Below are 144,179 nucleotides of genomic sequence, written 5' to 3'. Positions count from 1 at the left end.
ACTAGTAGTGTGATGAAAGTAAATATACGGTATAATTGTTATTAAAAATATTTTAAAATAAAATTGAATTACTTGATTATTTTTTTTTCAGTTGATTCGTGATATTTATAATATATAAGATACGTCTGATATGTAAACAATATAATTATTTAACTATATGGTTGTAAAAGTTATACCTACATAATAAATAACAGTGTAAAATTTATTTTCCAATAAAATAACAAAAAAAAAAAAAAAGGTAGGCAAAAGGGCATCACTCTACTATACAGTAATAGTTGAAGGGTTCACTGTAATGGATTTATTAAATTTGTATTCAATGTATTCAATGATATATCTATGAGAAGAAAAAACGATTCTGAGTAGATAGTCCATCGGCCTATAAAATATGTATATTCCATGCAAAGTTTTTTGATATTACTATTAGGTATAGCAATTTATTTTGCTATTAGTAATACAATATATTGAATCGATTTTTCTAAAAAAAACATAGCATTTAAAAATACGTAAAAGTCTTATGTTCAACAAATAATATTTTTGAATTATAATAAAATAATAAATATTTTCATTTATATTTAAAACATGTAATTTTATTTAAGTTTATAATTTAATTGTCTTAAAAAAAAAAAAAAAAAATGTACATACTAAAATTATTTTTAAGATTTTTATGATTTCAGTGTGAAAATTTTACTATAAACTATGTATTAGCATTTCAAGCATTAGCTATAAAAAATTATATATTTTTGAAGTATTAAATGCAAATGTTTGTAATTTTAACGATTTTTGTTAAAGATTTTATGGACTTTAAAAGTTTATTGTACCTAGTATTTCAAATATTTTTTATAAATATATAACAACAATTTGAGTGGGATCTTGCATTCAACTTTCAATGATTTTAACACTGCAAAAAAAATTATTAATGGCACTTAATGATTTAAAACTTTAAAAATATAAGAACTTCATTGTAACTCAAAAAAATATCAAAATATTTTGAAAATTTTAATGTATTTATAAAATGAGAATAAACATAATACAGAGCATAGAAAAAAAAAAATTATTCACAAATAACACGTTTATTAATTTATTAATTATATATTTTTATAGTTGTATATTCTAAGGTTTTCCAGTAAATATTTAAATGGAATTTACATGAGGTTATATTGTACTAAATATACAAAAGTTATTAATTAAAAAGACACTTTTTTTTAAACTGTTTTACGTTAGAAATATTATGATTTTTTTTTATTCTTTGATTTGTGTGTAACACGGCGTGTTATATAGGCAAAAGAGGTACATCACCTTATTAAGAAATGATATGATGATTTATTTATAGTTTTTAATTTTTATATAATTCTATAATACGGACTTGAACCCAAGTAAATAGAGTAGTAATACATCGAATAACAATTCTAAGGTAATTAGTGAAATCTTAAGAGTTAACTTAAATCTACAATTTAAGACGTACAGGTTACGCAACGCCTTACAGAAATTTATCTCTTAAGTAATAAATGTCCACAGTTTGTTGCCAAAAATCAGCTATTCAACATAAATGAAAAATCTCAACTGGCGCTCTCAGTGTATATAATTATTATATGTATCGAGTTAAATATATATTTATAACATTATTTAATTAGTCACGTCCATTATCCTTAGACACAACACCTCGCATGATCATAACTACCTTCTTCATTGCAAACTCATAAAATTTACTACCTGATTTTTATCTTTAAAATATACACTATATTCGTACTTTTGAATTTGAATTATTCAAGTAACACAACTCGTTTTATGTTTTTTTGTAACTACCGGTTAGTATATTATGTGTAGTTCTCCTTCGTCCAGAGTAATACTATAAAAAAAAAAAATATGTATTTATTAAAAATACACAATGTAAAATCATTCATAAGACCGTATAGTTTAATTTATTTATGGTTTTGCATACATTTGAATGACACATTAAATAATTGATTACATTTATAATGGCATATATATTTGTATGACGTATCACATTTTAATTTTAATTCTAATACCGATGATGATATCAACTCTTTATATTTTCATATTAATAATGCAATTGATAGTTTTGTTCTAAAACTACGTAAATATTAATTATGTTATTCCATATAAATTAGTAAAAAATTAAAAACTTTATCAAACAAAAACAGAATATTCTCATATTACTTTTAAAACATTAAATTTACGTGAATCATACTTTAATTTTTCTAACCTTCGAATTAAATGTTAAAATATATTAAATATTGTGATTATAAGTTTTACATTAATACACTCAAAACTTTATTAAAATCAAACAGAAATATTTTCGGAAATTTTTTAATTCACAAAAATTATTGTTACAGTTACCTGCAACTATGTCAAATCTCAATAAAGTAGTGTATTCTGATTCTTGTATAGTTAATTTATTTAAATAATTACACTTTTTTAATGTTTATAAACAGTATAAACTCAATGTATTAATTAGTTATAATATTAACAATATCAGTAAATCAGATAACTATTTATTTTTTCTTAATTCTGAAAATATTTATAAAATGTATTTTTATTTACTAAATTTTGGTCAAAATCAATCACCTGGACTTAAATACTGTTGGCATCTTTGCAAAATTTTTAAATGAATGTTCATTTATATAATTACCTATTAATTATTATAACCTACTTATTCAATACATCCTTAAAGGAAGTATTTTTCATAAAACTTTCATTAATAATATCGTTTGTTATTTTTTTTAAAAGATGATCCATCATTGGTTTCTAATAATTGAACTATATCTAAAATCTCAATTATCCCAAAAATATTTTCTAAATTAATAATTCTTAATCAAATTTTCTAATTATATGTACAATTTCTTTCAAATAAAAACAAAGTTTTCATACAGGGTGTCTAATAATAACTAACATTTTATAAACAAATAACTCTAGATTCTTCCAATTACAAAAATAAATTTTATATCATCTTTATAGACTTTGAAAAAGCATTAAATAGAGTTAAACATTTTCTTTTCATAATTCGACTGAAAGGTTATGGTTTTTATGATTAGTTTCTTTCGTGAATTTGTTCATTCCTAACCAATCGGATACAAGCCGTAAAAAAAAAAAAAATATATATATTTTTTATCGAATTAATATTTTTTCCGGCGTTTCTTAAGATGATAATTGATCACCTTTATTATTTATTTCTATTCGTAAATTATATAAATAAAACTTTAAGCCATTCAAACTGTCTCTTACTTGTGGATGACACCAAAATCTACAAGATTGTTAAATGTTTTGATGATACTTACAAACTTCAATGTTACTTAAGCAGCTTTTATCAATAGTGTAATTACTTCTTGATTACACATTATATAATTGAAATTTAACATGTAATAATGTAATTAAAAACCTAGGCGGGCGTTTAATTGACTCAAAACTTGTCTTCAATTGTCACGTTAATTATATAAGAATCTAGGTTTATTAAAACATATTGAGTATTTAAAGATTTTTTAACGAGTCAACTCTTAAAACTCTGTATTTCGCACTAGTTATGCTTGTTAGGCTGTTAGTTGGTTTATGACCAGGGCTTGCAAACGTTATGATAACGTTATATTTGATAAAAAAAAAAAAAAAAAAAAAAAAAAAAAAAACGATCGAAATTTGTAAACGTAATTATAATTGAAAACGATTAACATAAATAATTAAATAACACAGATCAATATATAATGGTTAATAAAATATTTTATATACTAAAAAATTTATTTCTAAATAATGATAAACGTAAAATTTGTTTAACATTTTAATTCTAAATAACGTTAAACGCAAAATGTATATAATGTTTTTATTGTAAATAACGTATAGCGATTTTTTTTTCAAATGCAAGCCCTAGCTTAAAAAAATTTTGACTATGCTTCTTTAATTTAACATACCAATAATATTATCCAAAATTATAGACTATCTACTTTCCAGAATAACTTTTTAAAATACTTATCACATAAATTCCACAGTTATTAAAGAATTCTATATTCTGGGACTCTGAGTACAATATTACTTCAAAATAATGCCTCCAAATGAATGATTTAAAAACAGATTTTAAATCTTAAACTATGAATTTTTGTATAAATTATAGCTTATCGTTATCAATTATCCAAACATTTTCAAGTGATTAAATGTTAGAGGAAATTTCTTTCCAGAAATTATGCAATATTGTATTTATCTTTTATCTATTTCTTCGAATTACATAATATATATTCCTAAAACTTTTATGCTTATAACTACAGATAATAAAATTAAAAAATTAAATATTTAGCTTCATTGAATACGACCCTGATTAATTTGTTAAATATTTTATATAATTAGCTTTGTTTTTAAATTATCTTTTATCGTATTATTTCCTCTCTCACTTTCTCTATTCTATGATCATTACTCTATTGTACCCATCGTTAATTATGTCAATTATATTTTTATATTCATAAGTTTACATAATTATTCAATATTTGCATGTTGATTTTATAAAATATATCTTTTGTATACATTACTAATATAATGTTACCTGTTAGATATATTTACACATATACTAGCTGTCATTATATTTCATATTATATGATTATCAATTTATTTACTTAAACAAAAGAATTATTATTATTATTATTATTACATTGAAAATATTTTTTATAAGTAATATGTATGTTAAAATAACTATGTAAAAAACTACACTATTCAATTAATATACAATATATTTTAAATTATAATTAAAATTTTAAAACAATATAATAATAATTACACTATTCATAACATTTTTATAAAAAAAAAAAAAATATATTAATTCGACATGGTTTAAGATCATGTGACCTAGGAATCTTGTTGCAAAGCATCGGATGATTAATTTTAAGTAACCCTATATGTTTATATTAATAATGATATTCAACATTATTTATTAACGTTGATATAATGAAAAAAAAAAACCATTTTTTAGCGCATAGCTGATTTATCAAATATTACCTACCTATATCAAAAAACTTCATCAGTTATTAAATAATACATCATAGCCAATAAAACATCGTCTTTCAAACTCAAAACTGTAATTTAATAAAAACCAATTATCATAATGCTATTATGTTATAAAATATTTGTTAACTAATAAATTATTTATACCAGAGCTTTTGGATTAGTTTGACTTTAATATTATTTACGATTGAAACTTTAAGTGATAATATCAATGAGGCATTCGAGTGGAATATTCTGTTTCAAACTCGCGTTTCTTAACTTTTAAACACAATAATCAGAACATGGATATGAGTTTATAGATTTTGCATGTATTACAGTAAATATAATATTCAATAATAATTTACATTAAAATGAACTTTTATAGTGCCGAAATAACTCGAAAGTAAATAGTCCCGTTAGAACTTCTGTAAATGTTTCAAACATAAAAAGTGAGTTTATGTTACTAAAATTTAAAAATCTTTTATTTAATAAAAAAAAAAGTAAAAAATAAAAAAACATATGCATTATGCTTTGTCGTAATTATTTATTATATTGTTTATAAAAACTCTTTAATAGAAACCACATTTTTCTTTTCATGAAATCTCTTAGATTATAAAGCCATTTTTTTCACAATAATTTTGTGTTATTTATAACTGTAAAGAAAACAATAATTTAAGATAAATATAATATCTCATTTTAAAAACTATTGTTAAAATTACCGTGTAACTATTAGACACAAATATTGCATTGCGTTTTTTCATTAATAACTGAATCTACCTTAAAATATTTTAATTCAAGTATATTTATTTTTGTATTTTTATATGTATGTATTCAACATAGTTTTATAACTCTATAAACAATACTTCAAAGTTAATGCTATAGAAAATTGGAATAATTAAATTTTATGGTTATGCACATGTGTACAAATATTAATAAATAAGCTACAAAAAATATATAAATGTTGAATATTATTTAAGTATTCTATGCTTTTAATAATTTAAGAAACTATGCGATATAGTTATAACAATATTAACTTTACTTTTGTTATATAATTGTTGTTTAACCGTAATTCAAGTTTAGTTTTTGGCGTATGTATAATATCTGTAACGTATCTAGTGTAATCATTTTATGTAAGGTCAGACTTGAGCATAAGAATAAAACACTCAAATTTAAGTAATTTAATTTTTGGTGAAAGCATAATATGTTTTGTAGCAAAGTACCATTCTAATACTTTTTAGTATTTACAAAAAAAAAAAAAAAAAAAAATCGTGTGTAGTTAAATAATGACACAACTTTTAATAATAAGTTTTGCGTAAAGGTTGGGACAACTAGCATAACAATCACATCTGATCGACAACGTACCACATGGTATCATAATTAAAAACGAACAAAAGTTGTCAAACATAACCATCAGTGAATACGAGGAGAATGAAAACTCGTTAATATACTAGATTTATGACTGTGAACTCGTACATATGCACGAAATCGTTAAAACCACTGCGTGAATACTTTCAGGCAGTAAAACTTCAATATACCTCATGAATGGTTCGAATAATGGCGAGAAACGGCATTGAATAATAGCGAGATGGTACATCAGTACACACTTCTCTTAATATAGGTCAATGGTGGATTTTAGCTTAACACGACCGGGAATCGACAACATTGAAATCGGCCGAGAACAGAACACGGGTGACACAGACACCTAATGCAATGAAAGACTAAATAAGGACAATCCCACACGGGAGTGCAATACCGGAAATTATTATTTATATTATTGTAGCAAGAAATGAAGGGTAAAATGTTAACGTGACAAGAAAGAAATTATGCATTTGACAAAAAAAATGATATACCAATGTAGGGAATTTCAATTGTATAATTCTTTAAAATATAATATTATCTCATTGCGATTTTCATATGTGCGTATTTAAGTGGATTAATAATAAAAAAATATATAATTATATATATATTTGACTTAAATATATTAAATAAAAAACATTCGAAATTGTATAAAGAGAGATGTATGTATAATTTTTAAGCTTAATAGTCTCTTGTATTAATTTATTCTCTCGCATCTTATTTAAGTATAATACATATTATAATATATTACTTTCAATTATTTGTTCTTGTAAATGTTTTTTCGTATAAATTTAATATAGTCGATACATTTCTAGTTAAACTCCGTACAGAATTTAAGTATTAAAATATACATGTATACAAACTAAATAAAATATAATAAAAAAACAAAAAAAAAATGCAAATGCAAATTGCATATACAGTACTAGTTTGCTCTGCTCAATATGTACATTCACAATACACTTGATAAAGTGTTATTTATGAGATATTATTATTCTATATTGATCTTTTTAAATAAATATTAAAAAAAAAAAAAAAAACAATTCAAATTAACATTTACATTATTTTTTAGCTTACATTTATGTCATTAATACAAAAAATTAAATTATTCAGTCATACATACTCATATTTCCATTATTATATTATTTTATAATAATTAATTTGAAATTATTCCACTGATAATAGAATACTGCTTACAAGAATAATTAATTAAACATTTATTATAAATGTTAATCTTAAATTGTTACGGTTGAAATTAAAACTATAAAACATATTTCGTGTCAATACAGTGCCTAAAATACCAACATAAAATTGTAATAAATAGTCTTTTTTTTACGTTAGGATCATATAGTATAACCATAGTATTAATGCAGTTGTATGATAGTTGTGTTAATTTAAAAATTAATAACTCAAAATTCAATAACCACGCAATATATTTGTATACCTAGTGAGAAAAAATATTTATTTTTTATTTATTATTTAAGTATCTTGAGTCAAAAAAATAATATTTTTCAACAAACCGCGATCACAAGTTATAAATTAAAATTAACCGTTATTTTAAACATTTAAGCCACTTAATCAAGTGAACACCATATGAAAGTAGAAATCTAATTATTATATAATTATCTAATTAGGTACACAGTTACGTTGCAATTAATTCAGTTAAACATAATATAGACTAGTATAGTATATAATAATAATAAATTATAAATAATTCAAAAACAACTTTACATTTGAAAACAACTATGATGATTTAACTGATTCTTAAGATAGTTAAATTTTTTAATTAACAAACACTTATGTATATTTCAAGGCATAAATGCAAAATACAATTATGTTTCAGATTATCTTCAACCGTTTTATTTTAGTTTTCATAGAATAATTTATTTATAAAAATTAAATTTTCAACTTAAATTTGAATATACTTAAGGGATTCTAAGCTTTCATATATTTGTTTTCGTACGTGAATTCATTTTTGTATTCATCATACAATTTTCGTTTCCGTTGTTACCAACATCAAAGCCAATTTAATATATACATATATATATGAAAATAAAGAGTTATTGTATCGTGTTTTTGAAATTAACTCATAGAAGAATATAATCTTTTAATTTAAACTTTTTTTGTTTTATTAATGGTAGAGTAATTGGATAGTATTATCTTGTACGGAAATTTCATAATAATACATATAACCGTAAGATGCAATATTATTTATTACAAATTGTTTTCATAACATGACGTTTTTTGTTTTAGTAATTCAATTTAAAATATATGACAAATATTTAATATCACCTATGTTTATCGAATTTATTTAATTTCAACATAGTCTTTATAATATAGTATTAGGTACTCAATTTGGATATGGTAAAAATTTGTCGACAGACTATGTATTGTCTGACATAAACAAAAATGTATTTTTTATTGAGATGATGATTTTTATGGAAATGCAACTCGTTGCTTCCTAGCTTTGTTATTTGCACGGACTTATCTCTTGTAGACAGAGCTTTTGAAACAATGTATTTTGTATTTTTTTGTAACTACAATCTGCATTGAGCAGACTACAGTGTAATATAACTGAGGACACAATTCGTAAGAGATAACACAGTGAGCCAGTTATTGCTTTATCTTTTGAAATAATTTCCAAAATGTCATCGAATTGAAAATGTGTATTTACAAGTATTACCTATTTTTCGTTATGTCAACATTTTTATATACCTTTTTAACTATTACAATAATAATCATTTAACTGTCGGCCGTTTGAATTCTTCCAAATATCCATGTATTATAAAATGTAAACACCAGACATTAGAAAGAATTGTCTGTTTAATCATTTAAATATTAAATATAATGAATGTATGTAAAAATAAAAAATATAAGTAAATCACTAAAAATTATGAAATAGTAAAACATTTTCATTATAAATGTGACACAAATATTATCAAAATATGATTACATAATATGGAAATTTTATTAGTTATGTACATAAAAGTTATTTATTAAAATAATCATAAAGCAGTTTTGGTATATTATGTGGTTAACTACTAATTAATAGTAACTGATAACAATAAATTCAACAACAACCGTCAAAAATGTATAATTTTCTTAAATCATATTTAAATGTAATTAATATGATAAGTCACAAAACATTAGAATGATAAAAAAAAAAAAAAAATGGTAACATTTAAAATAAACTGCTAACATTTTTAGTCGTAAATTTTAATTATCTTTAATTTAAATATAAAAATAAATAAATATAAAAAATATTTTTTTTAAAGTTATTTTGTATATGTTATTTACGTATGAATTCAAAACAAAAACTATTTTTAAAATAATGAAACCTATTGGTAAAGGTGATTGTATTCATTTTATTCAATAGTGAATAATAACAATAGATTAATATTGAGAAACATTTCGAAATATATTTAATCATTTTAAATATAAAATATTTCGTGATTAAACTTTAATTATAATTCCATGTTTTCAAAATTAATATTACAGTTAAATATTATTTAATATTCATTAACTTAAATTTAATTTAAAAAAAAAAAATGATATAAAAAAAAAAAAAATGATAGCTGTTACAAGTTTATAAAAATAAAAAAATATTCAAAAAAGTGATTGATAATATCAAAACAATAAAATAGAAAAAGAAAATTAAGTACTTAAACATATATTTTGGTAGTTCTTATAATATTTTATTAGTACACTTTTCAGCTTAACTCAAGATACAAACAAAATATGCAGTACTTTAATGATTATGTAAATTAGCTAAAAGAAACATCAGACTGAATAATAATTGTATAAATTATATATACCTATATTAGTCGACTGAAAATGAAAATTGTATAGAGGTTCAATGTATATTGGTTTAATTTATAATCTATTTTTATTATTTTATAATATAAATAATTACTTAGCCAGCAGCCATTTAAATTCAAAAATATAGCTTTCCATTGAATTATGTTTATAGCACAATCTATCATTTTAACAATATTTTATAAATGATTTGGGTTCAGGAATGTTATTCAAGATATGCATGGCCTTTCAGGAAGGAAATTATTTATAAGGATGTCATTGAGTATAATATTTGTTATTACCCTCTTTTTACATTGTCCTCAATATTGACTAAAAATACCAAAACGATTAAAAGTATATTGGCGTAGAGTATTCTCCGCATCTCACAGCTATTTGGTGATTTTATAAAGATTTTTTTGTTTCCTTTTATTCAATCGATTTAATGCACAACAGGATATAACTGAATCAACAACGACTGACAATGAAATATGCACTGCGGAAGCAACGTTAAAGAGAAGTCCATATTTTAATTTTTTTTATAAAAAAAAATTCTGTATTCGATTTTTAGTCCAATCGATTGCGTGATACGATTCCGTTAATTTCCTATTCATAATTCGAAAACGCCAGAAAGACAACTAGATGACTATCAATGTATAATAGTCTAGAATGCCCTAAGGAAGAATAATTCGACATATCATCATTAATATTCCATTTTTAGTTCTGAAAAAAAAAACAGTTATAATAATTTTCTCTATTGTTTCATGCTTTTACAGTATAAATATTATTTTTTTCAAAAAATACTAGCATTTTAAATATATTTAATTACACACTGAAAACCGAAAACCATATAAAATTTAAATTTTTATAATCATAATTATTTGCATTGAAGTTTTATCTGCTAAGTAAAATATTTTTTTATTCGTTCAATGTGAAAATTAAATTTATTTATATTTATGTTATCAATGTAGATATCGTCGTCTTTGTACACCAAGCTTCTAACTATTTGATAGTGTGTAATTAAAATTAAAATTAAAATTTTTATTTTTTAGAACCTAAATAATTTTTGATACAATAAATTTCGGATTTTTTAGTCGATTTAAATATACTCAGTGTTTTGTTCGAGATAATTATGATCAGATATTAGATGAATGCGGATTAAGTTATTATATGATTTATTTCTTAGATAAAAATATGTTGTACCATTCAAATATTAATTATGAAATGTATTGTATTGATAATAATATTCCACATTATATTTTAAATTTAAAAAAAAAAAAATCATCGCAATAAATTCATCAGAAAATTTAATTAAATATCTTTCATTTGTTGATATTATAATATCAGCTGTATCATACGATCCACATATAAAATACATTACAATAGTATTTATATTTAAATATGGTACATTTTGGAAAACAATATAATGCGATTTTACAAAAATTAATTTAATTTAATCAAACTTTATTTGAAGCTTTTTAACTAAAAAATTCAACTACATACGTAAACGTAGATATGGTTTTTTCACAGTGAATTGTTAAACTAAAAAAAAAAAAAAAAAAAAACATGCCATTTTTTGCAAAAATTAATTAAACCGTTTGTTGACTTATTAACTTTACATACTGTACCTATGATTAATTATAGTCATGATTTCATGATATTATATTATCATATATAGTATATAAGTATATATGTATATCTTAGGGTTCGACACAATATCATTATTCAAACTAAATTTGAATAATGCATAGGTTTTTTTCTTTTTATAAAATTATAAACGATGTGTTAATTGTTATTCAATATTTCTTTGTACACCGATAATTTTATGCATATTTACTTTTTGAACAATGAAGTTGGCTAATGAGAATAATTTTCGTTCGTTTATTGTAAATTCACAATGAATATTATAAATATCACGTTCAAAGTGAAATTAATCTTTCTGTGAATTGGATGTCCAGATAGTGAAATATTTATCGTTTTTGTAAATACCAACGAAATTACATAATATATCCATCAATTTCATAAAATAGATAATATCTATATGATATTGCACTCTTTATGTAATTATTATAAAGCAAATTATTGAAAATTATTTATTTGTCTACATTGTTTCATGAACAAAAATATGACATTTTATTTTATTTTATTTTAAATGTATTTAATAAAAGTAATACAGAAATGTTATATGTTGACTCTTTATCTAAATATGCTAATTGCTCGATGATTTCTATGTTATAATGAATTTGTACTAAAATAGCTGTAACGTGGGTGGGGAACCTAGTTACTATATTAGTTATCCAGGGAAGGTTTTCTGGTCCTTATGGATAAATTTTCCGTAGCTAGGGGGTTAGAACACGGTATGTGGGATCTTATCAATAAATAAAACACGTTTGGTTTATAAATCTCTGTTCAAAATATATTTTTGGTTTGTACTTAACAACATGTAGATGATGGTAAACTATCCCGGTGTTGGTGAGTTCATGTTTTTTGGTGAGTTCGTGTTTATTGTTGGTCAGTCTCGAACTGCCCTTTCGATAAATGATGCGTATTGGCCACAGGCCTCACAATCATTAACAATGTTTATCTCAGCATAAATATCCCACTATTGCCTACTACGGAATTGACACATACATAGGTGTCATGTAACAATAATATATATTATTGTTACATAACTTAACTTTTATTTTTAATTAAATTTAAGTATTAAAATATTTTTAATTTTAATTAGTTTAGCTTGTGAATAATGTATTTATTAAAAATACAAAAAATGTAACGTTATGCATTTTTATTCATGAAACAATACTGATAAATAAAGTGTATAACTGACAATAATTTTATAGCTAGTCTACGAAATAACGTTTTAAATTATATTAATCGATGTTAATCTGGATAGATTTCATTACACGGATATTCTATTAATAAAAATATTTATTTCACTAAATAGACGTGATAAATAAGTACAATATCAATTTAATCTTACATAACATAATTTACCAGGATCATAATATTATCGTAAATATTAAATATACTTTATTTTACAAATATTATCAATATTATTCATACTGATATTATATAATTATTTTAAACAGAAATAAAATAGTTTTGATTTTTATTAAGTTTTAACTATTAAATATTGTAACTATTTATCAGTCTTGTCCCATTACTCTAAAAATTATATTTGTCACGACGAGTATTATAAACATTTTACTCAAATATATTATATATTTTATGTTAGATGAGACTTATCATAAAATTTTCTCGTTTAAATTAATAACCATATTATCGTATTTTATTAACTTTCATGTTTAAAAATAAATTATAGTATATTTATTTCTAAAACCTGCATATAACAATATATTAAAACTTAAACATTAATTAATATTTATAAAATAATGCCTAATTTTATAGCAGTCATATTTTATTTATAAATTATATAGTTTATATCACAATAAAATCATAAAAAAATAATAATATTTGGTTCAGAAACGAAAGCACAGTGTATAAAATTGCCTTTAAATTATAAAAAGTGTATATTTTATGAATTAAAATATTAATTAAACTTATAAACTTATAAACTTTAATATAATATATAAAGCAAGCATTTACAAATAATATGAAAGAGAATTGCACATATATAATATTTAAAATCATTTTTATATTTCCTAAAACTAAAATAAAAAACTAATTATCAATAAATTTAAATGCTTTATTCATTAAAAATTAATATATATATTATATTCAATTAATTTACACTTTTAACAATTCACAGGCTAAATAAAAAAACGTTTAAGCTTTAAAACTGAGATTGTATTAAATGTAATATGTACTTAATATTTATTATTTCTATAATTTGTAACACTATAAAAAATAATTTGCACATAATCTTAATTCTAAACTATTTATAATAATTTGTATTTGAATGTTTACATATAAATGTCCCTACAAATTTAATTATTTTTCTTATAAATGAATAATTATGCTTATTACCGCAACAAAAATAATTACGATTAAATGAACAACATTTATTTTAAAGATATACAAAATGATGATTTTAAAGGTAATCACTAGTTTTTTTAAGAACTAAAAACGTTTTTAAATATTTTTATACAAAATATTATATTTTTGAAAAATTCAATATTTGATTTTGTATTGATTTCAAAAAATGTGAAAAATGTATTTCTAAAATAAGACTTTTATAGATAACGTGTGTTTACTATAAAAATAATTACTCCATGCATAAGGCATCTTTTATTATTTTAAAAAACAAACAATACAAAATAATTTTTTATTTCTAATAATAAATAAAGTACATTAATCAACATTTTTATTTTTAGATTTTTTTATTTATTGATTATTATAAAATACTTTTAAATATAAATTTATTTTATTTTATCTTTAACTTTGTGTTTTATTAAATTTTATATGTCAGTATGTTGTTAGGCTCTAACGCGGTATTTTTGAGACGATAAATATAAGTACTTTAGAAACGATGAAGTTACTTTCCAAACAACTTAAGTGATGTTGTATTTATTTATTTATTTATTTATTGATTTGTTAAATACAGTTTCATAATAATAATAATAATAATACACAATATTAAATTTATTAATAATGATAAAATATGAAGAGAAAATTATTTAGTCCATATTTGAAGACGGCGCATAAGTTATGCAATATTGCTACATCCAGGTATAGAACGACAAATGCACAAAAACATTCTCAACTATTACCAGGTGTCCGTATTTAAAACAATCATACAGTCACTTTAATAATACTGTAATACTATGATCAAATTCAATATAATTTATTAACTTTCTAATACATTTTAAATATAAATAAAATTATCTTCGTAAGTATTATAATTACAAATAAAAAAATAAACAAATAACAATAATTAAAATTAAAGAATAATTTAACGTATGTAATAATATGTACATTTAATATATTAATTACATTAATGTAGCTTTTTTTTTTTTGTATACTCAAACATAGCCTGTAATTTAGTATGGGATTTTATTTTATTTGAAACCATTTATAGCATAATATATACGCATTTAAAGAAGACTAACTAAAAATAATAAATTAACAAAATACAGAAGATTTTGTATACAAACGTATACTTTGTGCCCATACCAAATTATTTTTATTTATTACATTTAACTTTTTTTTTTAATACTACAATACTATAAACGATAGTTTATATTTATTTTAAATTGTAAAAATTATTTTTCAATAATTTTATTTTTTAAAATCTCACTATTTTATAGCGAGATTCGTTAAGAATTTGTATGGCAAAAATAAGTAATAATAATTCATTGAAAACGTTAAGTGCTTTTTATTAATGTTTGTAACATACAAATTCAGTCAAACTCGCAAAAGTATTAATTTTTATAAATAACCACAACTGCTACAGTAAGTAATTTATCACAGATAGATGATCTCGATTATTTATTATATAATAATATATATATATATCTATATATTATTAGCATCTATCTATCTAAATAAAACAATATTTATATAGACTTAAATAAATATCATATTAACTAAATATAAATATATATATATATTTATCTTTATTATAAATTATATGTATTAACTAAATGTATTCAATGTCTAATATGAATAAGAATTGTAAAAGCTGAATATAAATACATTTTTTAAATATTGTATAGTTTAACAGTTATTTTTAAGTATATTTTTGAATAATTATATTTTTTATATAAACTATAATATTAACAAATATTGTATTACATTAAATATTGAATTTTTATAATAGATATAGAGCTCACAGCAACTTGATTATTTTTCTACTTAAAAGTATAACTTAATAAATTTTAATTTTTAAGTATGTTTCAAAATATAAATAACTTAGTTACAATCATTGTTAAAGTTTTTATGTTTTCATTACAAATTCAAAGTAGTCGATAAAATTTATGAAAACCACCAATAGGTTATTTATAAGACTTTATATATTTTCATCTTCTCTCTATTAAATATCGACGCAATTATCTACAAAGATAATGTAGATATCAGTAAAATTAATTTATATAATATAAGTCATATGAAAAAAAGTTCAAAATTCAAAATGTGTATCATTTATTAGCAAATATTGACCTATAATTTAAAAATAATATTTACAAATATGAACAAATATTTCGTTCATAATATATAACTTATAATGCGTTGTTGATAGTAAATCTAAAAAAAAGGTCGTTTGATCATAATTTCAACTTTATACTATTATTACGTAAGTAAAAAAGAATATTACTACTTATATAACCTCATTATAAATAAAAATCATCTATATTTTATTTTGCTGTGAATAATTAATTTTTAAATCTGAGATGGTGACCTTGATAATATACTATCGAATAAATCAAAAAAAAAATATATAAATTAAAAGACATAGTTGCAAATGTTATGTTTAATAATTTTACTTAAAAAAAAAAAATATATTTTTTTTTTAAAACAAATTTTTTTCACCGGTTGAAATCTAAGACAATGTAAGAATAAAAATCATGGATATTAATTGGAATCGTGAGAGAATTCGTAAACTTAGTAGAATAAACAAATAAATACAAAATAAATAATATTGAAATTTAAAGCCATGTTCAAAAAATAATACATTTTAATAAACTGTACACCAGTAAAAAAAATTCAGTAATATGAAAGAGAAACGTATTATTATTTAATGATGTAATAATATATATTGTTTATACATAAGTAGTAACAGCTGGAATATAAAAAATGCCGATCACAAATAACGTAATAATATGCGTTTAAAAAAAAAAAAAAAACTAAAAATTTAATGAAATAAGTAATTAAACGTTTAAGTTCGTGGTTCTAAGTAAAATTTGATATTTAGTCATGTTGTATTTTTTTCAGAATTTCAACTTAATTTAAATTATTTTATAAAAATAATACACATAGGTAATTTTATAATAGTTTTTATACTGTGATTACTTTTATTATTATTATTATTATTATTATTATTATAATTTTTAATTAAAATGCATAAGCCATGTTTTATGTTTTTTGATAATTAGCTGTTAACGAAATAGTTATTAACAATTCATAAACATTTTGAACATTTCAAAATTGTTGCTTAGATAAATTTTAACACATGTTATGTCTATTTAATTTAGTTTTTCCTGTTGATATTCATAATTAATCACAAGTTATTTGATTTTAATGGTATTTTTTTAAATTTAATATTTATTTACAAAACTTAATTGTAGTAAGATATTTAATAATTTATTAGTTGGTATATTTTTAATTAACCTCATCAATCGATCGCAAGATTTTTTTTATAATATATGGTCAGGCTGGGTAATATTTTTTAAAAACGTATATTTTTGTTCTTTTTAAACAATTGTTATTTGTTTATAACTATGCAATTTATTAAGAAAGAAAAGTAAGGTTTTTACTTTAAAAAAAAAAAAAGTACATTCTTAAAAAAAATTCATTATTGAACATCATCGTTATCTTACACAAGAATAATGTACTTAGAAAACTTGCTTGTTCCAGAAACAATACAATTTTTTTTGTTTTTATATATTTCTTTGTTTTATAATATTTTTTTACTTTTACTATAGTAATTTAAAGGTTTATAAATTTCACGCGATTCACACATATTTGCATAGTACTTTAATCCTTATTTCTGTCACAAAATGGACATATTTTGGGTTATCAAATGCTACTTTATCACGTGCAAGTAGGGCGAGATCAATATTTTTTCAAACATGACCCGTTTGAGCCTAATGTATTTGATAAAACAAGTTCTGATTTCTGATATATTAATACAATTGAATAAGTATAATATATAAGTACAATTTTTAATTTATTTAACACAATCATAAATTTTAAATTAATTTGTGCCTAGTTTATAAATTTCATAATTTTTTACAGTATACTACATTATTTATTAACGATTGTACATCGCAGAAATACCATCTCGTAATATACATGACATTAAATTAATGGTACAATTTTTTTAAATTCAATTATAATAATAATAAATTATAAGTTATTTACTTATCATCAAATTTAAGAGTATCATAAAATTTCTACAAGCCGTTAACCCGTATTAATTCTGTAGATAAATATGAAATGTTGACAAATGAATAATTTATGAGATATATCATGAATTTGATAACAGTACTCGTGTTTAAAATTATGAAATGTAAATAAAGAAATGGAACTATAGTTTCATATTTTTTTATTATATTTATATACTATTATTTCATATAGTGATACGTAGACACGCAAGTCAACACGTATTAAGACAATATTTTAATGAGTTGCCAAAAAATATAAGGTAGCTTGGTAATGCTATATTTTAAACTAAAATACTATTTAATAAAGCTTAAGACTTTCTAGTCTCATAAAATGATCAAACTTGTTTAATAATTTGGATTTATATTTTATGTTTGGAAGTGGTTAAACACAATCGAACTAGTTAACTTATGAGCTTTTAGATTTGCCCTTTCATGAATCCATTTGTCAAACTTTCAGAAATAAAGTTTTAAGATTACAAAATGTTTGTTGATGGTTAGGTTTAAAGTTTAAAATGGACGACGAATTCTTTAACTTATTTTAATCTCAATAATCAGCGTTTAGTCCTTGTTTTCGATGATAGATAATCAAATATTGAATATAAATACATTTTTAATTTTGTAAAAGTTTAAACTTCAAATGGTTATTTTTTTATGAAACTATAATCAACTCGTTCTAAAATTCTTATAAATAAAATTAATGTAGAAACTTGAACTGAATTTTCAAAACTTAGATATAAATATTAAAAATTTTATCCATTTTTAACTACAAAATAGTTTGTGAAACTTCACGATTTTGATGAATTTTGTAAAAATGTGAAGTTTAAATGCTTATAAAAAAAGTTGTCTTCATATATTTTCTACATTTTTAACAGATTGGAAGAATTATTCATGTTTAATTTGGTATTAAATTTTCGAACATTTAAACAGAGTGGAAAATTTTTAATCAACATTTATAAAAAAAAAACAAATATTACATTTCATATAAATATCATAATATTATACAAAATATATGAAAATTGTAATATATATTTAAAATGTCAATATAAACATCTTTTGAATGTTTCAAGGTCTTACGATTAATACTTTTTGGAGTAAAATAAAAATCTAAAATTGTTTGAGTAGTATTCGTTATAAAGGTTTTTTATTTTAATCTGAAAATTTCTTGTTTCAATTCTTAAAAGATAAACCTATATAGAATCTTGTATAAGGTTTTCAAATGTTGAGTATGAATATTAAAAATATTATGAATTATTTATAATATTTGTTTATTTATTAACTACAAAATATAATGCACGTTTTAACTTTTTCCTTCAGAATATACTTATTAGATTAACTTTTCTATCGGGGAAAAAACTGAAATAAAAAATCAGATTACTATTACTAGTACGTGATAACAGACACAAAAATAAATTAAAAAAAAAAAACATGCATCATCGTGAGATCAATATATTTATCACTCCGTCCAGAATTAAAAAAAAAAAAAATAATAAAAATATACAATATAAATAGTCAATAAAATACAATACAACAATAAAATGTTTGTTAAAAAAACAGTTTATGTTACTAATTTGAAGAGGGTGCGTAAGATGTAGAAAAAAGGATTTTTTGTAAATTACAGGTGAATGGGGTGGTATACAAACTCTGACACAATCATACAAATTAAAATCTTAAATTTAACAAAATAAAGTAAATAAATATTTAATTATTGACGTAAAATAGAGAGGGATCAAAGATATATGCTACTAGATCATCTTCAATATTTCGGATATAAGTTGAATAAAAATATTGTACAAATTCTGAAAACTTTTAAAACATTTTATTTAAATGACGTTCAAGATATTTGAATAAACATTTTTTTTTAGTTTTATGAGTGGGTGAGGAAGCTGAAAATATGGGTGTTTTATTATCATATTTCTTAATAAATCTATAATCATAAATTATTTTTATCTTTCCGCTGTCCCACATATATTTTCTTTCAATATTTTAAAAATATCAAACATTTTACGAAAAAACTTGTAACCTCACAAAGTATCAACTAAATCTAATTATTTATCGAAAATTATCCATAAAGTTGAATAGTTGAAGTACACTCCAAAAACGATGAACACAATTAAAAATAATAAAAATACTCATTATTGTCAAACCAATTCATTTATGAATGGATCCACTTAGAATATACATTTTTATATCTTTACAAAATAATATATATATATATATATATCAAGTATTGTTTGTTAATAAATTATCAACATTATTGATAACGGAAGTCATAATGCATTCACATTATTAGTGTGACTCGACTACACCTAGTGCACTTCCCTTACTGAGTATTCATTAATGCTGCGTTATTGAAAGAAATTAATGGTCGTACAGTGAAGTATATATTATTATAGTATAAACAATACATTTTTATTATTTTTAATTAATTTAAATTACTTGCCATTAGATTATAATTGATATTGACATCATTGTTATCGAACAGTCAATGTTTGTTTCTAAGAAATAGAGTAAACCAAATTGTTTGTATAACAATAATAATATATTCGTTGGTCAGAATTTAATAAAATAATTCTCTTGGAGGGTTAAAGGTAGCAATTCAATAAAATATCTGTTATTATATTACATCCGCGTAACAGCCTGCTAACGCACATATTATTTTTTATAATAACAATATAATGTAGGTTCTCAATTTATAATCGTATATAATTTACGTTTTATACGACTTGTACGAAGCACGCGCTTTTGCGAGAGACTCGGTCCGAAAACCATAAGTCGACAGTCACTGTTGCAGCGTGTGCCACACCTCTTTCGAGCTCTGCAGTCGTCGTGTATAACCCTCTTCCGATACCTGAGTACACAGGTTTAACATACGCGGGGACGTACCTACCTGCGCATACAAAACGTGCAGTCTGCATCGCCCGCGCTCGCGCGTACCTACGTATACTTATATTGGCGGTGCTGAGGGCTATAAATAACCAATTGGGTTTACGGCGAACGGAATAATGCGTGGTACTTATCCGTGGGGTGTAAATGCTAATTTAAGTCTCAGCAGCCACCACCCGGGGATGAGAATAAACAACACACACCCGTCCCCCCACACCCTTTGGTAATGGGGTTTATCTGCGTGGGCGGCGGGAATGCGATAGTGGCTACGAAAGCTACCGGTGCGGTATAACGGCATACATGTATTTATATATATGTGTATATATATTTATTTATATGTATGTGTGTGTGTGAGTGTTTGTACGCACAGTTAGTCGTTTTCGTCGTACGTTGGTATATGGGTGGGTGTACGGACTGGTAACACGAGCAGACAGCGCGGATAATACGACGTGGCAAGTGTAGCGTGCGACCGACTTACCTTGACTAAATGTAATCTCGAGAGCAATACGCGTTTGCCCACATAATAATATGTGAGCAGCGAGCACACCATATTTGGCCACGCGATTTCGTGAGCACCCCCCCGGTTGCGGGTGCGTGCGGGTACGAGTGTGTGTGTGTGTGTGTGATTTGCGCGCAAACTGCGGTGGTATATTTACGTAGCGCCGTCGCCGCTGCTTATGTGCCAACGTCACCTTATATCGCATGTGTGTATGTGTACATTATACACATAAATACACACACGATATACAGTAGATCTCGCCGTGGGTACTCTCCGCCACCGCCATCCGACATGGCGTCGCCGTGCACTGAGACGTTAAATAATTATTCAATTCGTTTTCCGGAATAAACAAACAGCCTCTGTCTTTCTCCCAATCAACTCTTACCCGCAACCACCACCGTTCCCACCGCGCCCACAATGGCCCACAATCTCTACAACAAAGTGTAATAACGTGCCGGTCATACAGTATGTATATAATATACTTACACACTGTCTCTATGTGTGTGGTGTGTACAAGGTGATTTGCCGAGCGCGATCGACACCAAATATAATAATGCGTTTATTTAAATTCTGATATTTTGAATTGTTGACTACGTTCAAACGTCATTGCACTTTCAAATCATAAAAATTGTCTGCACCTACTGTAAAACGACTGACACGCGGAGGCGGCGGCGGCGATACGACCGTCTGTTTTTCAAACGAGAACTTCTCTTGTTTTATTGTAAATTATTTGGCGAATAAACATAAATATTCTTAAACGTCGATATGTCTAATTCAACATTCGAAAATATTAAAATAGATGTAATACAGATGATGTAACGTATTTACGAATATTATATTTGGACACGAAGATATAATAAAAAAAAAAAAAACTCAAAAACTACTGTGTCTAATTTCAAATTTTGAATGTCAACATTTTCAGAAAAACAATCCGATAAATAGATTACAGCTGAACGGGTATGTGTACTAAACGGAGTAATAAAAAAATCTCAAAAATTTAAAATACTCGTACGAAAGACATCAGTAAAACAATTTCGAAAATTAGATTTCCAATAACTGTGCTATTGAAGCAAAAAGAGATCGTGAATGTTTAGTGCATCACCCTATACTACGTCGTGTGTAAGCGCAGCTGCAGGACGCATGAGAGTTTTTGATTGCGAGTAAACGGCATTCGTCGAGACGGAATAATAAAATTTATCCGTTTGGTTTATTACTCGCTACTGCGACGACGACGTGCGACGTGATACAAGTGGTAACGACCGGAATTAACCATACGTCATAATAATAATATGTGTTATTGTTATCTGCGAATACGGTCTGTGCACGATATTTGCAAAACGCAGACGGATGTTTTAACAAAATTATAATTTATAACGATAACACTGTTGTTATTCTTACTATTATTTTACGATAATCAGATTATTAAGTCGAATTACCGCCAAAGGTCCCGACCGTGAAACGATTTCATTGTTCACATCACAATTAGTATCATTATTTAAAGTCTCGTAATAAAGCGATGCTCAATAGCGAATACTCGTATGTATCAATTTCGCTTAGAAATTTATATTTATATGCTTTTGATTACTAATTATAATTCGATTCCTTTCTGCGATAACGTTCGGAATCGAACGTATTTTACTCTCGTATATCACACGAGTAATTATTGATGACTTGTAATGTTGTAATAATTAAATAATTAATACTCGCACCACTCAAACACTTCAAACGTGATCAAATATACCATCCAATTGAACAATAAAATACAATTCATTAAATTATACAATTTTATTCTTCAAGTTAATTATCAGTTGCATCTATTTTATTTGTTTTATTTTTTTTTTCATAATTAAAATGCGTTACGTTTTAACAGTTTTCAATTAGTATATAATATTAATCTTTGTTTAAATAATAATATTTAAATATGTTGTTATCGTATTATATTATTCTCATTCCTCTTGCATTACTATTATTATATTATTTTACATTCAATTTTCATGTAGATCGTAGAATAACACGTTTAATATTTACTTGTTCAGTATAAGCTATAACTTTAACCTATCTGATTAAAGTGAGTTGCGAGAATCCATAATACACAAACTTAGACGGTATTTAGTTAAATTGAAAAACAAATAAATATTGGTACGAATTATATAAGTATATATTATTATAGTGTACATATAGATACATTGCTAGTGTAAGTATGGAGTTGATGATGAGATGATCCTAAGTATTTAGATCGATCTGGCCCCAAAACAGGAACAAATGTTTGGACGGTTTCATATTTTGACAAAAAAACCTGCATCCCCTACCACTTCATAAAATGTTGGTTCTCTGTACAAATATTTTTGAGGACTTTATACATGTCTTTTAATAATAAAATTTATCATGAACTGTCAAATTTAGTAACAATTTTGGTAGTTATATTATATTTTGTATTACAATACTAAATTGTAATGATTTAAATCTGGTTTTGAACGAATAGGTGTATAACATAATTTATAATACCGTTTATTCCACGGTATTTATCGAATCTAGCCTATGGAAGCTAGAAATATAAATCAAATCATTTGAATTGAAAATAGTTATAACTAGGGCCCGAATTTAAATGCACTTAATACCAGATAAATATGCTCTAAAAAATAGCCAAAAATGACCTAAAAAAATGCATTTTTCTACAAAAATGACCTTAAAAATGAAAATATAACTTTAAAAATGATATATATTTTTTTATACAATTTATAATTTATAAATAAGATTTAATTATTTTATTAAAAAAAAAAAAAACTGAAAATTTGATTGATGTTGACTTGCATATATTTTGGCCGTTCTGGAGAAAAATTATTCATTCTAAACATACCAAAATACGTATATATTAAAAATTAAATTCTAAGTAAGCCTATTGTACTTAATAAATTTTGAGCAATACATTGAACAACAAGATAAAAACTGAATCGAATAATTTATTTTTAGATAATATTTTGAATTGGCTAAATTTGTATAGTATATTGAACATATATGAATTAAAAACCAAAAAAATGACCTAAAAATGCTAAAAATGCTCTAAAAATGAAAAAACGTCAAAATATGCAAAAAAAATGCAATATAAAATTTGTTGCTATGAAACCCTCGTTACATGAAACGGATTATGTACTTGAAACGCATTGTGTAAGATCAACCAAAAAAATATGTATTTTGCATTGAAATCCGGGCCCTATTTATAACCCACTATAAGCGATACGATGTCTCATAGACTATGATTTTGAGATATTCAATGGTTTAACCTCTGATTCAAATGTTATTAATATAAAATAAAATATATATAAAAATATGAAACATTACAAATTAATTTCAACTTGACTCCCGGTCTAACTCTTCCCCCTCTTTTAAAGGCCCTGCTAACCTAAATAATGTGTATAGGTTACCCAATATCAAAACAACAAATCATCAGAGGGCATACTGACAATATTATTGTATAATATTATAGTAAACAATAATCTGGATTCTGAATATGAAATAGGGATTCGGCAACTTTAACCAGAAAATAAATAAATACACAAAAAGCAGTAAACATAATATGGGTAAAAGATATACGATATTATCATAAGCCATTTGGGTCTTGTTTTGCACTGACTACTCGTATTATTACTATTTTTGTATATTGTTTACTACGTTTCGGAAAATACGCGCTGTGTACATACGTGGTTCTTATCGAAACATATCGTCATAATTCTATATTATTTTGTGATAAATTTTGGATAATGTTTAATGATACGTCCATCAAAAAAAAAAAAAAAATAAATAAAAATAATATATTATAATGTAAACTGAATTTTTAAAATATATAATGATTGGAAACAATGGGCCACTTGATAAACAAATAAATAAATAAATATCAATTATTATCAAATAATTAATTATTAATTATTTATAAATAAAACACCTAATTATACATTGGTATGGGGATACATGTTATTTACGATATCAAAGATTGGCCTACTACTCCGTTCATAAATACTGTACTTATAAAAAATATTAAACTATTTGTTCAAAATTAAATTTCCATGAAATTCTTAAAAAAATATTTTACGACTAAATATGAAAAAATAAAATGTTTTCAAAAATTTTGTTTTATAATGACATAAAATAATTTAGGACAAAAAATATTCTCAGTAAAATTTAAACAGTTAAAAATGGGGATTTTAGTTTTGAAAAAAATTATCTCGTAAAAATATAATTATTATAGACAAATATAAAAGTAAGATTTTAAGTTAACCCGCTGTGATAGGTATCAAAACTTATAAGTATTATACTTCAGTACATACTAAAATTTACAAAATATTTAAACTTTATAAAAATATAAGGTTATTTTCAAAATGGATAATTTAAAAAATCAATAATATGTGCTCTAGTATTATTTTTTTTTCTTCATGATCATTAAATAAAAATTATATTACAGAAAATAATTTTCTTCAAACAACAGTTGTTAAGCTATCGCAAATAAAATATATTCATATTATATATAAATTAGACGTTTATATCGTTTTAAAAACTGGAGTTTCTTTGAGCTATAAATCCATAATTTAAAATGTTTTTATTATATTATATTAGTAACAATATATTATTATCTATGATGGCGCTTAAAAAAAATTATTTCATTTGCATTATTAAAAATAGTTAATATGGGCTTGTTAATTTATAGAAAGTTATTTATAACTTGTTACAAAATTCCAACATAATGCAATACTGGTGATTAAACAATATTGCCTAAATTTACAAACTGCCTTTGAAATTGAATTGGTATTATTAGTATATTGGTAAACAGGAATTTAAGTTTTTTATTGGCTTTGATGTTTTGGAATACTCTCCTATTGGGACAAATACCAAAAATAATAAATATTCTGTACAAAGATAAAATGTTTTTGTACAAAAATGAACCGAAAACGGAAAAAGTAATATTCCAACTCAATGTGGACCAATATTTCTCCTGCAAAACACGAAATAGTCACTGAACCTAAGACATACGTAAAATAAATTGACTTTTCAATAAATCAAAATCGAAATGCAAGTATCGATATATTAAAGAAACCCGGGCATGTATCAATGACTATTGGAGTGATATTAAACCTTTGTGCTGTTCGCTTGTATTATTGTATTATATCCTTTAACCTTGTTTATACACTATATATACACGTTTTTGTACTTTATTTACTATCATGAATAATTTTTATTTCCGTGTATTCCATTCCATAATAATATATTATAGTACATACATATAAAATCAAATGCATTTATTCAGTGTAATGATTGTCTATTATATTTTGCTTATAAAAAATAAATCTAAATATACCTAATGTACCGCATTAAATACAATTTGTATTGAATATTAAATTGTTTGTTTTTTTTTTTTACTAACTTTTTATTACTTACGGGACGTTAATAAATCACTTTTGTATAAAAATTGAAGTCTTATGTTAAAATAATTTATAAAATATAAAAGTTTAATTGTTGATATTATATTATTTACTAAGTTTTTATTTTCATTACTATTAATTTTAATCATATTAACTTGGTGTTTATGCATAAGTATAGAATCTATACTAAAAAAAAAAAATAAAAAAAATTCAGTTTGTTAGAATTAAAGAGTAACAGTTAGTTAGGTTTTCAAATTCAAACATGGCTTAAATATTTAGGGATATTAAAACAATACGAAAATAGTGTTATCAATAATTAATATTATTATTATAATACTTTTAAAACTCAATTATTATACAATATGTAATTAAAAAAAAAAAAATCCACGATGTATTTCTGATATTGGTTTGATAGAAATAAAATATGTCATGTATTTTAAGATTCAGCAACATTATTGTTTTTTTTCTAAAAAACCCATGTAAAACGATAATTGTATGACCGAGTTTTTAATATAGCTTAGGTTTTTTTTCTACTAAAATAAATTATATATTTATATTACAACTACATATGTATATAGTTTATGTAGTCCTAACATAATACACAAACAAAATTGATAAGAGAAAGTACAAGGGTGAAAAGCACTTAAGTATGAATTATAAATATTTAAAATTATTAACTTGACACATATTTAACAGACAAATTGGTTCTAATGGCAACCCAATATCAACCAACAGATATTAAAGTGAACATATTATCTACGACAACCGTATCTGTGTCCCTACTTGGCTCGTAATTTATTCTGAATTCTGACTATTAAAATATACATTACATGGACAAAAACTGCTTAAGTCTGCTTAAATTTAAGTCCGTTGGCCGTTACATATTATATGATAGCATGCATTTGTTTATATAAATATTTAGTGAAACATACACAAGAGAACAAAAAACAAACACGCAAACAAAAATAATAATAATATTACAATACATTAGAATATAATTTTAAAGTACTTTAACACTTAAGATAACAAATTGTTCATATCGCTGTGCAGCGTGAATGATATTTTACGTTAAATAAAAACTGTTTGTGTGTATATCTACTTATCCCTAAACTATCCCCTACTAACCCTACTAATTACAATGCATTGCATGTAAGGTGTAGTTATTTGTGCGCAATAGTTTTGATTTTAAGGGAGTTTAACAATAATAAATTCTTAAAGTCCATCTAAAAGAAATATTAAGAAATATTGAAATGTTTCATTTCAATTTTCAGTCCAAAGAAATAATTTACAAAAACTTCAATATTTAGGTTGTACTACTCAAGGTTATTGCATAATATTACCGTTGGTACTTACTCGTATTATTATTTCTAAAATTATTGTAGGTCTACATGTATACATATGTTTTAGCCTGTGTGTGTGTGTGTGTGTGTTATTTTTCTTTGCTGTTTGTTTATATATCGTTTATAGTTTTGTGAAGAAAAAAATCGTTGGAAAAAATAAATTTAACATTCATTAAATGAGAAATAAAGTTTTTTGGCGTAAAATACACGGGTAAAGTGAATACCGTTCGAGTAAACAAAACTAAACAAATATTTTTCTGCGAGCAGATGAAATGTGAAAACGCGTTTTGACAGCCCGATTTAACCTTAATTGTTATACTTATCAAACCTCTGTCGATGTCTGTGGACAGCGGAATATTTGGCCAACTACGGTCTGACAGTGATAATAAAACGTGCTTCGAATCACCTAACATACATTAAACCGTCTAAATATTTATTTACAACAAAGGCTCTATGCCGTATAGTACAAAAATGATAAAATGTCAGAGAGACTAACATGAAAAAAAAATAACCAATTCTTGATTTCTTAAGGGTTTAAGACATCGTAACATACACGTGTCAAATTTTTCATAATATTTTTTCTTTTACTATTTTTAATCACGAATGAAAATTTTGATGTTTATCGAAAAAACCTGAAAGTTTTCTTTGTTACATAGTGAGTTTTTATAGTGATTGAGTAGAGGTCACTGTAACGGATATGATCAATTTTAATTCAATAATAGGCCATTATATAAGAAAAATGATTCGAGCGAAAAATTTTGAGAATATAGATTAGCATCTATTTCTAAGGATAATTCATGATTTATTATTATTATTATTTTATCATTTTTTTACTAGTTACATAATTTTTCCCCGGTAAACGCAATTCATCAACACAAAGTGCACACGATAATAGCAAACAATCTGGCTTAATAAAATCATTAACATTAAAATGCTTGATAAAAATGAATTTATACGAGTATGATACATAATTTGTATTTAAATTTCAGATTTAAAATCTACTTCTAAAAAAACTGTGTTAATAATAATATAACCATGGGTAGATGTATGTTTTAAGTTGTACTTATTCTATTTAAATTAATTTAAATGTAAAGCAAATGACAATTGATAATTAAAAAAAAAAGTGAAAATGTTCAATAAAACAAATATTATTGCAATAATTGTCAGTTCACCGTGAAACATCTTATAGGTATATTGTAAATAATCTGAAAATCTCTGGAACGAAATTAAACAACCTTGGAATACTTAAACGCGTGAATGAAAATATGGTATAACGTCATTTATATTAAACACATATTTATTCATCAGCTGTTATATATTATCATTAATGTAAATAGTATAATAACACTTTTAATATTATTTTTGATAAAAACACCGATTTATTTGTTTGATGACATACATTAAGGCTTTTCCTGGCCGAGCAATTTATTCCGCCGAAATTGATATAAAAAAATATAAAAGTATAGGTTAACACACACATAGCTAATCTAAGGTTAGGTTATATTAATTATAATATTATTATTATCGCTCAAAATGCTGTGTATGGTTTAAAACAAAAATTTGCAGTGTAATAAACGTATCGTTTGCTTCGTTTGAAATATGCATTATAAAGTTTTGTATGGATAGATTAATTTGATTATTAGTAGTTTATCTATTCATTGAGAACTTTACATAATGAAATATCTACAATTAGAAGTCACTTTCAACGATTTCGATTTAATAGAACCTCTGTTCTTTGGTTCTACACACTTTACAAATTACTTTAACATTTCAAATATAAGCGAGAACACATCACCGAATTCATATTTACTAGAGTGCTTTTATGCCTAACTGCAATTTATCCTAAAAATTTATAATAATTATGCGTTTTGTTAAATGTGTTTGGTGTGAAATAATAATTATAATTTTTAAGTGATTTAGTTTAACTTCAATATTATAATACATGAAGCCACATAGACTAGAATCTATAAATATTATTCATTAGTGTGTGTCATGTATATATTAAATAATATACTAAAAATATGAGTATGTTAATTATTATGCATTTAGTTTTAATATAGTGTACATTTTGCTTATTATGTTATTATGGATTTAACAAAAAATAAAAATAAATAATTAACAACATTATTCAGTATTATTGAATTAAAACACAAAATTGATTATCATACAATATTATAATAGTTTCCGAGGCTTAAATTTAATAATAATAAAAAAAAAAAAATAAAAATATTATATTGATAAAATGTATTAGTTACAATCAAATATAAATTTCAAAACTTAGATTAAATGTCGAAATTATGAAGCTAATTATAGAATCAAAGTTTATGACTTTAATAGGTTCATTACAATTATAGCATTAGTAATGACTCATAAAATGTAGTGTTGACTCTTGGATTTTGTGTAAAAGGTATGAATTAACCATCCAATCTATTTCTTTAAAGATTTTAGGGTAAATAATATTATTTTTTGAACTATAAATATATTTTATATCTACACAGTAAAAACTCATGTATACATTTTTCAAAAACTACGTTTGAAATATATTTTTAAAATGTAATATTTAAAACAATTCAACTAAAAAATATAGTTGAAGATAAATCTAAGATGTCACTGTAGTCTTTTAGCACTCTATTATAGTAGATATTGAAAATTGTACCTCGTCATCGTTTAGTTCAATGTTATGGTTGCATTAAATTTTAATTATATACGAAAACTGATTCAAAACGAAGGAGACTGATGTCTCAGCATTTATTTCTAAGCTTATCTTATGTTACATTACGTTACATTATTATCACTATTATTTATTAAGTATCTAAAAACAAATATATTATAATTATTATTTATTACCTATTGTAATATTATCTTAAATAATATTTTAATAATATTATAAGCTATAATATTAACCTTTAAATATAAACAAAAGATTTCAAGTTCTAACAAATAATGTTTTTGAAACTAAAAGCATTATTTAAATATCTGTTTACATCGGTTATATTGCACGCGTGCCTACGATGATTCATTAAGTGGTTTCAACAATAGGTAGTGGTTGATAAAGAACTCCCGGATATTAATATTATTAGGTGGTCTAGGTTGTTGAGAAATTCTGTTTAAGATTTTTAATATTTTTTTGAAGTTTTTTAAAAGAATAGATTATTAAAACCACCAATGCTGAGGCGTGTGAAATAATCAAAAACGAGGATCGGCGTTGTATTTAAATTTTTATTTCTGATGCGTTAGATTAGTTTAGAATAAACTGGAATATTAGTTAAATATTTTAAAGAATACCTATTCGTGGACAATATTCAACAACTTAAAATAATTTGGAGAACAAAATAATGAACAAAATATTATTTTTAGAATTTATAGTTTTGATAATATTATGTAAATTTATGTTTTATAAAATTACTAAACTGCACATAACCATATATTATGTTTCATGTTTATCACTCACGATAAAATAAGTATGAACAAAATCGCTTTTCAAATATCAATACACATTTCGCTAAACTATTATTTATAATTTTTGTTTAATAATAAAACTGTAAAAATATTTTATTTCTTTCTTTTATCGTATACTTTATTTTATTTTATTTACATAATAATATAAAGACAACGGAATTGAAAGCATCTTTGTACCACCAGGCTTCTACATTAAGCGGTTGGCCTAGGATAGCAAATTGAATACCCAAAAGTATATAGTTAACTGTCATACAAAGAAAGGGTGACCACAATTATTATACAATATACATTTGACTTTTTAATGCACCGTCGTGCTACAATTATATAATGTAATAAACATATATATAAAATACAATATAAATAATAATGGTATACTAAGATGAGTGACCAAATAAGAAAATAATGTAATAATAACATTAATAACTAATGTAAAATACGTATACACAATAAATAAAAAATATTTTTAGCGTGATTATTATTACAAATATCATATTATGTAAATAACGATATCGTCAAAAGGTCGATGTGTTAGGTATCGAAATATTGCAAAGTAACACGATAAACATAATATATCTTGAAAAATCTTAATAAAAATTAAACATAAATACGAGTTAAGGAACCATAGTATTAAAAAAAAGCATAGTTCCATTTTTAACTGGACGTATGTTTACTAAGGTGATGTAAACTTAATATTACGAATTTTTTACATTTTATGAGAAGTTATAGTCACTAATAATAATTATTGTTCTTAGTACAATTAATTTAATAACTCTAAAACTTTATAATTTACTAACCAATTGAAATTTGATTTAGAAGGGAAACATTCTTTGTTAAAATATAGCTATAAAAATGAATAAAATAGTCTAGCCATAAATTCAAAGTTAACAATTATTTTATTTTGATATTATTAACAATTATAGTAAAAATATATATTCAAGTCAGTGGTTAATTTTTATTTAACACTCGAGAAGCAACATGGACTTTAAAATAATAGTTAATATAACTAACTAACCCGCTACTACATAATCCAAATGTATATTTTATGATGTCTTTATCAGTTAGTTAAAACCATTTAAAATATAATGATATATATATATATAATATGTTTAAGTATAATAATATTACCAAAAATTCGACAAGGCGTTGTATTCGTTTAGAGAAAACAGGGAAAGTAAATTTCTGGGTTCCAATAAAGCTTTTGTATGTTTTTTGAATAGCTTTAGCAAGCAGTTCAGCGTACCATTGAAGCTTTTTAATAAAAAATAAACGATTAAACGATGGATTTATGGCAACATATTACACGTATCGTTGATGAATATTTTACGGATTGAATATTAAAAACAACGTAACTTTCGTGTAATATGCCGGTTGTCCTAAAAAAATAACGAATATCGAATGCATAATATGTATAAGTGTGTCCCAAGTTATCCACACAAGGTATGAATTATAAATATATATATATATATAAATATTAATAATAAACAATGTGTATTGTTGCGTATTGTGGTAACAACTGAAAGCATAAAGACTGTAATATAACAACATAATTGCAGCACAAAATAATAACCATCGTATTAATAACAATTCAACGGATAAAAGGTCCAACGGTCGTAACCTTCACGTCGGTCGAAAATAAGGTTTAAACAAAATATTGAATGTCATAAAATTTTCTTGTGCTTTATCATAACCCATAGTTCGAATGGTCGATTTTATTATCATTTTTTATTTTTAATTTTCCACTATTTGAACGTTGAAAGAAGCCAACTATAAGAAGTGACAAATGTTGGAATACGCTACGTTGAAATGTTATGTCTGAAGCTATTATTCTTATAATATTATAATTTTCATCAAACAAAACAGTTTGTTAGTATTGAAAATTTATTATTTTTTTATTACTTCTAACTTCTTGGTATAACAAATAAATTATGCATAGACAAATCAGAAAAATAGAATTATATTTTTTGGTGAGGATTTCCACGTGAATTATCATGGTTATACTTTTCTCAGATAAATTTTTATTTATTTATTTATACAGACAATAGATGATATTTCCTGTAATCCGTATATGCTTTACAAGAGGTTATTTTAACGAGGGAAAAATATTTTTGAATTTATGCTCAATGATCCATGTTTTGTTATTGTTTTATTTACGCGTGCATATTATACATACATACATATTAGAAATTCTTTTTGAAAATTTTTAATTTTTCTTTTAAAATATTTACATAAAATAAGCAAATTAATTAATTATGAATCTCTAGTTAATAGTTTTTTAAGAAATATGAAGATTGAAATTTTTTATACCAATGTAGATAGACAAAAAAAAAAAAATAACACTATAAACTTAAGATTGTGGCTATCTATCCTAATCTCGATAAAGTAAAAATTACCAAAAATATTAATTACAAATACAGTTATTTTTAGAAATATTACATGATGACTGTACTTCGATAAAGTATTTTATAGGTAAATTAATTTGATTTAAGAATAACAATAATTAAATATGTATCATCATTTTTTTTATTAATTAATATTTCATATATTTTTTTTTAAATAAATATTTTCAATCTGTAAAAAAATAGTTGAAAAAGTATTATATATGATACATTTTACAGGACTTGATAGCTTAAATAAAGGGAAAGTCCAATAATTTTACTTAAAAATAATTCACATTTAAAATTCCAATCAAAATACAAATATATCGCACTAACGATATTAATTTATACTAATTCGAAATAAATTTTCTTACAGTTAAATATTGAATACGAATATCCATTACCCTAACTTAGGTATAACGCGGTGAGAATTATTGACAGTGGTTATTGAAATTGTGACACTGCTCAAATACAAATCAATATACTTATGATCTCATATCATGTAGTTTATTTTTCCGAAATGCATTGATGTAATAATATTTTTTCAGTAATGTATTATTACAGTCAAGATTAGTTCCACTGTGCCAGAACATATTTTGATCAAACGCCATTACCACAAAATGTAAATGTGTTTCGACGTCTGGCAAATTTCCATCATTCATAAAGTACTCTAAACTACTTATTTTGTTCATTAAGTAATATTGATCTCTGAGCATTGGTAAAATATTTTCATAAAGTACAATTTATATCTATTTAGTATAACTTACTATATTGTTGAAAGTTTAATATACACACACACACACATATAAATATAATTACATAAGTAAGTATTGGGTATTTGACTTATAAATAAAAGGAAATATTTTGTATTTATTATGTCTGTATAATTTGCATCAACAGTTCTAACTTGTTTTTGTTATATATATATATACATATTTATATGTTTACTGAATAAAATACAATATATTAATTGTTTTTTACAATACTTATTTTGAACGCTTGTATTTATATTATTATATAAGTATAACACGATTATAAAGAAATTATGTATTATGTATTGATAATATTTCACAATTCTAAGAGTTGAGCCAAATGAAAACTTATACATTTTAATTAGCTATAAAGTAACTTCACCAATAACTTTAAACCTAATTGAAATAAAATCCCAAGAATGCCAGGACCTAGGTAAAGCTATCGTTAATGAGTTGACTTACGAAATTTACTATATATTTTTTTGTGTGTTTTTGGATTTACTTACTTTAACAACTCTTGGAATCATTCGAATGTAATTTTGAATGGAAATTGTAGGCGTTTATAATTATTGGATCGTTTATGGTAGAGCAACAGTCAGTTTAAACCTAAAGCTTTTTATTTATCTATTTATTAGATTATTTAGGTAAAGTAGATGAAATAGAGAAGTAATTCTATGCATTTTTAAATAATTTCCAGTAGAATTCATCATTGAGTTTATTAATTTATAGTTTTTAGCAGCGAAACCTTATGAAGGTACTGCCGTACTGGGAAACCGACATACAGTAATATATATTATTTAAACGTCAAGTCGATGTTTAATTGAACAATTCAATAGTTTTCTTATTATTCACTTGATATATAATTTATTATAAAATACTATTGAGTAATATTTATTGTTACCAAATGATTAGATAAAATATTAATACTTTTTATCTATACTTCAATAATATTTGATAAAAAGAGATAAATTGTTAATTTTAAAACGACAAAAAACGTAAACAATTGGGTTCTTTAAATTTTTTTATGTTTATAAAATATAATGAAGCCATAAAATTACCAATTATATTTTATCTTTTTATGACAAAAACAGTTGTAACGATATAATAAAACTGAATAAAATATACTAACAATAATAATGATATTATATAAATTAAATAATATAATTATGCCGTATTAAATGAATGACAAATCGGCCTGTATATTAGATATAAATTTCGGTTGTGTTGTCCAGATACGATAGACAACGATGAATAAAAGAATGAATTCACTTTATATTCAACTTATAAATATAATATTTCTGTATAAAAACGTATTTTTGAAGTATAGACAATATTATGGTTGTATACTTAAACGTACATTATATATTAATACACATTGTACGACAAACAATTGAACGATACAGCGATTAAAAACCTGTAGGTATATACAGATAAATTATCGTTGTATACATAATATTATATACAATCAATAAATTGAAGATACTATACCAATGGCATATTATATTATGTTATGCGTGTTATGTTATACAACCATGTTATATAAAACAACTTACCAATCCATAATGTTCATTGTATTATTTTGAATTGTTTATACTTACATGGAAACGTTTACTGGATTGCATGCTTTCATAATAATGTGTCTTTAGACGCATAATCTTATACCATCAGCTTAAAAAAACGAAAAAAATGAACGTAATATTTCAAAGCAATCGGGATTGTTTTACTCTGAGAATCAATTATTATACGAAATATGTTAAACAAACAACTACACATTAATTTCAATTAGCATTAGATTAGTCTTATAAACATGTAAATACAACTACAGATTAAAATACATATTTATGATGTATAATTAAAAACACTTAAAAATAAGTTACAAAATGATTTTTTTTTTTTTTTAATATACCTACCACTAATACTTTATTTTTCTAACTTTATTTGTCTTAGCTTGGATTTAATCCAATTCACTGAATAGAAATAATATAATAAATAATTTAAACTGTTGTTTTAATTAACTTATCGTACACGATATCACTGTTACTGTATACGTACATTAACTAGGTGTGGATTCAACTTTAATTCTCTAAAACAAGTCAATAAAATTAACGAAAAAAAAATCATAACAAGTTTATTCTAAATAAGGATAAAAGTTAATTTGATTTATTTAAAATCATATTTTACTAAGCCACGTTACCAAATAGTATACCCTAATCTACGAGCAACCTAGTTAATTCAATTTAAAATCGTTGAAATGCACTAAAATAAAAAATAAACACTTACTAAGAAATAATATCTTCATAATTTAAATTTTTTCAAGAAAATCAGTTTAAAAAATATATTTGTACAATCATATATGAAAGTTTGTCTATTTTAAAATGTATAGTTATCATTATTCTTGGAAGTTTTAAAATAAAACAAATTTTAAAAATTTACCCGTCTAACAAAAGAACAATACATCCTAATATTTTTATTTAAAAAATATTCAATAACTCCTGTATTGAAATATTATTATATCGAATTTACAATAACGTGTATTTTAATGTACTCTAATATTATATATATATATATATATATTTTATTTTTAACGACCTTCATCATATTCCGAATCAATAAATATGCTTAAATCTTTTGGTACTTGAAAAGTCAAAAGTAAAAATTCCATGTATTTTTATTTTTTATTAATAATCAGAGAAAAACGTTAAAAAAAGAAATTATTTACGCAACGTCAATAATTTAATTATTAACAAATATTTATTTTATTTCGCTACAACTTTGAAACAAATAACCGTAATATTTGAAATACTTACCAAATATTTAGAATAGCATTTTCTAGGTATTGCATACATTTGGAGATATTAATTGGGATAATTTTTACGGAACGATTTATAGATAATTAGGATTATTATTTTAATTACGTAAATAAATAAAAATGTATATAGTCAGTTAAAAGGCTCAGAAATGAGCAAAATGGTTCAGAATAAAATTCATTTTAACTGAAAATAAAAAAAAAGTTATGCGTTAAGTAACATATTTTGCTTAAGAGCATTTAAATTGAAATTTCAATAAGATTCGTTAAATTCACAAATGTTTAAAAATAATTTAATAATAATTTTAACGATAATATGTATTTAAATTATTATGTTGTTATTCAAAAAAATAAATATTTTTTTAAAGAAAAATATGTAACTTTCCATCACTGTGTTAATAAGTCGTACATTATATACAACGAAATTGTTTTGAAATATCAAAGTTGTTTTAAAACAATTTATACTACGAAGCTGTTCACAGTTTCGATGTAACGTCAGTTATGACTAGTAAGTTAATAACAGTTAGTAATATAATAAAAATATAATAATTTTTACAAGATATTTGCAGTTTTTTTTTTTTTATGTGTGAAAAATAGTTCAACCTAATTGTTATATAAGTATAATTTTTAAACAGTATTAGAAGTAGAGACTGATATATATATATACAATTCCTCTCAGTAACATTTTTTGTGTAAAATAATTAATCATTGAATTTAAATTTAATATTTTCGGTATTCATATATAATTTTAAATATATATCATTATTCCTATTTTTATTGTAGTACGATCTATAATAAGTTATTATATTTAGGTATTAAACGATTTTTAAAATTTGAAATTATTCATACTTACACAATATTATATATTATGTAATTTACATAAAAATATAAAATGTATACCTACTTAGAAATATTTGATAAACTAAACAAAATAATATCATAACATTTTGGATATTTTAAAACTCTTGTGGTTATTTTATTTTTTAATAACTAAGTAAATGTTTACGAAATAGTTCATGTTATATATTAACTTGAATTATTATACATGGTGCCAAAATGTTTACACTGCAATAACTAAACTAATAAGTAACAAATAAACAAATAAAAAATATAATAGTACCTATATATATATATATATTGTAATTACAGCGTTGCACACGTAAGTGTTCAAGGGTTCAATCCCCTCTACCCCTGGAAAAGTCATCCACCATGAAAATATATTCATAAAAAATGACTTTTTCCTCTATAATACAAGAAGTATGTAATTTTGTAAAAATTATTATTAACACGACTCTCTTGGACAAAATTCATGTATACGGTACCGTGTTAACGATTGTTGATATAAAAAATCGAATTCTAAGATCTGAAAATAATTCGTATAATAATATACACTTTACCGCTGGGACTTGAATTAACGACAACAACCAATAGGAATAGTAGTGTGTTAAAAAACACAACCAAAAATTTTCATCGTATTATAAAAAATAAAACAATAATAATAAAAATAAATGGAAACAGCCGTTTGGTCTCCTTTTGGATTTGATCATTGAAATTCGTATTGTGCTTTTAACAATTATTGTTGTTATTGTTATGAACATTATGTTTAGCACTCGTGGTTGCAATAGAAATATTAATTTATTCTCCCTTGATAATTAAATTTAAAAATGCAAAGTTTATTTTTTACATTTTATTTATTTTATACTTTTAGATTCAGAGCGTATTAATACACGTATGGGTTTTACTCACATTTTTTTTTTTTGTTTTTTGTGTATTTATTTTATTAAATTTAAAAGCAGTAAAAATGATTTAATCTTCAACTTTAAGGTGGGTCCCAGTGACAAGTTTTATGTTGTTTACATTTTAATTTTGTGTGGAGAGAGTGGTAAAAAGTAAAGATTCATTGCGTATTTTATACGGAAAGTTGATATTCAATTCGATTAAAAAATCGATTTTATGTTTTTGGTTATTATTCAATACCTATAACAATTAAAAATAATTAACAATTTTTAAAAATAATATTTGTATTAGTATTTTCTAAACAGGACATAATTTTAAAAATATTTATTGTTACTCAAGTAGACATTTCGTCTTCGTCCGAAATCGTTTTTCATTTGCAACCATTTATCATTAAATTTAAATATACTACGTCTGATACAGTGAACTAACGAAGTATTCTCGAAACTTTTTTTTTAGAATTATTATTAGTGAATTATCAAATAGATAAAGTATTTAAGATAATAATAATAAAAAAAAAAAATAGATAAATTAAATTTTATAATCTTAATATTACATTTATAAACAATAATATAATACTAACTACAATAAGTAGTTATGAGAATAGATTTCCAAAAATCAACTAAATTAATTAAATATGAGTAGTTCATACGATTTTCCATTCTTTGTAATTATAACTCAGGTTTTACAATCTAACCATTAATTTCTTATTTCCATTGTTTAAAATTCACTATTATCTACTGTTCTATGGCAGTGTAATTAAAGGATGTTGTTTATTTCTGATACGGTGTATCAGTGACAGATTAATACCGATCAAACGGTGGAAAACAAAAGGATTTTTATGTTCATAATATTAAACATAGCACTTAGTTCTACTGCTGAGTTTAACTGAACGTAAATAAAATAATAACATTCAATATATTTTACTTTACCGATAACCTGGTAGTAATCTCGCGGAGTTAGCGACGAAACGGGACTATAGTTCGACACACGAATACTTAGCAGGCCAAAGAAATATTTTTATACATTTTGTTAAAATGCCTTATACATACGTATAATATTACAATTAACGTTCACAACGTATTTATTAAAAAAAATCATTACCACGATATTATTAAAATCAAATTTACTTTGAGACATTCATTACGTATCTATATAATAATATATTATTACTATGTGTTTTATATGTATAATGCAAAATAAGGACACTTATAATTGCATATTCCAAATACATATTAAAAATATATGAAATGTATACCAAGTATTTTTTTTTTAGCAAAAATGAATAGTAAAATAGGTAATTTAATTTTAAAATAAGGTCTGAAATAAAATTCAAAAAACAGCATATAATTTATTTATATATTCATTGAATACACTTAGAAATTGTACTTCAAACTAAATTAATCAATAAAGCTTTTTAATTAAAAATTCTCTAATTAACTCACGTAGATATTTTCATAGAATCAATTGGCTATTATTGTAAATATGCGTCTTAAGTACCAACAGCCACTTATTATAATATGTGGATTTATTAAAAACTATGTTTATGATTTATAAATATATACATAATTATCAAATACAATAATATATTCTAATTATAAAAAAAAAAAAAAAAAATGTTTTTTAATTATTATTTATCAAAACGATATATTTCAAAAAATATTCATAACACGTAATGAATGTGCTAATCGAGAATCAATCGTTTCTCGATTTTCGAGAGTTACGTTGAAGCGTTGAAGCAGTGGTTCAAAGACGAGTCGATTTAGCGAATAATAATTGGGCAAAATACTGACAGGTAATATTAATCTAAAATCTAATATTTCTAGCTATGCGTTTACATTTATTGCTATAATATATGATATGATAAATAGTTTTATTGAGATTGGTGGATGCTTTACTCGCGTTTGTTAGTCCTATCTAAAATGCATAACACGTCAAATGTACGTTCTGCGTGCTTATTTAGATTTATTGTTCTTCCTCTCTCCTTGTATCAAAATATGACGTATTAAGCTAATAAATATGAAAAATTAATTAATTAATTCTGTACTGACTCGGTAAGCATATTGATTTGTTCATAATGTGTTAATATTATTACCTAGACAAAATGCACAAACCTCTATGTGAATGGATAAAATTTCCAAATGTTTTTTATGATGCAGTCTTTGAAAAACTAAAATTACTTAACTAAACAATTTTTAGAAAGATATGACATTTAAAAAATTATTTCCTTTTATGATATTTTATGTTTGTTACACCATTGTTACATCTTATTATTTATTAATTATAATTATTTTTTACAATAAAACATTGTTTTTATTTTTATTCAAGATCTGTATCTGTATAAAAATAGGCGTATTTTACAATTAAATTGCAATAGACAACATTCATGTTTGTAGCCAATAATAATGTTGTGGACATTTATACTTTTGAAAAAAAAAAAAAATTAAAACTATTTGAAATTCTATTATATTCATTTTGTAAGTGGATGTAGATTATAAAAACATCATTAAAAGAGATCTTAGTTAATCGTGCCGGTCGTGACTATTGAAATAATATAATAGAAAATGTAATGTTGTTATTGTGCTTTATAGAAAACTTATGCTTAATTAAAAAAAAAAAATTGTTTGATATAGAAAATATGATAATAAAATAAATAATTATTCAAAATTATTATATGCATGACATAATAAGAATTATTATGAAGGAATAATAATGTAAATCATATTGTTAAAAATTAAATTTTATGAATTATATGAGTTTCTCTCTGTGCTCTTCCAATGGTCTACGTCTGTTAAATGTGCATATTATATTTAATTATTAGAGTGGTTCCGTATGATTGACATTTATGAGGTTAGGTTTTACCTTCAAGAACCCATATCAGTCTGGTATAACCAACTCTAGCTCGACTTAATATTATTTTCATTTCAGAACACGTTTGTATTCCGGACTTATCTAGTATGTGTTAATTTTTAACATCGGTGTATAATGAATTATGTTAACGAATCGAGTGTTTAGTGTATAATTAGTTAGTTTCACTTATTAACCACAAATTTCGTTACCCACTAAGCCAATATGCCCAAATTAGACGATTTTCTAGTTAAAATTAAATAAAACACCAGTATTCATAACATTAGAAGCATATTATATGGCATTATATAATTATTATATGACTTTGGTAATACAATTAAGAGGTAGGTGACTTTTCGGAATATTTGAAAGTATTTAGGACGATTATCTTTTAGTGAGAAGGTTTGTGTGAGGATTAAAATTTGAGTACGACATCATAGATAATAAATTGTGACAGTTCCGTGCATTATTTCTTTGTATTAAGGTTTTAATAAAAAGCTGCATCTAAGACAAGCTATTGATCATTGATGATGGATATGGATCTATATTTATTGAAAAACGCGTAACGTAATTTTGTTTAAGAGTTTAATGGAACTCCATATAACAATTTCTTTTCGTGTACATGACACCACATCAAAAATAAATTAAATCGATTGAATAATGCAGTATTCGAATTTAATGTATATAAGAAGATTAAGGTAGGAATCGAATTTTTTCTTTTGAATGCAAAAGTCTACGGTATCTGTCTAATAATAATCTCATCTATAATAACGTATTACTATACATAATATAGAATGTAATGTCAATTTATTAATGATTTTAATCATGGTATTCTAATCGTTACAATATGTGGAGTAAATGTTTACTTAAAACAGTAGATAATACTTACCCAGATCACAATAGTTCACCCGAGTGTGAAAGACTTAATTGAGTTGATTTTTTTTGCAAACAAATTATTTAATTTTTAATTAAATTTAGCTACAATTAATATTAAAATAATTTATATAACTTAGGGCCAATCAAGAGTAGTTTTTACATTTTTACAAAATTTTATTATAGTTATGTTATGATTTTTAAGACATCGTATAAGATTAAATGGATTTTCACTTTTAGTTTTTTTGACTAAAACTTTTCCTATTCCAATATGGTAACTTTCAATAATTGAAAGCTTTATTCATTTATCAAACACTAAGTATAATTTAGGAAATCTTCAATCAATAATATTATTACAGCATTTTAACTTAGATAATGGATTTAAAATAAATTTTAATATAAATTATATTAGGTACCTAATGTTGTATATGTTTTTGTAATAAATTTTATATGAATATTTTTTATTTTTAACTGTGTACAAAAAAAAAAAAAGTATATACATTTCTTATAATAGTTGTATTATTATCATTATTCTTATTTTTATTTCATTTTATTGAACAGAAAGGGAACATTAACTTGTATAATGGTGATAGTGAAAATGGATAGTAGACTAATGTCCACTTTTATGGTTTAAAACTACAAAAATTAAAAAGTACATGCAATGATTATTTCACAATAAGTTTTACAAGATAAATATAATTTTTTCTCTACTGACCTAGTTATACTCGTAGTTATTTTTATGAAAAAAAAACTTTTATGTTATAAAAAACTTTCGCAATCATTCAAAGATGAAACTACAGTTAAAAATATACAAGAATTATATTATTCTAAAATAAAGTTACCACTAGGTAAGTCTGTTACTAATGCATTGAGATACGAATATCGTACAATGTAATAATTAATATACTATGCAAAGATAATTTTTTACGATTTGATTTTTGTTATTGTTGTTGTATATTTATATGATATTTTACTTTTCATGGTTTTATTCTAATTGTTCACGTTAATATAAAATGTATACCATAGAGTTCAACTTGGAGAGTGGGGTGTCTAGGAAGATTGAAGCCTCTAGATCCAACATAATTATAAAACCCCATATATTAATTTTGCTTTAATAAATTATTTTTATTTAAATTCGTTAAAGTACAGAATGTTTTTTTAGAATCTAAATTGTAATCTAACGTGCGTTGTTGAATTTTACGATTATTAATAGCTGACGATTACGTCCGTCAAGTTCTTTACTCTAACGTGTAAAACCAACCTTTTCAGTAAATATTTATCGATACAATTGTCTATTAAGATAAAGTATAATAATATATTTGTATATCATTCATGATCTTAAAAATTTTGATAAATAATTCAAGGTTGACTTACCATTCCACCATTCCAACACAAATACGATATCAAATGTATAAAGTATTTACTTTAAATTTTTGTATAATTATTAGAATTACTACTTAAATAAGTTTATAATTTTCATTTCAGTAGATACTTAAAATAAAATATAAACAATAGTTACCTATTAAATTGTACATAACATCAATAATTTAAAAGTATCAGAATATTAAAAAAAAAAAAAAAACCATATTAAAGGGCATCTAAAGGCCATTTAATGATAAAACATGTGTTAGGTACACATCTTATCCCGACATAATAGATTTGATTGAAAATATACCCATAATACAAATATTAGAAATAAATTTTTCCATTAATCATGTTTTAAACATCAAAGAGGTTTATTAAGCTGTGTTCCTCATTATTAACACACGAGAAGACTGCGAATAGCTTTTATCTTTTTAATTCTGCCGAGGTTTTTAATTATATTAAATTAAGTTATACAATTTTGAATTAATCCATAATTTACCTGAAAGTGTGTATTGACATTTCTACATTAATGATTTGTAAAATATAAAAAGTAAATCGAGGGTTATTATCTTTTTTTTTTGCACGATGAAAATACTTTAAAAAAAAAAAATCTGAACATAATTTAATATTTAAAAACACAGTTAAATTATTCTTTTAGATTTTTTTTGATTTTTTTTTAATACACTTTAAGGTGATTAAAAGTTTTAAAATATAAATTAGTAGAAAAATGTAAATTTTACAAATAATTTATAATTAAATTATATGAATCAAATCAGTTTTCAAGAATTTTACAAAACTAATTTATTGCTAAGTTATATATTAAGAAATGTTTTAAATTTTAAATGTATTTATAGTTATATTTGTTTTTTTCATTTATCACAGTAGATCTTTTAAATTTTTTTTAATGAATTCAATGTGTAAAATGTATATAAATTATTGTTGTATGGATTATTTAAACTCGAGGTTTGCATTTGAAAAAAAAAATGTGTTATATATTATTTGCAATTAAAATATTATACTAACTTTAAGTTTATCGTTATTCAGAAATTCTGAATTTAAATGCTACTCAAATTTTGCGTTTATCGTTATTCAGAATTAAAATTGTTGATGTATTTTATAAACTATAACTATTAAATAATTGGAAATTAATTATTTCATTTAAAGATATACTGTATATAACGTTTTGGGTAATGTTTCGTTTGATGATATATCATATATTTTGTTAATCGTTATGTTTTATTTTGTGTTATTTAATTATTTATGTTTATCGTTTTCCGTTTTAAATACGTTTACAAATTTCAATCGTTTTTTGTCAAATATTGAAATATAACGTTATTATAATAATGTTTGCAAACCCTGTTTAAACTGCCTAAGAATTTAATATTATTATTATTATTATTTGTATTACTTAGAGATCTAAAGGTTTTGTATGATTGTGCATTTAGTATATTCTAATATAACCGGGTTAGGATGCTTGTAATATATTCGTATAATTCGTTGAGGATTTTCAGGGACCTTTTAATTTTAATTTTAACCGTGCCCTAAGAGCTTCAGCATAATAAACAGTTCAAATAAGTCTTATTGAAATATTTATAATTAAACATAATCAAACATGAATATTATACGCTGTACTTTACTGTTTTGACTTACAAATTATAGTAACCAAGATTTCTTTAGTGTACTAGATATTGTTGGCCCGGAACGATTGAACTTGATGACATGGTTTATCTTTTTAATAATTTTGAATAAAACATAAAACTAAAATAAAAGATTTATATGCTTACAGAAATTGTTTTTTTTCTACGCTACACCGTCAATAACATCATGAAGCAAAATTGAATAAATCGCATTTGTTGTCGATTTGTTTTTCCAAAATCGAAACAATTTGAATTCGGATGTTCTATTTTACCTTTGAAATTTACCCACAACATATATCATTAGTTTCCCAAAGATAATTCATAATTTTTACTGCTCAAAAATTGCTTTGTTATTATTTGTAACACACGTATTTCATTAATTCAATTTTTATTTAAGAAATTGTGTTTCTACTGTACATATTTTTTTTTTTTTTTCTGTTATGGAGGAAAAATATTGATATACAAAAATTAAATTATACTTCTAGCTTATTTTACTTTTTATTGTTTAGGTGAATATTATATGATGACTATCATATACTCTATTATTATTATAATTTATAATTTAAACTCGTCTCTAAAAATTGATTTTATGATAATAATATTCACTTAAAGTGTAATAAAGTTTATTATCATAACTATTTGTAAACTAAACAGAAGTTGAATTTTTTCTTGATTTTTCATAATTTATTATATTCTACTTGTAAAATAAACAATTGATTGAAATTTAATCATTAACACAATATATTAAAATTGAATTATTATTTATTATTTATGAAGAAAAATATTTAAAATACAATTTTTAATCATATTAAAAAATGTATTGATTCAATAATTTTAATCTTATAAGAAATGGTAACTACGAGTAAATATTTACAATAAAATAATTGCACTAAATAGTAATTCTATTTTAGAAGTTATATTCTTCCGTAACAGTTTCTTAAACTAACGTAATGTTAGAACGTTGAAAATTGCTTTCTTTCTTTCAATTACAATTTTAATTTAAAAATCATAAATAAATTTTAACCAATAGATATAGACATATAGCGAATAGTAAATAATAAAGAGTAATGACGTAATTCTTGGTCCAAAATTAATCATAACTATACCACGGCATTGGTCGAAGTATTACAGTGCAGTAGAAAAAATCGCGTGACTGAAAAATCGCAGCGAGACAATCATGTCTAATACACCTTAGAAGTGAGAGTCCATTATTTGTTTTTATTATTGTGCATTTGCTACATGACCTTCAAGCACGAAATCTCCATGCATAACACCCTGGCTGCCAAATAAAACGATCAACAATGAATTAATCTGTACATTTCGGAATCTTAATTGGATTAGCGTTTATTTCTTATAAATTCTCTCACTCAGACTATGATATTCTGTTTCGAAACTATTAGCAAGCGCATTAGTTATATCATCACTACAAATAATTTTAAATCGACTATACTTATATTTACCACTCTATTACCATCATTATTAAGTCCCGTCACGATGTGATATTTTTTTTCGAGAATACCAGCAATATATAAAACATATTCACTCAAATCGCATATTAACACATTTTTAAACCCTTTTTATAAATATAAAATACTTAACATTTTTATTTTAAAAAGAAAAATTAAAATTTTCATATAAGCTTTTATAGAAGTACGAGTATAATATTATTTTAAGTTTTTATGAAAACCAAATAATATATTTAATACTTAATATTTAGATGATAAAATAATATACTCAAAAAAAAAATAATAATAATAATAATTACCTATATCTAATTCATAAATTATAACTAAACAACGTGTACTATTAGAAATCAGTTTGTCTTAATTTTTTGTATGTATATAAAATATATATTATATTCATAAATTTAAAAACAAAATATTTAAATAATCATTCATACATATTAGGAAAAAGTCCTGTTAATCTCTTTTCATCATGAATGTTTATAAATAAAATCTTTTCATAAATACACATTAAAAAGAAAATTAATTAGATATTTTTCTTAGACAAAAACAAACAAATTAAATATTTATGAAAAGATAAAAAATTAACAATTTGCACTCATTATTAGCTGAAATTAATGTAATATTCCGTACACATCAAAAATATCTCGTCATGTCAAGCTCGAACACGTTTTAAAAATTGAGAAAATCAAGTTTTTACCAGTCGTTAAAAATTCATATTGAAAAATAGCTAGTCATTCGAATCAATTGATCGATTTATTTTTCCATATACTATTTATTTATAACATTTAGTTATTCGTATTATTCGTATAATATAATTATTATTTCTTTTTTTCTTTTGGTTTTGTAGACAAACTTTGTTACTGAATACAAAGTGATTACGAAGTGTCAAATGAAAGTAAAACACATTGGTTAATATTATTACAGCTCGTTTTAGAAAAAAAAAACCATTCACATATTATCTCGATTGATATCGCTATATTAGAACAGTGATATATTTGTACCACTATCTAACAACATCACCTAAGATTTCTTATACTCGCAAAACTTTTGTCTTTTGAGTTTCAAATCACAGAATTCTAAATTACCGTTCTATGTTTTTACTATAGTGTTTACTTTTTCTCGTTATTTCCTAATTTTACTTGTTTCAATTACATAGCTTAATTATTAAATTTGTTGAAAAAAAAACATTTATTCATATTTACTTTAAATTAGCCTCTGGTAACCTAATAAGATCTTCTGCCAAATTATTAAAATTAACGTTATCACCCGATCATGTTACAATTGTATTATCTATAATGTTTTTTATCTCTTTTAATTATTCGATGTACTTTTTCAATAACTATCTGAAAAATGTAGAAGGCTGAATTAATTATAAAAAATAAATTGTTTAATATGTATGTATATCTCATGCTTAACGCTGTCTGTTTATCTTCGCATAGTTTTAGTTAGTTATAGTCATTTAAAAAATAAAATATTAATCAACAAATAAAAATGTTACCGTTTCATTTGGTTTTATCACAGATTCAATTTTTTTTTTTTGCGTCATATTTTTCTAAGTGGTTCAATCAACTTTCTACTTTTTATAAACATTAAACATTAAACAAATATCCATTGGCTTAGGGTGACTAGACGTTCCGTTTAAAACGGGATTTTGTCTCATTTTAAATCTTTATGACCAATTGTCATGACAAACTTAGTGTGAGACATTTTTTTATCCCGTTTTTTTGAAGATAGTCCCGCTTAATTTCATTTGTCCGTGATATTATACATTACGTCTTTAAAAAAAAAAAAAAAAAAAACCAATGTATGAAACAAATTTAAAACAATCTTGTAACAAAAGTTATAAATAAAAGATAATAGTTTTCGTATAATGAGGATCCGGAACCGACGTCGTTGAACAATTAAATTAGTAATAAGGATCAGACAGGAAAATTATGTGATGTATTTAAAATGCTAGAAATAAATAGCATTTCCGTCAACAACTTTTCAGCAATTATTGAATTATTGGCTATTTCTAGAACAAATACATTTGTAGAAAGAATATTGTTAATAATAATCTGTAGAAAGAATATTGACAATAATAAATATACTGTGAATAGATGAAAATGCCCGTTTTAATGCAGAAACAATTAAATCGATAATTATTACGAAAAAGCACTTTGAAAAGTTAACTTCACAATTTTATTAATTTCTTTTGAAACACCCAAATTGTTAAATTAAATAAGTTTTTCAGAAAAGTGTGAAAAAAAGAGTGGAAAGTGTGAAAGAAGGATAATTAAACTCATGAATAATGAAGATAGATGGTGTAATTTTCTTAATTCTTGTTAAAAAAGAAAATGTATTAGTTTTGAAATGCAACATTGAGTTGGTTAATGATAATAAAAAAAACATATTCCTAAATATTTGAACACTTGCATTAATTTTGTTAGGTTAGTTAACTCAAAGAGGTAAAACAGTAAGAACATTTTATTGTTTGTGATATGGCAAAGATTTGAACTTTTACACTGTTTGTGTGCGTATATGCGGATGCGTATGGCAAGATTTTTTGAGGAGGGGAGTGACTTTCCTGTTTTCTATTTTCTTAAAATGGTCACCCTTCATTAATTTATAAAACATTCTTTATTTTTAAAGGTTCCCAATGTATTTATATGTATGTATACAATATACATCCACATTTAATTGCAATATTTCTACTAGTTCAGTTTCAACCTTTTATAATGATTTTAGATTTATTTTCTCACATTTTTGCTGAATGAACCATTTCATTTAAAACTGTATATTTTATATATAATACCTACCTACACTCTACAGTTACCAAATATATAGTTTCTTGAGCTACATACGTATCATTTCTCTTTCTTGGTTCCTTATTAATTTTTTAAAAAGCTTTCAGTTTCTTATTTGTTACATTTATATCGCCGTTAGTGGTCCTTTTCATTTGCTATGTAGCTAATATCTAATCTATCTAGTTTATTTATATACCTCTTTGAACTGTATTACTGTGCAATTTGTAAATCTCTACTGAAACAACTGGTTGAACTGATACTTCTATCTATATTAAAAACTGTACAATCAGAATAAGTTCTATCAACATTCAACACACATTAGTTATTTCTATACCAATTATGAACTTGTGTTTAAAAAAACCTATTAAATTTTTCCAAACATACAGATCACCTTAGAAATTGTATGCACCTAAGTATAAAATGTTTTGAAGAACTATCTACGTCAAAATCATAAAACTGTTTAGGTTTTTCTGATAGTATCACCGAGTGACATAAATCTCTTAGCGTCTTGTGAGATTTTTCCCTTATATATCACGAGGTTAATAATGAGATTTTAAATTCCTCTCAGAGACGTTCCTAAACTCGTTTAAAAGAAAAAGGGAGGAGTTAAAACCCTTGGTTTTAACTCAGTATGATATGCGAATACATATCGTAGTTTTAAATTGATTATTGTAAAATATATATTTATTTTTTAATATACTTATATCTTGTTAAGAAATTATAATATCCATACGAATTATTAATAGAATACAGATAATATACTTATTTATAAGTATTTTAGTTAAGTAGTTTACTCTAATTTAAATGCTAATCATATAAAACGAAAGTTTAGCATGTTATTTCGATCTTACTGACACTTAATATGACAAATATTACGTTAAAAATAATCCATATATACTGAATTGATTTATTATGAGATTAAAAACAAAACAATAAGAAATTGTTTAAAAATTACATTAATTTATTTAAGTAAATATGTTTTAATAAATATTATTAATTATATAACTGTTCTAAGTTTTAGCGGGAAAGTGAGTTCAGATAATTCAAGCAATGATGTACATGACGCTTTCTATTTTCATGACTCGTTCAAACTTTTATATTTGTTAATAAATTCTTTATTCAACAAGCGTACGTTATAAAAAAATTGTACACATAAAATAATATAATAATATTTTACACAATGTAATTAGATGCCATTAAATAAATAAAATATTTTTGAGTACCTGACAAAAATGACTTTATTTCGTAATGTATAACAAAAGTGAATTTTTATTATTATTGTATAAGTTAAATAAATATTTCATTAGAGCGTTAAGATAATTAACTAAAAAATATATACAATTTTGTAAATAAAAGAGATATAACACAAGTTATTAAGAAAAATAGTTTAAGTAATTTCAGAAAACTATATTATTATTTTTCAATATAATCATATTACAAATTACATTACTAACAAATTATAAATAAGTATGACTGAATTAATACATAAAATTATTTTAGTTTTATGTTTTGCATACATTTTTATCGTAATGAAAAATATCAATATCAAATACACATAACTACGATTGTATAAAAATCAGTTTAAAAATATAAACGTATTTATGATGTTTTTTTTTTTTTTAACTCTAAATAATTTTGAGTTAGAATTACTGGCACAGTAAACTAAGAGAATTTGTAAAATTGACATTCAGAAATAACAAAAAAAAAAAAAAAAGTTATGCCAAAGTTCTCTAAAAATAAATACATTTATCCAATCTTTTAAATTCCTATAAAAAAACGCTGATGAAAATAAAATCAATAATACAATTGTAATGCTTGAATAATTATTTACTTATCTTTAATTAAGTAATTGGAATCAATTTTGTTGAAACTAAATTGCTATATTTTTTATTTTTTTATTATTTAATTTAATTTAATTTATTTTTTTTGTTTTTATTTGCTATAATTAACTTATTTTAAAGTTATTGTTATCAAAATAACAGCTATATCGTACTTTCTAAAACTATACTTTAAAAATTGTTTTCACTATTTTCTATTTTATTATTATGTTAACTTTATATTATTTTTCTGGCAAACCAGAAATGTTAAGGCCAACTGATAAACTCTAATTTTTCTCTCACTATTCCCTGTTTTTCACCAAAACTTTTTCCTATTTGACAGGGGTTAAAACGAAATCGTTTTTATTTTTAAACTTTTTATATGGGCTAGACACAAAACAGTAATTATTATCTATTCACATGGAACTAAAAGAACTTTATGAAGTCAATAAAAAATTAGCATTTTTAAATTACAATTATATGGTATTTATAATATAAAAATGGTTATAGCATTGAATAGGTAATGTTACAATTTAATTTATATTTGATTATTTTATTTTAATTAATAAATTATTGGTAAAATTATGTTTGCTTTTTTTCTCTAGAAAATGAATTTTTAAATATATCAATTTTTAATATACAAATATTTTCTTCAATTATTTTAATTAACAAAACAATAACATTTTTATTTGATCTAGTTACTTCAAAATACATAATTTACAATAAATCATGAAATAAATATATAAAAGTGCCAAAATACACCAAACATGTAATTTTTTTTTTTTAATTAACTATTAATTTTAATATTACCCTTGTTTGAGTTTTTGATGAATTTGATAAATGATGTACTAATATTATATAATACACAGTTATAAAAATACAATATCGATAGCTTTTAAAAAAAAATAAAGGTTTATGCTCAAAGCAATCACATAATTACAACCAAGTATTACATAAATTATTTTGATTAGACAATCTTTTGTTTTTAATTTAATAATCTGTCTATAGTTTTAAATAAATAACATATTTTCACATTCAATGTGTATATTTATATATTATAATATATTTATTTGGTGGTATACATATACATATATATATATATTTATCATGACATAATATAATATACATGTGTATTTAATTTAATTGACGTGAAATTAAAACAATACAATAATTAAATAATTAAAATATTATAAATACTTTTAATTAAAAATAAAGACCAATAAAACACACCACGAATGTTTAATATTTAAAAATAAAATCTAATTCAACACAAGATCAAATAAAAATAAAATTAAAATGTGTAAGTATACAAGTATAATACATACATATATTTAAATATAAATATATATATATTTATAAATTCGGGTAACATTGAACCCACGTACAAAAGTTTTTATTGACGTTCGTAAACCAAACAACCTTTATTGTTGGTAGAAGTGAATTAAAGGGTCTGACATAAAATGTCTCTAGTAAACTACTAGTTGAAACACTCAAATGACAAAGTAAATGTGAATTGAGTTGATTGTAATGCTTTATAATTTCAGACCAAATATTCAATAACACTATATTGTAATAGCAGAATAAAATCTTTATTTTTAGTGCCTTTGAAATCGTTCATCAATAAGTAAGGAGGTAAGTAAATGCGAAATAATAATAATAATAATATCAACTAATAAGTATTGTTTTTAAAACTATATTTATTGAAATAACTAATTATAATAACAAATAATTATTTACTTGGGCCAATAATACTAATTCCATATAAGTAAGATGACAAAGGGGTAAACAGAAATGTAATTTTTTTTTTCGAAATAATGTTTTCTACAGTATAATTTTTTTTTTTTTTATTGAACTTCAGCCCGGCAACTAGGGCCATTAGCTGTTTATAGGGGTTATGAACTGTGGTAGGGGGTAAGGTTGGTATGGTAGGTTGTATTTTACGATTGTTACGGTTGATAGCAAACACGTGTATGTGTGGCAAGGTTTTTATTTTAACCACTATGATCCCGAGTGGTCACCCATCCGGGAACTAGTAGCTGTGGCTGTTACTTACTCTCAGTTGCATTCAACTAGCAGCCAACGTGCCACACCAAGTCACATTGTAAAATTAATATTGATATAATAAGACATGTCAAACATTGAAATAGTAGTATACTGCGATCCTTTAAATTATTTCAGTTATACATTATTTTTCATTTTCAAAACAAAACTATGCTAATGGTTTTTTTCTATGAAATATCTTTATCGTAGAACATTTTTGTAAAAAAAACTATTTGACTAACAAAAATATTCAATTTTTTTCGTAAATTAATTATTGTTCAATATAGTATGACTATTTGCACTGTAGTGGTTTGAATAATTTGATATAACTACTGCCCAAGGATGTATCAGTTCAGTTTTTATGTAAAACCGTTCATTTGATAAATATTTTTTTTTTAACATTTATTCGATTATATACAATTTGTAAAAGTATTTACAATGAACATATATGCGAAGAAAGAAAAATAATAATAATATTTTATTATGTGCAACTATATGGACATGGAGATGTGAAGAGAGAAGTCACCTAGCAGTAACACTCAGATACGAGCAATAACATGATTAGGCTATATTATGCAAATTGTACGTATTTATATATAATATATAGTTATATACGTTTTACTGCTTTAATTTAATGAGCCAAGTCTCGACATCACCTTTTTTTAGCCTTGTTAGTGGATTTTCAGGGATGTTAGCTGAATTAAGTGCAAAAATCAGTAGATTAAGATGGTTTACTAGACGGCAGTGGAGGCGCTTATAGTAGGATGAAGCCACTTAGGTGACGGTCAGTACATCAATATTTAAGTGCAGTGTATGATTTGTTACATGAATGAGTGTATTAGTAATTATACGTAGAATTATAGATTGAAACTTTTGTATTTTATAAATGTTGGATTTTTTTTTTTTGCGACGCCTCATAATTCGGCACCGCAGGTCCAAAAGGACTTCAGAAGGGTTTTGTAGAGTAATCATTTTTTATTAGGTTGAGTTTAGAATGTTTACCTAATACAGAATATAAGGACTTTCGTCTTAAGTTTAATAGGAGACTTTTTTTTTTTTATGTACTCAGATCAAGTTAACTGCTAATAGAGAATCAAGCTTAATTACTTGACGTTAGAAACCGCTGGAATCATTTTATTGGACAGAAAAAGAGAAGGAGGAATACCTTGTCTAAGAGAATAGGTTATATGGAAAGATTTATTGTTATTTATTTTAATTTTCCATTTGGAATACCATTCTTCCATGTCATCAAGGTAGCTCTTTGTAATTGTTGGCTGACAACGAGTGGGTAACATTCAAGGTAAAAATGACTTTGTCATCAGAAAATTTAGCCACTGATAGGTGTGTGAAGAAGTTGGTCGGCCGCGAATACGTTGTATAGAATGAAGGACCAGAAAGCAACTAGGGGTACACCTGCTCGAATGGGATGATAAAATAAAAATTATTTACTCTCTAAAATTGTTTATTTTTTTTCTACACCGGAGAAAAAAGCTGATTCGCTCATTACAAATACATATTTTTCATAAGATAATTTAAATATTTCACTATTTAAAAATTAGCGATTTTGTCATATTATGTTTTGTTAAAAAAAAGCACTACGATTACGTATTATTTTATCATATAACTGGAAAAAATTCCGGTATTGACTTTTATAGAATACAAAATATACACCACTTTAAAACTTCAGTATTAGTACTTGAAAACTTTTTTCCAGTCTAAGGTTTATGGAATCAACAGTTATAAATAATTTATACTTATAACATTAAAATTTTGGAGTTTTTTATTAATTAATAAGTACAATTTCACTACTGTTGTACAATTAAATATGAACAATTTAATACGGACCATTCTACATCTGATAATTTAAAACTAATGTTCATTGTTCTAATTATGAGATAATTGGTCTAAAAACTGTTTTCATCAATATTCTCCATTATTTTATACCCGATGATTTAAAATAATAGAACAAACTTCATGATGATTCTCGAAGTTTAATCGTATAATCAATAATACCTGTACAAAAAAATTAGCATTTTAAATGGTGATTTCATTTTGAATTCATTAATTAAATACAACTCTTTACTATAATTTATTTTGTATAAAATAAAAAGTATAAACAACAGACTACAGAGTGTTGCAGATAAGAAAAATAGCTTTGTTATTAACTTATTTAATTATAAATAGTCATTACACAACATTTATTGCAATCGAGACTGAAAAATGAAAAAATAAATATAAGTGCAAATTTTTCCGAAGATGGAAATCCATTATTTTTCGTGGTTATCTGATTTTAATACGTCATGAAAGTCTTGTCATTTAAATATAGAATAATTATTGTTATATTTTTAAAATACTATTTTGATAGTAATTATTCATACAATATTAGTTATATCAATGAATAATTTTCCAAATTTTAAGTGTTGAAAAAAAATATAACCTTTCAAAATTAATTAGATATAACTGAATAAGTAATTTCATTTACTTTAATACATCGCGAAAACATTAAAGTGTCCATTGACATGATTTCAAAATGTTTTGCTAGTAATATTTGATTAAATAAATGATAAACTTCTATAAGAATTGATTTAGAGCATCTATTAAAAGTTTTATTTTGGAGAATAGACATATTGTTTGTTGTCTTAGCATAATTTATTTAACCAAATGTTTACTGTTTCATTATTATTTGTTTCACCTACAAAAAAAGAAATATTAGTATTATTACTATTATTTGTCTTACTAAAGAACCATATTATTATTTTTAATTTTTTATAAAAATCAATATTCATAACATGAAAATAGAAATCTTTGTCACGCATATTCTTTGAAATTACCCATCTGATTACTTGATTTTTTTTAAATGAAAAATTACACCACGAAGCAAGTTTTAAGCCTTTTCTCAATTCTATAAGTTAATGAAAAATCAAGTTATTATTTTTTTTTTAATAATCGAAAAATACGTACATAAAAATATTTTTTTCTTCCGTGTTACCAATTAACTATTTAAAGTTATTTTTTTTAATTAGTATTTTAGTGAATAGTTAATGAAATATAACAGTTTAACACAATTTCGTTAATTTTGGTTTACACTATTCAAACTTTATGTGTTTTTGGTTTTTGGTTGGTCCAGAATAAAAAGAAAATCAAATTTGGGTCGTTCAACAAAAAGAAAAAAAATTCTGTTGTTAAATGATCAAAAAAAAAAAAAAGCAACGTTGAATGGGACAGCTATATAAAGTTGATATATTGGAATTATCAACTATGACCAAATTAGAAAATCAAAAAAATAATATTTATACACACTTGTTACGCTAAATTTTAGCAATAGGCTACTAAATTTAACACGGATGAATTTTGTTCGGATAACGAAGTGCTTTGCGATAGCTAGTTAAAAATAATTTAACACAATTTAAAATTAAAACAGTCCAGTGAAATCTATTGGTTCAACAAAATTAGCATCTAATATTCTGTTCTGTATATTTGATAGTAGAGACACACACTGGTGGTCCTTTAAATAAATGAAAAACGTTGTATTATTCCAATAATATTTTAAGAATTTTAAAACTATTTCTTTATTATTAATTACTTTAAAAGACCACGTGGTAGTATTTTAAACATTTACTTTTGTTTAAAATTCCAAAAGATAATAAAATATAAGAATGCTTGTAAAAATATATTCTAACTTCATATATTGTTTATTAATTTTAGAAAATGTAATCTTATAGTGCATACATTTTAATATTTCGTGTATATTAATTATACTCGTAAGCGAATGTTGAATTAGCCTATTTGTATTATATTAAAATATACAATAAAAACAAGCACAAATTAACGACAGGTTATATTAAAGTAGAATGATATCCATTAATCGTTTCAATGTTTGGATGACATGACATTCACTGTTAAATGTTTATTTCTTTCACATTTATATTAATATTAATATACAGTATAAAAATATGAAAAATACAATAAAAAATGTGCATATAAAATAAAATACATGGGCAGGACCGCATGAATAAAGGACTTACTTATTTTTAAACTTAAAATAATATTTAAACGTTTGTGATAGTGAGTTAGGTGAAATTGACCATTATAGTGTTCAACGTCCAATAGATACACTTGACCATAATTTTAGTTTTACGTTTATTTTTGTTTTATGTATAAAACCAAAAAATTATTAAAATAATATTTTAATACATTAAAACAAATTTATAATATTTATGCTCTAAACATGCATAGTAGATTGAATATTGATTATTATAGTAATTGTTGTTTGTCCAAGTGACCATGTACACATACTGATATTTATGTTTTAAAACTAGATTAAAGATTATTTATTTTAGTTATCTTTAGTAATTATTTTGCATATCAGTTATATTTTTAATTTAACTGAGATCATTATGACATACACTTACCTACTGTGTATACACAATTAACATATAGTCAATAGCACTTTGTTTTTATAAATTCAGAGCTGAGAAAAATTATAATTTTAAGTTATTCTAAATGATAAAGTTTTTTTTGTAGAAATAACTATTTAATTAAAATGTTCATGATAAATAAAAATAAATTTGTATAAGAAATGTTTTACCTTGGCTTATTTTATTTAAGTATTTTTGGTAATTTTTTATTTTTCTGTTTTGTGGTGTTTTTCTTTTGATATTGTAACTTTAAAACTCTTATCAACAGTTTCCATTATGCATTTTTATTCTCAGTTAAATACACAGTTCTACAATTATATTTATGCTATATTTCAAAATAAATAATTTTCAGAATATAATCAATGTAAAATATTTAGTAAAACCATTGAAAAAAGTGAATAGGTATTATTTATGTATAATGTTTGTTGGGATTACCTAAAATAGTAGTACTATTTTTATTTATTAACTTTGAGCATTACAAAAACAAACAAAACGTCTGGTAATACTTTTTATAATTACATATTTTATCGAGTATATATCTACGTGAAACAGAAGATTTTCTTAATTTCTCAATAATATTTGAGAAAATTTAGAAAATCTTGTTTTTTAAGTAAATTTAAACCAGTTTCAATGAAACAACAGAATTAAAAAACAATTTTTTTAATGGAATGTTTTAATTTAAAGACGCCTAACTAAAACAGATCAAGTATTCCTCCCAAATCTAGTACTTGATTTGTTTTTTTTTTATTTGTCATTTGATTTTTTATTGTTTTAAAATATACTTACATTTATTCAAAGATCATAATTTATCATACTATTTTGAATTTAAATTAAAAATAATGTTAAGTTTTAATGAAATATTTTAATATATGATATATTTACAGCAAAATTCTAAATTTGTACACGTATTAAAATATTAATAACTACTATATTTGTTTTTGGATGTAAATAGTATATATATATTTGTATTATTATTATTCAATAACATCACTATTAAATATAAATATTTTAGGGTTTTGTTTGAAATTGTGAGAAAAATTTAAATATTTTTATTACATCGCATTTTAGAGTGTAGAATATAAATAGATATTAGATTTAATATTCATTTAATATTAAACGGATGGGTATGGAATAAATAAGTTTAAAATATAGTATAATAATTTAAATTACATTACGTATATTGTTTTAAAGAAAAATATAAAATACGTTCTACCATTGAATACTTTATAGTAAGTATTTATTATATAATATATATCCTATTAAGTTTTTATTACAATTATTAATAACAGTTCAAAAGTAAAGCATTAATATGAATACATTATATGATTTTAATTTATTTATAAAATATTCACTTTAAATATTTGACATTAAAATAATAATTTCTTTATAAATGTGTTTTAATTGAAATCTGCAAAAATAGTTTATGTATACCTAACCTGTTATAATTATTAAACTAGTTATCTGGCTTCGTTTGAGTTATTAATATTTATATAAGTAAATTTACCATTTACAATTTGATTGAACTAACTATATTGTTAATTTTCATTTCATTTTTATTATTATTATTGTAAGACCTCACTATAAATCTCATTGAAAGTTTTGTCTTCCGGTACATAAACGTATAAATGGTCAGAATTTCTCAACTTAGATTACACCATAACATGTATTTTATTTTAATTTGTAATAAAATACCATTTTGTATACTTCATACATAATGCAATATTATTTAAAACCATTTGAACTTGTAAGTTGAAGCACAATATTACAGAATAACTTAAAATATTAAAATTTGTAATAATATAACAATTTAAAATTAGATTATTTTAAAATTTAAGTTTTTATACATTTGATAAATACACATGTTATTTTTAGATACCTATACGTATGAATTTAAGAATAATAGTTTCATGTGTATTATTTTGTACAATATAATGAGATAAAATTTGTAATAGGAAATTATGTATTAAATATTAATAATGAACTATAATGAATTAAGTGTTAACAATATAATTTAAAATACAAAATTTATTACATTATAATATTATAATAAATTTATAATTAGGTATTATTAATTTTTTCTAACCACCTTGTCTATAAAATAACAGACAGAGGTACTTTATTAGTAATTGTTTTTTTTATAAATTACTGTTGATGATCAGTACTTTTGCTTAATTTTTTTTTTTATATATAATATTTATTATATTAATATTTCTGAGAAAATCTAAATATGACGAAAAAGACACTTTGAATTCAACTTTTCTGGGAAATACATACGTTATACTTTATTTTCCTGTTCCATATAAATATTAACCATTCATTTTTTTTTTAATGAGACATTTTTAGACAATTCATATTGTGTACTATTTATAGCAGATACTGTGTGTCTTGGTATACTAATGTGTTATGTATACTCTACACGGACTATTTTGAAGTGTATTAAGAGAATTTTGAAACACATCAAAATATCATGTATTATTTCATTGTAGGTGTACTAAATAGTTGAATTTTCTTGGATAAGTAATGAATGTAAGTAAATAGATATAATAGGAAATATGTTATAATATATTTCCTATACTAATAATTAACCACGATATGTTGTTTAAATAAAATGATAATTTATTTTATATCATTATTTAAAAAGTGCAATTGAGATTTTTTTTTTTTTTTTAATTTTCACATCATTATTTAATAATCAACTATTTCAATATAAATGAAAGAACTTTTTTTATTTTTATTATTAATTTATTACTTATTGCATATTTCTCTCAAAATAATGTCAATTTTCTTAAAAATGCAAACTTGACATCTTCTCGGTGGTATTTTATACATTTCGTACGTAACATTGTCAGGAATAATTTATTAGATATAAAGTTATAACCGAATGTCAATAAATGTACAATACAAAATAAATAAAGTTCAGATTGAATGTACGAAAAAATCAGAAAAAAACAAACTAAAAAAAATAAAATAATCAAACTAAAATACTTATGTAAAAAATATAATTTATAATATACATATTATAATTTTTAATCCAAATAGACCTGAAGACTTGACAATTTTAAACGACACAATACAAAAGATAGTTATCAAATGGGAGTGTGATGGGACCACAATTAATAAGAAACTAATTGTAATAACTTTTAATTACCAATAATAATGTGTGATAAATAATAATCATGTAATTAACTCATGTAATCACATAATTTAATAATTAGATACTGCACAAAATACATTATTTTACTGAGAAATTAATTATATTATATAGTATTACATTCTCTTCCATACTTGGTTTTAATAGGTATACGCAATATCTATACAGTTTTATGATGCGAAAGTATATTTAATTTGTTGTACCGTGGTTTGTTCAAAATCACATAAAACATTGGGTTTTAAATAGTCTATAAAATTGTTAAGTATCAAATCAAAAACATCTATCGTAGTTTTATTGCTTGTTAGTAACAATGGGCCAAGCCTGTTCAGTGTACACCTTAACGTTTTGTAATAGACACTCAAAAAGCTAAGTCCCTTGGTCAACAGAAGCTCGTATTTATATGTTGTTGCCAAATAAAATATAATGTTTTCCATGATACGTGATAATAAAATTGAAAAATACAATTTATAAGAAATAAAATGGTACCTATACAAAATTTTACATTTATTTGTAAAAACCACATCATTATTATAATTGGAAAATTCTATGACCAAACACCAATTTTAAATCATTAGATATTTACATAGTACAATAAATTACTTCAAATGTTGATTTGGATTTAGTAATAAATGGATTAAATAATTTAAGAAATAATTACGTCTTTTACTATGAGTTTTTACATTATCCTACCTAATCCTACCGTTGGCCGTAACAAATTAAATGTCTATGGTCTGTGGATTAACACCTTCTTAAACTTTGTTGAAGATAACCTGCACGAATTTTTAACACGGTTAGTTGGGTTGTTAGACCAAATATAAAATACAAGTCTGAAATAATATCCAATCATAAAAACAATTTTATTTTCTATAGGTTAGGAACATTATATAAATAAAAATGTATTCCGTGAGTCAACTATATTCTATATGTATATGTATTGAAATGTAAAAAGTAATCCGTGACATTACGGATCTTGCTGAATCTCTTGACAATTATCTTATGAAAATCGGTTAAAAACTGTAGATTTGTAAGAGATTTGCATTTTATAAGGATCATCCGTTCTAGGCTTTTGATTTTATACATAGTAGATATATTTATTAATTATTGCTAATCCTGCACTATGTAGCCTGCGACAAATTAAATAATTCCAATGGATTTACCTTGTCTTAAACTCAGTTAAACGTAAACTATGCTATTGTAACATAAGTAATTTTTATCAAATATACAACTAAAACTACATTTAATTACAATAACTATTTTATTTTTTATGACTAATAATAACCTTTCACAAGCAAAAATATTCGTTTTTCGTGAGCCAACATAACAAATAATTGTGTGAACCCCTGTTTAATAAGTAAAATTAAAAAATTAGCTTAATGTGCAATCTACGGGTATTAGATTTCCTATGTGCCAAATTCCAGAATTATGAGTTCGACAGATTTAGCTATGATTAAACACACACACAAACATTGCCTTTTACAAATATAGATTATATAGGTGTATTGTATAAAACTCTATAAATATAAAATAAACTAATGCCTACACATGTCCACATAATAATTTATCAACGTCACTGGATTTGCTAGTAGAGAGTCTAAATAAAGAGAAATGTATGAAAATTCTATGGTTGAGGTCGATATCTCTAACGTCTGCGGTTAATTTACATTTTTTAATTAAATACCAATTCTGTATCTATTTGTTAAATTTTTAACTATTATAAATTGAAATAATTAAATACATTAAATGCATTGGTCTTTCTATTGAAGTTAAGATATTAAATTTTAAACAAACATTATAATTTTAAATAATACTCATAATTTTAACAGGATATAGTTCCTTAAACGTGATTTTTTTTTAAATTAATATTTTTTTCATTAATATTGTTTTTATAAAATTATAATAATTTATTTCTGCGTATGAATTGTGTCTTATAAAAGCTTCAATTTTGATAACGCCTACATCGAGAATTACATTATAAATAAAATAATAAATATATATTAAACGCATATAAACATATTTATACAAATACACCATAGCATTATACAAAGATAAATACTGATCGGATGCATTTCAATTATTAAATACCTGAGGAGTGCAAATCAACATAACATAGACTATAAACTTAAAGGTTCAATGATATAGGCTATACTTGGAATATTATAAAGTTATTATATTAATATATTCATAGGAACGTAATCCTTACTTGTTTTTGAATAAGATGTACATCATAGTTTATTATGTTTAAAATAAAACGTTTTATTAAATTGATCCAACATTTATATTGATTTATATTTATCTTATTACATAAGATAAGCTTAATAACATGTACATTTTTAAGATAATATCTATATTGTGTGCATATTAGTTAATTTATTTTTAAAATAAATACAGCAATTAAAATAAGTTGTACGACATGACGATCCGTTTATTGGGTTTTTAACAAGTTTAATCGATGAAGGAACAAGTTAGAAACATGTCTCTTAAAATTCAAGATTTGATTATTTTTTAGATCTTCTGATTTTACCACATATTTCTTTTATGTTATCAATGAATTAGTTTACCAAATAATATTAGTTATTTATATTTAATTATTAAAAACTAAAAAATATAAATTTTAAAATGAAATACAGTAATATAGTAAAAACATTACAATACGGTGATAACACACAAAAAAAGACATTATACAAAATAGAAATATGCAATCAAAATATAGTCATAATGACTTTATGCTATTAGCATTGTAATATTACAAGTAGGTTAAATCAATAAGCGTAAGTAAATATTGTGGCTTATAAATTAATCGTATAAATGAATTTCATTTTACTTACCTACGTACTATAATCACTACTTATTTTGGTATTGTAACCGTGTCAATTTTGGGAAATAATTACTCAATAGTTACTAATCGTCATAAAACAATAAATTAACAGATGCATAATACGTAATAATTTTACTTCATTTACAATTCTTGGCTGTAAAATAATATAATAATAAATAATATACATGTAAAAAATACTGATAAAAAGTAAAACAGTAAAATAAATAAAATAACGTTAAACAAGATAAAAGCTTAATCCTCAGGAGTGTAAATGATCCGCCATAAGTAAAGGGACAACGCATATAGCATTATGCGAAGTGGTTGCAATACATTGAAGGATTTTTTGGAGTGTTACATCTGATTTTTAATAAAACGATAGAATACAAATGAATACATATCATATATAACACAACGATAATACAATAATATAATGTTAATAACAATGTGGAATTGATTTAATATCTACGATTACTGATAACTTATAGGTGTTTAATATAATACACCAGCTATTTCAATTTAAATGTTATTTGGCACGACCACCGAAACCCGACGGGGTGTGATTAAAATCCTCGGTTAATTAAAATTAAATTGAAGTAGAGATAAAATTAACTTAAGATTATCGATTAAATCAACAAAGATAAAAATCAACCAAAAAATTTAAATACGTTTTTTATTCTTGTTCGTCAAAAAAAAAAAAAATTGTTACCCATTGTGTTGAACCTATTTACTTCAACGTCTGACACTACTTCACAAAGAAAAATATATAACTGCTCGTAAATATTAAACATGACAATAAATTATACAAGTGACAATTATTAATAGCGGTATACGCAATTAAAATTGAGGGCGCAAGCAAATGAATAGCAAAAATAAACATATTATCAAATTAAAAATTAAACGTTGTGTGGTCTGAGTCTAAAATTTATCTTACACTTCACTTGGGCTAAGAATCTAGGATACTAGGGTCTAGGGTGCAAATTAATTATACACATGTTTCTTTGGATAGGATCGTTACGTAAGTAGGTACTTAGTTATATTTCGAAAGTCTGTTTATTACAGGACTCGGTCGTAAGCATATGAAATTTAACCCTATCAAGTAGACGGATTGTATTGATCTTACAAACAACTAAATTATTAATAGTCCTATAACTAGCATTTTCCTTCTGATTTAAAGGTTAGATAAGTTAAAAATTCCGATACAAATGTCTAGTAATTATGAGAAGGGTGATACATTTTAAAACATAACCAGTCAATGAAAGAAAACGAATTTGAACCCTTTAAATTTTTTTAATATCTTTCTGAGTATAAGGAGATTATATAATAGATCCATATTATTGGAAATACGTAAACTGCACCCGAATTTTAATCTATATTAAAAATGTGTTATGTAAACTGCGCTCCGCTTATAAAATAAATAAAACTGTTGACCTATTAAAGTCTCTATGATAGTGCACTTTTTCAATAAAAATGTTATTTTCATCTAGAAATACCAAAACGTTATCGAATAACTATTACATTCTAAAACAAAAAATAAAACGCAAAAAGTTACAAAATGTAATTAATAAATTTAATAATGGTCTCCAATTGATGAATATGTAACAACAATATGTTATTATTTGTGATGTTTGTAATTATTTTACTTTTTAAAATCATATATATTTTTTCAATTCTTAATTTAATTTTAATTTTAATTATTCATATTACATAATTGTAATGAATTAAGTATACATTAAAGATAATTTTGCAAAAATATATCTATTAACCAGGGCGCAATTTACATGTGTGATTTTGGATTTATCTGTATTTTGGGTGCAGTTTACAATCATCGTTATTATTCTAAAATCGATCGTACTTATGATTTTTATAACGTTAATTGGCTTGGTCATTGGTCAACGTCAAACATTTCGACGAATAAAACCCAAAAAAAGTGACGATTTTTAAGTAATGCCCTCAAGTAATAAAATAATAATTATGATATTGTTGATTTACACGCCAAACGACAATTTTTCTCCTAAATATTCAAAAAAGTAAAATTATATTTATTATTTATTGCACGATTAATCAAATTCAAATATTTTATAATGATAACAAGTAACAAAATTTTTCGTTATAAATATATAACTTATAAAATGTGTACCGACAATTTAATTTTAGCTAAATAAAGTCATAAATTAATTAAAATATGATTGTTAATATTTCCATTCTATTTACAATAGTTTAATTAAAACTTGTATGTTTATATTTGCATTTCATTATTATTATTATTATTATTATTATTATTATTGATTAATATAAATCTTGAGGTAAATTATTATATTAGCTTAATGTAAATGAATTGCTAGGGTAATTATGATGTAATCTCTTGGATCTTCTGGGCTACAAAAACAAAATATCTAGAGAGTAAAAATAAATGATTAAATTACTTCTATTTTATATCCTTAAATCTAAATAAACCATATTTTGGGATCAAAAAACCAGTCGTTGTTGACACTTGTAGAAATTTATACAATACAGATAGAAACGAGTATTTTGTTTTGATAACCCATTTCAAATGTGTTGTAATAATTAATGACCTTTATTATTAGATACTTTTGCAACATACGTGCTTAATACTGTTATATCAATGGGTAATAGTGTGTATTGTGTACAAAACAAACCGAAGTACTGAGTATACATGGATAAGCACTATTGAAAATGTTCAATTATACTTAAATAAACGCAATATTTCAAGAATAGTATATTATGTTTATAGCTCAGTCTATATAGCTATGGACAGATTAATTTTTGAACGTACCTATTCTGATATTTGACAGCTATAGTTAGTTAAAAATTCAAAAATTGATACATTTTCAGTTAATACTTATTTTTTGATATGCATATTATTTAATTGCGATGATTATAGAATGCTATAATTAATACTTACTAATAACTAAAATATAGTTTATTGTGCATGTACCTTAAATGTTACTCTTTACTTAAATAATTAATTATAACCTTGATAGTTACCCTATACAATATGATTTATACTCAACATACTCAACTCCTTGTTATCCTTTGTATATAATTTATTCTGATTCTAATTTTTGAAGTTGTTAAGGATAAATAAGGACTATATTTTACACTGTTCTGCGATGATTTTTTTTTTTTTTTTTGTAAATTTTTAAGCAAATGAAAATTTTCTAAATTTTAATCAAAATTCTAACGAGAAGTTTGAGAGTTTTATATTTAAGTACTAATAAAAATTAGTCCGTGATAGTAGATTTAGGAAATACTATATGGGGCTAAAATTATTTAAAAATTATAGTAATTAATATTCATTAAATGATATTTTATATTTTGTAAGAAATTGTCAGAACATAATAATTACTTGAATACAAAATAGACTAGATATCATACATTTATATTCTACGTAAGTATAATTAATCGAGTTGGCAGATTAACATAAACTTACATAATTAAAAACTATATACATTAATTTAATCATAGAGAAAAATAAACGTATTGACCTATATAGTCATTTAATAAGTAAAGTTCTAATTGTTTTCAAATAAAATATAAATATGTATTTGTTATTAAATTATTATAAAAAAATACACTTTAAATTTATTGCAAGTATTCTTTACTATTAAGACGATTTTCAATTGTCTTTTGGTTTATTCGATTGATTTTTAGTATTTAAACTATGACATGCTGAATTTAATACCCTCGGTATCTTACATATTTCTCCTCCCGTTTTATCTTCAATTGAATTTTTTGCATTGATTATATGTTCTATTTGTTTTTGTGCTTCATTTAAATTTTTCGTCAGTATTTCAATTTGATTTCTTAAACGTTCATTAATCTATATAACGTATTTAAACCGAAAATAAATAAATAATACCACATTTTTCGAAAAATATGACATAATAATATGATAAAATAGCTTTATGCTGTTTCATAGTCAATGCATATTTTGTGAGCTTTTTCAATTTTAGAAAATAATTAATATTCGGATTAATAGTATTTTTTTAATGATATTTTATATATTTAGAAAGCTACTAAGAAGCCTAACAAGTTTTTGTGAGTATTAATACATCCCTGAGAAAATTAACCATCAGCCAACATCCAAGAACAAAAACGTTTAATTACTAAACATCATACATATGCAGACAATTATTACTGAGATTTATAATAAACAGAAACTCACCGCGCAGAGTTAATTGAAAAATAATTAAAAGTCATTCATATCGCCCATTAAATTATAAATCAAAAACAGAATACTATCGAATACAGCAAAAGCCTTAACTATAATATCGTATAACTCAAAAATAAATTAAGTAGGCTATATTTTTGTCTGGTCTATATATATATATAGCTCAAATAATTTCGTATGTAAAACAAAATTCTTCATCAGGTATTTTTTCCAAAATCAAAACAGCCAATTATGAATACTAGATTTATTTCTAAAAACAAATATGTCTCACTTTCCCAAATTAATGGAAAACTGCAAATGGAAACATACATAACTCTTTAACTCAAAAACTAAGTCCGCAAAAACCTCTATATCCACTCCACCACTACCACTGTCGCTATCAATATCCATTAAAGCTCTTATCAATTATTATCAATCATCCAGCAACACAATTCGATCTTTAATTTTAAATGAATAATTTTTGTGTGAATCCTAAATAAATAACATAAAAATCAAATACATCCACAGTTGACACTTTTACAGAATCTGATCAAATATTTAAAAGAAAAAAAATATCAGCTATAACATGTGTATTAACCAGACATTATAATACGCTAATCAAATGCATAAACAATAATTTTTAATCTTAATAGGCTCTCTCCCATTGATATTATAAACTTAACGTTTTCCATGATCAAACAAAGACACCTATCTACCTCTTTTTTTTTTTTTGATCAATGGCCCTCCCGACAATAATAAATTTAAATTCAATAAATTCTGTTACACAAAATGTATAAACTGAAGAAAACGTTTTCATCCTATATTGAAACTCAAAGTTACGGTAATCTTTTCTAGATTTATGAAATGCTCTGAAAATCGATTCTCAACTGCTTTCAAAATTAAAGAGTCCCCAGAAAATTGTTATTAATGTAAAGATCTAATCTTTACTTAAAAAAAAAAATCACTAAGAGGCAAACCCTATTTTTATGTGCACTACAACACACAATGTGCACCACGAATATACAAGTGTACACTACGATTTGAACGTGTGTGAACTTCGGTCTATAAAACAAAAATTAAATAATATGCCAGCTACTAGAATATATGAGTATTTCCTGAATTTTTTAAATTTAAATTATACTGAATTATAATTTCTTTTTATTAATTTTCAAACATTATCAGCCAAAAGTATTTTGTTGTTGTATTAAATTATTATATATATATAATACATTTATTTTTCCAAGACAGTAGCGAAAATCAAATTTCCGTTTAAAGCAGAAAATTAAGTGTGCAATCCGAAATTTTACAAATAATAAGACCTGCAGTAAGAGGTAACTATCACAAGGTGACTTTCCTTCTCTCGATCTAATTATTCAAAATTTTACCACACATATACTTATAAACTCATATTGTAACATATCTCCTAAATATTTGATTTTCTATTAAAATGGTATTAAAAATAAAATTCATGCAGTAGATATACACGTATTCTAAACCAATATACTCACTTGGTCGCGTTTTTGGAATTCTAAACATGCTATTGCTCTGTGTTCGACTAACTTTTGTTCTAACTGTTTTATATATTCAACATATTTAAGTATCTGGCATTCAGAAAAATTTTTGGTTTTCGTCACTTGTAGTGCTGCTTCTTTTCTGACGAGATCTAGATTTTCTTTTAATTGTAATGAATAATGAGTTCGTTCCATGTATAGTCGTTTATTTTCCGCCAAAGTAGCCTCCTGAGTCATTATTTTAGCCCTTGGAAAAAAATTTAAATATTATATTTTAAAAAACTATTAATAATAGGTAACAAAATCTTTATAAAAATACTCATACAATTTCTATTTAAATAGGGGAAAAAACACATTAATCCATTCGGAAAATTTTTGAAACTCATTTCAATTACTTTTTAAAATTTTTTACAATTTATTGTTAAAGTAGAAATATCAAAAATAATTTGTATTTATCATACTTAAATATTTCTTTAATTTTACCTATTTAATTGTACAAATAGATAAGAAAATTAATTTTTAATTTTTTAATCATTTGTATTTTATACTATTTACTTAATAATTAATTTAGTATTAAAAAATGAAAATAAATATAAATTAGTTAAATATTAATTCCTGAACACATTTATATAAACTAAATAATAAACCATAACATTAATTCTTTTAAATTTTAAAATATATTTAATTTTTTAATACAAATACGTCTAAGATAGTATTTAAAATAGGTATCTAAATACCTACTTAGATTAATAAAAATATTCTAAATAATACTGTAAAATTATTTAAATACATTGACAAGAATGAAAAGAGCACATGAATAAACAATATGTTAATGTTTCAATAGTAATTAATGCATCAATTCTTACCAGTAATGCACAAAAAATTAGTAAACTTTAATATTGACTAACTTTTTAAACGTATTGAAAAACTTTTTAATAGTGGAAAGTAAGTATGTGCAAAATTGAGTTTATAGATGGAATTGAATTATTATTTGATATAAACAACGAAATAATAAAATGATAAAGAACATAGGTAAGAAAAGTGAAAAAGTAATCTATTTCATAGTTATTAACCAGTTTTGATGTTTCTTGAAATGATAAATTTAGATTATATTATATTGTTATGATATTTTCACCTCATAAATATTTATATTGAAAATTAAACTATCGTTTTGAAAATTAAAACTAATTTAAGTAATATTGAAATCTGAAATGTATCAAATTTATACGATTAATATATTTTGACTAATAAAAAAAATAACAAAAACCGTTAAAGCACATCATTGGAATATGTTTGAACATTCGATGTCATCAATATTTGAACCTAAATTATCTATAAAAAATACTTAAGTTTTATGCACATTTTTTTTTTTTAATTGATTCTAATTAAATGTCTATGAAGAATCTTCCATTAAATTTCAAAATTTATTATCTCTAAAACATCATTTTTTTCATACATTAATCAAAAATAAAATGAAAATTAAATATTTTAAATTTCTATACAAATAACAAAAAAAAAAAAACTAGTCAAAATATTTTAAAAATTAAACCAGGCCCAAAACATACCAATATAAATATTTTATGAAAATTACAAACATTAATAGTAATTCATTATCTAATTTCAATCAAAACCCAAAATCAATTTTGTCAAAAACTGGTGTTGCATAAATAATCTCATTATTCACAATTTAATTTTTGTTTATCTTAATTATTTTGAAAAATGGTTTAAATTATTTACTTTTGATCCTTTTTTTCTCAAAATATCAAAATGATCCAGTTTGGTACAAGTAATCACTTTTAGAATTGAATTTTTACTGATAAAAAAAAGAGGAGATGACAGACAAAATTAAAATTTTTTTTTTTTTTTTTAATACAGATTATTGCAAAACGAATACATTCATCGAGCCGCTTTATAATATCTAATACTACATAAAACGGTTTTAAAAATAATTTTTACTGGTTAAATCAAAGTTTTTATATTTCTTGCAATTTAAATTATTAAGCTTAATTTATTGTGAATTACTTTAATTGTATGTTTTCTTCTTCTAGACATATAAGCCTTTTGTCTTTTGCTTCCCTATCATCATTCGCCAAAATTGCATTCTAATAATTTAAGCATATTAATTTGTATTAATTAAATATAACAATATACGTTTATTTATGTATACTAATGATTCTATTTCTTTTAGAAGATTGTCACGTTCCTTTTCCAATTCTGTTCTAGTCAATGTCTCTTTTTCTAAATCCCGCTGCGCAGTTGCTAATAATCCAGGTAATGTCCCGAGCTCATCAAGACATGATTTTAGATGCTCCTAAGACAAAGATATTACAAATACAAATATTATATTATCATGTTAAAATTTGTATTAATCTTTATCGACACGTAAATTTGAATTATACTTATAGCCTGTATATTGTTTATTTAATATTAATGGGTGTTTGCAAAGTACGCATTTGAAATCGTTCACATTTATATTTTGCGAATGATACGTGAACATCTCTCGTTACTTACATCTAAGTCATTGAATTGTAATACTATATTTAAATTTTATTTTTAATACTATCATCGCATTATCAAATATTTACTAATGTACTATAATATGTATTTATATTTTATCTACATGGTGGTATATTATTGTCAAATTCATATGAAAATAGAATACTTAATATTTTTTTTTATTCAGTACGTATACATTTTTAATTGATAGCTACTCATTTGATTTAATTTTAAACAAAAATATATAAATTTATATAATGAGATAAATTATAAAATTCACCATATTTTAAATTCTGAGCAATAGATATATTGTTTTAAAAATATGTTTGTTTTTTTTTTTTTTTTTTTTTTATTGTCTATCGTCATTTTTAGAAATAGTTAACGTTTTTGGATTTTAAATTTTAAGGGTGAATTTTTAGTAGAAAATTGAATCTAATTAGTACCTTTGGTGGTCAAAAATAAAAATATAAAACTATATCTAAATACGTTTTAAAACAACTAGGATAAACGGAAAATAAATTAAAGAAAACACAAACTACCTAATATTTGACCAAATACGATCTAATTATCTTATTTTTTTTTTTTTTTTTTGTTATTGTAATTCAATAACAAATATACTTAAGTGTTTAAAATTTTCACCACATTTTTTATTATAATTTCCTACATATAGCGATATAATTTTACAAATTTTGAACTATTATAGATATTTTAAATTTTTGAATTTTTTTTTCTATAAAATAAATTTTGATAACTATTTTTTTGTTTTGTTGAAAAGTTTGAAAATATAATAAAATGTTCTTCAAAAGAGTTCAATATACTAATTAAAAATATAAAAATATATAGTTACAATTTTTCACGAAGTCTAAATTTTTACTAAACTCGTTAAAATAGTGAATATTTTTAAATTATTAAGTAGTTGAGATTTATTATTTTTATTAATAATTTAAATACGAATATTATTCCTACATAAGATTTTAAAACTGTATACAAAGTTTCTTATAAGTTATTATTATTGAAATTATAAATAACAGTGAAGTGAATTCTTCAATTAACTTTTTCAGCGTAAGGTTAAATAATGTATAGACTATTAAAAATAACAATTGTTTCTATAAATAAATTACGATATCAAATATTTTACTGGATCGAAAATTCTAGGAAAGGTTTCTTATAGTTATTTAAAAATATTTAAGGTACACAAGCATTATTATTAATTTTTTTTATACAAATATTTTTAGTTGAAATTTTAAATTAGATATTTAAATAAATAATAACAATTTCAGTTTTTTTTTTTTTTTGTAATTTAAAAAGATAATTCTTGGATACTTGAGATTTTTAATATATCTAACCATTCAAATACACACACACACTCAAATACAGTTACATTTTCAAATTTAATTTTTTTGGATAAAATAGATTAAATTTACTGTATTTACTAATAATAAATTAAATGTCTAATAGTAATATAAATATATCATAAAATACATTTAATAAGATAAACTGAAAGACCGTCTTTACTCAGAATCGTTTTTAGTGTGATTTATCATTATTTTCAAATTTAAAACATACATTTTAACAACTTACACCTCATAGATGCAGTACAGTAAAACAGTTACCTACTTTCACCCTGCTTATAATTCATAATATCTATGTTATTTATCCTGTTAATATCGAAGGAAATCATTTAACTTTACAATTAAAATTTTAAATTATATCCTACATATTAGAAATTATTTTAAATCTATTTTACATCACTTTAGTAAGTTTTTTTTTGAGCTTTAATAGTTTTATAATTAATAATATTATAATAGATAATCTAATCACATTATTATATTCAAATATCTTATAAAAGTTAATTACTACAAACATAAACACAAACTTTAAAAATAAAAAATTACATTTACCTTAGTCAATATCTTGTTTAAAGAATTAATATAATTAATGTCAATAACCAGAAGAACGTCTTCATATATTATTTATCAAACATGAATATAAACATAAATAACTCCAGTTTCAAAGAATTGGACATGAACAAATATACATTTCCAAGTGAATTTTCCGAACACTGATATTAATTGATTAAGGATCATTTTTAAATACTTTTGGTATATTATAATTTAAAACTAAGAAATATAAATTAACTTCAAAAATGATGATATCAAAATTATTAAAAATTAAAATAACTAACATTTATTAACAAACCTGGGTAGTTAATAAATATTAAGTGCATATATTAAACCCCATACATCTATTAATTAAATAGTTTTGTTAAGTTTTTAGACTATGTGTTTAAGAAAAATATTGAGCAGATCATTATTATTTGTGTATATAACTAGAAATATATTAGTATACAAAAGGAATTCAATGAGGTTCTCAATATATTTTCTAATTAAAAGCAAGCAAGTATAAATTAAATCATACTAAACTTTTTGAAGGTCATTATTGTCATCTCAGGACCTATATTAAATAATAAATTCTTAATTTTTTAACAATAGTAAAATATTTACCCAATATTATTGTAATAAATAAAAATTTATTTTAGATAGGTACTAAATTTCAAAGAAAAGCTAAATGTTATGTATTTATGGAACATTAAATATTAATTTATATATATTATAGATGGATACTTATATTATATGGAATTTAAACGGTTTTAAACACACAACTACTTCTATTTTTCTGGTTAGTAAAATATCTTGAACTATTAAGAAGAAAGCAAATATTCATAAATTTGAAATCGTTTTCATACCAAAATATAAATGTATAACAATACTCAATTAAATATGATATCACTTATTTAATATTTTGAAGGAAATTTATTTTAAATTTTTGAAAAATTAAAAACTATTAATAACTAAGTAGAATAGTAAAATAGAATTTAATTTATTTTATATAATTTTAAATCGAAATTTAATTGTTTCTTGCTACATTTCTTAGAGCATACAACTTATAAAAGTTATTAACTTGTTAATTGGTTTTCAAAATTAGGGTTCACTGATTTTTGTTCTTATTATGAATATAAATCAAAAAAAAAAAATTATCAAAAATCTTTAAACTAATAATAAATAATATTTTACAATCAAAGAAAAAATTTCCATGAAGAACTTTAACTTATTTTTTAGTTTTCACAACTTTTGTCGACTAAACGACAAACACTATATTTTTCACACTTTAAAATCTCCAAATTCTCTTTTTTCATTACATGGAAAGTTATGAAAAGTTTGAAAATAAAGTTTGAAAGTAATGATTTAAACAAGAAGTATCTGCGTATTACATACTAGTACGTAAATTATCCACTAAAAATTTTCTAAAAAAAATATACATGATTGTTTTGGGTTTTTAATGATAAGTATTTAATTTTAGATTTTTAACCAATTAAATTTTTTTTAAATAAAAATACTTAAAATAATTTTTATTGTTTTTAATAAAATGTAACATTTTTATTTTCATAAAAATGATTTATATAAATCATAATATAATCATACATTTTTAATAATTTAATTCAAAATTTAAAAAAATATAAATAAATATCTGAAGTGTTTAATCATTAAAATTATAAATTATTTTAAGTAAGAGCTCATTGACACCAAACAAAATCATAATTTTAAAATACGTTTGTCATTAATCATTGTTTTTAAGAAATAGGAACCTTTTAAATATTTTAAATACTTATTGTACAGTTTTTTTTTTCATGTAATATTTGGGTGTTATTTTTTTGTTTCTAAATATATTAAAGTATAAAAAAAATAGTACTCTATTGTAATTTGTAAGAAAAAAACCTCCCCTCCTTTATAATCGTAATTATATTAGAGGTTTTAATTTGAATAAAAAAAGAAAGTTAGAATCATGACTTTTTTTTCGAACAAAACACTATAGGATTATATCAAATTGTAGCGTTGTCATAATTATTTTTACAAACTACTCGCCTGAATGATATAGGATTAAAAAGATTAAGTCATATTGTGACTACATCACTTAATTTTATTATAATAGTATTATTAGTAGCAACCTAGCTATATTTATTTTACATACTAATAATATTCCTTTATATCGTAACTGCTAAAGACCCCAAGTATGTACAAATAACCAACATTTTTCAAAAATAGGTATTATTTAAACTATAATACAAGTACAATGAATGAGTGCATTTTTGAAATAAAATCGAGTTGAAATTACTACAAATGGTTTTGACTTACTAAAACATTACTGATTAATTTAAACCACACTGTAATACTATACTGTTTACAGTTAAAAAGTGATGGCGATTTTTAGATTGTTTAATCTAAATAACATAATATTTAATTTACTTAATAGAACGCTACCCATACCTACATGTTTTCTCTCTATCTTACAAAAGTAAAATATCAAATTTTAATTCATACAAATTAATTGTGTGTTATAAGTTAAATATTCGATTCAATTTATCTATAGTCAAATTTTTGAAAATATAAACTGTGGCTTTTACAAATATTTTGATTTTTAAGTTAGATACGAGCATTTTACATTTACAATACTTTGCATACACAATTCATTTTGCTTAGAAATACATTACCATAAAAAAAACTATATATTTTAGCACAGATAATTTTCTTGCTTTGATAACCTAATTTATTAATCTACCCTAATATTTACGCTAAATTTCTATTAAACTCAAATTTGATATATTTTACGTTTTTTAGACGGAGACAGCACGTGCAAGAGTAGCGAGAGAACACTTAATATTTAATATTTTTTATTTTATTTATATATATTAGTTTTATTTTAAATGCTGTACGGAACGATGAGTGTATTAATTTTATGCTGATGTACGTTTGTATCTTTCTTTTTTTATGTGATGTGTCGCTACCATATGGAGCAATAAAAATGATTCAATCTTCAACTTCAATATATTTTCTTATATGAAAATAAATCTAATCGATACTTAAGGAAGAAAATTAAAAAAGGAAAGTTCTTAGATTTTTTCCCAAAATATTTTGAAAATATGATTAGAAAAATTAATAAAAGTTAAAACAATCGGAAAATTTTTACAGAAAAAATCTACAAATAATTTTTTAGTTAAATTTTCAATATTTTTAATATTTATACCTAAGTTTTGAAAATGTAAAACAATACTTCGTTCAAGTTTTGATTACTAGAACTATAGTAAAAAGTTGAACATTATTCCATAAATACTTTTTATAGGTGTCTGAGTTTTTAATTTTGGCCAAAATAAACACACGTCATGTAAAATTTCACTTTCTTAGCAAATAATTTAAATAATTTTGTTGCAAATTAAAAATTATGAAATTTAGATATTTGAAACATTTTACTATAAATTAAATTATCGTTTAAACTGAATAAAATTTTAAAAAAATTTAGAGTAATTTTAACATTGGTTTTCGTTTACAATTATTTATTATTGAATTAAAATTTAACACATCCATTACAGTGACCTACTGAATGACCAAATACTTTTTACACTTACCTACTGTACAACTGAGCGTTACGTAGGTATACTTTTTACTCGCTTTTTATTTTATAACGAATAAGTGCTTAATATTTTAACCTAGGACGTAGCTACTTCCTTTAACTACCTTAAACGTTTTATAAATAAAAACTTTAAGACTATTATTCAAGACATGATTCATAACAATACATAATAAATATCTTACATTCATTCGATTAAACTCCGCTTCATATTCTTCGGCAATGGTATTTTTTTCCTTACAAATATTTTCAATGCGATATTTTTGTTCTTGATTTGTTTGTAGAACTGCCAAAAACTGAAACCCATCGATATAATAGTAAAAATAAAAATGTATGATGTTAGTTCAGAGTACAAAGTTAATATTATAGTTTGAACATTGCAACCGAAAATAACCTTTGATTTTTTATCCTCAAGTTCAGTCAGATGAAAATCGAGTACCATCTGCATGTTAGTTTTTTCCTCAGTTGCTTCTTGCAAACGATTTCTCAAACTTTCAATCAAGTATTTTTCATTTGAACAGGCCAATTCAGGATCCTGAATAAATATTAAATTATTTAATATGCTCGTAATAATATTATAAACCGTAATAAATAATAAAATATTACGTGGGATTTTGCTGAAGTGAAATCAAACAATTGTTTTTGTAATTGGCAGACCTGTGTTTTTAATATCTTTAAGCGGTCTTCATAATTTTTATAGTTACACTGAGCTTCGCTAAGCTTTTTTCGTAGATTTGAAATCTCTTGTAATTTATTGCTGAAAATGAATTTAATTTAGTGTATGTATTTTGTAAGTATGTTGATTTACTCGTATATTGTAATATGTTAACAAGTTATGTTAACGTTTACATTATAGGAAGGTACTATTTACGTAATGTGTAATGTAACCTCAAATTGAGATATGATTATTTTATTATCATAATTATTATATCACAAATTAAAATTTTAGATTTTGAGAGGAACGCGAAATCTATGAATTTTACAATGAAGTATTTTTTATTTATGTTTGTGACGTCGCGTTTTAAAGGGAAACATTTGCTTTATTTAATAGTGAGGATAGTTTTGGACACTAATTTGATCTTGCTAATATATTAAGCTGTAGGCAGTCAAAACAATTTAATTCTAAATAGGTACTTCTTTTAGTAGATTGAAAAATTTATAAAATAATAGCTGAAACTTATTTGCTACACAAATCGTTGAAAACATTGATTTTGTTTAATTGTGTTGAATTCAAAAAAGAAATAATCGTATACTTAAAAGTTTAAATTGTCACCAAAAAAAAAAAAAAAAATAATATAAATATTAAATTTTTTTAAGCACTATAGATTTTTTTTTCATATTGGTTTTAATATAGGTGACTATTATCATTTTACTTGATTTATGACGATAACATATTTTATTTCTCGTCAAAAAGTTAAAAAATTTAATACAGTGTACGCATATCATTTTGTTTAATATAAAAATACCAAAAAATATCAATGATATTATATTACATTATTTTTACTTTTTAATAACTAATAAACCTATTCACATTATTCTACAATATGCCAATGTTCACCTAAAAATTTTACCTGTTTTTTTTTATAACCTAACCTAACCGATCTTCTTCCATGAGCCCCTTTACCGAATGTAATAATTTATTAATGTTATATGCCTACCCAATACCAATGTACGCTCCAAAATACTGTATAAGTACATCAAAGGGAGTCGATTGTTTTATACATATAACGATAAAGAACGAGTAACTTTACATTATAATCCCTAATGTTTCAACTACTTTTATGACTTTTAACCGATGCGATAACAAATGACTAAATTTAGCATTTACAAAAAAAAAAATGCAAGGTTAGTGCACGAATTAATCTAAACCCGTTACACGCCTCTAAACATCTATGTAACACCCAAAACCCATACAATCTGAATGGATTTCCTTTTCAAAACGCCTAAATTAACCGAATCCCACAATCCTTCTGTAATTTAACCAAAAACCCAAATAGTTTTTATTTTACAAGTTTAATGTAAAATAGTGGCATTTTGTGTGTATTTATTGCGGTTAGCTTTATTTTTCCACTCTAGATGGAAAAGTGAGTAGATGGAAATAGATCTCAAAGACAATTTAATGTGAATAATGTTCACAATACACATTTACTGGAGCGGTCAACGTGCACGGTGGAGGTAATTTTAAATTAACTTCAAAAGTGATTAAATGATCATTTTGTAGTAATTATTATAGTTTTCGTTATGGTATTACAATCTAATAGTAATATTTTATGAATTAGAAAATATTTTAAGAAATATCGTATAAAAAAACAAAAAAAAAAATAGATAGCTACATATTTTCAAATTAAGTTTTTCTTAAAGTACTTAACGCCAGTTAATACTAGTAAATATCCATAGTAATCTGAATAATAACAGTTATAATTTATAAACATTCAATTTTTTGTTTTAAATATTGTTTTATAATATTTGAAAACTTAAACACACCAAATACATATCGATTCCCAAATAAATAAATCAGGTGACAAAGCCATGAAACAAAGTTTTGAAAAATAATGTAGACATTTTATGAATAATAATGACCAAGTATCGTTTTTTTTTCTCTAATTAAATTGTTTGTTTATAGTTTGTATTTAAACAATATGCACCATTGAAATTTTTTATGTATATTATCATATCATGATTAAGTCGTATTTTTTTTTATTTTTTTTTTGATAGTCAACTCACTTATGATCCGCCAAAAGTGTATTATACTCCGTAGTCAAATCTTTACATTGAGGTTCTTGGCCATCGCATAGATTTATCGGCCCTGCACAATTCTATACACAGTTATAGAAAACCCATATAAGTACTTCTACGCTATTATTGACTTTCATGTTTAAAAACTTACAGCACACAATGCATCAGATATGTTTAATACTTTTTTAGCTAATTCAATTTGACACCGATCACGTTTTAGTCCCTTTAATTCATCATTTAATCGATTTATTTCAAGCATTAAAACTTGTGCTTGTGGTATCTTTCAAATTTAAAAAAAAACACATTTAGAAGTGTAAACAGTATGATATTACAATAATTTGTTTAAATTAATAAATACCGATTCATTATGTTCAAGTTGGCACGTTCCATTCTCATTTGTTTTTTTAATTTCTTTGGAAGCTAGCTACAAAAATTTAGAAAAGTTATTATGTTCAATGAATTGATTTAATAAAGTATTCACCTTTTTTTTAAGACAGTTTGTCAAGATATGTGTTTGTTGATTCTAAAAGATAAAAAATATTGATATTTCATTGTTGTTATATTTATTTTTAGAGTTTTTTATTACAGCACTGTTAAGTTTGCACAGAAAATCACGGTTCTGTTGATGTAATATCTTCATTTCCCCCTTCATTGTCATAAGTTCGTCTCTAAATTTCTCCTTTTTACAATCAATATCTGAATTTTTGGAATGCTTAAGGCAATTATCACTCATAGTATGATTTTCTTCATTATCAGACAAACAACAATTTTCGGATTCATCGTTACATGAACAAATTGACTCATTATCAGGCTAAATTATTGTTTAATTTGAATAAGCTTTTGAAAAAGACCTTAGACTTTTATATTAAATTAATATTTTAAAAAATTTGCTAATTTTCTAACATTTAATTACTAACTTCGTTGCATTTATTTCCATTATTAACTAGATCATAATGAAAAAACGTCGGGTAGTTTTTTTCATTGTTAATCAATATCCACGGAACCATTTGTTCTCCTTCCTTAAATCAACAATGCAAACATTTTTATTAAAAATCATATATTTGTATAAAATTTAAATTAATTTAATTATTAAAGTATTAAATGTTTTATTATTACTTAAAGTTATAAAATATTGTTACCCACCCATTTTATTTTTAAATATTTAGTTAATTGAACTTTTAATAATATGATTATATAAACGCTGAAAACGTATAGTTTTATGCTTGAAATTATTACTATTTTTTTCTTTAACAACATCAGATATATATATATATATGCATTGCACATTCCTAATCAATTTATATTTTACCATAGCCAATGTATCTTACTATATTAAAGTGTTTTTGTAAGAGATATGTTCAATTATATAGTACCTATATCGGCTATATCATTTTATTTTTAGTCAAAGATGTTTATAATTATTTTATACAGTTTAATGATTTTGCCCAGAACAATAAAGCTATTGATTTTACAATGAATATGATTAATTTTATTTTTGTCAATATCTTAGTAAAAAAAAAAAAAAAGAATGTATAAAAAATGCTTGTTAAACTAATAGAGCATATTTTTAATAATTAAATTTCGTAAATTTTACATCAGTTTATGTAAATTTTAATTAATTTTCAAGAAAATCGTGAAATTTAACAATACAATTGAACACACCTTTTTTTTTACAAAATTTTGATTAATTAAGTACCAATTCAGAATCATTCTTCAAATCGTATGATAAAAATGTTATATATTTAATGATACTACTCAATTCTACTCATGTATTCACTAGTTCTTACTCTTTAGTATAACTGATATTTTGGCGATATCATTAATTTAGAAAAAATAATCAAGCACATTTAGTTCTTAATAATGTTAACCGTACGGTGTACACAATATCTAAGTGGAATATTCACAATATTTTAATTGAAAACGTAAATCAGTTATTACCTAGTATCTAAAAAGAAATTATGCGTTATTAAAAATTTTATACGTTAAGTTCAATCAGTTCTAAAATTAGTTTATTATTATATCCATATCTTATGAATAAAGTACTTTTCATTTTTAAATATAAAATTATTGTTAAATAACTTTTTACAATTATGATTTCACTGTTTTGAGAATAACACATTATAACTACATTTATTTTTACAAACGGACCAAGTTTAAAAATTCAAATGACAATTAAAACTATCTCACTACACTTTATCTCAATTTAGAAACATAATATTTCATTGTGTAAGTAATTTTAAAATTATATTATATAAAATAATTTTGTATAAAAAAATAATTGTTTTTATTTCATCAATATCACTAGATTTTGTGAAAAAAAATAATATTACTCAGTCAAAGTCCTCTTATATTATGAATTATGATAGAAATTAACTTTTATAAACTTTTATAAGTTTTTATCAAGCAATATAGTATAATAAATATAAGATATTTGAGATTAAAAATATTAAAACTTATAAATACATACCATTATATATAAATTTAAATTATAGAAATAATAATGTTGCGATTTAAAATGTAAAGTTTGTTAACTTAATATTCTACAGTAATTTATTAGTTATTATTAATTAAACTAGATTCAGTCATCTGAATTGACATAATATAGTTACACGTCCGTTGTCAAATGGACTAGGTATTTAAAAATATTATAAAATTCATTAAATATTAATATTTTATAAAATTAGAAAAAATTATCAATTGTCTTATGATTTAATTCCTCTTGTATACGTGAGTGGTGATTTAAAAATAAATATAACCTACCTAAGTACATTTTAAAATATATACTCGTAGTTAGAAAGTATCGAGTAACTATTCAAAAAAAGATTATGATATTTCCTTCTATTTAAAGATGTTTTAATTAATACTTCTTAAAATATTACATTAAAAAAGTAATCTTACAGAAGATTTGACCACTGTTGTCACACAATCATTTAATTTAGAATTTTGATTGATGTCAATATTTCGACATTCGAGGTTTTCAAGTTTAAAATTATTAGCTTTAGCTAATTTGAGCACATCAACGACAGTATTTTTATATTGTACCACCATTTCTGTTAACTGTTCTTGTAACCTACATATTTCCTGTTCATTTGATGATGTGGTTCCACAGTCCTACACATTTTAATATTTCTAACATAACTATTACTAAACTTTTAAGTCATCTGTACACTCACAATTCGTAAGTCAGATAAATTCTTCTTCAATTGCATTATTTTTTTTGCAATATTTACAGCTTTTCGATCAGTATTTCGAATTAATTCAAAGCTATCGGCGGTATCTTCGATTTCAAAATTTGTAGACTCAATTTCCAACTCATCATTGCTATCCTATAACGATAACAAACTTAATTAATAACTCAATAATGTACGATTAAAGTGTTTCGTATTTTATACCGTCATTTTTGTTATCATATTATGTTTTATATGTCTTATTATTTTTAATTTGTTTTGTTATATTGATTTGTATAAAAGATATATTTTAAGCTTTATACAAATAAACAATTCAGTAACACTATTTTAACCGTTACATAAATAAGCTAACTGTTTAATAACATTTTCAATCAATATAAAAACAGCAACAATAATACAAAACAATGATAAAAATACATAGTAACCGTGTGGGGCCAGAAACACGAGATTAATAATATCCACGGAACTCATACTCCAATCGTTAGGAGAACTCTTTCTGCATCGAAAAACATGACATTTGAAATTATTTTTCAATAACTCGTCTATTACAAGAAAATCCATCTAAAATTTTACGCAATTCGTGCGTAATACATATCTAATGTCTTTGGACATGGTATTATATTAAATAATGCTTAATGAATTTCACAATAACATAATATTATGGGTTTTTTTTCTATACCTAGGTATATAATATATTTAAAAATATAAACAGGTAATAATAATAATTAATGTTCGCGACTCACACACCGGCCGTTCCCGCGATAAACAGATGGCGTGCGATAACCTTTGCGCCCAAATCCAGACCGGTCGTCAACGGTTATAAAATGATTAAAATGTTATAATATTATTACGTCGTTAGCGGTGACGACCGGCGGCGATAGCCGACGGTAACTGTCCGGCGAGCGAATGGCGATCTTGCTTCCGGTGGTCGCCCCCCCGCTGTTCGTCGTCGTTGTCTTCGTTCCGCCGTATTTCAGTATTTCCGCCATCCGACAAATCCGTGGTGCACCGCGTCCGCTGCTCGTCACGCAATCGGTGAACGGGTGTACAGTGTACGCCTTGCGCCGATGCGATCTTTTACCGAACATATCGCGTCGTGTGTTTTCAGTTTTGGCGTAGTCAAGCCCGCTTCCGTCTTCAAGTCCGGATTACTTTTGAGCGCGTGAAACCAGCGTTTTTTTCGTCCGGCGCCGTAATCGTCACGTGGTCTGTGTCCGAGCGTGCGACCGATCGGCGTGTCTCGCTGACGACCGTGTAACTGTTCAACGCTGTCATGTGTCCAACGGCTTGGTCTGGTACACCATGGAGGATTCCACCGCCTCGTACGACACTATAGGTGGTTCTCGTAGTACCCATAAGTAATTATTTCGTGATATTGTGCTGTTGTACGCGTATCGTGTCGTTTTGACGTGCTGTCGGTCGGGACACGGAGTCGTCGCCCCGCTGATCCGTCGTGTTACCAACGCCAGTCAACATCGCGATAACCGGCGTGTTATCGTTCAGCTCTTATCACGGTCGTATCTGCATTATTGTTACCTAAATTGTATTTGTGCGGCCCGTGACCTAATTATGGGCGTAATTATTGTAATTTTTATCGATACTGTGTAAACGTAAATTTTCTTCCCGTCATTTTTTTTTTTTTATGAGTATTATTATTAATCATTGTCGTTGTTGAGACGTCCGCCTCTGATTGGTACTTTGAATAATTTTTATAATTCTTGAAAACATCCCGTAGACTGATTCTAATACCAAACATTATTGTTATATTATTACCCTACTTGAAAGTACGAGTCATCTGTGCTAACTGTTTACGAAGAGCCTCATCAGCGAACAACAATAATACTGATAATATAGGTACTGTAATAGTTAAAATAACTAGTACAATAATACAAATAATAATGACATCTTGACTAAAGAAGTGTAAGAATTACATACGTGTTAAAAATGTTACGGAACAAACACATACATACACTTAGTAAAACGGTCTTTATCGTGGCCATTAAAAGATCCCAGTTTAAAAAAAAAGACAAGACTAAGGAATCCGTACCAACGCATACAAAATGCAGGCAGTTTGATGCAATTTTCGACAATCAAATTGGGTTCTGGGGAATCATGGGGATTACTCGGTCCGACAATTGGGTATACATACATTGTGCGAAATTGGTCTAGATCAGCAGTGTTATTTCATCTTCTAAATTGTTAATACTTACAACTGAACAATACGAAGACGAAGACGAAAATATAGAAGAAAATACGGTGAATGCCTCGTATTCAATTTGTCTCAGTAAGAGCCATGAAAGGTAAAGTCATGAAAAAAAAAGCCACTAACATTAGAATCAACCAATTGATCAGAGAACAGTGAATGGAAACACATAACATAAATATATATTCGGTTTTAAAAACATAAAAATATCACAGACATTAGAATATGCAACAAATAAACTAGAACAGTACGGACCGCCACCAAAAAACATAAAGATTACCGATAATGACTGAAATATGAAACTGATAAATCGATTCGGCAGTAACATACAAATATGTACAAAATCGGTGTAGAACAGCCGTGTTATTTCATATTTTAAATTGTTAATACCCAAAACTGAACAATACGAAGACTGATGACATACATTAACGTCGCCAATGATTGCCGGGAACTAAACGACGATGACGATAATCAATCTAGAGTGAATCATCACTAAAGCTAGAAGCGCCGAAAAGCGGGAAGACGACCAGGACGCGTTCTGACTGATACGCGATACCGGGTGTCGAATCATCGCAGCCGTGTCGGAACGAAAACAACAGCCATAGACCTTATATAAGGTCTATGACAACAGCCGAAAGTATTCGAGGTAACGAACGCTTTGCCAATTGCAGATAAGACGTGTGCAACAACGGTGCACTCAAAAGAGCCTTTACAGGGCTTCCAGCCTTTATCCCCCCTACCCCCGTCCATCGATCACTTAATCGAGTGTCGCCGTTTTCCGGGCACAATTCGTTATTACGATCGCCGCTTTTACGAGTCAACGCGCCGGTGGTGGTTGACTCTATGCCACAACCTGTGTATGCGAACAATTCTTCCATTTTTGAACACAGAAGCACGAACACACCTGGCCGACGCATTGACAATGCTGATCCCTCACCCAATATCTTGTACGTATATTTTTATTAACATGTTAAATATACTGAAAACACAACGTTATCAGTTATAAAAATTACGGACAGTCCGCCACCTTTCTGGCGTACGGTTTCAAAAATTAATTTTTAAATTCTTAGTCTTTTCAATAAGATTCGAGATTTTAAATTAGTAATTTTAAAAATAATTATTACTCGAGTAGGGCATCTAATTAATTTTGGGGATAAAAAGTATCAGTTTATTAAAAAATATTATTAGGTATACAAGGTCATCATTTGTATTATTATATTTCATTAATATTTAGAAACATTCAAAGTATAATAATAACCTTATAATTACCTATTTTTATAGTTTCATTTGCGTTAGGTACCATATTGTAAAAAGTCTTCAATTTCATTGACATGTTTAAAAGTTAAGAAGAGACTTAAGCATAATGAAATGCTTATAATGTATTAACATTTATATTAATTCTGTTATAAGATTGTATTAGTTCATTTGACCCAACTTAAATCGTATAAATATAAACGAGCTCGAGTTTTTTTGAATATTGTAGCACTGGATGCATTTGCCACGCATCAAATCAATAACTGATAGCTAAACATGGCCAAGGTGCATTACTGTCAAGTAATTTTATTTTCTGTTAGTATTTAACATTATTAGTTCTATTGAGAAAAATAGCCATGGTGCTGGTTTACTCCATTAAAAAGAATTTTAATTTATAAAGAAAGTTATTTATTATTTAATGTCCGTATAAAATATCATCTTTTTTTTCTTATTTTAAGCGCGACAACTAAAGCTGTGAATAGGATCAGTAGGATTTTTGTGTAAGATTTGTTTGTAAGGTTGGAAGTTGGAACACGTGTGTATTGTGTATGTGTTTACTCCGGGTTCTTAGTGACCAATATTGTGACATATTATAAGAACTGTTATTTTATTTTTCGATTTATAAACAAAAAAAAAGTATAAAATAATTAGTTCAAATCTTATCAAGTCGATAATTATTTTATAATTAAAATATTTTGAAAACTTTATTGGAAATATAAAATGTAATTACCGGGGTAATTATTCAAGTACGCTGGATTAAAATTAGTATGACAAAAAAACGTGGTAAGAATATTCAAACATTTTTAATTTTATACTAATCAAACTTATAAATTAGATAAAAAAAAAAAAGAAGAAATGTAGAGTATGTTGATTTGTGAGTAAATAATATAACTACATGATTGGTATTAGTAACAAGTATTGTTCTAATTTATTATAAAGTTATGGTTTCAATTAATCAACAATAATATAATTTTTTTTATTTCTTTAGTTCTGAATATCAAGAACATAAAGACAATTATGGATAATATTTGCATCAATGTGTTTCAGTAAATTTCTTGTTTAATTTTCTCTCACTTGTGAATCATGGGTAATTTAAATGCCTTAGAAGTTAGAACTAATTGTATATATTATCAGCACTCTATAAACGCAAAATAATAATTATGGTGTATCTATATTCCATAATATCTATATATACCTATACATATTTTATATATAGGTGCTCCCAAGAGATCATTATCAGGTTTAAATATAATAAATTATTTTCTAAAGTGTAGTAAATCTTGAGTAAAATCATTTTTGATTATTTTTACACAATCACACACACCCACGCGCGCGCTTGTGTATAAGTGTAACTTTTTTAAAGCATTTAAATCAGGGTTGGTAATATACGTGTATAAAACGTTTTATACGTTACATGTATAATACCCTACGTATAAAACGTATAATATGTTTTGTTTTTGAAATTAACTCTTAAAAATTAAAAATAGTAAATACTCTTCATATTTCAAGTAATAAATTAGGTTTTTAATTTTTATAATTCGTAAAAAATAAAATTATATATATATTAGCCATTAGATAATAATGATTAATGGTAATATAAAAATAATAAATATATTATATATAATTATAAAAAAATATTTTTCGCATATAATTAACATCCCATCCATTGTGTGTTGGACGACCAGTCATTTTTGTTTAATTTAAATTTTTTGTAACAAATTAAATTTTGAAATATTGTGCCTGTATATTTTGTACGAACGCGACGAGAACAAGACACACACTGAACTATATAATGTTAAATAACATACTATACTTACTTAATATCTTGTGATAAATTTAAATAATTAATAGTACAAAAATAATAAATATCAAGTGTTATAAATATCACAAGTACTATGGTTTTAATATTTTTAATTTTATTATAAATACGTTTTCAATAACATAATAGACAATAGTTAATAATAGATGAATAATAGGTACCACAAATGTCTATATATAATTTATATTTCCTTATTTTATTGTTATTTGTTAGTTTAAATTTAAACTTTAAATTATAAATTTATATTAAAATATATTTATTATTTATTACTTGTTTATTAGGGATTTTTTTTTATACGGTATAAAATGTATAAAATGTATATAATTATGTGTTTTATACTATACGATTTATACGTTTTATACGTATGTATAATACGTGTTTTATACTATACCGTATTATACGTTTCAACCCTGATTTAAATGGTAAAACCACTTAACAAGATTTCTGGTAGAAAATTCTATCTTGCTAGAAGTTGTAGAAAATGTTCAAATTAAAAAAAAAAAAAAACTTAAGGAAAATAGAAATTTTTACGAAAAACCAATTTTTAATAAAATTTATTTTTGTTTTATTCTTGTGAAAATTAATAACATAGAAATTTGAATTTTTCAATAAATATTTATATTAAAATTTTCTAGACATGACATAGTTTTTAATATATTTTGGGTTTTTTTGTGTTAGATGTTTATAAATTAATATTTTAAATTGAACATTTTTCTTACAATAAAAGAAATCTTAAAAATTTGATATAAAACTTTTCATTATCTAATTGTTTTTACCATAATTAAAGAATAAGAAATTACGTATACCTATGTATGGTCAATTTTTTTTTTAAATGTTAATTTTTCAAATTATATATAATTTATCAAAATTAATAAAATATTGGGTAAAATATGTAAATTATTTTATAGATTTTAATTTATAACAAAATTTATTTTAACACATAATACCCGAAAATGTAATATAATATTTTCATAAGTTTCTTTACTGAAAAATTTAAATTAAAAAAAGTTTCGTTTAAAGATAGAGAAATTCAAGTGTAGACGTCAATAGATATTTAAAAGTAAAAATAATGATTTATCCTTAAACGGTTATTTTTATTATTTAAAAAATATTAACCATAGAAATATTTCACTATAATTGATAATTCGTCAAACAAAACCTAATTTTTTAAATATTTAGTCTAATTTTAAGCTATATTTATAGATATTTTAAATGTTAAAAATTGTTTAGTTTTTATTTTATAACTTATATGTTAGAAGAATCAAAATTTTATAAATGTTCTTATACTTGTTAATTGTATTAAAGTTGATAAGCTCTATAAACAAAAAGGTAATAATTGATTTCGTTTAATAAAATATTAATATTTTAGTATCTATTTAATGAGATAATTGTCAATTTAATGAAAAACAAAAGAATAAAATAAGCTAATGATTTTTGAAAAAACTTTTGAAATGCAATTTAGATACCTATCTCTTTTTTATCATCTTCTAACATACGTATGTATATGCATATTTATAAACTAATTATAAATTATAAATATCTTATTTTAGACGGTTTTTTTTTCAATTTTTTTATCTATAATATACACTATTAATGCATTGTCTTTACTTTTTAAATTTTTAAATCTCTTTGAGATACTTGTATAATGTGTGAAAAGGTGTAATTATAATAAAGACAATTTATTTTAAATTTTCAAGATTTAACCATTTAGATAATAAATTTAAAAATACTTAGAATACAATACTTATTATGTCCAAGAAGAAGTCTTATTTATTAATTCAACTCAATTTTGTGCTGCTTTAAAAAATTTATTTTTTAAATTCTTGTCTAATAACAAGAAATCCTTGTCTAAAAGTTTAATGTTTTCATTTAAATGATTAAACAAAAACTCGCAATTTCAATAGATAATAGATTTAACCGATCTAGGTGATCTATTTTAATTCGAATCACCCTTAGCCTCTCTACTTGGCATTTGGTCTAGAAAGGTAATCCTGTTGAGTGTTGACTAAGCATTTGGAGCGTATCCGAAAAGCAACAGACGGTTACGTAAGCCATCTTATTCCAATGTTTAACAAACACAAAAGGTAAAATATACAAAATGCGATATTCATGCTTATTATTTATATATCCCTGTACACATAAAACATACCTGTGCAATTTATTTTATTATACCAACGACATTTCGCCACACGAGATCCATCATCCCATATCATTTTAAACATATATAGAGTGTTGAAAACAAATATCGTAAAAACGTCTTATACGTATAATATTTTTGTCCATTTATTGTTATGACAAAATAACTATTCAGTTTCTTTTTTTTTTCAATAATTATTCAATATAAAGAACTTAAATAAATCGGTACATATGTACCTATAACACGTTTGTATTATAATTCTTTGATATAGACATGTACCTATGTATTTATACAAAAGATGCTTGTATAATCCTTGTATAATAAACTGCATTAAATAAATCTAAAATTTGAATAAAACAGTTGATGATTACTATAACGATTTACTCGCAATATTGTATAAATTCTTGTGTCATCGCTTTGATGAGGTTTATTTCTACTCAAATACTAAAACTAAACTCTTCTCTGAGGAACCACAAATCTATATTTATTGAAAAGGTTTATCAGATTTTAAATAAAGAGCTAACGATCGTTCGCTTTACTACTAAGTGTCACATTATAATTGGATTTATGGCAAAACTATGTTGATACATCTAATGCTATTTTAATTTTGTGTTCTTGATTCTATCTACGGCTTGCTAACTTTTATAGATTGTATAATTTCTTGAATACCATCGAATTGTACTGGATAGTATTGGCTTAAAGAAAATTATAATTTTTTAAACTAATATCTTAATTATGCATTTGCATTGTAATACATGTATAGACATTCTACGATAAAATTATAGATTTACATTTAAATACGTTATATATTATACTTGAGTATATACTATATACTATTTATATATGACTATATTGCACTATATTACATCTGAGTATATGGAAATTTCCCAAATTTGTATTCAATTATAATTTATTTGAAGCTACTTAAGGTAGGCATGTACACATATATATCCTAAATCCTAAAACACTATTTTCTAGTATAATAATTTATTATCATATTTTACATAATTGTCTTGTTTATTCAATTATAATATTTACATAATATTTCTCTCTAATAAATATTATTATTTCTGTTTCGTTATAAAACAATTATTTAGATTTGTAATATTTGTATGTACCTATATATACGAAAATTTATGTTGAAAATCACTTGATGGTAATTGTTAACCGTGGTGAATTTATCTTAATCTTTATGTGATATATTAATTTATTTAACATTTTAATGAGGTAACAAGGTAAACAAACATATTTTACTCGTTTCGTATTATTTTATAATAAAACGTAGTTATATAATATATTATACTTGTTTATAGTGACATAATGCTTAATAATAATATCCTATCGATGGATGTGCCTTATTTATAATTTTTTAAACAATATATATTATCATATTATAATCATAATTTTAAACTTGATTTGCATTTAAAATTTAAAAAAAAATACATTACAATAAAAATTAAATCAAAAATAATATGAAAGTATTTTTTATTTGACCAAATGATAACACCAATATTTTATAGTTTTATGAAATTATTTATAGTGATTTTAAATTGTGCTATATAATTAATTATACGCATGGGCATATACTCGTAAAATAGTTTAAAAAAAAATGATAAGTTATTTGGCATATTTTCTGCAATTAAAAGTATATGAAAATTCTGTCTCCTACATATTATATTTTTAAAAGTTCAATATGAGTTCAAATTATAAGTTAAGAATTCTCATACTTAAAATATAAAAAACTTGTTTCATAATTTTACGCATCGTTAACGGTTGTTTGAAAAGTTTAATAAATACTGTTTTCACTATCATAATATAAAGGTCAAATACTTATTTATAAAGTAAAGCTAAGTTCAATAAATTATATTTAAAAAAAAGTTTCATTCAACATTTTTAACATTATTAACACCTTAATTTTTTTTTTGATGATTTTAAATTATTTCATTAGGTAATAATAGAAAATAAATTCAAATATTAATCATGTATGGATAAATACAAAATATAATTCAGCATTATTTTAACCATACTCTATAGTATAGTTGTTTTTTTTTTAATACTAATTAGGTTTAATAATATGTTTTACTATAAAAAAGAAGTATTTGTGTTACAAATTTAAAATTAATGAAATGACTCTTATTTTTTGCGAATTGAATACTTTCTTATAATTAAATCTACCATGCATTGACTCAATTCTTGGATCATCGGGAATGATTTAAAGATCTGCTTTTTAAATGTAGCATCGTTGAGGATAGTACGATACAATTGTCTCTTTATACAGTTTAAACTCTATTATACATTAATTATCCTGTTTCTCAATTTATATTTTAAAGAGCGTTCATATTTTAACATATATGTGAATTAAGTAACTTAATTTGCTGCCAAGAAACGAAAGATAAATGCAAATAAAAAAATTTAAATATAATTAAAATGTATTAACTATTAATAAACTGCATTGGATAAATGATAATACGCCAATATAATTTTTTAAGGGCTAATACTAAAAATGCATATTTTTAAATATTTTAAAATCCAATTTATTTTTTATTATTATAACTTTAATACATATTTGTCAATATAATATGTGTTTTAAAATTAATATAACATAGAAAATCCAAATAAAAATAAGTATCACTATTAAGTAATTACCTAAAAAATTCGTTTTAAAATATGTGCAAATATATTTAATATATTTAATAGCCTATCACTAATTATTTATTATTATTTTTGATACACGGTACATATGTATTTATTATACATTCGTCGAATAGATGAGAGCCCGTACAAAAAATAAATTACAGCTCTTATGTATGATTATAATATTGATTAACATTTCTTTTGAATTTTACGGTAAAAATAAATAATATTGTAGGAGTGTCTTTGAAAAATTATATTTATCGAGAAGGGAAGTCGAAGGAAAAAAAAATAATGTCTGGTGGAAAAGTAGATGTACCTTTGACAGAAAAATTAAAATATTCCTATTAATAAGAGAAATACATTGCACGTAATTGTATGATGTTCAATTGAAATCCATTGATTTGACCCAGAATACTAAAAATCAAGGAGTACTTATAAAACTAAATACAATTTTTCTGAACATAAACGTAATGATACAGGCAATACTTAACCGCATAAATACATCGACATAGTTCTTGCATGAATTTAATTTTTTTGAATAATTCTTTAATAATACTGTTATTGTAATTTAAAGGTTAGTGTCAATTTATTATAAAATAGTTTGAATTGGAATACATCTAATAATATTATCAATATTATTGTAAGTTATTATAAACTAGATTATTTCAATATTTATTTACATAGGCATACACAGACATGAATTTTAAGACGATAATTCCTTTAAAATTCTTGAATCATTTAACAAAAAAATTATCTTAAAAAGTTATTATGCTTTGATGTTAATATTATTTACAAAAAATAGCAATATGCAATATATATTTTCCTAATCACGTACAATTTTTTTTATTATTTATTTTTTATTCAAAATATATCAATATAATATAACTTGTAATATTACAAGCCTTATAATATTTTGATAAAAATAATAAATAATATACAATAGTTATATAATTTAGAAAATTAGAAGTATTATTTGATATTCGAATTGCAATACATTATCATAAAAAAGTTTATTCTTTGCATTAAATTTAAAAATAACATAATATGTATTAATAAAAATGCTATTTTAATCATAGAACTTAGTAAATAAAGTCCATTAAATATATAATGAATGGTTCTTTAAATATATTTCTTAAATAGTTTCTATTTTATACTCCGAGTAGAAAAATTATTTCGTGTTACGATAATGTTATTTTTGTGTATAATATATTCGACATCACAAAATGTACAGGAACAATTATTTGTTTAAATTCTTAACATTCAGGAAGGTCATTGGTAGTAAACTTGACCTAATTAATGTTTTAAAGGTCATATAAAATTCTATACACTATTCTCTTAATAATTTGATAAAAAAAACTAACAAGAAACAGCAGGAAAATGAAAATATTTAAACATATTCCTGTTTTATAACATTTATTTCCTTTTTTTTTTTTTTAATAACCCGATAGACTTAAAATTTTTACAACATATTGATGATAACAGCTTTTAACTATAAGATAATTTTTAAAATATTTTAGCTTTTTTAAACTATTAATTAATACTTTACATTTTGGGGTTTTTTTTTTTTTTACAACTTAATCCATATAAGTAGCTGTTACAGCAATTTTTAAAATATCAAAAATACTTATTTAACTTAAGCAAATTTTTTTTATAGATTTTTAAATTTCAAATTCGACAAAATTCAAAATTTATTCATTCAAAAAATACACAATACATAATATATGTATATATATATAACGCACAATTTATATCAGAAAAAAAACTGTACATTCAAAACTATTTATTTAATTTTTAATTGGTATTTAAAGCAATAAGCAGAATACGGTTTCATTTACATTTGAGACGTTTTGGAAGATTACCGGAAATTGTAGGCACTATGAGATTTTTGACAAGAGGATTAGGGTCAGATTAGACGACTGTAGAAGCGTTTGTAATGTAGTTGAGCTTCTTTGTGCATGGTTTTCAATTTGAGTCCAGAATGAATTATATGGTTAGAGACATAACATAGAAGGGCATTAGTTAATTTTCTTATTTCAATTTTTCTTCTAACGGATTTAGTTATTTTTTTGTAATCTAAAAAATATTAATCGTAAAATCCAAAATGTTCGAAATATTTAAATTCATTTTAAACTACCACGATAATACAATCATGATAACAAGATAACAATAAAATAGTAAATATAAGTATTCAAAAAAAAAGAAGTATTTAATTTAATTTGTAACTTACGCCTCAGATAATATATCAGAAAATAATTTTAAATAATTTTTGGTTAATAATTAATATATTAAATAACAAAATTTTTACGATATAAAATATAAAATAAAATATTTGAAAACATTTCTATAAATAGATACATAGGTATGATGTATATAACCGTAAACTAAATAAAACTTTTAGTATATCACTAGATATATTATTAAATTTTTATAAAATTAGCATTATAGGTAATAAAAATGATCAAATTAACAATTAACAGTAAATCTATTTGATTTTAAGAATATTAATATACTCTTTGATACAACTACAATAATAGATAATATACAAAAATCGTTTTATACTATTGATACTAAAGTATAAATTAAGTCAAATAGATTAACAATGCTTTATCTAAACAAATAAACTATTCTTCTCTCGTATATCATATTTTTATGGATTTAAATAAACCTATATACCGTTTGATATTTAATATTTAAATTACATTAAATAGAAAATGGTAGGTACTTAAATTTCTACCCGTGATATTATTATCATTATTTTTTATTTAATTAAAAATGTTACGAATGAACACAATTATTTGATAAGTTTAAAAGGCAATAGCTCATGCATTTTAAAATGTACAATATACATGATATACTAGGCGTAATATTTTTCAGAAACAAAAATAAGGTTACTAAAATTTTGTCAATTAAGTTTCAATATGTTTTTATTCATATTATATCTATTTTAAATATGTACAATGTACGATATATTATTTACTTTTTCTAAGGCTTTAACATTAATGGTAAGTTTTCAACCTACGTTTGTAAGCATGTCAATTATGAGTTACATTATCTTAATTCAAATGATAATATCTACAATTTTTACATACTTTCATGGATTGATTATATTTTGTAAAAACATTTATATTTATTGATATGATAGTATTTTCGTTAAATGCTTACTGCAGAAATTATAGATAACTTAAAATGTTGCGTCCTTCGGAGTATTTAGACTAGTTGATAATTAAGTAATTTAATTGAAAGATTTTATATTACATGAGTTTTAAACTGGAGCCGGTTATTTGTTTATTAGATAGAAGTGTGATAGATGCGTGTGTCCTACTTTGATTCAAGTGATAATTACGTTGTCTCGTTTGTTAATATCAGTAAGATATTTTCATTTTTTTATGTTAATTTTTATATTCTTGTATTTATTTAAAAAGTAGGTAATAAAAAAAGTTATTCTTTTAATTGGCCATGCTTTCATTGTTTGTTTTTTAATGATGTTCAGTAGGTATCTCTGATTTTAAGTTTATTTTGTGGAAAACTTAAATGACGAGACTCCGTTTGTTATTCTGTTTTTAATTTCTGAGTATCCCAATAACTAAAAACCCATATGAATGTTAAGCTTTATATCAAATTAAAATCGTTGATACCTCGAACTCTTCCGCTGAACCTACTTTGGGTTCTTAAATTTAAGTAATGTAAAAAATCATATTTAACTTAAATATTTTGTGAATAATTTAAAGTTTTAATTCATTAAAATCAGTAATAAATGTTTTATTTATTTATTATCCAAAATATAGTCAAAATGATACGCTATTACTATCTTTAGCGTTTTATTACATTTCAATTAGACATGTTTATTAAATAACTTTTTTTTTATATTTTTGTTTGTAATGTTTAAATTAAAACACGTGCTATGTAATTACTTAAATAATATTTTAAATTTCTATTTGTGTTTTTTTTTTTTAATTTCTTGGTTATCATATATTATTGTCTAGTAATTTCCACTTTGAGTCAAACAAGTTCGACTGTATTAGTTATCTATATAAATTATTTTACGGTATGTACTTAAATGGTCCATTTTTTAGTTAAGAATATTTAGTTGTTCACTGTTGATGATAGTGTTAAGTTATCCAAGATCGAAAATATGATGATTTTCAATGCTTCTTAAATGAGTTGTATGCCATCAGTTTATAAATATGTATGTATGTCAGTATGTGTATGTAATTTTTACATTTAAATTGTGATTTGGGAAACTCCTGAATTCTACTATTTCACGGATTTCTCTTCAATGATCATGTTACCAAATTTTACAATTTCATGTTTGTTCATGGATTTTTTTTTTTTTTTTTGGGCTTTATTCTACATTGTGTTTTATGTAATTAATTAATTTTATTATATTATTATTAAATAAATTGAGTATTTTATATTCATTTTTAACCATTATATTAATTAACATATTTTTTCATTTACTTACCATAAAAAAGTTTTATTTAAATTGTATACATAATTACATATATTTATATGTATACGACATATAATATATAAGTACATAAAATAAATTATAAATAATAATAATTTATATTTGGAATGATAGGTATTAACCATTGTTTTTAATAGATAAACGTAAATTCTATAATCCTTCTTATTATGATAACATTTAACAAGCATATTAATATAATAATTTAATAGACTACTCTATACTATTTCAGCATAGTAGTACACTTTTAGTTATTATTATATATTTATCAATACATATTAAATATTCCTGCAAAAATAACATTAATAATAATATGGTTATAATATTAACTAATGAATCATTCAAATTTTAAAAATAAGAAATTCTAACTGGTAAATTTTGTAATTTTTTAGTTTAAATAAATACGTTTATTTTTAGTCATTACATTATTTCAGTTGCAATAGGTAGATACTAGTTATTATTAATTACATAAAAATAACTAACCTAGTGGCTTTATTTTGTAGAACATTAATACAAATTAAATATTTCATACTCAATTAGCTGTGACACATTGAAAACTACCTAGTACATATGCTAAATTCTGTAATAATACTCATTAATCATTATTATAATATTTCATATTAACAATATACAGTATACATACGTTAGTTACACAAAATAAATAAAAACGACTAGTGCGCACATACATTTATTGTGTTTAATAATTTAAAAAAAAATGTATTTAAATGAACTACACTATTCAATTTTTTCTCATCATAATATGGTGACAATCAAGTACATTTTACTTGTTAATTAAATATTATAAGTAAAAAAAAAAAAAAAAATACATCAAATAAATATTACCAGGTTTAATTACATCCCTCACTTATTTTTTACCATTCACAAAATACGCAATATGTCCAGAAAATAAGTTAAACATTTAAAATTTAAAATTTAAAAAAAAAAATGATAAAATAGTATAAAACACAAATAATACATTAGTTTCATTATAGTTTGCACCATTATGTAGACACTAGTCATAAGTTCATAACAGTTTTTATGTTCCTATATCGTTGGCATACAAATTACGTTTGTAGAAAATCTCTGTAGAGAGATTTTAAATTTGTAAAATAATTTTTAAACACTCGCAGCATGACGTATGAACTCACTAGTTTAAGTAATTTTATACATTTCCCACGAGTCAATAAAATAACCAAAATAATGTTTTTATTTATTTTTTCAATAATGTATTTTACTTATTTTTATTGCCAAACGGAAGATGTACCTTTGCTCATGGGTTTATTAATACACTAAACATAATTAAAATTAAAATTTAACAATTTAACTTTTAAATAAAACCATACAAGTTTATATTTATGATTATAAGGTGTATTTTATCAAACTTAAAAGTGTTAAATAAAAAAAATAAATTGTAAATACAACAAACTGTTTGATAATATTTTTATCTTATAAATTTATATTTATAAAATTTATTTTCATTATTTCATGTTATTTTATTATTACAGAAAATGTTAGACGTGTTGACGCAGTCTTGGGTGATAAAGCTGAACTTCCGTGTAACGTTCAAACTATCAAGAATTCAACAGAATCGCCGATTTTAATAATTTGGTATAGAGGACAAGACTATCCTATCTATAGGTAAGCAATTATTAACAACAAAAAGCTCATCTATTATCTGATAAATAAAACTAGTGAGGATAAAACTTCCAAGTGTAATAGATACATTACAAGGTATAAACAACAAGAATCAATCCGTTATTAACACTTGTATATTCTTTAAAACGTTATATACTCGAAAGACCCTCACGGCACGAACCGTTACTGAGTACTGACAACTAACTAACTGTTAACGGATGATAACAGTCCGTAACATACAATATATAATGTTATAAAATATGTTGCCATGGAAGATAACATATTATTAACCTTACACAAGTTAAGGCATTCAACTAGTTTAATTAAATTCCAAATCCAATATATACCTAGTAGAAAATTATTATACAAAAATATATACAAGAGATTTATGTGGAGAATAATTTTTAATTTTGGTATTACACCGAATATAAAATAAGTGAAATACTTGATCAAATGCGTACCATATACTTCAAAATTTTGACTGACGAATTATAAAATACTAATACGTAATATAATATTACTTATTCTTAGTTACTATAGTAATTAAATAACTCATATTTTTTAAAATCCATCATCTTAAAATATTATTTTAAATAAGATAGTCGATAGAGTACCTACATAAAATTTAATAATTTAGAAATACTAATTGATTTTAATATATTTAAGTACATAAACATTAATTAATAAAATCATCGTTTAATAATTTATAGTTAAAAAGGTGAGTTTTTATTTAAAAAAAAATAGAAGCTTGTATCGACACAGGTGTTCTTAAAATCTACAAAACTTAGAATTTGAATAATTAAAGGAAAACAACTGGCAAAGTTATTTTGCTGAATATTAGGTATCAATTATACATTGTAATTGAATGAGTCGCGGGAATATGATAATATATGCGTTGAATTTGAATTAAATTATAAATCGTTGTATATGTATATACATATACGAAAATTATATTATTTATTTATATTGAGTTTTTAAATTTATTTTTCTATCATTAATATAGTAAGTTGAACCAATATTTTTTTTTTTTTTAAATCGCATTATATATCAATAATTGTAATATAATTTTATGAAATAAACGTAAAGATGAATTTCAACTCATTACGAATAACGTTTTTTTAACAAATAATTAAAATCGATATTTTTTATTTAAATATCTAATTTAATGAAAAATTACAAATTTTGTTAAAATTTGAAATAAAATACCTGTCTCCCCCTTCCCGTTCATGATATGACAATAAAATGAGTTAAAACGCAAATACCGATTCTGAGCTGCGTGTGTGTTAAAAATTGCAATATTTTAGAGCCCATTGGTTTTATAATTAAAACCGTTTTTCCAGTCAAATTTCGAACATTAAACGATACTAGTCTTTTTATTAATCGATGGTATAAATGAAAATTGTTTACATACAAATTATATTATCGTATAATTATACGTAATTATGAGCGTTCCGAATATTTTATATATTTTTCTATCACAAAATTCATCAGTTAATAATTTATTAGACGTTTCCATTTATTGAAATATAACAACTCGTGTTTAAATTATGTAAACTACTTATATGTAATTCTAATAAAAAACAATATAGACCGCCTGGTACCACTGTCGTAAATAAATTCATTTAACTTAATACACCATAATATGATTAAATTTCTTTTTTTTAAAGTTAAACCAAAAATTGAAGAATTCTTTCATATTATAAGTTGCTGTCAACAAGTTTTTATTAATCACGACTATATAAATATATATTCTGCATTAGTCTTATAATGAAACTAACTGTAAGATATTTATATTTATCCATTGATTCAATAACGTGTTTCGTATAAATTTCAAAGTCACACTGCATCTAAATATTCGGGTGCAACGTCTAATGAAAAAGTACACCGCTTGACATTCAACCGGAAACTATTAATATCAATTCAAAACCCAAAGTTTCCAATTTAATATTATTCACTAAGCATAGCTATGTAAAGTAAATTGTATGCTATGTTGAAATATATTTCATCACCTTCCGAGATGTATTTTAAAATAACTTATTCAAAATTACAAGTGTTTTGCTTTTTCATTTACCTTCCTCAATAACGTAAAAACCACCTTACATTGAGCGTGCTATGTCGTAATAAAATTATTATGGTATAAAATAGAACCACCATATTGAGCTTTATCATTGTTCATTATCTAAACGAGAATTGTTATAAGAATATTTAAAATTTCAAAATATTGAGTTTATCGTTAACTATTTATCTATCCGAGTAAAATATTTTAAAATACAAATTCGCAAATGTTAAAACTAAATAATTCAAGCGTATTTAGCGTGTTACTTCTATAAACATTATTTCTTCAGACTTATCTCGAGATTATACTTGCATGTTATGTATTTGATTTTCTTTATAACAGGGTTATAAGAAAATATGAAAATAAGTCATTCATTAATGCATTTATTCTTTTTTTTTCTTTTTTTCTTTTTTTTTTTTAATAATTAAACACATGTCATATTCATGGCTGATTATGTCGCGTCGATGTAATCATTGTAAACTAACAATACTTATATAATTATAATGCACGTAGTCCACAGACTCGCACAACCAAATAATAATAATAATAGTACTATAGTACTAACAGATTCGGTTAGTTCTGACTTTTGTTCGCCTCGAACAATTACTGAATACTTTTGACAAATACTCTGTCCGACACAAAAAAAAAATATATTACAATATATATATTTTACAGTAGTATTTATATAGGAGGAATATTTTTTTTTGAAAAGTTAACACAGTACCATTTTTAATTTGTTCAATAACATGAATAAGTAATTTTAGCGAAATTTGGAAGGTCTCACTCAACCCCTTCTGGTGTCGCATCGAGGTTGAATATGACAAAAGACGGTAATTTTCTTATTATTTTATTTAATTCAAAAAATTTCGTACTTAGCGAAAAAATTTGAGAACCTAAATTATATATTTTAATATTGTCTATAGAAAACATTTTACAAAAATTGTCGTAAGTCCATTATTTTTTTAAGAAAAATTGATAATATCAAAATATTGTACTTATTTATTGAAATTGATTTTTTCGGTTAATTAAATATATTATATAATAATTATATTATTATTATTAAATATTATATATACATTATTTAATATCTTGTAAATATCAGAAAGCAAAAAATAATTATAACACATAGCAATATAGTAGTAGTATTAATTCTCCGCTAAATATAAAAATAATAAACATTGAACTTAACTTAACCCATGGTTTTGGTTTCATATGATCTGGCCCGACTATGCTTTTAAACAGACGTTGTGTTATTTGAAACTGTTCGATATCGTTCATATAACGCGTATCTATCATTATTTAAGACTTCTAAGCACATAATATAATTCTCTAAATCTGGAAATGAACTATTTATTACACCTGACCACAACTTCTACGTTAATTATTATGACGTTATAGTCTTCTTTATAATAAGATTGGCTTGCCTCTTTAGGTTTCAAGTTTTACTTTTTGTCACTTAATTTTTTGTCATACGCTACGCCACAGTATTAGCTCTAATATCATTAATGTTAAATTCCTCAGTCATATCGTTTTCTAATTCACTATGTATTTCATCAATACCCTACCCACCTAATTAACTCCGAACAACAATTTACTTGGGTTTTGCCCTGTCGCTGAATGTAGATTATTATTAATTACAAACTTGACTTTTTTAATTACTTGGTTTCATTTATTTTAAGTTACTGTCGACTTGGCTAACATTGGTTTAACAGATTTGTTCACTATTCCTACTTTGACTGTTAGTTCTAGATGTACTTGCCACTACAAGTATCAGAATAATCGATTAATTTTCTAAGAACTGTTTGAATACGGTGAACGTAAAAGCAGTATCCCGATTGCTTGCTATTTGTTTGAGTTTAGAATACATTTGAAAATAATTAATTAAATGTTCCTTTACTTCTTCAGTTTTCATAGTACGGCAAGAAAAAAGTTTGAAAAATTTCATAAAATTATAAATTACTACAAAATTTCTAATCATTTTCTTTAACGGCGGTCCTGATTGGTCTATAGTGTATAGTTGACAAAGGACGATCCCCTTTTAAAATTTTGTGGAAAAAACCTTCCTTTTTTTGACTAGAAACTGAAAATGTAATGCATTTTAAACAATTACTTATATAATGATGGAATTTTTCTTTTTTATTTAGGAACCAATATACTCGTGAAATAATTTCAACAATTTTATTTAACCTTATATATGCCATGTCATCGTAACACGTTTTTATAACATTCGATTCCATTTAATATGGAATGTAAAAGCATACACCTTTCTTTTCTGTATAAATAACCAATTACCTAGTTCGAAAAATTTAAGATCACTATTTTGTAATTTATTTCCGATTTTTACAATTACTCATCCATATTTTGACAAAGGACAAGTGTTTATTCGAACGAATTGGTCTCTAAGACGAGCATATCGTGACACCTGCCGAGTACATCTACATATATTGCATTCTTTTACCCAGACAGTGCATTATTTCGTAGCCATCATTTTGTAGAAATATTGCCCACCTCAGTACACGTGTATTTATATCGCGTTTATTTAATGTCAACCGGAAAGTGTCAGAATCGGTTATGACTCGAAAATGTATCGTATTTCTGTTAAATAAACGTGAAAACGTTTCACTGCGTTTACAACGGCTAAACTTTATAATTCAAAATAGTGTAATTTAGCTTCATTTGGAGATTTACGTTGACTTAAATAAAATACTGCTTTTAATAATCCATTTTTCTATTGGCATTGCAATAATATTGTGCCGAGCCGCTGAATCCAGATGAGCTTGCATTGCATTGTTGCTCTGTATCGGCAGCTGTAGAATAAATAGATAACTCTGGGGATTCTGTAAGTACAACTTTTAATGATTTCAAAAAATTTTGTTCATCCTCAAAAAAAAAAAAAAAACTGCGTCATGCTTTACAAATCCGTATACTGTAGACGTTATGTTATTATCGAAAAACCAGGAATAAATCGACGAAAATAGTTGGCTAAGCCTAAAAATTGCTTAACTTGTATCTGGTTTTTTGGTATTGGATAAGCGAGCTTAAAGTCTATGCGTTTTGTACGAATTCCATTTTTTTGACTAAATAACCCAAATATTCAATTTCGAAAAAAAAAAACAGTAAAAACATTTATTTATTCGAAACTGTAACCTATGTATCGCGGCTAATTGAAAAACTTTTTTTAACATCGTAAAATGTTCGGAAAACATATGAGTCGCAATTATTAGATCGTCCAAATATATAAATAAATCGCCGTCATGAATCAATTCTAAAAATTTGTTTTGAATAAATCGATTGAACAATTTTGGCGCGTTTGACAATCCTAATGACTAATGGCCTTTTTGCACATTTAAATGGACCCATTGCGGGAGTAACGAACGAAGTAAAAGGTATTGACTGTTATTCCATAGGTACGTTATGAAATCCATTTATTTTAAATCTTACGACGTAAATATTTTTTTCACTTCTTAACCTACCTAATTGATCGCCAATTAACGGTGTCGAGAAATTGTCTTTGACGGTAATCTTATTCAGTTCTATATTCTCTGTATTTTTCTGATATTTTTTTTTTTTTACTAACACGATAGAATTACAGTTAAGACTGCTGTTATTCGATTGAATAATACCTTCACGATACTACTTACGATCGCTTGTTTACTAAATGAAAGTCGCCTAGGGTGGAAAAAAAGGTCGGTAGTGTTTAAGAATTATTTTAATTTCGAAATCAATACCGCTGTCACCTGAATTATAATTTATCTATTTTGACACCAACAATTGTATTCTTTATCATACATACTAATTATTTCACTTTTTAATTCGCGATCTAAATCAAGACTTGCATTTAAGCAGTTATTTTAATAGCGTGCATATCTGGGCCGTCATCAATACATACAATTTCGTTAAAATTGTCAACACTCTCCCCATCATACTTAGGTACTAACAGTAATAATGTTTTATTTTATTATTAGTCAATTCGATTTTAAATCCTGGTTGGGTCAAAAAGTCCTTATCAAAAATAGCACTCGCTTTCATCGTTCTGGTTGGTATACTTTCCAATTTATTATGAAATTTAAAATGCATTATATTATTATCAATTGGTCTTCAAAATACCAATTACATTTAACTTCGCGTCATCAATACCGAAAATTCTTTAACTTTTTACTGGTTTAATTATTAAATAGTTATTTGGAACAAATTCACCTTTTAACGAATTAATTGAACTACCTGTATTCACTATCGCGCCGTGGAAACAAAATGCGCATGTTTAAAACTGGTAAATTTCATTAAAATCTAGAGAAATTGTTATTTCATTCGACGTTTTACTTTATTGCAGTTTTAACAATTCCATAAGCATACTGTTTTTAACTATTAATATGTTTTAAAACGCGTTTGTATCAGTGGTACTTGTAACTGTAGATATCGTTCCTTCATGCTGCAGGTTGTCGTTCGTGCGTACATCATTCATCTGTATATTTCCTACATAATCGTCTGACTGAAAATCATTCGACAGTTGATCATTGCATTCGTTCTCTAGTGCATTCACATTTGTTTTCATAAGCTTTGGCCCAATTGCTTTAACCTTTTTCTTAGTTTTGTTTACGCGTACAAAATAAACAAAAATGGAGAACGAAAAAAAAAAAATAATGATCTGATTCACTTGTTGTTCACTTTCCAACACTGTATTTGTTCAATCCTACTTTTTAAAATTTTTAGAAAAATTAAAAATAAGTCATTCGTTTTTTAATTTATTAATGCATCTTTTTTTATTTAATAATTTAATACATGTCACATTCACGGCCGATTTTATCACGTCGACGTGAACTTAAATAATAATAATTACAATAAATATGGTTGACCGACGCACACAGCAAAATAATAATAATAGTACCAACAATAGTTGTATAAATAATATATATGTCAATCATATACGAATACTACAGACATAGCTGTGCTAGATGTTAGGAATATGCTTGTTATTTTCCATTGCATATCAGAGTCATTGACGTCCTGATTTTAAGATTAATTTTGAGAAGTTTAGTGTTTTTATGTGCATACAGATAAAAATTAAGGTAGAAAAAAAATGACGATATACGTAAATTGATCAATATTTAAAGTTAAATATTAAATCAATAAGTATTGTAGCTTTTACTGAATTAATAATATTTATGTAAGTATTCATCATCGATTGAATCCTTCGGGTTTAACGAAATATATATTTTTTTTTAATGAATTGATAATAAATAATAATATAAACTTTATACTTTAATAACAGTGTGGATCATCGGGAACACAAGACAATTAAACATTGGTCGGATCATTCTATGGAAGACAGAATCTATTACACAGAAAACAAAGGATTTGCTGTTTTAATAATTGAGGACATCCGTACAACTGATGGGGGTCAATACAGGTGCCGAGAGGATTTCAAGTATTCTCCGACACGCAACAATTTCATTTTACTCGATATTATCAGTAAGTATTTATTGCATAATATACAGCTCGTAGCTGCAGTTAAATAAATAATTTGAATAGACTAAAATACTGAGTGAGATTAAACATAATTAACCTATACTCCATCATGATGTATTTTGTGCTCATACCTATTTCATATTATCTTTCTCGTACTATGTTTATACATTGAATTTTACGAAAATTTTTACTTCTACGTTCTACCATTTCTATATTATTATCGTTGTTTTCGTTGTATTTTGTACCTACATATTTATTTAAATTGTTAAGCTTTGATGCATAATCACGAGTGAGCTTATTATTTATTGTTGAAAGTTACTAATGAAACCAAATTAGGTAACTTTGGTACATATAAGTTATAAATGATTATCTATTAACCATCTCTGAAAGCTACATACCATAATAGGTATAATTTTTTCAGAGAGGAAGGAATAAGGATTATCCGATTGACCGGAGAACATAATATATGTTATGCATATTAAATATAATATTATGTAATAAAAAATGTTTGTACTCTTTTAACTTTATTATTTTCTTATAGTATTTTACATTTTAGAAATTATATGAAAACTAAATTAAAATCATACCTTTCTTGATATTTTCATTAAGGATCGAAAATTTTGAACTTTTTCGTGGTATTAAATTACAGTGTACGAGTATATAGTATTAAAAAATTATTATTTTTTTTCTTGAACAAATCGCGGTGCGTACATAAAATAATATAAATGCAAACGTTAATACAATATGTCAGTAATCACATAATCCAATAAACTAATTTAATAAATATATCACGCACAAATATTAGCTATCACACATACCCAATGATGGATGTTACCAAAATTCTAAAAACAAATATTATTATCAAACACGAAAAGATGAAGTTAAGCATTCAGTATTATATATTTTTAAATACGAGTAATATGTAATACTCTCGAAAAATTAATGTATTATAATATTATAAAAATGTGTATTTTATCTAAATTTCCATTAAAAACAGGTACATGATTTTTTTTTTTTTTTTTTGATTGCTCACATCACTAAATAATGAATATAATAATTCCCATTACCCAAACAATCAAAACATTTCTTTTGATTTTACCACCGTTATTATTTATTAAATACTAGATATAAGTGTTTATAATATTATGTTGTATAACACATAATTTGAATTTGTTTATGACTTCAGGAAAACCCAAATTAAAGTACAATAAGTTAGACAAATGTTTTTGTAATTTTAATAGCTGTTGTTCGAAAGAGTTCTAAAAAAATCTAGGATAAAACAATATTGATAAGAAAAAAAACATTAACAGTATTTCATATACCTACTTATTATCTAATATTATATTATTAGCTTTAAGAAGATATCACGCGCACGTGTGTTGTATTTGTCTTACAAACGTACAATATATCTAGGAAATTTATGTTTTGAATTGACTTGACCTATATACTACCAAACTTAAATATAAAAAACATTGCTTAATTTTTTAAGCAAGTTATGATCATATAAAATATGAAAAATTATAAATTCTCTTAACTCGCTTAAAAATTAAAAATATTGTTAAAAGAAAACGATGAGAAAGCACAATAATTTTTGTAGGCTTAAGTTTTATAATAAGTCAATTATCTACATAATTTTATTGAGCTTATTAAAACTTAAGATTGTTTTTAGCAGCGTAAGTCTACTTACTATATGAAACAAATACAATACGAAACTCTTAAAGGTGAACGCTAATTTTCTAAATGTTTTAATGTTTTTAAAAATAATTTTAGGTCAATACAAAACGAAATTTTTTTTACTATTATTTTTATTTGTTAAAATAATTATATTTATTGATCGAGTAAAGTTAAGAACTAGTTTGTTTTTTGTTGTTTTTTTTTTTTGCACACTATTTTATTAAAGCATATTTACACATTACCTAGCTTTTTAATGATATTTATTTCACATATGTTTAAAACATAATATTTATGAAACATATTAAATGTTAATATAATGTTTAAAAAAGATATTTATGTTTTAATAACTGCAGTAAAAACTAAAAATTAAAAATATCTATAACTACTATTCTAAAAATAAATTTTTCGTTAATAGTATTACCATAAAAATATCAGACGGGTAAAGCAAATGCTTCAGGTTCAAAATAAATATTTGATTATCGATCATTACTGCGTAGAGACTAGAAACCATTGGAATATATACTAAATGCATTGAAAATAAAATTCCATCTGTAATAAATAATAATAATCGCGTATATTAAAATATATTCACATGAAATAAATGTACAGATTCATGTAATTGCATACGTGAATTAATAATTGTACTGGTAAATTTAACTACACGTATACCTGTGAACTTCTACGTTTGAAATAATAATTTCCACGTGAAATAAAGACCTCTAATAAAAATACATAAAATAATTTACTACTTTTTAATACACTCTAAAAAAATATGTAAGCATTTAAAAAAGTAAAAACTCAAAACTGATAAATGAGTTAATATACTTACCTAATTTAATAATTAATTGAAAACATACATAAAATTGATTAATAATTAAATTATTGTTCATAAAAGTGCATAACTGGTTTCCGCCAAAAGTGCACATTTACTTTTCCCACCAAATGAAAAAAGTTTCACGAAATTCGTTTAATTTAAATTATTTTTCCGTTGTAAAACATCTATTGAGTACCTATTTTCCAACCAATGTAGGTCCAACCAATAATAAATTTATCGCTGATTAAATGACTGTTTTTCCAACGCTATCAATTATGTTGCTAATCTTTTTTATTGTATCAGTTGAACTGTACAAAAGAAACCAATACCATTAATTTTACGACGCAGCCTATCATTTTATTTGTTGAAAAAATGAATCGGTTGAAAAGGGAAAGATACACTTTTAGTAGAAACGGGTAACTCCCTTATAAAATTGCAATAATATTTAAGTGAGTACCATTGTTGATTGTTGTGTAATAACGACATATGACGTTAAATTATCGTAAACAATTTTGCGTGAAAAATAACCACTCAAACTCTAGTAAAAAATTAAATTCATGTACTATAGAAAAAAATATTTTTCCATGCCATGACGTTAAATACTAATACAATTGTTTAAGTTAAAAAAAAAACTCAAAAACAACTTATTTTAAAAAAATAATCACTTTGTTTGTATTAATGATATTAAAAAAAATAAAAGCCCTATGGTACAGAAAATGTTGCCTTTTTATCATGTATGACTGTTCCCTGAGTGGTTCTTTTTCATGCGAAACAGTTTTTAACAACAATTTATGGGTGTATGGAAGTCCTCTTAATTGTGAAAAAAAAGGTCTTAAATTTGCACTTAAAAAAGATAAAGTTATAAATATGCACTCTTATTTTCAAAACTAAAAACGTTTAGAAATATTATAGAAAGTGTTGACATATTTTATTTATGTTGTCGCCTAAAACAATATACGTGTGTACCAAACACATTTCTAACTAAATTTAAAAAAATAAAAAAATAAATAAATATTATTGATTTATAAGGGTGAATAACCAATAAGTAAATAACATGAATAACATTCGAGCGCTAAATTAATTAATATTATATATAATTATACATTATGTATAGAGTAATTTTTGTTTTACATTTTATTCGTTATAGATAATATGAATAAAAATCACACGAACTTTAATAACAGAAGGTTATTGTTATTTTACATTATTTGGGATTATTTAAGCGGTTAAATAAATAACCATATAAATTGTCAAAAAATGTCAATAGCCAAGACATAATATTGTATTATGTATAATATTATTTTATTTTACTACAATAATAGCATTAAAAAAAAAAAAAAAAAAATTAAAAATTAAAATAAACTAATACGATTTATGGTAGGTATATAGTAAATATAAAAGGTTATTTAATAATATTTTTTTAAACATATATCCATTATTATTATAGTACCGCCAAGCAGACTGGAAATTTTAGACAGTCAGAATAACGTCGCTCAGAATTCCACATTGCCACCTGTCATGGAAAACGGAACATTGGAAATCACATGTAAAGCTTACGATGGTATGTATACAATTATTTATATTAAAAAACAAAACAAGAAAAAAAAAAACCAGACACATATCTCGTTTATAATTTATTTGAAAGTATTGAATAAATTTGTCACTGATTTGGGTAGAACATGTACAATGTATTAGTCGCACTATATACAGAACACGAACACATATATTTATCTATATATCTACTTATAAAAATGAAACTAGAAAACGTTTTGAGAGACCTTTTTTTCTAACGAGTAACGATTGAGATTTTTTTACATGGATATCTTATTCTCCTGTCAAGTGTGTTTTGTACTCTCGGCGTACTGTTAATATCGACCGACTTAACGACAAACGTCGCGCATTGTACGTATTGTTTCGCATAACTGTCACGCGTCGGTCACTTGCTTACTATCTAGGAAACTATTGCTGTGTAAGTATAAATTATACTTTTCGAATAATTTTAAAATAAAAGTGCTTCTTGGGTATTTGAAGTATCATTTTATTATTAAATAATATCAAAAAATTATATTGATGATCTTAACAAAATCAATATGATATTAATATTTGAGTTAACAGAGCAAACTTTTTTTTGATTGAAACTTTTCATAGAGAAAACAAAATTGATTATAAAGTGAAATTATTTAGTTAGGTATTTGTATTTAAACACGTTGGTTTAAGTACTTACATTTGCTCTTAAATACTATTAATCAAAAATATTTAAAATATGCTTCATAGTTTGTAAACAATTTTTAAACTAAAATATCTGCATCTCAATTCAAATACAAACGAATAATGAATTTTTACTTTGCTATTGGTTGATGTCTACAGTTGTTATAATTAACATTGTTAGAGCGACCAAATTTCAGTATGGATTTTCAACTGATTAGGTAGTCAAGAAGGATTAAATATAAATTGTAGTAGTGCAGAGGGTAGTAATACTAGTGAGTTTGATTTCTGGTCCAATGGTTTTAATGGTTTGATATACAATTACGATAGCGTTTAATGTACGTCAGATTTGATAGTGTTTTATTTTTTATTTTCTCCATTTATTAATTTGTATACTATAATTATTATTATTATATTTATTAAATTAAATTCCAAATGATATAACTAAAACAAATGGCTACAAAGTATTAATTTTATTTTTTTTAGCTTATGTCGTAATGGATTAACAAAATCACTTGGTATCTATTTATTTTTAATTAATCGTCAACTCTTTTGATTGCGATTTTTTTTTCAACTTGTTTATTTTTGATTTTCAAATGTTTTATTTATAACTATTTTACTTTTATTTTGCCCATCATCCCTTATCGCCTTTTTGGAGTAGTTAAAATATTTCAACTTTCAACTTTAAAGGTTGTTTCTAGAGAAGAAATTTATATTTTATAGGAGAAAAGATCAAAAGAAAAAAATCCAAAGTATTTTTCATGATAATTAGAAAAACTAATAAAAAAAAAAATCGTGTAAAAACTGAAATTTATTTGGTTTTTTTATTAACTATAGATATTTAAAATTTTCAATGAATATTTAAATTAACAATAATCTTACACCATATCATATTAATATCATATTAATTTTTTAATATTTTGGCTCTTTTGAGTTTTTATATGAATTTTAAATGTTTTATTAATTTTAATTATTTTTGATTAATCAAAAAGTTTTAAAATTTAACAAAAAAAAAAAAAATAAATATTTTATAATTTCATTTACATTCTAAGTAAATTATTCAAACGACAAAATAACAAAAATACCTTATTTTTCATCTAATTATATTTGTCAAAATTTGAACTTCATGCTCACAAAAGCTATAACGACTTTATTTTATAACTACTCTATGATAAAATTACTTATAAGAAACATTTTATTATATTGTTTAGCAATAAATTAAGAAATAAAAGTGTTAAGCTGAATAAATTAAACAAATTAGAATATCATATGCTAATAAATAGCGTAAAATCAGTACAAATATTTTGAAAATGTTGTTTTCTATAGAAAGTAATTAAATAAATAAATAATTAATAACTTTTTTCCAGTTATTATGCTTAATGTTTTTAATTAATTTCAATAAATAACTTAAATTATTTGAAGAAAAAAAAAATCGTTATTTTATATATACCTAATTAGCCACTTTTATAAAAATGTTCAAACTTTTATAAACGTTATTAGTGATAATATAATATAAAGTTTAAATAAAAAAAAAAGAACACATAAATATAAAACCAAGACAATAATTTTACATGCAACATGTTTAAATACTTTAAAGTTTTTTTTTTTAATGTTTTGTATAAATATATATAAATTGGATACAAAATTTCAATTATTTTAAAATCATCCTTTAATTTAAAAAAAAAACAAATATTATATTACTTAAATAATATACACACTAAATTAATCGTGTTCTTAATATTAATTTTTATTAATTTTTAATTTATTCTTATGAAATATATATACACAGATATGTACACTAATGTATAAGAGAATAATTCGATTTAAATTTTTTAGAACTATTTAAATATTCCATAACAATTTTATAAATAACTACGCAGTATGTTTAGGTGGGTTATATCTGACTATTGTAAAAAAATATTGAAAATAAATCGACGAGTGTCGTTTAAATAGTAATATAGGTATGTTTTTAAGTAAAATAAAATAATCAATGGATATTAGATAACATAGCTATAGAAACAAAATGACACATATAGGGGAACTAAAGTCAATTCCAATAATCTGTAAAACCTACAATTCTTACTTGAATTGGCTTTGAAAACTAATAATCTTGCCGTAAGAATTTATCACACCACCTTCACAAAAACCTTTATATTTTTACTTTACTTGATTAGTTTATCGTAGTATTGATGATAAAAATATATAAATATATCACAATATCATTATACAACAAAATATATTTTACCATCCCAAAAATACTTGAGCATTTAGTTTAAAAAATGTTATGTTAAAATATAATTAAATTTAACATGATAAAATGAACCTATAAGAATCTAACTCAATATTTAACTAACATAAGCTAAAAATATATTATATACATTTATATTATAAATATTTATATTAACCATAAGACTTTGAGTGTTGAAAAGTTTCTTTGAAGCCATTTTATTGTATTTTCTTAACTTTTATTTAATTTAATTACTATAGAAATATTATTTAGATTCTAAATACTTAATAAACGTTATTTCTGATAATATATATATTTCTATTTGAATAAATTTTTATTTTTATTAATTTCTTTATAATGTTAAAATAAAATACAAAATTATATATTTAAATATTGGTTTTAGAAACATTAACGTAAACAAAAATGAAAATGAAAAAAAAATTCATAAATATAAATTTTTAATGTAAAATGTTGAAATTTTTATAATTATTAATGTGAATAATTACTTTATATGATTGATATTTATTTTATTATATATGTGGTTCCTGATTACTAATTAAGTATTATTTAAAAAAACTGAATGTTTCCTATAGAAAAAGTATTAGTGATACAGTGAAAATAAAAACTCTCATTTCATAGTAACTGTATACATATTTAACAAGTCGTAACAACAATCGTCCATTAAAATATACATTAATGTTAATAGCAGTGGCGTAGCGTGAATCTTAGTGGCCCTATATAGCCTTTAAAAGAATAAACCCCTCTTTAATACAGAATTTGAATTGTTATAAAAATTTTGCTAAATACCTAGTGATTCAAACTGATAATAATAATAATAACTATAATTATTATACGAGTATAATGAATAAACATATTATTTTACTACTTATACGTTTATAAAAGCAATTACACTGTAATATTATGATGTTTAGTGTATACTTAAGAATTAACTTTTAAAGCTTTCTTTTGAGCGAGCTTATCAACGACGACTGACGCTAAAAATATTATCTATGTGAGTGACGTGCTCAAGATATATATACCAATGACGGGTTGAAACTTCTTATTTAGTTGGACGCTCTCGTTTATATCTGCGGAAACCAACTTATGTAAACATGTGTACGCGTTTGTTTTAGAATAACAAAAACATCAAGTTAAAATAAAATATAATTAAAGTATATTTAATATAGAAATCATATACGCCTAAATGGTAAAATGTAAAATGGCACATAGTTTTTTAAATTTTAGTACATACTTCATTTATTTTACTTGAATTATTATAGACTAGAGAAATTAATCTACTTACAATATCAGTTATTTCGTATGCGTAGATTCACAGACGTTGTACTTAAAATTAAATTATTTTCAGGAGCATCTCTATTACAAAAACGCTTATTTGTGGGAATAAAATCTCTTTTCTAATGTATTATATTCTTAATTTTCTTTTAAAACTTTCACTTAAATGTACACGTTTATATGTTATCAAATGACAAAACACGACACTTTTACTAATATAACTAAATCTTACGTTGTTGCCGACTGCAGTTACCTTAAAATGGCAGCGCTGCAATTGCCGCATATGTTATATAATAGTTTATTTTTATAACGAACCGTTTAAAAAAAACTAGTGACATAAGTATGCAAGATGATATACGCCGTAGCCGTACATTTAATTATTTCGTGTTTCAAATCAAATTATTTTCAACATAAATAAAATTTAAATGAAAGAAAAGAAAATGTTTAGTTTTTTTTTTTTTTTAACGTAATAATAAGGAAGCTGTACTCCCATTTGTTGAACATACCTCGAGAGCCCCGGCTTAAATACGCCAAAATTTAATATGAGCAATAATATTTCAAATGAGTTAGCCGTTTTTGCTTATTTGTACTTCGTAAATGATCATAAGTGTGTGTGAAGATGTATAATGTTAAAAGAACACTTGTTCTCGCGTACTGAATAAATTTGTATATGTCTTGTATTTATCACGTATTATTTCACTGCTAAAATGATCAATTTTCATTCCATTATAATGATTAATTGATACCAACCAATTCGACAATTTGATTGTATCATAAAACATCTTAAATATTAGTATGTTAGATTTGGATTATATAGACACTTAAACACTTTCCATTTATTAATACGAAAAAATGTTATGCATTATATAATTAACGAAAATGTATACAACAAAACAAACTCTAATTTTTTAAGATGTACATATAGGTACATAAAAAGATTTAAATAAGACAAGACTAAAAATACAAACTTATTTTTAAAATCAATATCGTAAAGTATATTGATTATCGAGTAGTTATTATACAAAAAACAGTTTTTTTAGAATTTCATTCATAATTTTATATTTTGTTTATAACCAAGACAGTTATACCTAACTTTAAAAATAAATTAATAACAAAAAGTTCCATATTCAACAATAAGTAAAATCCAAAATATTATTATATTTTGATAACTTATAATTAAAAATTAAAAATATAACATAAAAAAAATCAAAAACACAAAAATTACAATCGTTATATTAATCATTGTAATACTCTAACACAAGTCAACGATGGAAATTAAGCACCATAAATTCATATTATTATTGTATGGTGTATATCATAAACTATTATACGTTTAATAATATAAATAATAATATGGTTTAAAAAACACCTTAATAATTTTGAAAAATACCCCCTAATAATCATAATCTTTATATAACGTTAGTATCAACAAAATTCCAATACGCTTACTTCGCAAAAATCTAAATCTAATTTTGTAAGTCTAAAGATAGTATGTGTATGTTTTTTACAGTTTAAAGTGTTTAAATATGTAAAAATTAATTATAAATTTATATCATCCTTAAAGTTTTTAAAAATACACTTGAAGTTTTAAATGAACTTCAAGTTTTGATTGTACATTTTTAAACAAAAACGGCCACCAAAAGATAAAAAATAAATATACATATTTTATATGCATACAAAAAAATTAATTAAGTGTAATAACTGATGTGTTCAGTCTTAATATATATTTTTTTTGCACTTTTTTGACATTTTTAGAGAAAACAGGACTATCCAATTAAAAAAATAAAACATAATTTTAAAAATTCTGTATTTTTAAAATATTATATTTAAAAAAATTTATATTCCTGAATTAAAATAAAAGTTATAATAAACATAATTTATATATCATGTCTGTAATTATTATCAATCAATTTAGTTATACTTAGCTATTTACTTAATTTCTTAGTATTAATAAGAGAAATAGGTTGGCTAGATTTAATTAAATAAAAAGCGTAGTACTTAATTGCTATTATTAATAAAATAATTTTTTTTTCCATGCGAGTTGATCTATGAAGGAAATATGTGTTCTCAATTTCAATATACTCGTATTTGAATCTAAAAATAAGTTTAAGTATAGAATATGGATACCTGAATATATATTAAGTGTTTGGGGACTTTGGGTCGTTGGGGAAGTTTAGTGGTTCCCTTTTCTTTAATCTTGACGTGTATGATATTATTATTCTTATACTGTTTAATATTATGTGTGTAACGCATATTACGTGTATAAATTATTTAATGCACTTACCTTGGTTATAATTGCTACTGTCTGCTATACGAAATTATAGTAATTGCAGAGATGTTTTGACGGGGTTGAGTTCAATGACTGATATCACTATGATGTGTCTAACGCGTAATTTGATTTGTATCGGTTTAATGTATACAAAGTGTAACTTGTCATTTTATGTGCGGTTTTTTTAATGATTATGGATCAATACTATGAAATTTCAAAAAAAAAAAAAAAACAAAAAAAAACGTGTTTCTTTCATTTGAATATGCAATTTTTTTTTTTTTTTATCACAATTTCAAAATGTTTAAACATGCAGTGGTATCAAAAGCTAAATCGGTTTTATTTTTTTATACGGTAACAATTACATTTTTAATAGATTTTAACAAAGCTCTCTTTTCTGAACATTTTAATGATCAAATTATCAATTTTGATTCACTATCATAAAATGCTTTCTATGTATTATATTTTGTTGTTAGTGAATACTAATTTTACTTGAATTGTAACATAAGTTTAACTTATCTTTAATATATTATTTAATCTAGTATAGTTATACTAATTGTGATTTGTTAAGCTATCTGACACTACCGAAGAGTCATACATGGACCGATCAAAATTCAAAAGTGTCCTGATATTCATGTACACTATTTGTTATCTTATAATGTACATACCTTAATGCTAAACTACCTCTATAGGTCTATAAATTTAGCACCCATGTACTCTGGAACTATCACGTAGCTATATATATACCGATTCAAATTCAAAAAAAAAAAATAGTATTTCTACCTAAGTTATTTAAATACTTTATATTTATATAGTATGATAAATACTAATTATTAGTTCTATGCTATGTTATACTAATAAAATATATGTAATAATATATGGTCATTAGCCAGTTAAAAAAACTAGTCAATAGCTGTTGTTTTTATCAGTTCTTCTTATATAATTGTTGAAACAGTATCTTCTTTACTTTTGATGTGTATTTATCGTTAATTCCTTACGATACATAGTTGTATAATTAACATACACATTTTAGAATAAAGTTTAGTAGCGTAGTATGTTTGTAGTTTTGTAGAACCTTAAAGCATAATAATAGTGTGTCTGATCGTAAATGAACGTGAAAAGTTTGAGGAATATATATATGTCTATATTCTATATTATGATGGTAAGATTAGTTACCTTTGATAACTAATTTGTAAATTTCGATCAAACTTATCAAAATATTTTGTATTATACTACATTTTTTGAGGAAAGTTTATATTTAGAAACATATATAAAAACTATCATATAATCTTTAATGTACTTTAATTTTTAAATTTAAATGTTTAACCGACGTGCTGGTTTAAAATTCTACAAATATTTTATTAATAATTAAAAAATGATTCATCACAATTTTTGGATAAATATTTGTAATAATGTTTGATGAGTATTTATTTGGTATGCGAAATTTATTGTGAGTATGTGCTATGTATACGTTATTATGAAAAATCGTATTTCCAGTGTTGGAAAAAAATGCGTTCGTAGAAATAATATTATGGTTAGCGAAACTCATATTTTAAAAAACATGAATATTTTTAATTTTTTTTTTTATTTTTTTACAGTAAATTAAATGTGTATATCTGTTAACATATAATTATATATAAATTAGGTTAGATTTATAAATAGGTTACCAATAATTTTTATAGTACCTAAGGAATTTCCTGCAGACCTAGATAGTTATAAAAAAATTTAATTATTTAATGCTATTATAGTAAAGATAATATACCGAAAACAGCTTAGGAGTAATAATCATTGAGAAAACCTCGCACCAGTGGACATCACAATTCACAATTTTACAATATTATCGAACATAATGACAATAAATATTGTAAACTGCAACTTACCTTCAACTTAGTAGTAGAATTCCGAGTTTTTTCATAGCAATTAAAATTCATATTACATATTATTATACCCATTAAATTTTTAAATTCTAATCGGAGATCTCTTAGCGCTATGTATGTTATGTATGTTTAATGCACAAGGCATTATTTAAACCTAAGGGGTGGTTCTAGAAAGAGGAGAAAGTTCCCAAACAAAAAAATCTCTATTTTTCAATTTCAAATCGTGAAAAGTGGTTTTACGTGAAAATTCTTGTTTTTTCTATTTTAGAATGAAAGTAGAATAAATAATTTATTAATTTTATGTTCAATGATACTTTTTTGAATAGAAAAATGTTTTCCAATTATTGGATTTGTGTGAGATTTCTAGTATTTTTTTCTAGTATTTATTTCTACTATTTCTAATAGGATTTAGCTAATACTTTGATGAGTCAACATTTTTTTAGTATTTTTTTTTTAATAATCAAGAAAAGTAAATACAATCATTGTTTTTTAAAATTTTAACATTCTATACTATTAAAATAGTTATTTAGTAACGCAGATTTTCAAAAACTTAGATCTTTCTCGATCAGAATCATTTTTTTTCGTACGCAATGATTTATTATTGCTTTAAAATCACCTCCATTAATACATTAATACATTAGTGAAGAAATACACCTGAACCCAGCTATTGTATAGCAAAATAATTATAGGTACTTCCATTAAAATTTTCTTTCCTAAATGTTTTGAAAAGTACTAGAATCTTATCTTTTACTTTTGACTCGCATACCTAAAACAAACACACATACGAAAACCTATCAGCTTTTTTTTTTTTTATCAGCAGAAATAAATTTTCAAGTTGAAAATCAAAAAAAATTTACTGCTTTAGTAGATGATGACAGAAAAATATATACATCAAATTAAAAATATTACATTTATAACTCTGCTTAGAATCTAAAAAGAAATAATTATAAAAATAAAAATAAAATTTTTTTAATATAGTATACCTATTATGTTATTTTCAATAGTAACAATACATATTAATTAGTTTCACTTTGGGGGACGTAAACTGATTAACATTGAATTGAATCTTGCAAATACTTTTAGGTTATCGGAGTTGAATTCGACCAATATTGTTAGATTATTCGAGTTGAGTCCCTTTCTTTAACTATAATAATAAGTATAAAGAGTAAATTAATTAAAAAATATTAAGAATAATAATAAATAAAGGTACTTTTTACCTAGAGAATAATTTTTTATCGACAAATATAAAAATAAATACTAAAATAAAAAGAAAATTTTTCGTACCTATAAATATTTCAAAAAGAGTTAAAATTGTATTAAAGGTATTGAAAATAATAATTCAGAAATTTTAAGTACATACTTATCTTATTAATTTTGGAAATATAACAAAATATTAAAAATTGTTTGAGGAGAAATAATTATTTTACGGGTAAATATCTAAACATAAACTCTATTTTTCACTTATAATAATTTTATAATTAATTAAGTATTAACTAATTGTCACCGACTATATATGTAGTTATGACATTTTATCTATATAGACTCAATTCAAACACATAGAAGTAGCATTGACTCAATTCAATATCACCTCGTAAACTTTTTATTACCCAAAGTATTGCGTATAACAATAGTTGATTATAAAACTTTCAAGATAGTTCTAAATTAAAAAATCATTTCTGCTCTCAATTTTGTGCAAAACTTGGGATTAGGTACAATTGCAAGATTTCTTAATACAACAATATTATAAACAAATATTAGGTTAATTACTTAATATATATATAGGTATAATATTTTAATATTAGAAAAATGGTAATATTATTTTATACCTTTATTATTTTAGTAGGTAGCTCCATTGGGAACCCTCCTACATCGCTCCTCTTTCACGATATGTAAACCACCTACATAATTAATACTTGCTGTAAAAAATTTTGTATAGTAGTATATTTCTTTTACCTAATAAAAAAAAAAAAAAATTTTTATTATATATTTTACTGAAAATTATTTCACTTTATTTTGAATTTATTAATATCATATACTATAAAATATTCTTTTTCTATCTCAAAAACCACAATAAATATAATTCCTAATAATTAAAATTTATACATCATCTGTATTCGATGGATTAACTTTCCTTGGTGAGTGTTCTTTTCACGGTTTTGACTACACATAAATATTGTTTGTGTGGGATGGGTGTTTGGTACTAACGACTAACGCAGCTAGTAATAATTATTAAAAGAACATATAAAAGGCACATGCGTTAAACGTGAATTTATTTTTAATCTAAATTTTTCTCAGTATTTGCGTAATTAAAATAAAAAACCTATATTTTTTATAGTAACTAATAGAACTTAATCTTTATTGATTATTTCGTAGAACTTTTTGACGCTGTAGCACCTGCACGTAATATTATGTGTAGATTTTTAGAATAGCACCCATAAAAAACCTCTATATTTTTATTAATATATATATCATAATAACCTAATTAATAAGTATTCAAGAGCTCATTTCTACTTCATGATAATATAAAATTATAAAAATGTAAAGGTTATTGTCATCAAAAAAATAAAAATGTGTATATATATATATATAATTGTTACTTAATTAATTTTATATAAAAAAAAAAAAAATCATAAAAATTATAAATTATAATAATATAGACAATAGAACATTTTTAAATTATTTACGAATCTTGAATTATTAAAAAAATATAATTTTTTTCATAATAATCGGTATATGAGAAGATGTCAACACACTGTTATATACGTTCCACGTGTATATTTAATAGACACGACAAAAATTACACTATCAATGTATATTCACTTAAAGCAATCAACTTTTAATACTAAAAACATAATGTGTAGTATACGGGTATACAAAAGTGGATTTATTTATTGTAGATTATTTAGTGTTGATAGCTCAATCACAATATATTTAACAGTGCCTGTAAAAAACCATAATTTTCGTGAACATAGTTTTTACGTGTTCATAAGTCGTACTAAATAAAAGTCGAAATATAATAATATCGTACATCTTTAATCATTGTTCGTAGTTACAGTTTGTTTATTACACTTTTTATCAATTGAATTTGCACCTTAATACACCACCAAAATACAAAAATCAATTGGGTAGGTGCTAGGTAGCATTATGCAAGCATATATGATTGGATTTTTCTACAAAAGGTAATGATATAATTCAATGTAATATTCATATTAACAAATAAAAATATTGTAAAATAAAATAATTTAATCGTTTAACACTGAAAATATAAAATACTTTGTACCCAAATTGCGAGTTACCGAGAAAAATATCTAAAATTTGTAGACCACGAATTTAATTAATTTAACGAAATTCCCGTGGTACAAATAATATATTATCGCATTGTTTTTTTAGTTGTTTTTTTTTTCACAAATAATAAGTACAGTACTTAATTATTGTTCTTAGTTATTTTTAATTAAATACGGAGAAAGTAAAAAATACGATAACAGACGTTTGCGATAAGTAAAATCACACCTACCACTGTTACATTATTCAGGTATAATTTATTTATCCATTTTCAAATTTTTATAAACCCCGCTGTTATAAAACAACTGTACTCGTGTTTTTTTCGTATTTTATTATATTTAATTTTAATATTCCAAACGAAACCATTATTAATCATTATAAACATATTTTGTTTTATTATCATTGATTGTATGTATAGTTTAAAAATACGTTTTTTTATTTAGACTATTCAGTTTGCGGGATAATTTAAAATGATTAATGAACATTTTATGGGAGTTTAGTCGTTATTAAGGTATGAAAAGAATCTCAACAAATATTTAAAGTACAACGAATAGATTTTCTCTTATTTAAAATTACAGCAATCTAACATTAGATTCTGTGAATCTAGTTCTAAACAATACTTTCAATAATGTCATTACACATTATAGTATTATACTATTTTCGCATATAAAGTACTTATTATATTATCAATCTTATGTTAATTTGTATCTCGGATAATTATGACTTGACCCATACATTCAAATAATTTATTTTCTAGAATACAATTTCAATGTAAACTGTTTAGTACTGACATCAGTACCGTTTATGTATTTTATCTATATAATATAAACTGCATGTAATATAATAATTTAGTAAAAAAATAATGTTTCCGGTTTTTTATCATTATACGTGTCGTTAGAGTAAAAATGTCATAATATAACGCTAAATATGTCTAATTATATTCCACTAGTTGAAAAGCTAAACTTAAATCAATGTATATAGAAATACCAATAGTGTTTAAATATTTAATTAATGATGTAAACTAAATTCAGTTACGTATGTAGTAAAATAAAATAATATAATAATTCCAAGTTTCATTGTATTATAAAATGTACTGTTGTACTCACAGTATATTTTAACTAAATAAAATAGACATTATATCTAAGATGTGAACATTGATAAACCCGTATAGATAAATATTATACATCATATCATCATGCATAAATGATTTTGCTATAAATGTAATAGATTTATTATATCGTATGAATATTCAATATTGCTTACAAGTTAACACAACGTCTCAAAAAATAATAAAGTAATATAAAATCTGCCAAATAAATGTGTTTTGATATGAATATTATACTTAAAATATACCTATTATTTCAATTATTTCAAGAACGAATCTAATTCCATTTCAAATTATTTTTTTTAAAGTGCCAATTTAAATTGTGTACCCTTGTACGTACTGAAAGAAACCCCGTTCAAAGCTCATTATATTAAACACTTGAAAATACCTTACTCGTTATTAGAATAATACTAATAGTACCTACTGTACCATATTTAGTTACATGTGTATATACAAGCTATACTATAATCTTAGTTGGGAGTTTGTACATTTGCTGATCTTAAATAAAATGATTCACCTCCAAAATAGCGAAGATAAAAAAATCAAACACAAAATATTGAATACAAAACAGCGAAAATTATTTAATTAAAAGAATTAATAGCGAATAAAAAATAATGAAAAATATTTAAAAAAAAATTAAATTATGACAACAATTAATTATTAATATTGTATAGGTAACTATGAAAAAAATAATAAAATATACTATATAATAATAAACTAATATGCCAAATTACAGGCAATTTTAAAAAAAAATGTAAATTATCACTTTCGTCGTACATATTTACTAATTTTTGAATCCGTCCAACCGAATCTTTGTACTTCTTTTTTTTTTTCTTTATATTATTCATTTGATTACTAATAAACCACGATTAAAGAATAAAGATATCTTTAATAATGCTACTTAGCTACAGATAATTTACTTACTTATGTCTAAAAAAATCAATATCGATATTATTGTCATTCGCTTTTTAGTTCGCGGTTTTTTTTTCCATTATTTTATTTTCGCTATTTAGATGGGATATCAAATAAAATCGTTTTTAGATTAAAATTTATATTATTTAGGTAGGTACTCTAAAAATCAAAAATGTTAAAATTGCTTGCCGAATTCGGATACTATCGATTTATTATTAATGGGCATTAACACTTAAACTATTTTTTAATCTATACATATAGTGTCAATCTAATGCATAGCATTATTCCAACAATACCGAGTTATGTAAAAAAAAACTATAAATTGACTTAAAAAATTGCAAATTTAATGTTGTGCATTTTAAACATTAATTACATAATTGTTTTTTATATTTATTTGTATATAGGAAATCCTTTACCGCGCTTAATGTGGAATATACGAGGAGAAAATATAGACAGTTCATCCGACATTAGGATGGATGATAATACAGTGATCAATATATTACGAATTGATCACGTTCATCGAAAAAATCTCGGTAGAAAACTCATTTGCGAAGCGTCCAACGTGCCAAATACCATTCAATTATCTACGTCAGTTATTATGAATGTTTATCGTAAGTAAATTATTTTTAATTAACCTAAGCTGTTTAAATATCAAATAATTTTGCAAAATAATATGCAATAAATCCAAAATTATAATGTATATCATCATGTTCATAATTTAAATTTAAAAATAAATATGAATCTATTTTTACCTTAATTTAGAAATTTATGTCGAACACCAATAATCATGCCATACTAAAGTAATATACGAACGGTGACTTAAATTTAAGGAAAATGAGTAACCATATTTAAACTATCGAAAATTTCGAGTTATCTAGACTTGAGTTCCCAAGAGTAATGTAAAATAATTTCAATTATACGATACTTCATATTTTACGGATGAAATGTAAATACAATTAGGATTAAAAGTAATTACTTATTAATTGTTGTGGATTGTATTGCATATTTATACGCTATCTGCAAATTAACTTATAAAACGTATGCATGTGTACGTTTTACTACTCCATTGATTATTGGTTTCATATAAATTAAATTTTTTTGAAAACCATTATCAATGTTATTTATAATAATTATAAAATTATGTTTAAACTTTTTACTTTTCACCATAAAAATGTTAAATATTTTCCCAATTATAATAATTTATTCTTTGACTTTACTTATTTGTGAATGTAATAAAAAACTTTTAATTTATAATCCATTCATTTATTTTAATTTAATAATTAAAAGAAAATATTTTTCTAAAAATGTTGGTGTGTCATACGAAGAAACAAAGTAATGTTAAAAGTTTAATAGCAGAGACTAAGGCCGCATACAGGGTATATTAAAAGTACGTCCGGGGATGAAATAACTTACTAAATCCCAACCGTTCTTTATGTATATAAATTGAGGGATTATTTATGCTATCATAGATGATAAAACTTATTTTAGATGAAATGGATAATTAGATTCTAACTAAACTTTTTTTGTGACTGTACTACTAAAATATTCCATATTGACAAATTTGTAGATCTACCGTTGAATTGAAAAATATAGGTATTTTTCTATCATTTTAAATGCTAAAAGTTTTTGATAATTTTCATGTTCTTTATTTTTGTTCTGATAAAATATTTCTTTAAACAATATAAATTATTATAAGAACTACAATAATTTAAATTTAACATTATAATGTACTTACACTATTTCTACCAAAAATATAACCCTTCTGGACAAAATGTAAAACTTGTAAACTGTTTTTATTGTATGTATTTAACAGTCTAGTTATTGAGTATGTCAATTAATATTATTTTAACAAATATTGATGAAATTGTAAGTACTTAATACAAACCGCATTGACGCAATAATGACACATCAAATTTGATAGTTTGAGCGAAGTGCTATAAATTATTCTCAAGTCATTATTATAAACCCACAATAATCAATAATGCATTCAGGCTATCAAAGTGTAATAATATTAAAGTTGTTCATTACAAAAAAAACTAATCGTGTAAAGTAAATGTATATACGAACATTAAACAGTATTTATATTAAAATTATTAATTTGGGAATTTATACAGCCAGTAATGAAAAATAAATTAAAACACATTTTTATAATTTATCGAAAATTAATCTTTTCACATTGATTATGTAATTATTTTAATTATGATATTTGATTTAAATCCCATTACAAAGAAAAAATAAATTTCTCAGTGGAATGATAAATAAAAGTAATAGCTAGTTGTATAAGAAAAAAAAACTTAATGTTTTTGCACTTAATTTTTATCACCTACATATTTTACGTATTAGAGTTTTCATTATAAAATAAGAGTTTACTGAAATATAGTTTTCTTTATATTCTATATGATAAGATTTTTTTAACAACAATTATTTAAGTATACAAATTATTTTCATAAATTATAATTATTATAAAACGTGATAACTTAAAATAATAGGTAAGTATGTGATTTTCAATTAGTTAAAAATATACATAGTAATACAGCTATTTATTTATAGGACAAGAGTTCTTATAAGTACGTTTCATCGGCTAGTGATTTAATTCAGGCAATGTGGTTTAAATTTATATTTTATTTTAAATAATTAAATTATAGGTGTGTTAATATTAAAAGCTTAGCGTATTTACTAAATAGATTTATTTATTTTAAATATATCAGTAGGTAGGTAGGTATGTATAATGATAAAAACAAATTAATATTGTCTCGGTATTTAGTATTTTCCGATGTCTATTTCATAAAAAGTTACCCATGTAATGTAAATTTAAAAAAAATCAATTTAATAACATTATTTTAAGCGTAAAATTATGGCTTATATTTCACGAATAAAATAAAATTTGGATCCATTACAAGAAATCTAAAAACGACTTACTCGTTATTAAGATCAAAATTCATTAATTGGTTATCCGTTTTGTGAAAAGTTATATTACCTGATGTGGATATACTTTACGTACATATACAGTCGGTACCATCTATAACGACATATGGGGTATAACGACGTTAATTTCAAGGATCCAGCAAAATTTCGTTTATTTATACATATAAAATAACTGGTTAAAACGATATTGGACATAACTACAATATTGTCCAATACGACTTAAAAATCGGGCCGCAACACATATTTAAATTGTATGTAACGACTGTATATTATTATTTTCACAAATGATCATCTAACATTATCGGTGTAATTACCTACATAGATAGGATATCTTCACACAGTTACTATGTAATATATTAGGTGCTTTCATGCGTTTTTAAAATAGCATCAAAGCTATCAAAGAGATAGAAATATAATACACATAGTACATATTATGAGGTATTACCACAAATCTACAAATATTGGTTTTGATATTTTAGTTATGTTAGTGCCGTTGAACGTGTTTTATTAAAGCATTAAAATAAATAAGTGAAAACATTTTTCTGTCAAAGAAAAAGCGCATCTAATTTTTCGTTCGGAGAACAATGAAAAAAAACGGTAATATTACGACTGAATTTGGTGTAAGTCATTCTACAATATCTATAATATGGAAAAGTTGAGATAAAATAAAACAAAAATTTGAGTGCGAAAGATATAATGTTAAAAAAAATTCGTGATAGTGATCATGAAGATATTGATAATGCTTTATTAAAATGGTTTAAAACACAACGAAGTTCCAATATATCGATTAATAAACCGATTTTACAAGAGAAAGCAAACGACTTATCAAAACTATTGGGTAAAGATTTTTCATGTTCTTCATCGTGGATTCAGCGATTTTGGGTAAGACACAATATTACTTTTTTAAAAGTTAATGGAGAATCTGCCAATGTAAATATCGATGAAACAACCAAATGGATGGAGATGGTTTGGCCAAAATTGCGCAAGGGATATGATGATGCTGAGATTTATAATTATTGTGATGAGACAGGATTATTTTTTAAAATGCTACCTGATAAAACTTTTAAATTTAAAGGCGAGGTTTGTTCTTGAGGAAAAATGTCTAAAGAAAGGTTAACCGTACTTTTGTGTGCTAATATGACCGGAAAATCAAAAAAGAAACTTTTTGTGATAGGAAAATCAGAGACACCACGTTGTCTTAAAAATGTTAAATCTTTACCAGTAATTTATGAAGCAAATAAACATGCATGGATGACATCTGAATTGTGGGATAGATTTTTACGGAAATGGAACAGTAAACTAAGAAGAAAGACAGAAAAGATTTTACTATTAGTAGATAACTGTCCATCGCATACTAATTTAAATTATTTGCATTATATTAAGCTAGTTTTTTTTTACCCCCAAACTGCACACCAGCATTACAACCAATAGACCAGAGGATCATAAAATGTCTCAAAACAAAATTTAGAAAATTATTATTTCTCAAAATGATTGATAATATTGAACATAAAAAAGAAACCAAATTAAATGTCTTGGATGCCATTTTGTTTTTAATTCAATCATGGAGTGAAATAACAGTAGTAACTATACAAAATTGTTTTTCTCATGCGGGATTTCTCACTTCAGTACAAAGTTCTTCTAATTCTTTAAACATTCAAGAAAACAATTTTGACTATCCAAATTTCAAAAATGTTGTAGATATAGGCACTAAGGTAGCAACTACAGGAATACTAAGTGACGAGGACATAGTGAGCACAATATCTAAACCAAACGAGAAAGAAGAAGAAGAGGAAATCACTGATGAAAATAAAGATTATTTAACCGTAGATGAAGCGTATAAATCAGTAGAAAATATTGTTAATTTTTCATTACTAAATAATATTGATTTGAATCAAAATTTTAATTCATTAAAAATCATTAAACAAAATATGTTATTAAATGATAAATCAAAACAGCCAAAAATCACTGACTTCTTAAAATAATTGTGTAATTTTTAATTTTGTTATTGATTAAATTAATTGCACTGTTTAAAAAAATTATTTATGTAAGCAATATTTTAAATTTTAAATTCTAAGTTATAATAAAATTATGTTTGTAAAATAAAATTTAGGTAAATCAAATTAAAATTATAATATATATTATATATATATATATGTGTGTGTGTGTGTGATATAAAAATGCATGTACAAGTAGAATACTAGTGTATAATGTATGTATATAAAAAAAAATCAAATTTAGTTATAGTCCCTTGACCGTCGTTATAGATGATACGGATTGTATATATAGATATACACGAAGTATATAAACAAATATTGATATGCATAGTATTTTCTTATAACTAAAAAAATATTATTACCTTTATTGTAAACATCTATTTTATACAATATTGTAGTTAAATTTCAAAAACTAAATTCTTTTGTGAATTTAAATGAATCTCTGTCTATTTACGCAAAATCATGTTGTAAGAAAGAAACGAGAGTAACGTTTCTCAATTCAACATCTGCATGGAAAATTATATGATTGAAAAATAAAGTACCGTATATGTAAAATTGTCTCTAGAGAAAATCTATTACCAAACGAGACATAAAATGTGAAATAATTTTTAAACATTATAATATCATATAACAAATTTCTTTAGAAATCAAACTGAAAAAAACATAGACTCCTGTGTCAAATAACTTATTTACGGAAATATACAGGATAATTTACCAAGTACTGCTTGTATTTACTTATTTTCAAAGAAAATATTTTAACTCTTTTTTAAAATTGTTGTTTTATTTGCTATGAATGTTGATAAAAAAATTATTCTCTGAATCATAATCATTAAAATTTAATATCTCACATAAATCTTTTTTATATCTGTATAAAAATGTTATAAACACATAGACACAAGTTGTTTTTTTTTTATATTCATTTGAAATTTAACTTTTACAAACTTCGTTAAAACCACAAAGATTTACAGGCTATATGTATTTTACATTAAAAAATGTATTAAATCTTCAATTTTAATAAAGCTAAGATAAGAAAATTCAATAAAATGTTCTTCGTAAATAGGCAATACTGAAAATAAAAATCTAAAAAAATGTACAATCACAGTTATTTTTTATTGATATTTTAAATTCAAATTTGATTCATGTAGTACCTCCACTGGAAGGCCTCTACGCTCTGTTATATTTACCTTGTTATTTATTTATTTATTTATTTTATTTTTTTTTTACAGTATTACTTTCTCAATTGTTCTTATTTTTTTTTTTTTTGAAACAGATTCATGATAACTTAAAAAATTTTATAAAATTCTTATTATACGTATTAAAAATTTTACTAAACGCAATCACATTTTCACATTGTGTAGAATAATTATCATTATAAGATATTACCTATTTTTACTAGTTTTCAGTAAGACAGTATTAATTCAAAAGTTAATAACAATAACATAATATGGTATAAGTAATGAATATTATTATTATAATATTAAAAAATATCAATAATATAATAAATGCAATGTTTTCAGTAAAAGTTAAATCAACCTACTTTAATACTAATAATTAATTAAATAACTTTGCAACTATATTAAAAAACATATCATACTTAAGCTGGCAAACTTTCCGAATAGTTTTTCGTATATATTGATATAACATTGAATTCAATTTTACACATTCATTACTATTGCCCAGCCCATACTTGGAACTTACTGTATAGCATATATTTATTTACTTATTTTAGATTCTGAACGGAGTGATGAATGTATTAATTTTACAATGGTGTGTGTGTGTTTTTTTTTTTTTTTGTGTGTGTGTACAAAATAAGTAGTCGAAATAATGCTTCAATTTTACAGTGAAGCCATTAAGCGTAGCTATCACAGGAGCTGAACACCCCTTTCTCTCTGGAGAACCAAGTAATCTCGATTGCATTTCATATGGTTCGAGACCAGCAGCTAATATCACATGGTACCACAATGGACAGGTCATCGAGTATGAAACAAAAAGGATAAAGGTACGTACATTGCCATTTTAATTTGTACTGTATTCTTAATTTAATATTATATATGTACTATTTAATGAAATACAATGAAAACAAAAATATATATACGATTGAATAGTTTTATAGTAAATTTTTAAGACATCGAAGTATTTTTGGTTCTTGAAATATCGACCACAACCTTTTGAGCTTAATTTAGCTATTGTTTTTGTGTATTTTAATTATTTAATAAAATGTATGACCTAAATTAGTTATAAATTATTTTGACTAATTCTATAGTAAATGGTCTATTTGTGACAATTAGTTAATATCCCGTCGGTTGTACAATCATAATCAATTTAAATTAAAAAAGAAAAATAAAAATATTAAGTACTTCTCATTTTTTTTTTATTCTTTATTAAGCAAAATTTTTATAGTTATATTTGTATAAAATGCAACGCAAGTTTTATTTTAAATATTATCAAAATGTGTTTATTAACCTGATTTATTATTTATTAAGTAAAATAATTTGAATGAGTACTTTTATAATATACTAATATATATAAAATTTATAAAATATTTAAGATAATAATTCGATAAAATACATAATTCTAAAATGAACATCGTAAAAATGGATTTGAATAACAAAATATTTTCCTTAAAATAACAATTTTTATTTATTCGCAATCTATTAAAATATTAAACATTTGAAATTAAACTTTACAAATATTTGAACTAAAAATGCAATTAATTAAAAATAAAAAATATAAATTTCTTAGCTTCGTATCATCTAAATATGTTTTACGATTAATTTTTAGGTGATGGGAAATAATAATATGACATGGAGTACTTTAAAATTAGTACCAACTGATGACGATAATCAAAGCGTTATATCCTGTGTGGCAAGCAACATATATTTTCCAGATGATTCAAAAGAACAACAGATAATACTTAATGTTCATTGTATGATATTAATAATTATATAAGTCTTACGTAATATTCTATTGCAAGTTATTTTTACTTAGATCCTCCAAGGCTACAAATATGTTTAGGCAGGAACCTAAATGTTTCTAACATTAAAGAAGGATCAGATGTGTATTTCGAATGTACTATCAACGCCTCTCCGAAAATAACCAGACTTGATTGGGATCATAATGTCAGTACAACAATTCATACACATTTTTAATTGATAAATACGTTATAATTAGATAAGCTATTAAGCTAAAAAATAAAATATTTGTTACCTACCAATAGATTATTCTTTATTGAAATATATGAAAACTGAATGTGTTTCAATAATAATTTTAGGGATCTAGTGTTGGACAGCACGAAAGTCGAAAGACGATTGTGAGTAATCAAACATTAGTTTTACAATCAATAACACGTAAAGGTTCTGGAAGTTATCGGTGCATAGCCTCAAATGCCAGAGGAAAATCGATAAGTGATGCTTATCACCTTGACGTTAAATGTAAGTTCATATAATAATTTAAAAAAATTCTGTTTAATTAAAATGTTGTATTAAGAGTTTTTAGTGAGACAAAAAGAAATTTACTAGTTTTATTTATTTAATGTCTTTTCTTTTCATAAATTATATTTTAGTTATGAAATAAATATTTAATTATCTACATTTTACTTTTGCTTAATTTTTGACGAATAACTATATTTCTTTAAAATTATCGTGTGCTCAGATTTTCTTGATTAATACTTATGTTGATTGTCGCCATACACATACTATGTATCATATATCCAAAATGAATAAATATGTATAAAAATAACTTACATGTTTTAAAACATACACTTACAATAGAATTATTGTTATTTATATGTTATAAGAAATTGTAATTTTTTATTTTGATGGTCATAAAAATATTAATATCACACTAGAATTACTGTTATGTGATCGCATAGAATATTCATTATAGAAATGAAACTATTTTACATGTATTTAATAATACTTATTAATTGTTTATTATACTATAAAATATTTCTGTTTTAGACAGATTTTCATAAAATTTAGAAGTTTAAACTGGCTTTTCAGTTCAAAATTTAAATATAAAATATTAACTCACACAAAGTGCAAAGTATATGTAATATTATTTTATATAATTAATTTTATAAAATCTCGTAAAGGCTAAATACTATATATGTCAAGATAGTAATATTATTTAAGGCTCAAAACTATAGTTTAACAACAATTGTAATATAAATCTAAATTAATAAGCTCATTAATTACACACACACACACACACGCACACACACACATAATATAAATAATATACCTACTATGTACAATACAATAAACATAAACCTTATTTATATGATTAAACTTATTACTTTAAGTTTTACAATAGTTATATAAATATTTTTTTTAGGTACTATTAAAAAATAAGTAATTGATTAGACGTATAAGCGATGTAGGATTATTTACGCATCAAGTTCTAATTTTTACTTATACTTGTTTACTTTGATTTCAATAATTAAGATAGTACTTATTATTTTATATTATGTGATATTGTATTTGAGAAATATGTAGTCAAATATGACTTAATTCAAGAGTAAAGTATTTTTAATTTTTTTTTTTTTTAATATACATAACATGGCAATCAATTAAAGTATCTTCAGTGTTCAGTAACCACTGTATACTTCGTGACCTATAATGCTTATTAGTTACCATTTATTAAGACCATAGTTATATCAACTACCACGTCGCGTGATCCTAACTCAACTACAAATCATAGCTGCTAGTTTGTTAATATAAACTATAGCTTTATTGGTTATTTATAAAAATTATATTAATTCTAACAACTTCGAACAAACATGTATATATATTATACATTATTTATTTATTTATTTATTTTTTATATATTTGTTTGAAAACTCTAAAACTGTATCAACGAAATTATAGACGAACCATCTTGTAAAACCGATCAACAACGCATATATGGTGCACACAAAGGAGAAACTGCATGGGTCAAGTGTGACGTCAACAGCAATCCTATTCCTACTTCGTTTCGTTGGGCTTTCAACAACTCCGTATCTGGTTTGATTAACGTAGCGAATTCAGATAAAAGTATGGCCATCATTAAGTTCAAAGTATCAGATTTCGGTACACTCCTGTGCTGGGCAACCAACTCTTTAGCGACTCAATCACAACCTTGTGTTTATCACATTGTTCCAGCAGGTAAGTCGGAATCCAAGAGCTTTGCTTTAAAATATTTGCAGTGAATTCGGAGATAACCAATAGTACGAATATATAAATATACCCATATGTTTTATAATGCAAGCAATTTTAAACAAACTAAAACCTTAATAACAATTTTAATAATATCAAGTTACGATAATCAAAAATATCCACGTGGAATTTAATTGGTTTTAAAGCAGTACCAAATTTAAATGTAGATATACACTATAGTACTAAACTTACACATATTTAATTAAAACGCGATTTAATGAAGTACCTTGTCAATATTATCAAAATATATTATTATGTAATATATATAATACTAAATATTATATCTTTATAAGTATTCATCTAAGATCATAAAATATTATAAAAATAAATTTCCTTTTTAAATTATAAATATTGACATTTTTTTTATATATATATAAAATTTATACACTCTACACACAATATGGTTACAAACCAAGATTTTAGGATTCATAAAAACTAATTTATCGTAGAAAATAGAAATAAAATTTCTTATTTGTAAATTTTTGCTTAAAACCTCATTCTATAATAAAAACCATTAGTGTGATATGATTAATAACCGCTTTTTAATTTAAAAAAATATTAAACCAATTTTAAATACATAGCTCAGTAGATTGAAAGTATGAAACAAAACAAAATCTCAATACCTAAATCTGTATCGTATCGCTATTAACTTATTCGAAATAGAAAACTTAATTTTAAACTAAGAATTATATAATGTGTACAACTATTTGCAGAGTTCTGCAGATTTTTCCCTGTAGGGTCAATACTTTTATCCAATTTACTACCATGCTCTTATTTACTCTTTATATAAATATTAACTTATATTCAAAGTCATAATTTATATATATATATACAGGTATGAAACTAGGCCACAGAAGTACTACAAATATATGGCAATAGTTCATAATATAACTCATTTTAGTTTTTTTACTTTATATTCTACATAATAGTTGGATATTTTTATGTATAGCTAAAGAATTCATTTAATAATAAGTAGCAAGTCTAGTGATGTTACGAACCTTGATTTTTAAGGTCGAACCGAACCCGAACCAAACTCTTTTTTAAATTGACGAACTCGAACAGATCCGAATCTACATATTTTTAATCGAACTCGAACCAAACCGAACTTTTCAAAATATTTTATCGAATTCACACCGAACAGTCGCGCGTTATAAGAATCCGTACCCAAGCCGCGCGGCAAAAAAATCGACAGCGCGACTGAGATTTGAATTGCGCCGCACCGCGGCTCGTCTACAGACGCGTCATAGGAATCACATCTTAATAATTATTAATTACAATAATAATGTTGGATCGTCCGATCGTCGACTTGTTTTTAAATTCTCTGGATCGATTGTTGAACCGAACTATTAGGTATTTGGTTCGGTTCGACTATTTGCAATTTTTAATTCGGTTCGGTTCGAAAATCAAACAGTTCGTAATATCACTAGTAGCAACTATTAAATAAATAATTGCCCGATGCATCTTTTTTACGCAATTCGTTATTCATAATAATTAATATTTAAATTTGATTAAATTATATAGTTAATATCTTCGTAACATTTCTTAAACCTAAGTTTGATTTCCTGAAACTTAAGTTTCGTTTCAGTTTTATTTATTAGTAAAAATATAACTGAAAAGAAAACTGTCAATAATAATGTGTAAATAATATTCAGCATTCAACTTATTATTATTGTAATTCGATCAGAAAGTATATCATGTTTTATTACGTAAGCTTAAAAAATATGATACCTAATTTTTCAACTTTACGTATAATCGAATTATTTTAGTCGATAAAAAAGTTTATTTATTTATCCATTAGATTTTACCAACTAGAAAATGTCCTTTTTGTTTTATCTACTTGTTCTAGAAAAATACTATATTCTCGATATTTTTTTTTTATTAATTGAACTTTATAAAACTTTCAAAAGAATGTTTTTCTAAAGACAACAAAAATCAAAGTATTTATAGGAATGTTAAATATTTGGAATGTGCCTATTTGTTTTCATTCTTTTAACACCAATTGCAATGTTTCAGTAATTGAATTTTTGCGTGTAGCATGCTGAACAAATTGGAATGTTTTCTAAATGACACTTTAAGTATAAGATAAAAAAAACAAATGCTCACCTTTCCTATTCTAACATTTCTCTCTCTCTCTCTCTCTCTCTCTCTCTCTCAATAAATAAATAAATAAAAATACTAAAAACAATAAATTTATACAATTACTTTTACCCACATAATAATATATAAAAAAAACGATTTATTTTCTTTAAATGTATCTATAGCAAATTGATTCCAAATTATAGTTGTTGTTTGGCTTAGAGTTATGATCTTAAATAACATTGTTAATATTTTTATATTCATTATACCTGGTAGAATTTCTTTTTAAATAAACCTTTAATAAACTAATAATTTAATCAATCAGCTAGTTTTGATTATATAATATATGAATTCTCGTAACAAGGGATTTTAGAATTTATAAGCTTGTAGTCATTTTTTTTTATTTCTAAATAATATTGTGTACATTCATACAGTAAATAATTGTAATAGTATTTATGAATAAATTATTAAAAATAAGTGTTGTTCTGTTCTTGTATTATTTGGATTATTTATCTTACAACAACAGCCGCAGAATAATTATGTGTAACAATCTTCAGTCTTGATTATTTTTTTATTATTATTATTATTTAAATAAATCTACGGCAACATTAATCATTTAGTGCTCTTGACAATATTAATTGTAGATAACGTAGAAGTATAACGATGCACAAATAATGATAAAAAGACTACTTAAAATACTAGATGATACATATAATAGAGGAGATTTATATTATCTTTTTGAGTAAATTGATGATAATTATGCATTTTATTGAACTAAAAATAGAGTTAAAATTGAGTGATGCGATGAGTTAAATGTTTTATCAGCATATCACCCATGAAATAACTATTTCGATTAAAACTATTTTTTAAAAGAATCGTAAATACTTGATATTTTTACCACATGTTTAAATGATTAGTTTCTTTACTTGATAAATTTTTAAAAAATTTTTAACTATTTTGGAATTATTTATAGACATTTAAAATTTTCAGCAATTTTGTTTTGTTTAAATAAATGTAATTACAATTTTTTTCGCTCGGTCACACAACTTAAAATTGTTTACAATATCTTGCATAAATTATTTTTAAAGATATGTAAAAATATTCAAAATATATATAGCACAATTTATTTTTATAAGCATTTGAAAATCAAATTTTTATAAATCATGACAAAATTTGTCAAAAGCACGAAAATTTGCAAATTATTTTGTATTTGAAAACTTATAAAACGTGTAGTTTTTATAGTTAAGGTTTGAAAATTTAATATAAAGTTTTCCATAAATATTACATACTGAAACCTAAAAATATAAATGATAAAAATAATTTATTTTTTTTTTTATATATATTGATACTTTAAACTTAAATTTAGACAAAATTATTATTTATTATAAATAACAATATTTTCCATACTTCATTATTGTTTGAAAATATTATTCGATTTGTAGGTATAAAAAACTTTTACGTATATTATTATATTTTATACGCACAATATTTTTGAATACAATGTTTTCGGATAAATTACTTAATTTACTTTATTACTTACTAAATACTAATAGGCCTAATAGGTACCTAGTACAATAATTGACTAATAATAATATCACAAGACATATCAAGAAATATATTTAGTCATATAGGCTATTTTCACTCAGCATCGTTTTTCGTAAATAATTATACATCGTTGAATTAAAATTTAACATATCTATCACAGCAGCCTTCTCTACACCTACCACATAGCAATACGGAACCACCTTCCCCGGTTTTTTTAATTTATGAAATTATAAAATTTATTTTATTAATTTATTATTTTCTCCTGCTTGATAAATAATTACTTAAGTCTATTGTATAATAATACTGTAAAAAAATATATAAACTATGGCGTTATTTAAAATAATTCATATTATACAAAAGAATTACTTTAAATTCGAAATTGTTTATTCGTTTAACACAATTGGATTTGGATGAATAACGAAAAGTAATTTTCACTTAATTATGAAAAAAAATGTTTGTAAAAATATATATTATTATATAACCTCTTCATCTTGAAAGCATTATAAAAAACTGTTATATATATTTTATATATATATATTATATATTATATTTATTACTGCAGTGGAGGAACGACTGAGTATCATAAATGTTTACTAATTTTTTTTATTTTACCCGTTACCTCAGTCCTATTCGCAACTAATATTTTGCGCGCTATCTTGTGATTAACACTCGATAATTAACATATTATTATTTCATGCTTCAGGTATTTTTAGTGCATAATAATTTCATTGTTCACAGGTAGGCCAGATCCACCTAGAAATTGTTTGCCAGTAAACGTGACGAGTACTCGGTTCACAATTCGATGTGAACCCGGATACGGTGGTGGACTTCCGCAGTATTTTGCATGCACAGTTGCCACGATCGATCGACCAGATGTGGTCGAAGCCAGTTACGTTGGTCAAACCGGTCATGTGGCTATCAAAATTACCGGATTGCGACCGTCCACCCGATACGTGACCACAGTGTACGCAAGCAACGCAAAAGGCTCAAGTATGGGTCATGTTCGCGTTTACGTCGAAACAGCTCCTAATCCCAAGGACCCACATGTAGCTGGTCAGTAAACTTAAATTCTCAAATTTTAAAATATTTTATTTTTTTAAATTTTAATCTCATATTTATTATCCCAGATTTAAAAAATAAAAAAGTATACTTATAGATTAATAGTACTTTTCTCTGAAGAACAATTATTTAAATGATGAAAAACTCAAAAATTGTATTAATAATCAAATAGTAATTTGCTATTCGTATTTTAACGAGTTCTCGATATATCCACTGGCAAGACGGATAAACAGCTTGAATGCAATTCAATGTTTTGTCCAAACTACAATTTACTATAACATTATTATTATTATTATTATTATTCTAAATTATAATGTATTAGCATTCATAATATTTCGAATAATTTCTGTAACATACCTACACTGTATAAATGATAGATACGAAATACAAAATATTATATTTACGTATAATTATATAAATAGTCTACAAATACGAGTATGACCTGAGATAAGAGTATAAGATTTTTAGAAAAAATAAATAAACAATTAAGTTATCTTATTTCTTTAAAAATGAAATTTCATGTAAAAACATCTTATCCCTTGGACAATAAACAATGTCCAAGTGTATATACAATCGAACAGAACAAATTTCTTTGCTGTCAGTTAATACATTTATTATCGATCGAACGCTCAATGCAAATTGTTTCATACTGACATAATTCTAGTCACGTAAATTATCTTTCCTTAGAACTTTTACATTTCCATTTACTAGTACCGTAGTTACTTGTCTTCTCTTTTTCCATCTTAGTAATTGTTCTCTTCAGTTATAGATTTAATCACAGACGATTACACGTATTACGGTTGCAAGTAAACAAAAATTTGACATATTTATCAATAACAAAATATAAATAATAATTATAAATTAAATATCTATTTAAACCATATTTACAATATGACCGAAGAATAGTTCGTTTATTTTACTAAATCTTTGTTATCGTGCTGTTGAAATTAACTATCAAGTTAAATATTTTATGAATGTAATTTATTTTTCATCATATATAATTTGTAAACATTCAATCGTATCTAATAACCTATGACGAGTAGCTAAATTATTAATTACATAATTTTACAACTTTTTAATAGTGTTTTCTCGAACCATTTAAGAACTTATTATTTGTTATCAATATTATTGATAAAATAATATAACCATTTGAACACGATCGATTTAGTACCAAGTTTAGAAATATTTGTATAATATTAAATAATGACGTATGTGCCTATTTGAAAAACATAAAAAAAAAAAAAACTTAAACTTATATTGTTTTTTTTTCAAACTATAGCTAAAGTGTGTTGTGTCATTGTTATAATATTTCGTATTTTAACGTACTCGAATATTAAAATAATATTCACACTACTATTTCTTTTATTTTTCCACTTGATCCTAGGAGATTCCACCAGCACTGCTACACGGTTTTCCGAAGCCGCACACATAGGTATCTTTTTGCTTGGATGCTGCTTCGTGGGAGTGTGTGCAATGGCAGTAGTCTATGCCAAACGGTTGGCGGCCAACGTCCGCGGACGATCAGTATTCCGGGAACGGCAAACTGTCATGATTCAAAACGGCGAAGAAATTCAATTTACAGGGTCCAAGAGTGTCGAAGAACGTCCAGTTGTCACAAGTTAGTGGAAATAATGAAAGGGAAAAACAGGTCCCTCGCCGTAGTCGTGAAATATTCAATTTAAAAATAAAACTATCACTCGGGAACCCTCAACAATAGATTATGTTGACCTGAATTGATTTTTTTATATATATACGCAGACAGTTTTAAATTTTGAACACGTTGCTGGATACTAATTTAACACTGTCAAGTGTATAGTTTCTGGGTTAAATGATACTATATGTACACGGCTGAAACAATCTCAGCAGAATATATCATATTATACTTTAATAACTATCTAATATCATATTATAAAGGATAAAATTGAAAAATTTGGACGAGGTTCACAAGCCTAATATTTTAATATTATGTTCAGCACTCGACGTACTTCTAGAGCAGAATAGTAATTACCGTATTAATATTATTCATTAATAATTATTGTACCATAGTTTTTATAATTTTCACAGAGAACTGTTAAACAATTTTAAATTATTCTTAAAAGTAATAAATAATGATTTAAGATTCGGAATATTCATTGAAGTAGTATCGATACATAATATGTACTTAAATATAAAGTGAAACATTTTAAACCTAAAAATATGAACTTAATTTAGGTAAACAAATCAGAAAACAACTACTATTTAATTAATTTAAATAATACGTCTTCAAAATATCAATCTTTATAATCAAATTTTGAAATTGTTTTCACTATTATTTATAGTTTTGCTTAATACTATAAAAAGTCTATAATTGTTTCTTTTTTAGATTTTAAAATGCATTTTTTATGCTTTTGTTTAAAATGAAAATGTCTTGCTTATTTTACACTGTTGAATTTACGAAAAAAAACTAGGGATTTCAAAAATATGTTTCTTAAATAAATATCATTTATATTTATCTTTTAGTCTATAAATATAAGTTTACCTCAATCACATATATTCTAATCTAACTCCTGTCAGTAACACACTTACATGTTACATTGTTGTAACGTAACACTATGAAACTTGAACAATAGTCGTTCGTAATAAATTCTAAAGTTGCCTATTTTGAATGTTGTCTCAAGAAATGCAGAAATTTGTTAAAAAAAAAATAAACGAATCAATAAAAAAAAAAACCTTATTACACGCGCAATAATAAAAATTATTATTTTAATGTTATTATAACTACATATAGGTACCTAGAAAAAAAATTATTAGTGTGGGTATGTGAAAATAATTTTTAATTAAACTTAACACTCGAGCCTTCTAAAGTCACACTGCTCAAGTTGGCAGTACCTTTTAACTATCAATTATGATTTAAACTATCACTTTTTTCCATTAACGACTAAACAAATGATAGCGAGATTAAATAAGATAATATTATATCTTTTGTGCTATCTCATGCATAGTATGACACATAATAATATAAAACATACAATATAGTTATACTTTAATATCAAATTTATAAGGTATTGTATAAAAATATATGTAAAACCTATGTTAAAAAACTCAACTATTTTATAATAATGAACAAAGATATTATATTTTTAAACCTTTTTTAAATAATATTATATCGTATGTATTTCATTGACTCTTCTTCTTTTGAACTTCTCAGTGGACAAAATTGTCATAGTAATTTTATTATATTATCATTTCCGTGGTTCTCAACCGGTGTGTCGCCGAGTAAGTCCAAATGTGTCACGTGAAGTACTAATATTAAATGACAACATTTTTTAAACAATTATTTTATATTGTATCTTTGGGCCGCCTGAGTTAGTAGGCCGATATCTTCCCAATCTGGGCTTGAGTGTGTCGCCATTTTTATTAATCTAAATTAGGATATCGTCATACAAAAAAGGTTGAGAACCAATGATTTAGAACACTGATGTTAACATTTGGATGATAGTTTTCAATATTTTTTCGACGTTCCTTACAAAACTTAAAAAAAAAAAAAACTTGCTTTAATAGATCATTTAGCTTTGTATACATTCTGTTTGTACTATAAACGTACTTAATATTGATATGCCATTTTTAATATTACAATTTTAATTTGTTAAAACAATTCTAAACTGTATCAATTTCAAATGTGAAATAAATTAGTGAATCGTAAACTTTTTGAGTGAAAATTATTAACAAAAGCTTATGTTATTATATTTTGTAAATCCTAAACTTTATGCTGGTATATAAAAGTTACATTTACTAAAAATTTCTGGGGGCATAGATGCGAACATACTATGCAAAGTATCTTAATATGCGTTTTCAGTATAATTT

At 23.8% G+C, this 144,179-nt stretch overlaps 2 protein-coding genes across 2 annotated transcripts; one reads left to right on the top strand and one right to left on the bottom strand.

Annotated features, from left to right (window-relative positions):
• Positions 1-68,290: 68,290 nt before the first annotated feature.
• On the bottom strand, positions 68,291-84,428 carry LOC112595187 (ankyrin repeat domain-containing protein 36B). The gene is made up of 16 exons (XM_025340311.1): positions 84,423-84,428; positions 84,204-84,356; positions 83,929-84,141; positions 81,948-82,049; positions 81,617-81,841; positions 81,512-81,553; positions 81,389-81,454; positions 81,182-81,310; positions 81,019-81,110; positions 78,901-79,051; positions 78,689-78,829; positions 78,480-78,590; positions 72,503-72,646; positions 72,358-72,437; positions 70,333-70,582; positions 68,291-68,494 (listed from the first exon to the last, which is right to left on the bottom strand). The coding sequence occupies exons 1-16, from the start codon at positions 84,426-84,428 to the stop codon at positions 68,291-68,293; spliced, it is 2,109 nt and encodes a 702-aa protein (XP_025196096.1).
• A 733-nt stretch (positions 84,429-85,161) lies between these two features.
• LOC112595184 (nephrin-like) lies at positions 85,162-142,272 on the top strand. The gene is made up of 12 exons (XM_025340308.1): positions 85,162-87,368; positions 100,236-100,368; positions 107,691-107,890; positions 111,823-111,936; positions 125,947-126,153; positions 132,303-132,460; positions 133,243-133,387; positions 133,450-133,580; positions 133,733-133,892; positions 135,330-135,605; positions 140,016-140,330; positions 141,721-142,272. Exons 3-12 carry the CDS (start codon positions 107,740-107,742, stop codon positions 141,957-141,959), a joined length of 1,896 nt encoding a protein of 631 aa, XP_025196093.1. The 5' UTR covers positions 85,162-87,368; positions 100,236-100,368; positions 107,691-107,739; the 3' UTR covers positions 141,960-142,272.
• The last annotated feature ends 1,907 nt before the right edge of the window (positions 142,273-144,179 follow it).

The sequence above is a fragment of the Melanaphis sacchari genome, unplaced genomic scaffold, assembly GCF_002803265.2.
Source record: "Melanaphis sacchari strain LSU unplaced genomic scaffold, SCAv2.0 Contig25_pilon_pilon, whole genome shotgun sequence".
In the NCBI taxonomy this organism is placed as follows: domain Eukaryota; kingdom Metazoa; phylum Arthropoda; class Insecta; order Hemiptera; family Aphididae; genus Melanaphis; species Melanaphis sacchari.
The sequence above is the reverse complement of the archived record's forward strand: the minus strand, read 5'-3'. Positions and strand labels throughout refer to the sequence as shown.

Bases quoted from the DNA above. Each gene is read 5' to 3' on its own strand.
- LOC112595187 (XM_025340311.1), bottom strand. The intron at 81,311-81,388 runs GTATTTATTAAT...TAAATTTGAAAG, and splicing joins AACTTGAACATAATGAATCG to ATACCACAAGCACAAGTTTT. The intron at 79,052-81,018 runs GTGAGTTGACTA...ATTCATTTTCAG, and splicing joins ACACTTTTGGCGGATCATAA to CAATAAATTACAAGAGATTT.
- LOC112595184 (XM_025340308.1), top strand. From the start codon at position 107,740: ATGGAAGACAGAATCTATTACACAGAAAACAAAGGATTTGCTGTTTTA. The intron at 107,891-111,822 runs GTAAGTATTTAT...TTATTATTATAG, and splicing joins CATTTTACTCGATATTATCA to TACCGCCAAGCAGACTGGAA. The intron at 126,154-132,302 runs GTAAGTAAATTA...TCAATTTTACAG, and splicing joins AGTTATTATGAATGTTTATC to TGAAGCCATTAAGCGTAGCT.